The 121,896-nt window shown below is 36.9% G+C and overlaps 3 protein-coding genes across 18 annotated transcripts; 1 reads left to right on the top strand and 2 right to left on the bottom strand.

Annotated features, from left to right (window-relative positions):
* Positions 1-753: 753 nt before the first annotated feature.
* USP45 (ubiquitin specific peptidase 45) lies at positions 754-70,282 on the bottom strand. 15 transcript variants are annotated; one of them, XM_036871741.1, is made up of 18 exons: positions 70,245-70,282; positions 65,556-65,665; positions 61,965-62,137; positions 60,603-60,706; positions 56,120-56,220; positions 44,662-44,801; positions 44,170-44,265; positions 38,521-38,651; positions 30,519-30,606; positions 19,341-19,422; positions 17,359-17,450; positions 15,816-15,872; positions 15,014-15,157; positions 13,027-13,699; positions 11,304-11,401; positions 8,127-8,213; positions 5,116-5,269; positions 754-4,527 (listed from the first exon to the last, which is right to left on the bottom strand). In XM_036871741.1, the coding sequence occupies exons 2-18, from the start codon at positions 65,653-65,655 to the stop codon at positions 4,397-4,399; spliced, it is 2,451 nt and encodes an 816-aa protein (XP_036727636.1). In that variant the 5' UTR covers positions 65,656-65,665; positions 70,245-70,282; the 3' UTR covers positions 754-4,396. The 15 variants fall into 15 exon arrangements, 14 of the variants coding, with proteins under 14 accessions (XP_036727636.1, XP_036727639.1, XP_036727637.1 ...); XM_036871744.1 differs by having other exon boundaries at positions 61,965-62,134; XM_036871742.1 differs by lacking the exon at positions 70,245-70,282 and adding an exon at positions 67,573-67,886.
* A 3,930-nt stretch (positions 70,283-74,212) lies between these two features.
* On the top strand, positions 74,213-81,808 carry TSTD3 (thiosulfate sulfurtransferase like domain containing 3). The gene is made up of 4 exons (XM_036871329.1): positions 74,213-74,365; positions 77,806-77,979; positions 78,076-78,235; positions 78,540-81,808. The coding sequence occupies exons 1-4, from the start codon at positions 74,293-74,295 to the stop codon at positions 78,610-78,612; spliced, it is 480 nt and encodes a 159-aa protein (XP_036727224.1). The 5' UTR covers positions 74,213-74,292; the 3' UTR covers positions 78,613-81,808.
* A 385-nt stretch (positions 81,809-82,193) lies between these two features.
* Positions 82,194-106,937, bottom strand: CCNC (cyclin C). Of its 2 annotated transcripts, none has more exons than XM_036871327.1 (12): positions 106,479-106,935; positions 100,225-100,331; positions 99,289-99,373; positions 99,018-99,087; positions 96,286-96,337; positions 91,306-91,361; positions 90,379-90,414; positions 89,612-89,703; positions 88,770-88,837; positions 85,887-85,966; positions 84,934-85,052; positions 82,194-83,436 (listed from the first exon to the last, which is right to left on the bottom strand). In XM_036871327.1, the coding sequence occupies exons 1-12, from the start codon at positions 106,508-106,510 to the stop codon at positions 83,382-83,384; spliced, it is 852 nt and encodes a 283-aa protein (XP_036727222.1). In that variant the 5' UTR covers positions 106,511-106,935; the 3' UTR covers positions 82,194-83,381. The 2 variants fall into 2 exon arrangements, with proteins under 2 accessions (XP_036727222.1, XP_036727223.1); XM_036871328.1 differs by lacking the exon at positions 82,194-83,436 and adding an exon at positions 83,445-84,072 and having other exon boundaries at positions 106,479-106,937.
* Between the last annotated feature and the right edge of the window lie 14,959 nt (positions 106,938-121,896).

Genomic DNA, 121,896 nt, shown 5'->3' with positions numbered 1-121,896 from the left:
AAATGGCTTCAGGGGGTCTGTGAGCCTCTGAAATTACATACAAAAATCTGGGGCATATATTTTTCTAAGAAGATGTAAGTGCCAAGATTTCCCTTCCCAGCCTCTCTATTGCCATTAGCAGGAGTGAGGAGAGGGCCCCAGAATTAAAACCCTCCACTTCCTCCAACACTCATAGCTTCTCTTTGAGACTATCAGGGCTAATGTCATACACCTTTCATCCCTAGAACATCCTTCATCCCATGGACCTTAATTCCCATATGGCTCTGTGGGTAATGTTGCTTGATTTTTCTCCATATCATTTACCATTTGAAATATCTTTTCTTTAATCTTCACTTCTTAGAATGTCTATTTCCTCACTTCTTAGAGAGATTTCTATCTCCCATGGTCAATGCTGTATCCCCATTGCCTACCACACAGCAGATATTCAATAAATATGAAAGATGGTCTATAACATTCATTATAATCTCAAAGAGTTTCATGACCTAAAAAAGGTTGAATACAAAAAGGTAGACAAAATGTTTCCTAACGAATTATCCTGCCTAAAAAACTCAAAGAAACATCTGAAAGGATGAAGACTCACCCTTGGCAGACACTGAAATCTGAATGAAAGAGGCCCATGAGATATTTTATTTGGAAATGATAAACTCCTGAAATAGGAAGGATATTTTGAATATAGCTAAGTAAGCAAATACAGTGTTTGTACACAAAATATTCTGTCAATAATGTGCATTGAAAAAAACTCCAGGACCAATCTTGAAACGTAAAGTAAATATGAATTTAACATTTTATGCATGTTTATACAGTAACATCAAAATAATGCTCCATAAGTTACATAGCTATTTTCCAAAAACACTGCAAAAAAAAGATAAAATGGTAGGAATGATATATAATCAATATTACTCAAAATTAAAAATATAGTCATATATCTTTTAAATAGATTTGAATTGATGGATTTCTACATGAACCAGAACATTTTAAATATCTAAAAATAGTCTTTCTTAATGCAGCAGATAATATATAAAGAATCACTTTTATTGCACATTAACATATCTGGTTTAGGCTTATTTTTTCAGGTAGCATGCAGACAAATTATGAGTATGAATTTAATAAAAGTAGGCAAGATACTATTTTATACCTCAACAATTAGATGAAGGTGATATACTTCACAGCTTAATCCTCAGGAAATTTTATTCAGAAATCATATAAAATCATTGACTAAAGTCAAACATGCAAACTAAGAGCTCTTAAATACATATCATAGTAAAATAGTTTTGTTGGCACATTTACAATAAGAAAACAGGTATCAACTGCTCTTAGAACTGACACCACTCTCCCTGGCCACTCAAAAAGGTGGCCTTCACATCAGTTTTAAAAACATTAAATGACAAAATCTTAAATATAAACATACATTTGGTTATGTCAAAAATATTCACATAATTGGCACATAGTCAAAAATTTATCATTTTAAACACGGAAAAACTAGGGGAACCCGAGGTTAGATATAAACCAGTTTCTAAATAAAGCTAGTTAAACTCCTGTTTTACTTCTTAAATTCATTTCGCCAAACACTATAGTAGTTGTTTTGAGGATCTGTAAACATTCTCACTGATTTGTACTGTTTCCTGAGGTCATCTGGAAGCCACTGTTACTAAAGTAGCTCACAATTTAGTACCCCTGCAAATGTGCTTTGGAAATATTCAAAATAAAAACAAAAATTTAAATGTAGATCCATGTGTAACTTAACATACTTTCTCTATTACAAAAGCTATCTTTAGGAAATTCTTAGATCTCAAAATCAAATTTATTCCATTACCAGCAGACCTGGACAAGCAAAGCATTCATAGACTTTAGGCCATAAAAAAACAGATTTCAGAATTAACTCATTTAACACTGTGGAAATGAAAATAAAAGTATCTTATTACTTCTAGAATAATGTCTAAAACTTACACAGGCCTCTTCATTTTAAAACATGTTAAAACAGTGTCAGCCCAGGGCCTGACCCTTAGTAGATGTTCAATAAATATATACTTAATGAATAAATGTGAAGTTAAGCATAAAAACTACTGTAGTATTTGAGTACTGAGGTAATGTTCTGAAGCTACAATGCATCACTCACTTAATGAAAAATCAGTCTTAACTGGTATTCAGAATAAAGCTTAAAAGATCTCCTAATCTGATAAATTTAGCACTAGTTCATTTCCTGGCATCCAACGAAAAGAGGAACTAGGCACTTTCCTTGATTCTTGCCCTCACCTATCACTTACCATCTCTACTTAACTCTGTAAGGGATAAGCCAAGAGGCAACAGAAAAGAATGGTCTTGTTTCTTTCCCTTCTTTCTTGCTTCCTTTCCCTCTTTCTTTCTCTCTTTCATCTATCCATCTATCAATGAAATAAGAAGCAGGTGACCATCCAATGAAAAGTGCATGCCTCTTAATGGTATCTTTTCTAGGAGAAAAATGAGACAATTTAATATTTACATTTGGGGGAGGGGATGGTAATTGTCATTACCAAGACAGCTGACTTGAATAAAGAGGATTAACTAATAGTTTTCAAAAAATTTCACTGCTCTCTCTGGTACTGAAGTCTTCAATGTTAACAGATTACAATTAAACAGAAAACACTTTAAACACTGTTTACCTTTTACAGGACACAACCTGAGTTTACATGTTAACTTATAAAGATACATTTCTCCATCATTTCACTGTTAAAAATCAAGAAAATCACTATTATTGAAATTTCAACAGCTTAAAAATACAATTTATGCAATGACATTTTTAAGCTCTGAATTTCTTACATTATTACCATCTTTAACACTAATCACAATTCCATTCATCCATATATCAAAAGGCAGCACTGGTAACCTTGATAATATTACACATACTTAAATATTAAGAAGGGTGAGAGTCTTCGTTAAATATTTCCACACATTAACTACAGCCGTTATTCTTATCCTTCCTTAACAAGAGGAGGATGAACTAGGAGCAGGCACTTACCCAGCATCTGCCTGTACTATCATTCGTTAGCCCTCATGATTAGGATGCTTGAACCATGCCGTTATGTGTTTTGATTTAATAATGTAACACCGAAGTAGTCAATTTTTAAAAATTTAAGCCTAAGTAATGGTAACATTTTCAGGCCAAGTTTTGACAGCTTAATAATTTGTTTTCTAGGGGGGTAAAACTACCATATGTTTGCTATTAATTATTTTAAAAGAAAATCCAAAATGCCAACTTTATGCTCCATTAAAATAAAAACTAAACCTATTTGAACTTACTGATGATGCTTGCTAAAGACAAAAGGTGATCTCAAAACCCCAAAACCATGATTAATATTTACTGATCTACAGAACTAGAAAATGTATTACATTTTCCTATTAAGCATAATAAGAATAGAATTCTCTATCGTTTACAAATATGATTTGGTAATTTACATGTCAAAGGTATCCTATGGTCCCATATGGATTAATGACTTCTATTTACCAATTCTGCATGTAACAATTATCTATAAATATATTTTGACTTTGGCTAATCACTTGCAAATTATTCTCAACTCCATCATGAATAGGCTGCAAATAATATGTTGATAAAATATTTCAGTATTTTTCCAGTTCTCAAAACCTCAAAGCAATAAGCTAACCAGTATATTATTTGTAAATCCATATTACTGAAGCTACAGTGCTACCTTTTTATATGGTTGAATCATACAAAATATGACAAGGTCAGTATGCCAATTGTGTAAGTATATGTTATAGCAATGTGTCCCACACAGCAGTGTAATATACCACTGGATAGCCCTGAGATGATTTTTAGTGAAGTGCTACATGAATGAGCAACTTTTCTTTAGTTATATATTTATTTTAATGTTTATTAGAAAAAAATGTAACTAGCACATAAAATGTAGAACGTGCTCAAAATAAGACTATGGTTTAAAAAGGCTAAAAAATAAGCTTAAAAATAATAAGTAAACAATCGCATAGGAGACATATATACACATATATATGAAAACAGAAAGGTGGTATTGACTCACATTTGGGAAACACTGTTTTAAGGAATGATCTGACTTAGCCAGCATCATTTCTGAACGCTTATAATAATAAGCCACATTATAAAGGAGTTTCCTCTACTACTGTAAATTCTGGGGGTTTTTTCCAGGACAAATACGTTTTTAAAAACATGTGTTTACATTTATTTTAAGAATATAATTTTGAAAGCATTTAGTAAATTTAATTTACTTTAAAAGGATTCACCAAAATGGTAAACATGTTCAGGAGCATTTGAGGGACAGGCTATTCCTACAGAAAAGACTACAAAGGCACATTGCATATAATGGTTATCGCTGCAGCATTTAAATAAAAGTGATCTAAATAATCATTACCATTAACAATTAACAAATAATTATAATATTCTTTCATAAAAAAGAAGGTACGCTTGTGCGCTAAGTGCTCTTGATTCTGGAACCACCTGCACATAAGTGTCACTAACATGGACCCACTGGCCTGCTGATTCACTATCAGGTTCTTTCAAACCTAATAAAACAAAAAGAAATATAATTTTACAATAAGTATGTTCTGACTTTACATTAAAGACAACACATTTATCACAAACTCTAATGCTAGACTTTATTGCATAAGGCTGTTTCTTCTTGGGCTAAACATCTTCCAAAATGAACTCTTTCAAAGCGTTAATATTAGTATCATTTACTTTAAATATCTAGTGAAATATCAGATAGTCTTATGAATATTTATTTATTCAAGGAAAAGTGCATCTGCACTAAAAGAGAAGGAAGAAAATACACAGTTAGTTTGCCGAAGCAAATTTTCAACTCCAACTCTAGTCTGAGGACCTGGTATGTCTTTAAAAACTATTGGTATTGTTAAATAAAATGCTATTCCACTGCAATACACGATGACTTAACACCTTGAAAAACTGGGTGTCACTTTACATGACCTGAAGGGTACAGTTTTATGATATTTAAGATTATCTAAGTACTCTTAAAGGTTTTCCTCACTTAAAGTGAATCCACTTGAAGTATCCATGAAAGAACTTATCTCTTCCAGAAAAGGAAGAATGAATTCATTTGTTTTTAAGAATAAAATAAACTTAGGATGGCATACCAGGTACATTTTTCTTTCCAGTGATATGTTCCAGTAATTTCCTGGAGGGTGTTCTCACTTTCACGTAAGCGGTGTAGTGGCCTCCTCTCATTGAGCCACTATGTTCCACTACGCCATAGAGACCATAGAGAACTTTATCTCCCACACTTACATTCTTTTAGACAAAGAAAAAAAAACTCAAATTAATTAGTAATATTTAGTGAACTCTTATTATAAGGAAAATTAAGTCAAATGCAAGTCCTACTTAAAATAAGAGCAATGCATATTAAAACTACACTGGCGTACTTTCCCACCTGTATTAGACCAGCAAAATGCAAAAGCTTGACAACATTCTCTGTTGGCTGGGCTGTGGGGAAAAGAGTGCTCTCATATGGGAACGCAAAGGGGTACACTCCTATTCAAGGATATTTCACGTTATCTAGCTAAGTTACACAGGTATTAACTCTTGGATTTATCGATCCTTTTTCTAGGATTCTGTCTCACAGGAACATGAGCAATATGTAAAAAGACATGTACCAGACTAGTGATTGCAGGATTATTTGTAATATCAAAAAACTGGAGTAGACTCAAATGTCCATAAATTGGGGACGGGTTGAATAAACTATAATGCATCCATACAACAGAGTACTATGCTGCTTGAAAAATGGAGTGCAGACTATCTCTAAATACTACTATGAAATAATCTCCAGGATACAATGTTAAGAATAAGGTAGAAAAAAAGGATACCTATTGTAAGCTATAATTATTAAAGAGGGGAGATGCAGATATATATACCTGTTTGTTTACATTTTTAAAAAAATAATAGATGAATAAACAATAATTTGAAAAAATGGTTATCTATAAAGGGAGGAAAGAAATAGATGGAACAGACATGGAGAAAAACTACACTTGTTTGAATTTACCTTGTTTTATACATTTGACTTTGGAACTACATAAATATTTTATGTAATTATTAAACAAAAAAATTTTAATTTAAGTAACAATCCCTAAAAATGAAAATTTAAAAATTAAGCAAATGAATATCCAGTTGGTGGCATAATCACTCAGAGAGCAACCACAAGGGTCATGTCAAAAGAACCCAGGAGCCAACTTGAAGTGGCTCTCAGTAGCCAACAATAGACCCATTAGACTAACGTATTAGACCACAAATTAAAAGAAAAGTGCAGTAAATTGAAATATATTTAATGTGTTTAAATCCATGAATTCATAATGATAAATTAACTGATCACAGTTTGAGGATGACAGTGAATTAATTCATTACTCTGAAAACTGGTTTAAAAGGGGGACGGGGAGAGAACTGAGCATTTACCCTGCCTTTTCTGTAAGAACTATACCATAAGATAACTAAATAGATGAAAGGAATTTCTCTTTATATAGAAGTATTCTAGCAAATAAATGAAGAAAGAATTACAGGATTACCATTCTGTAATTCTTAATGAACTCGCTGAGCAACACTCGTTGCTAATATCACAGAAAGGCAACTGGCATTATGTGCCACCTGATGAAAGAACAGAACACTCCCTGTGAAATAGCCTTACCGGGAGTGGGAGGAATATCAAACCTGAATCTGTTCAAGCCTCTCTTGGTCCAACTACCTATCTGCAGGAAATAAAGAGGATAGAGGAATAGTCATCAAAATCTAAACTATAGGAAACTACCAGAAAGATGATCCAGTTTCTTCAACAAATAAATTGCAAGGGGCAGAGATGGGAGAGGGACACTGTATATTAAAAGGGACTAAAAGATATTTTTCAATCATGATGTGTAGTCCTTACTCTGATACTAATTCATTTTGAAAATTTCATTTATTAGACAACTGGAAATATATACACTAGATGATATGAAAAAATTATTGTTAATTTTTTTAGTGTGAAAGTGGTATTGTGGTTATGTTTAAAAAGGTGGGGGTGATTCTTATCTTTTAGAGACACGTATAGGAAAAGATTTATGAATGAAATGATGTCTGATACCTGCTTCAAAATAACATAAGAGAAAAAAAAATAATGTAAGAGGAGGAAGTAGATGAGCATGTGGATGGGGCAGGACTGGCCATATATCTAAGGTCTGGAGGCAAGGTGATGCGTGCTAGAGGTTCATTGTACTGTTCTGTCTACGTTGGTGTATGTTGGAAATTCTCCATAATAGGTACTTCTAAAAAATATGTTTTTGTAAGCTTAATACAGAGCTTGCTAGATATTTTGTTTACCAAACTATCAAATTCTATGAATACTGAATGTGAATAACTGACAGTGCTAGTATAGCAGATGAATTGGATTCACTGAAAAATTGCATTTAAGATATTTTGTTTTGATTGATCAATGTATTGAAAGTATTAAGTTCAGTAAGTTTATGTACCACAAATCCTAGACTGCTAACCAGTAATTGTGAGCAGGACAACATGTTAGTTACCCTGGAACTGTGTAGTTCCCTCATGGAAAGCAAAGTCATCAATTTCACCTACAGAGTTCTTACATACAAGTACGAGCAATTATAAACCAATTTGCTTTCTATATCTATGTATTAAAGTATTAGTAATTTTAAAGTATCATACTCAGTTCACAAGTACACTATTCTCAGTAGTGTACATGAAATGGCATGAAAAACAATGCACTAGTGTATTGATTTACAGAAGATAAAGAACTCTTCAACTGCTAAAACTACTGTCAAGCACATCATTCACAGGGAACAGGAGAGGGCACAAAATCTGCTTACTTCTCTCAGCAGCTATCTGATTCTAGTAGCATTTACAAGCAGCTCTGATCTTCATGAACATCGTGTCTCACTCATGCTTTATGCATCTTTTCAACTTATTCTATCTCCCAAAAGACAAAAGTGATAGTGTGTTAAATGTTGAATGGAAGGAAGAAAGGGAGGGAAGGAGGGGGAGAGGGGGAGAGAGAGAGAGAGAGGGTGGGAGGGAGATTGGAAGACATGGCCTAATAAACGATACATAGGATATTTTGAAGCATATTATTTGCAAGACAATTAAATATCTTAATAATATACTATACCTTACAAGTAGCAGAACAGAATGGTGCTAAGTCAAGTGTCAGTGGAAAATCTACATGTCTGTTTACTTTGCGAAGACTCAAGCCAGCCTCAAAAAAAAAACCAAAAAAAATTTTTCTTAATGTAACAAACAATCTAGATCATTGCGTTTGTTAATTAAAACCAAAAGAGGAATCCTAGAAGTTTTTTCATAGATATAAAAATATGACTAATGAACAGTCCAAAACTGATATATGACTAAGTTCTCAATGAGGTTTCATAAACTGTTATTGCAAAGATCATTCATTTACATGGGTATTTTTACCACAAACAATATGAAAATAATCGCTTTCACTGTGCCTTTCAACACTTACGGGAAAATAAATTCAATGTGATAAAAGCTCAGCTACTGACACATATGCTATCATAAAAATGTACTCAACTGAAGAGTCAGGAGTCTGGTGTTCTAGGCCTAACTCAACGACTGGTTAACCGTTGTCCTGACTCTAGACAACCTCATCTAGATCAAGGCAGAAAACGGGTATAAATGGATTAGATTAGGTCCTTTCAGTTCTAAAATTCAGTGATATTCATTCATTAAAAAGAAAAAAACCTGAACACTCAAATCATTTTAACAGTAAAAGTAAACATTACATATTATATAAATCAAAATGAATATTCATATTGTTAAGCAAGCTCTATTTCTTTCCCTATTTTTAGTTTCCAAAGGCAGGCCTTGAAAAATGTACACTTTGCATTTAAGTAATGATAAAAATTTGCTGATAGACCACCAAAGATATTGGATAAGAAACCCACAAATAGACTCTCTTGGAATAACAAGATACTTAAATCTGAGATGTTTGGGTAGACAAAATTAACAGATGCGACCTTTTACGCAAAGCTTTCACGACTTACTTCAACGACTAGTCTTTTTATTTGCATACTAATCACATACTTTTACTACAGATCTGTTGCCTATTTCTTACCTTTAAAGAAAAGAAAAAAAAAAAAACAACTTATTTTTTGACCAAAATATAGCCACATAGCGATTTGTATTTTCAAGTAATCTTTAGAAGTCTTAACATGATATCAGACATGAAATTATGAAGTCATATGTCAGGAATAATTACTTAATCTGTATTTAATTTGTTTGCCTCCTTTCTTCTCATCAGGTGACCTCTATAAGCAGCTGATACCAGCATTGTCTGAGATCATTTCAGGCCAATGTGTCCTCCCCAGACGGTACTTTGTTATTGAGAAATTACCCCTTATTAGAAGAGAGTTCTATCAACACTATTATAATCTTTGCCAATTTGGACAGGCTAAAAAAGGAATCTCACTGTCATTTTATTTTGCATTTGTTTTGCTGGAAAGAGTGGACCTTTCTTTCATACTTTCTTGGAATTTTTACTTCTATGAACTGTCAATTCATGTTCTTTACCATTTTATTATTAGAGTCTTGATATTTTTCTTATTGATCTTTAAGAGCTCTTTACATATTTACAATATTAATCATTTGCAATATTTATGACAAAGAGCTCTATCTCGTTGAGATTTGCCTTTCACTGTTGCAGATGTTTCTGATATACAACTCTAAAGTTACTACAGGGAAACAGGTTTTCAGGGACACTAAAAAACTAGAAGCAGAGACATTGCTTAGAGAATCTTACCCCTAAAATTCACAGTCCCAGAGAATGAGAACGTGGCTTTGCAGACATTACATTTAGCCTGAGAACAAGAAGGGAACGAGATATCTATAAAAATCTCCCTATAAGGGCATGAATTCTTTCTGTAAGTTGTTCCTGAAAGGGATGCAAGTACCAAATATAAAATAACTGTGCTACATCATTCTCAGATCTGGCATGACCCTATCTCGTTCACACAGAGTCACTGCAGCTATACACCTTCTATTTCACATTCTGATGTAATGAGACTTAATACATCTGCTTCTGCTCTCCATGGCCATTTCATTTCCACTGGGTTTCTGTAATGTTGGCTATAGAAAATCAAGAACTGAATCGAATTTCCATGGATAGGGATAGGGGTATAGAGAAAAATCTCTTCCTGCCCATCTGTGGCCCACCTGAAATGTTGCAAATATATAATCAAAGCTTTCAATCTCTTCCCTTGAGATTTCTTTCAAGGGTTTTATACTTAGAAAATCTTTCACACAGAGGTCAGGTTAATAATTTTCATCAAGTTTTCTTCTAGTCTTTTGATAATTTGTTTCATACAATTAAAAAACATTTATCTGAAAATAGTATTGATATATGTGGTCTAGAAGGAAGCTGTAAATTTTTATTTCTTCAAACACCCATCTTTCCTAAGTCCTTTACTGAGTAATCTAGCCTCTTTCCCAACTGATTTGAGATTCATCCTGTATCATAACAAAAGAGCTCTAAATTATACTCAAATTTTATTTATTGACAATTCTGACCATACTGTTTTAATTATTAAAGTTTCTTCCAGAGAAACTTTAAAATCGTTTTATCAAATGCAAAAAAAAAAAAACAGAGAGAGAGACAAGGCATTGAATTAAAACTATAAACAATTAGATAAAAACTTGATACATTATATTTAGGTTCTCTCCCATTAGTCCTACAAGAGTGGGGCCTGCCTTGCAGCCCTTTTTGCAATTGGTCCCAGCCAACCACACCCAGCCCAAGTACCACTCTCATCGGAATGAAAGCTTAGAAAGTTATGTGCACCTCGTTATTTCTCTGCTTCTAAGCGTTCTTAAGAAATCTTATTCTCCATTCACACACACACGTGCGTGCACACACACGCAAGCCACTGAGGTTCCGACCATCTAAATCTTCAAATATTGTGAATTAAACAATCTTATTTAGAAAAGTCTTGTAAGCTATTATGGATGAAAAAGCAATAAATCTTATATGACAAAATTTTTTTTTTAATATTTATTTATTTATTTACTTGGCTGCACCAGGTCTTTGTTGCGGCAGCATGCGCGATCTTTAGTTGCGGCATGTGGGCTCTTAGTTCCCTGACCAGGGATGGAAGCCAGGCCCCCTGCCTTGGGAGCACGGAGTCTTAACCACTGGACCACCAGGGAAGTCCCTCATATGACAAATTTTTAAATTCAATAAATTACTGTCTAATCCTTGACAGTAATTTACAAGACTTAGGGCTCTGCAAAATATATGATGAAAATTTGTATAGTGCTACTAAAGAGAATTTACCTGATGAAATCTTTTAAGATGGAGAATTAGGATAGCTGGAACAGCAGAAATGAGCAATTGCTTCCTGGCATTAGTATAAACCCCTCCTGCTTTCTTTTCTGCATAAAATACAAGATAACAAAGTTACTTGTAAATTTCCATCTTACACATTATCTACCCTATAATACAGTAAACATTTAAATAGAAGCATCACACCACATTTTCAAAAATGTTAAAAAAGAAATTAGACCTCTGATTACAGGGAGCCTCTACTCGTTCCCAAAACTCCACTAATATGAAAGGGAGTTTTTTTTAAGGCACACACTTATAAGGAGAAAGAATAGGGGAGGTGACACTTGCAACATAACTTTGGAAACTGGAAAGCAAATAGACCAGTAGTGACCTATGTCAATGCCCGCCAGTCAAAGAACAACAGAAACACACCTGTAGTTGAAAAAACTGGGTCATTACTCATTGCAGTGAAAAGAGATCATGTATCATGGGAATGATGGGTCATTTCAATAAGAGGTTGTTAGAAAAGACTTGTGATAGGATTTGAATATGGCCAATTGCATATTTAACTTGGATTAATGTAAGCTGGCATTTCTTCCTCTCCCATCTAGACATTTCTTTAATTACTAATGTATTAATCATGTCTTTATTCTGATGCTTTGACATCTGGAGCCTTGCTGACACTGGAAAGGGCCTTTCCCAGATCTACCTAATTCCTAGATACTAAACAACTTAAGTGTACCTTTCATATGCAAACCAACCAATCCAAAGCCCATACCCCAACCACCTCCTTTATTGAGCTCTAATAACTCTAGGTCACTATTCACTTGCCCTAATCACGCCAGAGCCAGGTACCAGACAGCTAGGGACAGCCCCTATACCGAAGAGTCCACTGAAATTTTCAAAACTAGCCAACCCTAAGCCTGTCTATCCTGCCGCATCCATTCCTTCCCTTAGAAACCACAATAAAGGCTCCTGCCTGCATTTTCCCCCTTGCTCCCTCTGTCTCCTGACCAATGCTGGTGCTTCCCCTTGTGGCCCTGTGTGGCGTGGCTTAGCATGCCCCCTCCTCTTGGGAACTATAAGTAATAAACTATCTTTTCAGTGGCAATCATCTCCTTATCTGTTAGACTCATCATACCTGAATAATAAAACCTGCATTTTGAAACAACTAGTCACTAAGTAATCAGAGTGTTTTCTCCATTTAATCAAGGCTAGAGGTACACCAGAAATTTCTTACTTGATAAATCCCCCTTTTCTACTTTTCTCTGGTCACCAAAACACAGTTATTATATTGCTAGCTTTATAACATACAGTTACTTAAAATCTTCAAATTTATATCTTATGATATGACTTTACACTAGATTGATGGGATTTATGAAGAACATTAATCTCACTAGTGTTGTAATTTTAAGTTTTACAGAAATTTTTTCTGGAAAGATTTCAGATAGCTAGTTCCCTGAAATAAGATTATGTGGATTTGCAATTTCGAGGCAGAGATGGATACTTCCTGTCCTTCAATTTATTTCAACAAAAATCTACTGAAAATTTACTCTGCCCAGTCAGTGTCTTCAGTGTTGAGGTACAAATATGATAAGACAACCCCTGCCTCCAAGCAGCTAAAGTATGCAGACAAGGTTCTTAGGCTCCTCTATGTGGGATCTATAATCCACTCGTCACTGTTTATCAGATAATCCATGAATACTTTTAAAAAATTAAGCTAAATATTTACCTGCAGAACTGGTTTCCTTTGGGTACTTCTGTTTCTTTTCAGTACAGTTCTCACACAGAAGCTTGTTGTTCCCCATTAGTAATTCCATAGATGTAAACTGATAGAGACAGGACTGAATTGAACATTCTTTAGAAGTGGTTATATAGCTCTGAGAAAGGGTCTGAAAAGCATTTTGGGGGCTGTGAGACACCATATGCCTGCCCTCTGAAAAACACAAATTATTCAAAATGTTTAGTGGCTGATTTTCTCTGTCAAAATCCCTATCTCCAGTCACAGTGCTGCTCAAATGAAGTTCAGAAATAGCTTCAGCCACTCCCTCATCACCACCGTCACCCTCCTTGGTGAGTGGTTCACTCTCTGACGGAGGGCGAAGGTGTCCATTTGTGTGCACATAGTATCCACTGCTGGACCTCAACAACAAAGTCTGCTTAGGAGCGCTTTCGGACTCTGAAGCCTCACTGTCAGCATCAACACTACTTTCAGAAAGGCTGGCTTCTTGTTCACTGCCGTCGGTAGGGCTTTCAGTCAGAGTCGACTCAGTGTTCACGACGCTTGCGAACAATGAAGAGTCTCTATTCATTTCAAGGTTTTCATTTTTCTGGTATATGACAACAGCTTTATCGTCTCCAGATGACAATTTTCTTGTACGTTTTCTGCCATGAATTAGTTGATTCTGTAAGTTGATAGTGTTTTCAGAGAAAAGAATCTTGTGACCTTACTGAAAATAAATGCCAATAAGTCTTATTTAAACATTCGACAATTTCTAAAATACTATTTCTAGTACCTCTGAAATCCATTTCCTAAATCTACCCAAACTACAATCAATAGAAGATATGCTAACAAAAAAGCTCTAATTTAAAAATAAACTTTTATTTTATTTTATTAAGAAACCGACAATAATGGTTACCTATTCATGGAGAGGGAACAGGACTTTTGTAGAACAGTGCTATGAAGGAGGCTTTTCAAGTGTAAACCTTTGCATAATCTCTGTAGTTTTGCCCCTTAAAGGACCTTCTAACAGAGTAAGTTAAATCTGGTAATACATCAATTTGCCAAGTTAGTACAAATCCTATCATGTAAAAAAGTTTTTTTTTAATGAAGTGCAAACTCAGATTGATGTCTTTAAATGTATACGGCATAATTCATCAACCAGGTATGTCCCTAGAGAAATAATGGGTCTAGACAATGGTCATCAATGACTGATAACATTACAGAAAGAGAAACACCAAACATGATGTGCACCTCCTGATGGAAATACACACCACCACTTAAAAGTTTTTTTGCCCAAAATTAAATAAATAATCAAACTTAAACCTAATAAGGTCTCTAGCTCTAACTGCCTTAGAGAGGAAACAAAAGGAACAGAGGCACCTCTTAACAACATGCAGATGAATTATTGCATGCAAAATGAATTACCACAACATGCAAACTGAATTACTACAACATGCAAAATGAAACACTATTGATGTGGGAATGTGAGAGACTGCTGAAAAAAATGATATGATTTCTTCAACAAATAAATTGCAAAGAAAAACAAAAGGTGGAATCTGTGGGTTAAAAGACATTTAAAAGACATGGCAATCTATAGATCTTTTTTTAGATCCTAAATTCAAATATGCTTTCAAAAGCAAAAACAAGTATTTTATGAGACAACTGCAGAAATTTTAATTATGACTAGATATTTATGCTATTAAGAAGTTTTAAATATTTTAGGTACAGTAATGATACAATGGTTATGTCTTTAAAAAGCATCTTTTAGAGATATACATTTAAGTATATGATATATTTGGGATTTATTTCAAAATAATCTAGGATGGTGAGGAGGAAAATGTGGGATAGATACAGATAAAACATGGTTAGCTGCGAGATGATAACTATGACGCTGAGAAATGGGTACATGGGAGTTTATCATACTTCCTTACTTTTGAAATTTTTATTAATAAAAAGTTTTAAAAAACTGATGCCTCACAAATGCATATAATCTTACCTTATCTTTAGATGAAGTATGCTTCTTGGTGGCTCTAGGTTGATGAGTATTTTCTATAGTAATAGGGCCACTGTATTGACCATTACCTGTGTCCTGTAAACTTCTATATTTACTCATTCTTCCCAAAAGTACAGGTTTTGAAACCTATTAGATACCATATATATAACACAAAACTTCTTTAGGAAATAAATTCTGGATATCATCTACTTTTTAAAATTTCTAATTCATTTGAAATGTAATTTCCTAAACATTAATTCTCAAAATATGAAGCATAAAGGTTTAAATTCCTTGAGAATAAGAACTATATCATAGGGGCTTCCCTGGTGGCGCAGTGGTTGAGAATCCGCCTGCCAGTGCAGGGGACATCGGTTCGAGCTCTGATCCAGGAAGATCCCACATGCCGTGGAGCAACTAAGCCCGTGTGCCACAACTACTGAGCCTGTGCTCTAGAGCCCGCGAGCCACAACTACTGAGCCCGTGTGCCACAACTACTGAAGCCCGCACACCTAGAGCCCATGCTCTGCCACAAGAGAAGCCACCACGATGAGAAGCCCGCGCACTGCAACGAAGAGTAGCCCCCGCTCCCTGCAACTAGAGAAAGCCCACGCACAGCAACAAAGACCCAATGCAGCCAAAAATAAATAAATAAATAAAAACTCCAATATCACGTACACTGTACAAACTCAATTACTGTATATGAAAAGTAATGACGCTCAGATATCTGATAATATACTCAACAAATGCCTAAATATATGAATTTATAAATGCCCTTCAAAAAAGACTTAAGTTTTTTTCTCCTTACCCTTTCTTCTATTATAGGAAGTGAAATATCAATAAAAGGATCTTTTACTGTGGAGATCTTAAAAAGAAAAGATATTGAGAACTTCAGTTAGAATTCTAATATAGACAATGTAGTTTTGTAAAGTCTTAAAGAAATCAAACTTCCTGGGCAACTAAAATCTTAAGTTAAAAAACGTTCCTGGAACAAACAGTAATTTAATTGGGTATAGCAACACATATTGTTAATCAAAACAAGATATCCCAAAACGTCAATAAATGCAACCCAGTTGAACTTTATAATACTGTTAATATGACTAACCTGTAATACTTAAAGTAACTTTAAAATAAACTGTGTTTAATAAAACTGATTAACTGAAGATATAAACATATTTTTGGTGAAATTATGGCCATAACATAAATAAAATATGAAATGTTAAGAAAAAGCCATGAAAAAAGCCAGAGAGCTTGACTGTGTTTTGTAGATTCTTTAGGATAATTCCATTTTAAAAGATACTCTCTAGCTTGTGAAAAAGAAATCAACTTCTACGTTGAATATACTAAAAATTTAAGTGGGGTTTGACCACTGAACAAGGTGGGGCTTAGGGATGCGGATCCCCATCCCACCCAGCCGTCAAAAATCAGAGTATAACTTTACAGTTGGTGCTCAGTATCCAGGGTTCCGCATCTGCAGATTCAACCAAATGCAGATTGTGTAGTACTGTAGTATTGATAGCATTTATTGAAAAAAATTTGCGTATAAGTGGGCCCTTGCAGTTTAAACCCACGTTGTTCAAGGGTCAACCGTAATATCATGATGACACGTTCTGTGCTTCAGTATGACAGGCTAGAAGGAAATATAATATATAATTCTGACTTTATAAAACTAGAGAGGAAAGGTACTCCATAATCTGGGACAGGAAGATGGACATAAAGACTCTCTTTTATGATTAAAATCTGACAGAAGTTGAAACCTATTATACACCACACGCTTTCAGAAATATTCCTTACCAAGCAATTGGAAACCTATAAAAATTTATACATTCTTTAAGAAGTTATTAAAGTACAGATAGCATTCAAAATGAAAATTATCACTAAATTCAAAGATGTCAAGTCTGCTTAAAAAAAACTCCAACAAGTCAAATAAATGTAAACTTTAAAAGTAGATCAGCCTAAATTACGTTATGACATTAAATTATTTCTATTGGGATTACAATTTAGGGCAATGCATAATTATATTAACATAGTTACTCTCTTTGCAGAAGTTTCTCTTTCATTTTCAATCCAAATGAGTAGCTAACACATTGGAGCATATTAAAACAGGCTAAATGAACTTCACAGGTGTGTCAAGAGGAAAAATTAGATAACATAGTTACTTAAAAAAATTATACATTATGTTTATTTTCTAGGAGTGAAGGATATATTTTTAAAAGACTTTTAAAAACTACTATGTAGTCATGTGTGACAAATAAAAATAAATGACTGCTGATGATTACATGTGAAAGAAAACAATAAAAACAATGTGACCATAATCTATTCCATGTTGAAGTGAATTCCAAAGTACCTACATTTGCACATTCTTCACACATGACCGTGCTAGTTAATTCACCAATAAAGATACGATCTATGAAGTTCATTTTCACGCCTTCTCTTCCATATGCTGTAAAAATAATACTTTTAATGCAAAAAACATGTCAACCATTAACCTAACAATGTAATAGGCTTTTTTTCCATTGAATCAAAAGAAATCTGAATAAGGCAGATATCCAGGACCATATTTAATAATATATTTCACTATATGATGCTATAATGTCTTTCTCCTTTACAATGCCACAGAGAAAATGTGACTATCAACTACTGTAGTCTCAAAGAAATAGCAAACTGTTCTTAAACTTAAGAAGTAAAATAAGTAGAGTATTAACCACTATTCACACCACACTCAACTGCTCCCACTAAACCCTTTAAAGCCTCTGTGCCTATCCTAGAGGTAGATAGAGGGATGGGAAAAGAGAGTATGATTTAGGACTACAGATGCCAGGACCATAACTATGGAAACAACAGAGTAGTAAAAGACAAGTAAACACTGCATAGGATAAAGAACTAACATGGCAATTAATAACTCAGTTATATATGTAACTCCTGTTACATAAAAATGTTAAAATTATTCTCTTTGAGAAATATTTATAAATAAAAGAAAATTATGCTTATGATTTGCTTCAAAGTAATATGTAGTTGGGGGAGAAGAGATGAAACATAATACACCATGAATTGAATGTAATTTAAGCGGGGTGATGGGCACACAGGTACATGGGCTTCATTATACTATTCTCTCTAATGGAAGTTTGAAATTTTCCACAGTAAACCATGGGGAAAAACATATTAAAAAACCTATTCACTCCTCTTTCAAACTTCTCTTCTATCCTTTTTGGATCTCTACCTTCAAATCTCATGCAAACGTTTTAAATCATTTTAGAATGTTACTTGAAGCACTGAATGACACAGCAGACTTTTATCTGGATATATCAATAAATATTTATTAATTATGATGATAACTATTTAGAAGTTATGTTAAACTGAGATGTTTCATTAATAAAAATTGTACAAGGGATTGAAAATAGGTTAAGATTACAAAACTGGAAAGAAGTGAAGGAAAAAATGAGCAGTTATTCTAAACATGCACTAGATGGCACTATCTGAAAACAAGAGAACAAGTATACTTGAGAGTCTGTATTTTTCAAAATCTTGAACCTTCAACTGCACATAAAGTTTTGTCATATACAATCATAATGTATGTATATTTGTTTATAAATTACAGACGTGTAGTATGTACACATAATGCTACCAAAAAAACATGTTAAAAAAGAGAGTAAAATACAAATAATATTTTTAAACATTTTCTATAAATGATGACTACACATTACCACTAGTTACTATCTCAAGGCAGAATATACTTTCCAGACAAGGTAAATCGTTAATAACATGGGATATAAATCCACACTTAAATACTGATCACTGTAAATGATCATCTTTGATTAGTTAATCATTGTTTCTGCCTCATATTTTGGCTGATGAAGAGTCAACATTAGGAGTAGACATGTATGCTTGATTTAATAGTACTCTCGTAAATAATGGTTTCCTTGCAGGAATTTTTGGAGCACTGAAGCATTTTGTCTAGTTAAGACTAGACAATATCCATAAATCCACCTATCTAAGCACACTTCAACTGCAAAATGATACAACATGATAAAAGTGAACTTCTAAGCGAGGTTGCTACTTTCAACAACCTTTCAAATCTCCCATAAGATACTTCACTTAAGGGCATCAGTGTCAATCTGTATATTTGATATTAGTTTTACTTTTTAAAATTCACATGGATTCTAACATTTTCTTTCTATGACTCGTTAGACTTACCTTGCAGCCACAGGAGTAAGTACACCCTCCTTTTAAGGCCATTAGTTCACATAATGCTCAGTTCCTTTCCCTGCCCCGAAAAGAAACTTACAATATTTTCTTCTAGAAAAAAGTTTTAATAGTGAAAGAGTCAACATACCTTTGACTTTTTTTCTAGTTTCATCATCAGCAGTTTTAGTAGTTGGGTTGTTAAATGCTTTGAGAATGCCAGCTTGTATTCGCTATAAAACAAAGTAATAAGAATTTATTAAGAATCTATACTAGAATATATTCTTTCAAAGCATTATTTTGTGTTCCTGTAAATAGAATCCGGTTTTAGGGACAATCAACTCAAGCCTCATCCTCTTAATAAGAGGAGGACTTTCAGACAGCAAGGTACAGTGGATCTCAGTTCCCTAGTCTGTAAAATAAAATGACTGAATTTTTTAAAAAATTAAATATGTCCTTTCTTCTAGTTCTAAAATTCCATTAATGAATAATGCTCTAATGCCAAATTCTCCCCCAAACAAAAGTCAAGATTCCCAAGTTTAGGTTCTCTCTTGGGTTTAAAGCATTTTCCTCAGTCGACAAAAAGCAAGCAGCCTAGTCTCATTTTGCTAATAGGTTTAGAGTAAGTTCTCGTTTTCCCTTCTCTCCCCCATCTCTCCCCGTCTCCTGCCCCCTCCCTCCCTCTCCCCCACTCTGTCCCTAAAATGATTTACTCCTTAATTAGGACAAAAAGTAACAAATAGACCACAGGAAATTTCTTACCTATGAATAAAATCTTAATATAAATATATAAGAAGCTATTAAACTGGTCACTATGACCTCCATGTAGATTATTTTACTTATATACATAGATGACTAAAGTCCAGAATATTCTCCACAGCAAGAAGAAGATCCCAAATCTTAATTGTTGTTTTATTTGAATTTAGTTGTCAGTAACAATCATGTGTTAAAGTCATTAGCAGATCTTAGTAAATGATAAGGTTTAAGGTTCCACATCTCTTGCATGTGTTTTAGGAAAGATCCAACCTCACAAAAAACTCTCAGAATAAAACTATATATATTCCAAAAATAAAGACATTTAAGCTAATAAATTATCATCTTTTATACTAATTATGGTCCTACTTAGTAGATGAATTTAATCTTCTTTAATTCACATTTTAACAGTGGGGTGAGGGGAAAGCTTATTAATTATTCTTCAAAATATATTTTTTAAGTAAAGTCTTAATCACAGGTTTTCATATATGTGAAACCACTGTTAGACCTGGACTTCTTGGTGTGAAAATGATACATAAATCTGCTGTTAAAAAATTATTATGTCAGAGAAATTAAACCCAACTGCAGACTTCCCAGAGAATAATAAAACTTTGCATATCAGAATCCAAGATACGTTCCACTGTTCAGAAGAAAATTCACAGCTTTATATATTTAAATCAGTTGAAAAGAATAAAAACAAATGAATGAAGCAGCCAACTTATAAATTTAGAAAAGGACATCAAGCCAAACAAAAGGATAAGGAAACAGTTAAACAAGATAGAAGTAGAAATTGAAGAGAATAAATGAATCGAAAGCTGACTCTTTGAGTAGCAGGGATAAATAAACCTACCAACTAATCTAAATCAAGATAAGGATGAAAAGCCCAACATCACACATCACGAAAAAGGGAAATCAATAACAGAATTAAAGACTTTGTAAGTAATCATGAGAGACCACTTTGCTCAACTCTCACGCAATTACATTTGAAAATTCAGGAAAAAAAATAGATCATTTTCCAAGCAATTAAACCCAGAAGAGACAGAAAATTTTCCAGCTTTCAAAGGGAGGGAAAAAAAAGAATACTGTTAAAGTCACTGAATTAAGTACTATCTACAAAAAGCTCCAGGTCCTAACAATTTCACAGAGGAATGTCACTAAACCCATGTTCCAGGGCACAGAGAAAGGGAAACTTCCAAATTATCTTCATAAAGCATAATATTGGTACCAGAGCTGACAGAGTGTACACACACATATCAATATCACTCATGAAAAAATTCTAAATAAAATATCAGCAACAGAATACAGCAGCACATTAAAAGAACAGTACAGTATGACCAAGAGGCTTTTATTCTAGTAATGCAGGGATACTAGGGAAATCTATTAATATAAGCCATCATATACACTGAGAAAAAAATTATAAGATCAAATCCCTTGATATTCCCTATTCACTACTATTATTTACCACTAATGTTTTAGTTGATGCATTTGATAGAAAAATAAATGTCAGAGGTATAAAATATAAAGGAGATAAAATTATTTGCAGATGATATGACTTTTTACTTAGAAAAGCCAAAAGAACCAAATGAAATAAAATACTACTATAATAATAATAAGAGAATTTAATATGGAGTATATAAATATAATGAAGTAAATTGCCTTCACACACACAAACAAAAGCCAGTTAGAAGATATAGAAGATGGACCTAGAGACTGTCATACAGAGTGAAGTAAGTCAGAAAGAAAAACAAATATTATATACTAATGCATATATGTGGAATCTAGAAAAATGGTACAGATGAACTGGTTTGCAAGGCTGAAATAGAGACACAGACATAGAGAACAAACGTATGGACACCAAGGGGGGAAAGTGGGGGGTGTGGTGGTGGTGGTGGGATGAATTGGGAGATTGGGATTGACATGTATACACTGATGTGTATAAAATAGATAACTAATAAGAACCTGCTGTATAAAAATAAATAAATAAAATTCTAAAAGAACAAAAAAAAACAACAAAAAAGAAGATACAGAAGAAAATAACCCATTTATAATAGCAACTAAAAAGAAAATAACTAGGAATAAACTAAACAAATGTGTAAGATCTGAATGAGGAAAACTTCAAAACACTTCTGAAAGAGACAAAAGAAAACTTGATCAAATTGAAAGACACACCATATTCCTGGACAGGTCCTACCATTACTAACATTTCAATTTCCCCACCTCCCCCACTCCCTGCCCAATTTATTCATTTAACACAATTCCAGTGAAAATGGCAATAGTATGTATGAGGTTTAGGGTTTTGTTGTGTTTTGTTTTAATGTGAGAGGTTGAAGGGAGAGATCGGTTCTAAACTAGATATGGAAAAATAAATAAGAATAGCAACGAAAACTATGGGGAGGAGGGGAAAGTGTAGTAAGAGTTGACTGGTCCTACTAGATTTACTAAATGCATTAAAATGTTCATAATTGAAAGTATGACTCTAGTATTCAAACATATCGGCAAACAGAAACAAGGGGAAGTTGAGAAATAAACCCAAAGGCATATGAAAAATTAGTATAATTAGGGTGTGACCAATTTAGTAGGAAAAGCATACTATACCGTTTGGATAGGATAGCCAAATGGGAAAAAAGGAAATATCATGGAAAAGGATAAATTTCAATGGATCAAGATTTAGATCTAAAAATTAATCATAAAGAAGAAAACATGGGAAAATTCCTTTATAATCTTGGAGTGGGAATGCCTTTTTAACAATGACTCAATAGCCAGAAGCCATAAAAAAATAAAAAATTTAAAAAAGATTTTTAAATTCAAAAAAAAAATTTTCAGCTTTACATTTAAAAAAAAGCTACTGCCACATTATAAGCAAAATCAAAACACGAATGACAAACTTGGAAACATATTCCCTCCCTAGTACACAAAAAGCTTTTAGAAATCAGAAAAGGATCAAAACCTAGTAGAAAAATGGGCAAAAAAATAACAGATGAAAAGATATTCAGTTTTGTTCAAAAAGAGAGACATGTACACTAAAATTACCCTGAGATACCATTTTCTACCTATCGGATTGGCAAAAATTTTAAAGTTTGATACAATAGTATTTTGGTGAGGTTATTGGAAAACACTCTCCATATATGTTATGTTGCGGCTAGAGTGAAAACTGTATGCCTACGGAGGACAATTTGGTAATAGCTATCAAAATTCCACATGCATGCAATCTCATTTCTATATTTATACAGATATACTTACACACATGCAAAATAACATAAATACATTATTCATCATAGCATTGTTCATAAAAGCAAAAATACTGGAAACAACATATAAGCGATAATTGATAAGGAAACGGTTAGAATTGGTTAAAAAGGAATTGGTTAAAAAAAAAAAAAAAAGGACACTTCCTATTTTCTGATATGGAAAGATTGCTACAATATCCTACCTGATAAAAAGGCAGGGGCATATATAGTAAATGTCACTTTTTGAAAAAAGAAAGGAAAAAATATGCATATATGTGTGTATATATACATATATATATATATATATACACCAGCAAATGAGAGTATAAACCAAGAAAGACAATAATGTGGTTTACAGGCAACAGCAGGGCCAACACATAAGAGAGGCAAAGGGAATTTTCAGGAGTACAGTGAGGAAGAATTCCAGAATGATGCCTACACATCTAATGTGGGAGGCAACCAATCCAGAATGGAGCAGCGACACTTAGGATATGGACGTATTGTTGACACCAAGATCTCTTCTGCCATTCTACCATGTTTTTAATCTGAGAACAGAACATACAGGGAATGAGCTGCTAATGTTATTCTCCCCTCCGTGCCCTGCTGCCTGGATCAGCAGAGGATACACATTACCCCTCAGAACTGTTCTGCTCGGGCCTATTCCTGACAGCCATGAGGTGGGCCATGATGAACTCAGAAGCAGAAAATACAATACAGAGCAGTCTCCAACCTTTTGGGATCAGAGAGCTAGTACCTGGTCTCTTCTACACCTCTGCCAATTGACTTTGACAGGCGTGGCTCAGAACACATTCATGATCTGGCCTACTGACTTCCCCAGAAAGAGCTCTTGTAAACTCTGGGAAGCCAAAGCCAGACTATGTTCCAGAGATTCTCTCATCTTTTTTGGGGGACGCTTCATCCAATAATGGCAATAGGTTTGTGCTTGTTACCCAGTTTTATAAAACTGAACAATATATTATTTAAGCATACAGAGGTAGCTCTCAAAAACTATAAGAAAAAGCAAGGGAATGATTTCTGTAAAAGTCAAAATAGTGGTTGCCTCTGATGAGGAAGAAGTATTTGAAAAAAAGAAGTAGGTAGTTTTTATGGTACTAATAACATTCTTTTTCTTTTTTTTTTATAACTCTGGGGGTGGTGGTAGGGAGAAGTGCTAATAATATTTATAATAATATTATGCTTTAAACCATATGTATATTGGTACACGTTCTTCTGTATGTGTGATATGTTTTACAATAAGTTTTTAACACCCTCCCCCAATAATTATGAAAGTGAGTTTTGTTTATTAACTAGCCTATGATCAGCACATTTTATTTCCTAGAACGGCTCACTATTCTCTTCAAGTGTTATTTTGAAAGTTAATGCAATGTATACCTCACATATATACAAAGTAGGGTATAAAAGTGAACATACAGCAATCCATACCATGTCACACTCTCCTGAAATATACTTATATGTGAAGGAAACTGAAATAATGTGTCCCAGAAGCTATTAAATACTGAAATAATCTCCAATTCAGACTCAATAAACGTGAAAATTTGTATAATTTCGATATTGTCTAAGCTAAACTTGACTTTTATACCTTGAACAGAGAACTTATTAAACTAAAATATGAAAATTAGAATGGTGTGAATTCCATGTAAGAGAAACTTTTAATGGACTTAAATGAAAGATGCCAATAAATACCCATGTTCACCTATAAATATTTAATATAACTGTAAAAAGCCTCTCCAGCCACTAAAGATAAAGCCTCTAATTCAACTTAGAAGTCTGTAAATTTATTCTACAATTTTGAACATTCAGACGACTTTCAATAGAATTTAATGAGTCTTTACCATACTGTAAGATGTAAGCTATGATATCACACTTTTAAAAAAGAGTAAAAACAATTAAGCTGTTTAAATTATTGACTTTTAAACTATTAGACTTTTGTTTTTTTATTTTATCCTAGCCACAAATTTATATTCTCTGCTCTAAACTGTTAAAGAGTTAGTTAATAGGTAGTTCATCAAGCTGAATAAAATAAATAGGCTTAGGTCCATCTCCAACCTTTCATTGTTGTGCTTTGAACCATTTAGGTTTAAAAAAAAAAAAAGACTTTGGTTAGGGAGTGACTAACAACCACGGCACATTAATCATTTAGCAGTACCCATGTTCGACTAGTTCAAATCTCCATGTTAAACTTCTTTCAAAAATAATGCAAACACTCATAATTTAAGTTAGCTGAGATATTCTACCTTTAAAATAATCTTACCCAGTAACGTATTAAAGCGATATATCTTTGATAATGCAAATGTAATTATCATTAATTTAGAGATAGCTCAAATTAAAAGGAAAAAAGTGAAGAAGCATATATTTCTAAGGTAAAAAGACTGCCTATAAAAGAAGTTCTTATTGTGAATTTGATTTTATTTCACACATAAAAAATTCAGAATTTTTGCACAAATGATCCCTTTAGCTCTCTACTCAGCAAGAGCGAGTTATATTCCTCAACTTCAGAGTCATAAGAAAAAGACCCTAATGAAACAATATGAAAAGAGGTCAGTAGTTTTTAACCATCACTAGAAGAGTCTGGTGGCAGACATACCGCTGTAGCCTTCCTTCAATCAAAAAACACATGGCAGAGACAAACTACAACAGCTGCCCGATTAACAGCTGCGGAGTTCCCAGGCCAGACAATGCAGCTCCTGCTTGGGTACTCACTGTAACTGACTGGCACGACTGTCCTTGCTTACGAGACTGAATAGATCCACAGACCTGACATTTTAATTCTGCCACACCATCTAAAACCCTCAAATAAAGGAAGAAAGATAAGAGCTTTCAGAAACCAATGTTTCCTGCTGTACTGCCTGAGTTTTCAAGATACTGTGAATCATCATAATGCATCATTATGACAAAAGAATAATTTAATTGTAACAAAGAATGCCATCAAGTAATAAAAGTAAAACAGAAAAAAAATTATAGGGATAGATTTTATTGTTTTATTTGTAATATCAACAGAGAAAAACATTGTAAAGAGTGACTTTTAATTCCATTTACAATGATACATGACCACCATGTAGCAAATGTATCCTGCAAATCATAGGGGAAAAAAATTATTCTAGCAACTGATGGTTTGAATTAATCCTAAAGTAACTACTATGTCATCTATAGGCTAAGAAGGTCAAAATGCATTTACTACTCATAACACAAAGACAGAGCATCTCTTTCCACCTTGCTACCTTGTATCAACCCCTTCAAGAAGAGTATCAATGTATCATAGTTATTAAATCAGAGTTAACTTTTTTCAAATAGTGAAATAATTATGGTTAAATTTTAAATAGCAAGCTTAAAAAATGGGTTATTTATACTAGTCACTAATGACCAAGCATTAAAATTAAACTTTAATAAGCAGTATTGGATAAAATTAGATAATTAGTTTGGAGGTCACAAAGACTTAAGTTTGAATCTCCATTCTTGATATCAGTTTCTAGATCTAAGAAAATGTGATCAAATATTAACTCAGGGGGATTGTGTTAATGTCCCAAAACTTAACTAATTACAAATCTCTTTACTGACTTTTTTCAAAACAAAGTACAGGTAAAACATAGCGCAGAATTACCCTGTCAATTTAACAGTTTATTCAAATTATAACATATTCAAAGTAACTGCAAATCCCCAAGTAACTAGCTAGTATAACTCATTTAAGAGACTTTGTTTTCTTCCCAATTCAAATTCTCAAGAAATACTGTCCATTTAAAGGGTAAGCACAGGGAATTCCCTGGTGGTCCAGTGGTTAGGACTCGGTGCTTTCACTGCCAGGGGCACAGGTTTGATCTCTGGTCTGGGAACGAAGATCCAACAAGCCATGAGGCCTGGCCAACAAAAAAAAAAGGGCGTGGGGTGGGGGGTAAGCACAGACAACATATTCAACAAACAATCACTGAGCACTACTGTGTGCAAGGCACATGGGATACCATTCCTTGAGGAGAGCACAGCCTAAGAGAGATGATAGACGTAAATCTAAATAGAAGGTAGTAGGGTTCATAATCAAAATACATAAAAATAGATGGCAGAAAGGGAGTGACACCTTCAGAAGTTGAATTCAACTAATTTAATATGAAAGTCTAACAACAGCCAGTTAAGGATAGGATTGTAATATACACTGTTTGGTAGCAGGAGGGTGTAATTAACTCATTCTTTAAGATAATTTACAAAAAAATATTAGAACCATAACTCTCTCTTCACTGAAAACTGGCCATTAGGAGTAAAGAAACACTACAATGTTATGTACAATTCAAACAAAGTAGAATTTTTTTTTTTAAAAAAAAGGAGGGTCCGCCCTGCCTAGTGAAATTAAGAAAACACTCCCGTTTACCATTGCAACAAAAAGAATAAAATATCTAGGAATAAACCTACCTAAGGAGACAAAAGACCTGTATGCAGAAAATTATAAGACACTGATGAAAGAAATTAAAGATGATACAAATAGATGGAAAGATATACCATGTTCCTGGATTGGAAGAATCAACATTGTGAAAATGACTCTACTACCCAAAGCAATCTACAGATTCAATGCAATCCCTATCAAACTACCACTGGCATTTTTCACAGAACTAGAACAAAAAATTTCACAATTTGTATGGAAACACAAAAGACCCCGAATAGCCAAAGCAATCTTGAGAACGAAAAATGGAGCTGGGGGAATCAGGCTCCCTGACTTCAGACTATATTACAAAGCTACAGTAATCAAGACAGTTTGGTACTGGCACAAAAACAGAAATATTGATCAATGGAACAGGATAGAAAGCCCAGAGATAAACCCACGCACATATGGTCACCTTATCTTTGATAAAGGAGGCAAGCATATACAGTGGAGAAAAGACAGCCTCTTCAATAAGTGGTGCTGGGAAAATTGGACAGATACATGTAAAAGTATGAAATTAGAACACTCCCTGACACCATGCACAAAAATAAACTCAAAATGGATTAAAGACCTAAGTGTAAGACCAGACACTATCAAACTCTTAGAGGAAAACATAGGCAGAACACTCTACGACATACATCACAGCAAGATTCTTTTTGACCCAGCTCCCAGAGAAATGGAAATAAGAACACAAATAAACAAATGGGACCTAATGAAACTTAAAAGCTTTTGCACAGCAAAGGAAACCATAAACAAGACCAAAAGACAACCATCAGAATGGGAGAAAATATTTGCAAATGAAGCAACTGACAAAGGATTAATCTCCAAGATTTACAAGCAGCTCATGCAGCTCAATAACAAAAAAACGAACAACCCAATCCAAAAATGGGCAGAAGACCTAAATAGACATTTCTCCAAAGAAGATATACAGATGGCCTACAGACACATGAAAGAATGCTCAACATCATTAATCATTAGAGAAATGCAAATCAAAACTACAATGAGATATCATCTCACACCGGTCAGAATGGCCATCATCAAAAAATCTAGAAACAATAAATGCTGGAGAGGGTGTGGAGGAAAGGGAACTCTCTTGCACTGTTGGTGGGAATGTAAATTGATACAGCCACTATGGAGAACAGTATGGAGGTTCCTTAAAAAACTACAAATAGAACTACCATACGATCCAGCAATCCCACTACTGGGCATATACCCTGAGAAAACCATAGTTCAAAAAGAGTCATGTACCAAAATGTTCATTGCAGCTCTATTTACAATAGCCAGGACATGGAAGCAACCTAAATGTCCATCGACACATGAATGGATAAAGAAGATGTGGCACATATATACAATGGAATATTACTCAGCCATAAAAAGAAATGAAATGGAGGTATTTGTAATGAGGTGGATGGAGTTAGAGTCTGTCATACAGAGTGAAGTAAGTCAGAAAGAGAAAAACAAATACAGTATGCTAACACATATATACGGAATCTAAGGAAAAAAAAAGCCATGAAGAACCTAGTGGCAAGACGGGAATAAAGACGCAGACCTACTAGAGAATGGACTTGAGGATATGGGGAGGGCGTGGGGTGAGATGTGACAGGGTGAGAGAGTGTCATGGACATATATACACTACCAAATGTAAAATAGATAGCTAGTGGGAAGCAGCCGCATAGCACAGGGAGATCAGCTCGGTGCTTTGTGACCACCTAGAGGGGTGGGATGGGGAGGGTGGGAGGGAGGGAGATGCAAGAGGGAAGAGATATGGGAACATATTGTATATGTATAACTGATTAACTTTGTTATAAAGCAGAAGCTAACACACCATTGTAAGGCAATTATACTTCAATAAAGATGTTTAAAAAAAAAAAAAAAAAAAAAAAGGAGGGTCCACCCTGCCTAGTAACATAGTAAACACCTACCACAAACATATCAGCACTTCATTTTCACCTGGTTGCTCTACTACCGTATTAATATTTAGATTAAGAAGGGTATTCACCTTGAACAGAAAACAGGATTTCACCTGTTATTAACAATTATGATTGGCAGGGGCTGCCCAGAGTGCTATGTTGAGAATGATTCTGAGACTGAACCCTGACTCAGTGGAACTGTTATGAATGATTAGCAGGGTCTGCTATGAGAGAGAAAGGGAGGAAGTGGAGGATATGTGCCGTGTATTTGATATCTTGCATCTTTAATATCTTGTATTTTCTCTGAAAAATTGTATCCTATTTGCATAGGACCCCACCAAAAAAGGTGAATATAACTAATTTAATATTAAAGTCAACCAACAGCCAATCAATTAAGGGACAGGATTACAATAAACCCTGTTTCAGAAATCTAACCAGTCCTTTTTTACTCAGAAACAGTCCCTGATCCAGGAGGCTGGGACCCCAATTTCCTGGTTCCTGAGTGGACTGCAAACCAACGTGGGATAATGGGACTTCTCTCTTTTGGGAATTTAGAATTGGGATTCACAAGCAGCAAGCCATGGTGGTCAGGTGCTACCATTCAGACAGGGAAGCAAAGAAACTACTCTGTCCACAGAGAGATGGGTAAAGAAAATCTATAGAGCCAGAGAAACTGGGGGAAAAAGGAGAATACTTTCCGGATTCCTGAGAACCTTCCTGTCCTATATCCCCCTTTATTTGGATTATTAGATTCCCTTTTCTTTATTTAAGCTAGTATTAATTAATTTCTGTTATTTATAGCCAAAGGGCATTAACTAATAAAGGGTAACAGAGTTGTGAAAGAGTGAAAAAATAATCTTCTGGTAGAAGGGGCAAAAAAGTGGGGGGAAGAGAAGAGTAAATAGAAGTTTTTTAAAAAGTCAAATTACTCTCAACCGTATATTAAAATTTTGGTAAAAATTCCTTCAGTTTTGTACCCTCTTCTTAAGAGAATATGTGATAAACACAAACCTGACCTTTGTTTCTTCTGTCCTCACTGCATCGAGCAGATAATGAAGAAGCTCCTGACTGTCCTGTTGTTGAAAACTTTTAAATCCAGGGGCCCTATGGTTTAAAAACAAAACAGGAAAGAAAAAAAAGAACAATCATTTTATCAACAATATATTATTATTATTTAAAATCACCTTGAAATAACATATATTCTAAGATTTAATTTACTCCTTTTTCTATAAATAGAAAGACAAAATGTGATTACTGTTCCAATTAGGATGAGATCTTCAGTACACTGAGAATAAGATGGCTAAACACTTATTAAGCAACTACTACATGCCAAGTACAGTACATATGTTAAGCTTCACATAATCCTGAAACAAGCTTGGAATGTACTATTTTCTTTAGCTTATATAAGAGGGTTCAGAGGGACTATTTAATTTGCAAGGTCACACAGCAGGTAAAAAAACAGTATTCAAACCCAAGCTACTGTGATCTATTATCTTCCTACCTTATATAACCAAAAGAAAAGCAAGAGATTATTTACATTAATATAAAAAACTATAAACTGTTATCTCTATGAAGGTTTTCATTTTATGAATTTGACAATCAGATTTCCTGTGTATTAACTAAATAAAAGGATAAGGGGTTATTCATGGAGAAATCAGCACAGCAAATGTTTAGCTGATTTCAGTAACTTTAAAAAGTAATATTTACTGCAATTAACTCAATGCTAAAATGAATATTTTTGCCTTAAATGCAAACAATTACTAAATTTAAAAAGTGCTCTGAGCTAAGATGAAGAAAGAATTTTGTCAAAATAACACAAAATAGTAAAACTATCTCATGGTAGTACAAGTTTACAATGGGCTTATTATTACCATTCCCTTATTATGTGGTCTAATATTACCACATATTTCATTTGATGTACACAACAATGCTTTTAAGGAATTCATAAATACATACTCTGCCATTTTATATAAGGGACTTGAGCATCCATGGAGTTTGGTATCCTCGGGGGTCCTGGGACCAATCCCCTGTGGATACCAAGGGACAACTGTAATACGAACTCCGTTTTACACTTGACAAAACTGAAGAACAAGTTGAGTGCCACTGACATAAATCCAGGTCTTCTGATTCTTGAGTCCAGTACTTTAAGCATTATTCCTCATTATCTCATGATGAATATTCATCCTAGTAATGTACTAGTGTGAGTCCCTGGTGCTAAAACACTCTCTGAACTACTAGCGAATCTAGCCTGAAACAGGAACCATCATTTCAGTTACTCACTCTTGCTAAGAAGTAGCAAATAGCAGCATGATGTAGAGAACACTTTCACTTACTCCCTTGGTGGGCTTCCCTTTCTGCGTGTGGTGGATAGTGCCCACCTCCTAGATCAGAGGTGAGGACAGAAACCAAGATGGATACAAATTCCAACCCCCTTAGGGCCTCCCCAGCTGGAATTCATAAAGGCAGAAACTGCATGACACTACACTTAGGCTGTAGGTATCAGGAAAGGTCTGTGAAGTGGAAGAAGACTGGGAGGGGAAATGGGGATCCTTCAGAGAGCCTCACCAGCCAGGTGGCAGGTAGGAGGAGACAGTTTATGGCTTTCGAAGTAGACACACAGGAAGAAATAGTTCCCAAACAAAGGAGAAACTGTCTCTACCGTGTCTCTACCTATAGCTCCATCTCAACCATGCTCAAAGCACTTACTGCCTTCTAAACCACTGAAGAAAATTTAATAAACCTAGATTTTTTTCTTTCTTCTTTTATTTAGGGCTGGGGAACAAATCATATGATGACTTACAGAATCTCTAATGGAGCCTATCTGAGCTACCAATAAATACCAAAAGAGACCTTCAAACTTAAAGGATAAAAATAGAAAAATCACTAAATATATGAAAAAATTCACCCTATTCAAAACAAGGGAAACTCTAAACATTCACAGGAACTGTGCCTTAGTAAAAGTGTTACTGTGGGAAAGAGTTGAGAACTTTCAGAAATCTCATATTCTAAGAGGAAAATGTATACACACTCATAAAACAGGAACAGACTGCCAAGACAAAGAAATTTAAAACGAGAGACTTCATGGAGATGTCTTCTGGGTGCAGATGAATCAGTCTGTTCATAATCCAAAAACTCTCTCTGCTCCAAACGTAACAAAATATAAAAAGAGAAAACAAACAAACAAAAAAGGCTTAAGTGGGATTCAATACAAAAAAATCTCACAGAACAAAAATATTAGAACACGAAATTGTAGGCAGACTGAAAAACAGACTTGACAGGCTCTAGGCCTGAAAGAGCTCAGCCCTGAAGTGTAAAGAAAACGAAAAGTACTTCAGACAGAGACCAGAGCCAGGATCATTGTTTAAGGATGGTTGATCTTACCAAGAGCCTGAAAGGAAGCCCTTAGGCAAGTGTTACCTAAGGCTACAACAGAACACAGACACAGCCTAGGGACCTGAACCTGAGCCAAGCCTTCTACAGACTCTTCTCCCATCTGCTAACCAGGGCAGCATGGTAACTGAATCATTAAGAGAGCTGGATCTCCAAGGCCAGCCTGGAGGGAAGGGGTGAGGCTATCATAAAATTTAAAATTTTTAGGCAGGAAGAGGAGGTGGATAGGAGGAAGGGAGGGGATGGGAGAAAGCAAAGGAGTTGAAGACAGGAGCGGAAAAACAAAAAATTCACTCCAAAGAAGGCTACAATCCAGTATTATAAAACACATAAAAAAATCTAATGTTAAAAACAACTGAAATGGGGCTTCCCTGGTGGCGCAGTGGTTGAGAATCTGCCTGCTAATGCAGGGGACACGGGTTCGAGCCCTGGTCTGGGAAGATCCCACATGCCGCGGAGCGGCTGGGCCCGTGAGCCACAACTACTGAGCCTGCGCGTCTGGAGCCTGTGCCCCGCAGCGGGAGGGGCCGCGATAGTGAAAGGCCCGCGCACCACGATGAAGAGCGGTCCCCGCACCGCGACGAAGAGTGGCCCCCACTTGCCGCAACTAGAGAAAGCCCTCACACGAACCGAAGACCCAGCACAGCCAAAAATAAATAAATAAATAAAAATAAAAGTAGCTATAAAAAAAAAAAAAAAAAAAAAAAAACAACTGAAATGAATTTACTTCACTCCAAATAAATTTTATAGAACTGTCCCAAAGATGTTGCCATAAATATGTTGAGAATGTCCAAAAACATAAAATAAAGGCATAACTGCCAATAAAAGCCCAGATACTACAAAAAATAGAAAAAAATTTAAATAAGAACATGTAGATATAAGATAGCAAATTAAAATATTAGAAATAAGGAAATAAAACTACAGATATAAAAATACAAAAAATAGGATAAACTCTAAACTATACACAGTTGAAGGGTAAATTAGTAAATTAGAAGATAATACTGAAGAACATACCCAGAATACTATAGCATACTGAACTTTCATCTTTTTTTTTGGCTGTGCCGCCATGCAATCAGGATCTTAGTTCCCAACCAGGCCAACCAGGAACTGAACCCGTGCCCCCTGCAGTGGAAGCGAGGAGTCTTAACCACTGGACTGCCAGGGAAGTCCCTGAACTTTCAACTTATCTTGAGACTTTGATGACATCCTTAAGGTACATGACACACCACAGAATATCACAAAACTAGGAATATATATATGTATGTAATTTCTTCATGGACAAAACCCAAAGAAAGCTCAGCACATCAATACTAGTTAGCAACATGAAGTAATAAAGGAAGCAAAAAGGTGGGCGTGAATGAGGGACTTCCCTGGTGGCACAGTAGTTAAGACTCCGAGTTCCCAATGCAGTGAGCCTGGGTTCGACCCCTGGTCCGGGAACTAGATCCCACATGCATGCCGCAACTAAGAGTCTGCATGCCACAACTAAGGAGCCCTCGAGCCTCAACTAAGGAGCCTGCCTGCAGCCACTAAGACCCGACGCAAGAAAATAAATAAATAAATTTTTTTTTAAATGGGCGTGAATGAGAATGGAGACATAGAATCAGTCTACAGGGTTTCCCTGGTGGCGCAGTGGTTGAGAATCTGCCTGCCAATGCAGGGGACACGGGTTCGAGCCCTGGTCTGGGAAGATCCCACATGCCGCAGAGCAACTAGGCCCGTGAGCCACAACTACTGAGCCTGCGCGTCTGGAGCCTGTGCTCCGCAACAAGAGAGGCCACGATAGTGAGAGGCCCGCGCATCGCGATGAAGAGCGGCCCCCGCTTGCCGCAACTAGAGAAAGCCCTCGCACAGAAACGAAGACCCAACACAGCCAAAAATAAATAATAAATAAATTTAAAAAAAAAAAAAAAGAATCAGTCTACAGCATCTCTGAACCTTTCAGGGAAGAGTTCATGTAAAAACTAGTGACACCCAAATAAGATCTATACCGGAGTTGATAGTACTATGTTAATGTCAATTCCCTGTTTTTGACAATGCACTGCTATCATATATTATCACTGATGGAAGCTGGATGCAGGGTACACAGGAACTCTGTACTCTTCTAGTAACTTTTTGTGAGTCTTAAAACTATTGCAAAAGAAGATACTGAAGGGGAAAAAAAAGCCAGAGGAAAGCTAAAGAACTTGCTCCCAACAATTCATCACAAGTGGTCAAAGTGTCTGACAATCACCATAATAACAGAAACTTCAAGAGATTGGTTCAACTTTCAAAAATCAATCCATGTATACATACAACATGGAAAAATCTCAAAATAATTACACCAAGTGAAAGAAGCCAGACCAAAAAAAGAGTACATGTTGTATGATTCTATTTATAGTTGACCCTTGAACAACACAAGTTTGAACAGTATGGGTCCACTCACATGCAGATTTTTTTCAGTAAATACGTACTAGAGTACTACACGATCCTCAGTTGGCTGAATCAACAAATGTGGAACCTGGGATCTGGAGGGCCGACTGACTGTAAAGTTATATGCAGATTTTTGACTTCGGGGAGGGTTGGTGCCCCAAAACCCTGTGTTGTTCAAGGGTCAACTGTATACAGAATTCTAAAAAATGCAAACTAATCTATAGTGGCAAAAAATAGGTAAGGGGTAGCCCTGGAGCAGGGCTTGGGGAAGGAGTCCAGAGAGAGGGATTACAAAGGGGCCCAAGAAAACTTTTAGGGGTGACAGATACATTCATCATATTGACTGTGGCAGTGGTGTTACAAGCGTATAAATATGTTAAAACTTAACTGATATTACACTTTACATACATACAGTTTATTGTAAATCAAATATGTTCACTAAAGCTATTCAGAATATCCATTAATACAATTCACTATTTCAACAGGTTAAAAAATATATGGTTATTTTAATAGATGCAGAAAAAGCAGTCAGTAAAATTTAATACCCATTCTTTTTTCTTATAAAACAACAAACATTTATTATCTCATTTTCTCTGGGCCAGGAATCAAGGTATACCAATACCCATTCTTGATAAGATCTCTCAGAAAAAAGTAGGAATGAGAATTTCCTCAACCTGATGAAAGGCATCTATGAAAAATCTACAGCTCTTATCATTCTTATGTGTGAAAGCCTGAATGCTCTGCCCCTTGTATCAGGAACAAAGCAAGGATATCTATTACACCACTCCAACACCACACTAGAGGTCCTTGCCAGCAATATAAGGTAAGAAAAATATATAAAACGATATAGCTTGGAAAAGAAGAAATAAGATGGTCTTTGTTTACCAATGACATTATTGTCTATATAAGAAATCCCAAAGAATCTACATAAAGCTACTCTAACCAGTAAGTGAATTGAGCAAGGAAGCAAGAAAAAAGGTCAATACACAAAAATCAATTGTATTTCTCTATATTAGCAATGAGCAACTAGAAATTGAAAAAAAATTTAAGTACCAAATTACAATAACTACCATTAAAACAACCATGAAATTCTTAAGGTAAATCTAACAAAATGGGTGGATTCATAGCATGAAAGCCATAAAATTTTGATGAGGAAAAATCAAGGACCTAAATAAATGAAAAGGCATCTCATAATCATGCATTGTAAGACTCAACATTGTTAAGATGTCATTTCTCTCCAAACTGATCTACACGTTCAATGTAATCCCAACTGACAAACCAATTTAAAAGTCACATAAAAAAGCGAAGGACCTAGAGCAGTAACCCACCCCCCCAAAAAAAGAAAATTTGAGGACTCACACCATCCAATTCCAAGACTTAGTATGAAGCTATAGTAATCAAGACAGTACAGTACTGGGGTAAGAATAGACATATAGATCAATGGAACAGAACAAAGTCCAAAAACAGACCCAACATATATGGCTTAAATCTTCACCTGACTTTTTTTTTTTAATCACTTTTGTTAATATATACATATCTCTTTTTAAAGTAAATACAATATAAAGCAAAAGAAAATGCAACTTAAAAATATTTTCAAGTAACGTTTGATCCAGTAATTCTATTTATCCCACAGATGTACTCTCATAAGTGCAATGATATACACACACACACACATATCTATATGTAAAATCAAATAAGTTATATCCACATGTACTAATATAGAAAGATGTACAAAACACATTAAGCAAAACAAGCAAGTTGCAAACAATTTATTTTTATGTCTATGTATGCATAATCACTTTTGGATAGAATAAAGAAAACAGATAACAGTAGTCTGAATTTTTATCTATGGGCACCTATCATTTTAATAATAATAATTAGAAAATGTTTACAAATCTCTATAAAACCAGAAAAAAAAAGCTACAAAACAAAGTTATTTTGGGGAGAGTCAAAAACAAATTTCTAAAGTACATAATGTCCTAAAAACTTTTTAACTCTATGAGGCACCCATGTCTCTGAGACTTTTAAAGGTTTTTTTTGTCCTTCAGGTTTTGAAAAAACAGCACCTGGCAACCAAATGAAACATACAATAAACCCTCCATATTTTGGACTACATTTAAAATACCATGGCACATTATGCTAAGTGAAATAAGTCAGTTACAATAAGACAAATAGTGCATGATTCCAATTATATGAGGTACCTAGAAACGGGGGAGGGGAAAAGAGGAGTTACTAATTAATGAACAAGTTTTAGTCAAGCAAGATGAATAAGCTCTACAGATCTGCTGTTCAACACTGTACCTACAGTCAACAATAACACATTGTACACTTGAAATTTTTTTAAGAGGGTAGATCTCATGTTGTGTTCTTTCCACAATAAACTTTTTTAAAAAAGGAAATTAACATTGGTACAATACTATGAGATAAAATAAAGTGCAATAAAATATAATACAGTACCATGGCATAGGTAACTAGCTGAAAATTAAAATGAAATTTTAAAACCTGGAGATATACAAAAATGCAAGTTCACATTTAAAGAATTTGGTTTCTACATATTTTACTAACTGTGGACTGGACTAGTTTATGAGCTCCTGAAAGGGTCTGTTTTTAATAAATTATAAGTTGTGTACCCCTGGATTCTAGCAACTACTTGAAACAAAGTACGATCTCAAATTTCTATAAAGGAATAAATGAATGTCAGGTCCCTTATGACATGTGTTTATTTCTAGGCACACAAGGATTTTGTTTTTAAATATACTGCGATATCTTGGGAAATTTACTTAAATTCTGCATGCCTCAAAGCTCATCTTTAAAAATAAGAAAACTAGGTTAGATGATCTATTATAGCACTTTTAGATTTTATAATTCTATAATTTTCTCACTTTATGGTATTACAGCATGGGCTTCTGAGTCAGGACAGACATCTATTTAAACCCTATTTTTGTCACCATGAAACAAGGTAAGCTACTCAACTTCTGGGGGTCTCAGTTTCCTTATATATAAAATGGGGATAAACAATCACTTCTTCAGAGTATTATGAGATATAATTTAGATAAGGCACACAGCTGCAACTAAACGAATGTTAGTGCTTTCTCTTGGTAGTCTAGGCAATAACAGCAATGTCACAGTCAGAGTCAAACTACTCATATTAAGTGACAAACACATTAGTGTTTTGTAACTCATGATTATTTGTATTAAGAATGTAGATGTACCCACTTCTGACAAAGCTGATTAAAAAGAACTTTGGGAGAAAGTGGTCCTCTTTCAGTCTCCTTCATGCTGTGAAGAAACAGGAACAAGGCTGAGGTCAATGGTCCAGGGCTTGAAAGTTCCACCACTAATGGGTCCTTTAAAAACATGATCAACTCTATGTCAGAAATACACAATTTTTAAATAAAATATTTTTAAAAATCTAAGTTACACTCTGTTTAAATGATGACTAAATCACCTCAAGTGTATTAAAAAGCTTTATGCCCTCATATATAAGATGAATATATAAAAAATGAAATTAAATGCCTTACCTTGAAAAATACAGGTATTTTCATATCCTTTGCCCTTTACTTAATAAAACTATTAGCTTAAGAGTGAAAAACCAATCTTTTGTTGCTTGTAACTGTCCCTTAATGTGCTCTCCTAAAATAAAATTACTCATTGATATTGATATTTGTACAAATTCACAAATAATCATAAATTACATTTATGAGCAAAACCCCATACTCTTCTTTTCCCCAAATATTTTACTAACAAAATAAGGAATGGGAAATTATGTCACAAATTGGTACACTATCTCCCTCTTTTAAAGGAGAGAGACATAAAGTTTGACAAAAGCAGCTACAACTGTGTGAAGGAGCAACGCTCTTTATTCTAGAATTTTTTCCCCACCAAGTTTTATCTTCTAAAATGTTATCCTTGCTAGTAACCCTCTCCTTACAGACAATGAATAAAAAGCAGATCCCAAATATAATCCTCAGACACTATAGAATGTTATCTTCTAAGACAACTATCACATATGTTGTCTCATTCATATACTCATGAAATACAAATTACATATATATTTCATACCAACTATCCTTAAAAATCAGCCATCTAGCTAAAACCACAGAAAGGACAGGCTATAATTTTCTATAGCTTTTGAATATCATAAGTGATTTCTACAATGTTCAGTAAATTGAAAGCTACCTCAAGGGTCAAAAGTAAAATCTAAGGCAGTTTCAAAGCTCAAGCACTAAGGTGCAGTATCCCCTGCTCCCAACTTAAGTATTTTGAGACAGTTTAAAAACTTCAGAACTGAGTGAGTAAATAACCTGTTTTTTTTTGTTTTTTTTTGTTTTTAATTTTTATTTATTTATTTATTTATTTATTTATTTATGGCTGTGTTGGGTCTTCGTTTCTGTGCAAGGGCTTTCTCCAGTTGCGGCAAGCGGGGGCCACTCTTCATCACAGTGCGCGGGCCTCTCACTATCACGGCCTCTCTTGTTGCGGAGCACAGGCTCCAGACGCGCAGGCTCAGTAATTGTGGCTCACGGGCCTAGTTGCTCCGTGGCATGTGGGATCTTCCCAGACCAGGGCTTGAACCCGTGTCCCCTGCATTGGCAGGCAGACTCTCAACCACTGCGCCACCAGGGAAGCCCAATAACCTGTTTTTAAAAGTATACTTAAATTTTGAAAACAAAAGTAAGTTTATTGATGAGAATGCAATATGGGTGAATCTCACTAACATGTTGACAGAAGCCAAATGTAAAAGAGTCCATATTGTATAACTTCATTTATATATAATATTAAAACAGGCAAAACTAATCTGCCCTTTAGAAACCAGGTTAGTGGCTATCCTTGTGAGGCAGGAAGGCAGGGAATGGAAGGCAACCTGAAGGGGGCTTCTAGCTGCTGGTAATGCTCTGTTTCTTGAGAAAAATGTTGGTTAGTTTCAGTTCAGTGTATTCAGTTTGTGAAAATTCATCAGCTCTACATTTATGATGTACACTCCTCTGTGTGAATACTTTAATAAAAAGTTTTTTAAAAGTAAGCACACTGCTGCCCAGAGATAAACCCACACACATATGGTCACCTTATTTTTGGTAAAGGAGGCAAGAATATACAGTGGAGAAAAGACAGCCTCTTCAATAAGTGGTGCTGGGAATACTGGACAGCGACATGTAAAAGAATGAAATTAGAACACTCCCTAACAGCATACACAACAATAAACTCAAAATGGATTAAAGACCTAAATGTAAGGCCAGACACTTTCAAACTCTTAGAGGAAAACATAGACAGAACACTATGACATAAATCACAGCAAGATCCTTTTTGACCCACCTCCTAGAGAAATGGAAATAAAAACAAAAATAAAATGGGACCTAATGAAACTTAAAAGCTTTTGCACAGCAAAGGAAACCATAAACAAGATGAAAAGACAACCCTTAGAATGGGAGAAAATATTTGCAAATGAAGCAACTGACAGAGGATTAATCTCCAAAATTTACAAGCAGCTCATGCAGCTCAATATCAAAAAAACAAACAACCCAATCAAAAAATGGGCAGAAGACCTAAACAGACATTTCTCCAAAGAAGATACACAGATAGCCAACAAACACATGAAAGGATACTCAACATCACTAATCATTAGAGGAATGCAAATCAAACCTGCAAGGAGGTATCACCTCACACTGGTCAGAATGGCCATCATCAAAAAATCTACAAACAATAAATGCTGGAGAGGGTGTGGAGAAAAGGGAACCCTCTTGCACTGTTGGTGGGAATGTAAATTGATACAGCCACTATGGAGAACAGTATGGAAGTTCCTTAAAAAACTAAAAATAGAACTACCATGTGACCCAGCAATCCCACTACTGGGCATATACCCTGAGAAAACCATAATTCAAAAAGATACATGTACCACAATGTTCATTGCAGCTCTACTTACAAGAGCCAGGACATGGAAGCAACCTAAGTGTCCATCGACAGATGAATGGATAAAGAAGATGTGGCACATATATACAATGGAATATTACTCAGCCATAAAAAGAAATGAAATGGAGGTATTTGTAATGAGGTGGATGGAGTTAGAGTCTGTCATACAGAGTGAAGTAAGTCAGAAAGAGAAAAACAAATACCGTATGCTAACACATATATATGGAATCTAAAAAAAAAAAAAAAAGGTTCTGATGAACCTAGGGACAGGACAGGAATAAAGACGCAGACGTAGAGAATGGACTTGAGGACATGGCGGGGGGAAGGGGAAGCTCACCAAGTGAGAGAGTGGCATGGACATATATACACTACCAAATGTAAAATAGATAGCTAGTGGGAAGCAGCTGCATAGCACAGGGAGATCAGCTCGGTGCTTTGTGACCACCTAGAGGGATGGTATAGGGAGGGTGGGAGGGATACACAAGAGGGAGGGGATATGGGGATATATGTATACATATAGCTGATTCACTTTGTTATAAAGCAGAAACTGACACACCATTGTACAGCAATTATACTCCAATAAAGATGTTAAAAAAAAAAGTAAGCACACTGCTGATATTCATATAAATATTAACAAATTGAATCCAGCAACATAGAAGAAGAAGAATACATCATAACTAACAGGGGTTTGTCCGAGGAATACAAGATAGGTTTAACATTTGAAAATCAATCAGTGTAGTTTACCACATTAACAGAGAATAAAGAAGAAAAACTATATGATAATCTCAGTAGATGCTGGAAAAGCACTTGACAAAATTCAACATCCATTATGATCAAATGCTCAGAAAACTAGGAATAGAAGGGAATGTCCTCAACCTTATAAAGAACACCGGTGAAAAACCTACAGTTAAGTTCATTCTTTTTTTTTCGGTGCAGTGTCTAGTCTTAAATCCTCTTCTCTTTTTTTAAATTGAAGTATAGTTGGTGTACAATATTACATAAGTTACAGGTGTACAATATTATTATTCATAATTTTTAAAAGTTATACACCATTTATAGTTATAAAATATTGGCTATATTCCCCATGTTGTACAATATAACCTTGTAGCTTATTTTGTACCTACTCTTTTCTTTTTTTTTGGCCTCGCCATGTGGGATCTTAGTTCCCCAACCAAGGATAGAACCCATGCCCCCTGCATTGGGAGTGCAGAGTTTTAACCACTGGACCGCCAGGGAAGTCCCTGTACCTACTCTTTATAATGAAGGACTGAGTGTTTTTCCCCTAATTTTGGGATTAAAGCAAGGATGTCTGCTCTCATCACTTCTATTCAACATGTTACTGGTGGCTCGAGCCAGCACAATAAAGTAAGGAAAAGAAAGAAAAGGCATACAGATTACAAAGGACCAAATAAAACTGGTGACTGAAAGAGTAGTGATCTACACTGATAGTCCCACAGCCCGGGTCCGCTGTATGTCCTAAAAAACTTAAGACCTAAGATTGAAAATTTCCCTCTTAGAATGACACAAGCCTACAGTGATCAGCTATAATGTGATTGCCATATATAGTAATTTCACAGTTCCACATGTGAAATACTTAAACCTAACATCCAATCACAGTTAATAAGAAATCTTTTCAAATGACTAGCATTAACTTCCATTTAGTAAAGTAGTCTTCACTATCTCACTACAATCTAGAAGAGGGCACTGGGCTCTAACATAAAAATTTTAAGAGGTTGAACAGGCAATGAGTTTACAGACTGCCTTTTCAACAAAAAAATACAACAATATTGTCTTTAAAAATTGCCTCCTTGGAAGAAAAATCTAAGATTACTACACTGGGCTAAGAACTTTTAGAACTCCTCTTTCTTAAGTATTTCAAAAGCCAGATCATGAGCTATACATTCACTCTCTGTTCCTCTAAAACACACACACAAATCAATTTCTAACTGAAATCATAATTATTAGTGTAAATGCCCTCCAGCCCAAGACCACCAGGAACACATCTGTAGTTGAACAAGGTGGGTTTATTACTTGTTCCACTGAGGGAGAACACACACAATGGGGGACCATGGAGTGTCTCTCAGAGGGTATTCAAAAGAACTGATGTAGAATTTGGGCTTTAGCTGGGTGATTTAGGGAAGTTAATCTAAGGAAAATAATCTAAGGAAGCAGAGGTCTGCTCTCAATTGGATGCTGTCAGAAAGTGAGGGTATTTCTACAATTGGATATCTCAATAAAAGGAGGCTAGAATGAGGATAAAGCTGTAACTAGTTTAAAAAAAAAGTTGCAGCGACTCATTTAGGCCAAAAGAGGACATTTGGGATTTTCTAAGTGGTAGAGTTTGTGTTTAGAGAAAATTATGAAGTGGCCTTGCTCTGTCTCATTTTAACAGTCTTGGAGTAACCTAGCTCGAGTCTGGTATTCTGTGAGATTGTTTGAATAACATGGCTTAACTGTGGGTGTCAGGCTAGCTTCTGAATGTCAAAGGCTGCCTTTTTCCCCTTTCTCATTCGTTTAAAAACCCAAGATCAAATTAGGCTCCAAAAAACCTTTAGATGGTCACTATTAAAATTAAATCTACCTTTAAAGAACAAAAATGCTGTATTTAAGTAGTTGTCACCAGTAACTACAAAACAGGAATCCTAGACATTTCATTCAACAAAGGCAAAACCATTTGTCTTTTCTAGTATGTCTGTTTGAAAGCTGACTCAACATTTTTTGTGCTGTCTGACCCATGATATGTTTGAACTATAACATACCTTAAAGCTATGACTTTAGAAGTTTTAAATCTTATCATTTATTTTCACAAAATGCTCTTGAATTATTTTTTCAAATTCTCTGACTACCATCTCAATTGATAGTTGTGAGAAATAAGAAAGATAGGTTTTGGCAACAGGTTTTGGCAACATCACTGGCTTATCTAAACAGAGCTATTATCCAGCTAATTATACTTCTTACCAGCGGAGAGTCTGAGGAAGGAACAATCTTGAGTTCTGTTCCGTGTTCTTTGATCTCATTCATCAGTTCAGTAAGAATGTAAGACTGTGCCAAATTCTGAAAGAAAACAAAAGCAACATCTTCTGATTCAGTTATAATATGCCTCTGATGTTACAGAATAAATACTCTCCCAAAGCTTCAAATGTTATCTGGCCTAGCAAAAATATTTTTAAGTTTTAGAAAATTTAATTGAATGCATTTTACATTTAATAAATGTCACTACTACTGACAGAGCCATGGTAAAATACAGAGATCTTTCAGAAGCACTGTGGAAAAAGAAGGTGTATGTATGTGTATGACAATGGCTAAAGATAGCCTAACCAATCAAAAAGAAAACAGACAGACTTCTAGACGAACATTCAGCAGTCATGTGACAGTCCACAGGTGTGCCAATAAACACAAATTAATTAATATAAATTTTTACATTTTACAAAGCTTTCTCATGGCTCTTACCTGCATGACTGCATTAAAAAAGCAAGTATTTCCTAAATTTGTAATTCCTTTTACAGATGTTACACTGCTGTCTTTTCTTCCCTTTTTTTCACCTGTTTCACATTTTTCTTCATAAAGTTTTATGATTCTAGAAAATGCATCTAAGTTAGAGAAAACATAATGGACACGAGATTTAAAATTAAATACAGATCATTTGACATAACTTAAATGTATTATTTAAAATTAAATAAGATTTTCCTCTGAATCAATGTTCCTGGAGGGCAAGAATACAAACTCAAATAAGTATCTCCTGTTTTGTATCCTACTGCTAAAGCAGTTAATTTTAATTCATCTTAATATACACATCCGTACCTCAGACCACATTGTAGAATAAATTCCAGATGAATTTAAAAATAAAATATTTTAAAATGAAGTTAAAAAAAAAAAACAAGTAGGAAAGACCAGATCTTGGTTTCTAAACACCATTCCCACTAAAAGGAATGAAGACCCCTTGAAGGAAAGGCTGATTCTAAACCTGGGGCAGCAAAAGAGGCAAATGAGCCTATAACATTTTTGTTATGCCAGAAAATAAGGAAGTGCTCAAAAAAAAAAAAAATGGTATGTCAAAACACACAGGCGTCATTTTAAACAGGTTCCCAGTGGTCCAATCTGGAACAATTTGAGTATCAAAATAAAGAAGGGTACTGATAAATTATTATTCACTGAACAAAATGAGAATGAGTCTGACCTGATAATAGATTTTTAAATGAGGATAAAAGAAAAAACTTTTCCTTACAAGAGAATGCCAACTAATAAAAAGAAGATCTTCCTGGACCAGGGCTTGAACCCACGTCCCCTGCATTGGCAGGTGGATTCTTAACCACTGCGCCACCAGGGAAGCCCTCATGTGGTTTTCATAAGGATTAAATGAGCTAAAGTTTTTTTAATAAATTTATTTATTTATTTTTAAATTTTTGGCTGCATTGGGTCTTCGTTGCTGCATGCAGGCTTTCTCTAGTTGCGGCGAGTGGGGGCTACTCTTCGTTGCAGTGTGTGGGCTTCTCATTGCGGTGGCTTCTCTTCTTGCGGAGCATGGGCTCTAGGCGCACGGGCTTCAGTAGTTTTGGCACGTGGGCTCAGTAGTTGTGGCTCGCAGGCTCTAGAGCACAGGCTCAGTAGTTGTGGTGCACGGGCTTAGCCGCTCTGAGGCATGTGGGATCTTCCCGGACCAGGGCTCAAACCTGTGTCCCCTGCATTGGCAGGTGGATTCTTAACCATTGTGCCACCAGAGAAGCCCCAAATGAGTTAAATTTGCTTTGCAAAGCACCTGGCATGCTAAGCACTATTTAAGAGTGTGAAAAACAGCCCAGAGAGGCCCCCGAAATTGTTATTTGTGCCAAAAACCGTATGTTCATGAACAATCCTTCATGTCCCCTGTTTATCTGCTCTCACTTTTTTCTCTTTAATCATTTCCTATATTTTCTGGGGGTGTTCCCCTCAAGTTTATCTCATTTCTAACTGGATTTTCTGAATTGCTAATATGAGTTTTTTGCCTTTTGCATTGACTTTGTGGTTTTCATGATCCTGGCTTTTCTTTCTGACACGTGGAAACCTCTCATTGAGAGAAATAAATTGGTGGTTTCTCAGATGTTTCTTTCATCAAGCAAATCTACTACAAGGAAAAAAATTTTCTTTCACCTCATAACTTTTATCCTGTGATGCAATAGTTTATCATAAACTCTATTACCTGTTTTCCCCCTTTATTCCTGTTTATTTATTCTTTAAACATTATTGGTTGTTACTGGATATCTGCTGTCTAGATAATGAAGAGCTGTTTTTAACGCCCAACCCTAGAATTCTGAGTTAACATAGAAAAGAACTAGCAAAATAGACCTCTTCTCCTGTCCTCCAGATATTAAAATAAGTGATAAAAATTAAACCCCATTACAGAGCTTGGGGACAAAGGCTGGTACAATCCATGGAGAAGGTCACTGAGGTGCAGAGTCCAGGCACAGAAAAAAGGAAAAGCAGGAAAAGGCCAGACAGTATCCAGACCTACAAGGGAATGTAAAAGCAAATGAAAAAAGCCAGCCAGTGCGTAAGAAGCACTACACAAACAAGAGGAAGCCCCATACAGATCCTGGCTGGGCTTGCAAATGAGAGCAATCCACCTCTTAATTATAGCTGAGATTCTAACTAAAGTCCAGAATTAGCCGGTTTCAGGCTCACATTATAGCTGTTGCCACGAGATGGTTTCAAAGTGATTTTTAAGAGATTTAAGATGAAAGAGTAATTAAATCCAAGCAGTGCTCCATCTTTTGGGGCAAGGCTGTTACCCTGATTTTACGTTAACAAAACTCAGTTTCCAACAGGTTAAGTGATTTGCCCAAAGTTATAATGATAATCTTTTGATTATAAATCCATTGTCATTTTGCCAGGTTAATTTCTCTTCAGTGATTTATGCACAATGAGAAGAATTACAAAAACTAGCAGGAAAGATTCTTACAGATTTGAGTATATGCAACCACAAACAAATATGCCTTCTCAAAAGTATTTCCTTTCGTTAACATCCTTAATAAATGTTGTCATAATATTTTTTAGCTTATTAATATGAAAACAGAGTGGCTGGGGAAAATAAACTATATAGATTATATTAACTATATATAAATACATAATATATATCATAAATATATATTTATTATTCACTTGGGAAAATACTTCCAGAAATAAATTATATTTTAATCTTTTAAGACCAAATAGCATTTTTTAAACCATAACATGCAAATGATTTATGTATCTGTGTACCACATTTACCCATCAGTTTTCAAAACATCTGGGATAGCATCCTAAAGTAAACAATGTTCATAAGACCATCTGGTCAAAACTGCAGGCAAAAAAAAGCATAAGCATATGGAAAAACAGATTTTACCCTTCCCTTCAGCAGTAAGGGATGACAAATGTCAAACCCAGATATATCCACGCTTCACTGTGCGATGCTTTTCAGCACCACCTGGCTCTCCGTGCATATAGCCACCAAATATGGACAGCACTGCCAGAAAGAACATATCCACGGGGCAATGGCAATAAAAATAGTTTATTTCATGGTTAAATAGCCACTTCACACAAGTGGCAAGAGTCTGTTTGTTGACTTTTACATGTATTAAGTCTGTGAGAACATGCTCAAAATTAATTATGCTATTAGACTTGAATATTAAATAGATCAGATAATATAACTAGAAAATAGAATGACATTTTCTAAGAACTATTTATATGTATCTTAAAGTGCAAGGTTTTCATTTTATTAATACTAAGTAGCATGTTTATAAAATGTAACAACTCAAATAAAATTGATTTATCAAATGTCCACTGTGGGGCTTCCCTGGTGGCGCAGTGGTTGAGAGTCCGCCTGCCGATGCAGGGCACACGGGTTCGAGCCCTGGTCTGGGAAGATCCCACATGCCGCGGAGCAGCTGGGCCCGTGAGCCACAACTACTGAGCCTGCGCGTCTGGAGCCTGTGCCCCGCAACAAGAGAGGCCGCGATAGTGAGAGGCCCGCGCACCGCAAAGAGTGGCCCCCGCTTGCCGCAACTAGAGAAAGCCCTCGCACAGAAACGAAGACCCAACAGAGCCAAAAATAGAATAAAATAAAATAAAAAACCCTGAATGTACCAGAAAACTGTGGGTGAATATCTTTATAAACGTGGAATACAGAAGACTTTCAAAGCATGACCCCAAAGGCTAAAAAACCATCACAGAAAAGACTGATGGACTTGGCAACAATGACACTAAAAACTTCATTACTGCCCCCCCAAAACCAAACCAAAAAACCTAAAAACTATAAACACAGTTAAACATGGAAAAACAAGTATTCTTGTCAACTACACCCTTTGTATAATCTTTCTGGAGGGCAGCTAAACAACAGTAATCAAAATTTAACATGTGTTTATAAATTGGCCAGAAATTCCAAAAAATTTAACCTACATAAACAGAAGAATAAGTACACAGAGATGCAGCTTTGCTCATCTTGGAGAAAACTGAAAACAACCAATAGTGGATCTGTTGCCAAGTAATATTAAATGTCTCTCTTTTCTCAAAGGTATAAATATTTGTGAATTGCCTTGGTTAAACCAGAAACGGAACACTGGTGCATCCCAAGTTTCTCATAGGCACGGGGAAAGCAAACTTATTTTGCAATTTGCTTATTTAAAGAAAAAGTCTGAGAGCATCATCTCCTCTGATAACTTTCCCCACTGTAAAGATGATGATCAAACAAAGGCACACAGCTAGTTGTAGGGAGTAGATTTAAACCCAGGTAGTCTGGGTTCAGAATCCACACACTTAACCATTATGATCTGCTATCTGTCTGTATAACAATGGATGATAAGGTTAATAAGTGTGACAAGTTAAGACACTAAAGAAATGCTAGTAGTGATATGAAAGAAAAGACCACTTCTTTTAAGCAAAAGCTGGATGCAATCAATTGCTGTATGTCTTTGGTGTGTGAATTTATAGTTTTATTAAAGTTTATAGTAGCCCTTCTCAAAGGGTTCCTCAAAAAATATTAAGCCCTAATGCCATAGGTACATTAGGGCTTAATGCCAATTAACTTCTCCCTATATATATCCACAAGTTAGTGCCATTTTGGGGAGAACTGAGAAAACAGTCATTCAAGTAACTCTGTGTTCTGTAGTTCGGATGAGGAACCCCAGATTTACATCCCTACAGGTAAAACAAATTGTTTTTGAAGTGTTCAACATTTTTTGTCCCTAACCCATTTTATATATGGAAATAACAATTTTTAGTACGTATTTATGAAAATGCAAATTTCTTAGGCATATGGACTGTCACTTTATACTAGAACAAAATGTATTACTTTATAAAGAAAAGTCAAAGTATTACATTACAGTCAAATTGTTACTGTAAAAGGGTACAATATTATTTATTCTCAGATACATTATTTCAGATCCCAAATGTACCATACTTTATTTCAAAAAGATACAGCAAACTTATACTTAATAAAACCAAAAGAACCAACATAACATGTCTTTTTATACCAAGAGCATAAGCTTAATGAATTTAACAGAATATAATATTTTATGCTCTCTTTAAGTTCTTTGAAAATGGCATCCCACCAGTATTAAAAATATGGGCCAAATTTATTGTTTTAGAAAAGAATGTGGGACTATCTATCATCTGTCTAGTTCACACATAGCAAACCAATATTCAATGATATAATTTCAACAGGAATTCCCGTATTCTGTAAGTGTTTGTAGAACACTTACATGACATTTGCTAGACTACCAAAGTGAGAAATAAGCCCTTCAGAGAATATCGGCCCACTTTTAACAATACATATTTCTGGGTGGGTCTCACAAGAAAGTTTTCTTGCTCTTTTTCAATCTTGTGTTATATGACCTTTTCATTATATGGGGATTTTATGTGTTGTTTTTAGTTTTCTGGTATATGTTTGAGGGGGAGAGTGTGGAGAGATTATTTTTTTTAAAGCAAATCCTAGCATCAGATGTGGGATCTACACAGCTGTAAGCATTCTTCTGGGAACCAGCCCTGGGATTCCCTCAACTGCTTAATGCAATTACCTAAACCAGTCATGTAGTATTAATGTAATTTGCCCATTTCTACAGCTGAAAAGAAGTTTAATCTTTAAAGAGTAAAAAGGAAAAACTTGCTATCCCACTACTTGTCTACTTTGGAACCAAATAAGAATTACCTCATATGTTTGTTCTCAAAATTCCACTAACTCCTAGTTAACCATTAGCCTTAGAAATCTTTATTTGGTCATATAATAAATTGATATTGACATATGAATGGGCAGGTATACATATTAAGGCATTCCTATATATCTCCATAGTACAGTAAGTGATCTTTCTAAAATACAAAACTGATCATCCACTTCTCCTCTTAGAACCTATAAGTGGCTCTTCATTGCCTCCAGGATAAACTCTAAACTTACAAGGCCCTTCAATAGCTGTTTCTACTTACCTCCAGAGTCTCACCTCTCACCAGCCCCCCATCATCACAAAACTCAACCTTGCAGCTCTATACAATCCCCTGAACGTATCAGGCTCCCTCATCAACGAGCTATCCCCCCTGCCTGGAGCACACACCCCTTCCCTCTCTGCCTACCTAACATCTAGCTATCCTTCAGATTCCAGCTTAGAAATCTCTTCCTCTACATAAAAGTTTCCTGGATCCTCTCGTCCAGATTACTTACCACTCCAAAGTGTCCTCACAGTCCACTGTACTGGCTCCTCACGGTACTATTTAAACAGCAATTATAATTGTGATTTGTCAATATCTCTCACTAACCAAAAGATCAATAACGGCAGCAACTGAGAAACAGATCTGTCTCATTCACCACTGTATCTCCAGTATCTAGCACAGTGTCTGGCACAAGGTAGAAACTCAAGTATATTAATAGACTGAATGAATAAATAAAATAATTTGATAATATTCAGGGGTGTTTTGGTAGAAAATGCAAAGCATATCTACTTCCTCAGTAAAAACTGCTCACATGCTAGTTCAGGTCAATTCAGCAGTATTTACTACCTAGTCATATGAGAATCAAAAATATAAGCCAGGGTACAATCCTCAAGGCATGTACAGTTTTATAAACAAGACAGATACATATGAAAGCTGAACACCACAAAATCAAGTGTTAAGATTCTAAAGTATGCTACAAAGAAGAAGAGATAAAACGAAGGATTGGGAAAGTGTCACTGAAGTAGGATCTGAGCTGAGCCTTAGGGCAAGAAAGACTGAAGACAGAAACTATAAAGACAGAAATGTGCTAGTTTAGCAGTTCTCAAAGTGTATCTGAAGACAACCCCCCTCTTTTGGGTGTCCATAAGCTCCAAGGTATTTTCATAATAAGCCCAAGATGTTATTTGGTTTTCTTACTTTCATTCATTCTCAATTATACAATGCAGTTTTACAGAGGCTACAGGCCATGTGATATCAGAACAGACTGAATGCAGAAGTAGATACGAGAATCCAGCTGTTTCTATTAAGCCAGACATTCAAGAGATTTGGAAAAATGTAAAACAATGCCACTCATTAGGTTTGTGTTGTTTTGGAAACCGTTATCTTTTCTAAAAATATGTTATTTGTGTTAACATGTAATGGAATTACAGCTATTTTTCAGTAAATTAATAAATATTCTAATTTTTTAGATTTAATTTCTAATATGATAAATATTAATAGATATACCCTACCTAACCAAAGCTCTTTAAGTCCTCAATAATTTTTTAAGAGTCTAAAGGGCTACTGGGAACAAACGTTGAGATTCACTGAGCAGAGAAGCTGAATTAGATGTATCAGGCATGAAATTAGCCCAGGCATTGTATAACTTAAAAACATGTTTAAGGTACAGGTACAGGCTTTCCTCTCAGTAGTTATTTTTACTTAATGCAAAATATAAAAAGGCTCCATTTAAATCACTCTTATCCTGCCATTTGAACACAATATATACAGTTTCATAGTCTTTTTGAATTACCATATACAGACATTTTTACATTTCTACAATCTTCACCATTATCATTTAAAATAGCTACATAATCATTTCCAGCATTCTTACAAACCTCAATAGCAACTTTCATATTTGACTTGTAAAGTATCTTATAGAAATATTACTATCCCAAAAAACTTACTTCTAAAATACCAAGGGATATTATTTTAAATCAAACTTGCCTGAGAGCTGCTGTAACTTGGAACACAAAGATACTAACATTTTGCCCTAGAACTTCTGGAAACCCTGGATTCAGAACTATGTCTCGCCCTAACTTTACAGGCTCTACACACTCTCAAACTCCTTCAAGAACCTGTTTCCCCCATTCCAGGTGCTACCCATGGTTCCATAAACACAATTAAAGCTTACATTGGTGTTTCCTTCCCAGCACCTGAAATGATTTCTTCTCTCCTCTCTACCTATCTAAAGTTCATCCTTTAAGGGTCGGCTTGGAAGCCAGCTCATCCACGATTCCTTTTGAGTTCCTTTCAATTGAACATTGCATCCCTCTTTGAATATTTGAAGGACTCTGTTTGAACATCACTCAAAATACAAACAAATTCTATTCGACTTACATCATTATTTTTTTAATCTCACACCTTTTTTAAACTTCTTTAGGAAAGGTCTTATCAATCTCTCTTCCCATGGGAAACAGGGAGAAAGTGCTGAGGAAAATGAGGCTCAGACAAACTGTAATCTGCCCCAGGTCACAGAGCTAGTGATTGAAAGAGTCAAATTTGAATGCCAGACTCCCCTGACTCGAAGCCCATGGTTTTTCTCCCATACCATTCCACGCTCCCTACCTTACATCCTTTGTGATAATAAATATTCAAGAAATCTGTAAAACTGAATGGAATCAGACTGGCTTTGTTCTTAACCTCAAGGAATCTCTAACGTAAAAAATCCAGAGAAAATAATTTCTACAGTTGTACTTTTGCCACCCTTGCCATCATATCCCTACATTCTTCTTTTTTTTTTTTTTATTTATTTTAATTTTATTTTTGGCTGTGTTGGGTCTTTGTTGCTGTGTGCGGGCTTTCTCTAGTTGCGGCGAGCGGGAGCTACTCTTCATTGCGGTGCGTCGGCTTCTCATTGTAGTGGCTTCTCTTGTTGGAGAGCACAAGCTCTAGGCACGTGGGCTTCAGTAGTTGTGGCACACGGGCTCAGTAGTTGTGGCTCACAGGCTCTAGAGAGCAGGCTCAGTAGTTGTGGCGCACAGGCTTAGTTGCCCCGTGGCATGTGGGATCTTCCTGGACCAGGGCTCAAACCCGTGTCCCCTGCATTGGCAGGCGGATTCTTAACCACTGCGCCACCAGGGAAGCCCCCTACATTTCTTCTTATGGCCAACAAAACTAATGGGCAGCTTTCAGGAGACAGCATTAAGACCAACCTCTGTTCTATAAGTATTAAATGCCTATAACCACCATATTTTCCAATGAATGAGTGATAAAATTAATCATTTCTTCTGCTGTCCAAGAACCTGAGTTTACCTCCTCTAGTTCCTCCTCCAATGTCTTCATCATTACTGTCTCAGAGCAACAGCTACCAAAAATCATTCTATATTGAGCTACAGAAAATACAGCTGAAAACGATATTTCTATATAATTTTTCAGTTTCTGACGCCACCTACTAAGCAGTTCAATCCCTGCTCTAAAGGCATTTCCAAATTACCATGGCCATTTATTCCCATTCACCTAGTTAATCAAAATCCTGAGCTATGTACTTGATTCCTCCTACTTTCCCTCACTCATTACACCTAGTCCACCCCCTCTCCACCAGAATCCCTACTCATCTCTCACCTGCCCTACCACAATAACCTCCTTTTACCTCCTTAAGGATCTCCCCACCTCCAATCTTAACCCACAACAGTCTATTCTCCATTTGGTAGAGTTATCTTTATTTTTAAAAAGATGAAATGACTATCACTCTTCTGCTTAAAACACTTTAATAGCTTCCATTACACTTCCAATAAAATAAAAATTCTTTACCACAGAATTCCTTACAGTATCCTTCATGACCTGCCCACCTACATCTTAACTTTACCACATTCTGCTTTCTCCCAGCAAACCACACTCCAGCCATATTGGCCTTTCTTGATCACTATGACCATGAGATTATTACTTATCACTGCAATCTGTTCTTTTCCTTTGTAGCACTTATCACAAGTTACATATGTGTTATGTTTCTGTCTGTCTCTCCCACTATGCTCTAAACTTCATGAGGGCAACATAAAACTGTTTTTGTTTTACCACTACATATCAAATAAAGTATAAAGCATGGCATGTGGTAGGCACTTAATATTTTTGAATGAAGAAAGTCCTTCCCGGGCTTCCCTGGTGGCGCAGTGGTTGAGAATCTGCCCGCCAATGCAGGGGACACGGGTTCAAGCCCTGGTCTGGGAAGATCCCACATGCCGCGGAGTAGCTGGGCCCGTGAGCCACAACTACTGAGCCTGAGCGTCTGGAGCCTGTGCTCCGCAACAAGAGAGGCCGCGATAGTGAGAGGCCCGCGCACCGCGATGAAGAGTGGCCCCCACTCGCCGCAACTGGAGAAAGCCCTCACACAGAAACGAAGACCCAACACAGCCAAAAATAAAAATAATAAATAAATAATAAATTAAAAAATTTAAAAAAAAAAAGTCCTTCCTTATATATTTGTAATATATATTAATGTGTATTATATACTGCTTATATGTTAGACAACAAAGTACAATATATAATACGTTACTATTGTATAATAAAGGATTTGGCTGCCTTTTGTCCCAGGTTCCTGAGAAGCCCCCTCTAAATCCTTGGATTTCCAGAGTGACAGGAGTGTCTGTTTTACTCATGGTGGGCCCCTCAGACCACGTTTGATAGTTTATGTTAACAAAGTATTTTTTTATTCATTGTGGGACCTTAGACAATGTATGCTAATGAGATGGCTCAGGATGGGAGCCAGCCATGCCAGAAAGACCAAACTTGTGATTAGAGGGCTGGGATCCTGGAGACTGAGTTACATCATGTGGCCAATGATTCAATCAGCCATGCCTATGCAATGAAACCCTAATAAAAACGCTAGACATCAAAACTCCAGTGAGCTTCCCTGGTTAACAACAGTCTGTGTGTGTTGTTACACATCAATGTGCTGAGAAGGTGATGCATCCTGACCCCACAGGAAGAAGACAAAAAAGTTTCATGTTTGGTACCTTCCCAGACCTCACCTTACATGTCTTTTCTTTTGGCTGGTCCTGATTTCTATCTCTTTTTGTTGTTGTTGCTATAATGAAACTGTAATTGTAAGTATAGCACCTTCCTGTGTTTTCTGAGTCATTCTAGCAAATTATTGAATTAAGAGGACAGTGGGAACCCCTGTAGCCAGTTGGTCAGAAATTGGGGTGGTCCTGAGAACCCCTAGCTTGAGAATGGTGTCTGAAGTGAGGGCAATCTTTTGGGGGAACTGAGCCCTTAATCTGCAAGGTTAGCCTAATTCCAGGTAGTTAGTGTCAGAACAGTATTCCAATGATGTAACAAATAACAGATATCATTTCATAAATGTGTCAGGGACTATGCAAGTATTTTTACACACATTATTTCTAAATCTTTAGAAAACATCCCTAAGCTTCACAACATTCCCACTTGACAGAATTATCGTACTAATTTTTTACATAAGGAAACTAAGAAGTCAAAGTCACACAGACAGTAGGTAATTTAGGTGGAACCTAAATTCAAATTCAGCCTTGTTTTGATTCAAAAGCCCACAATCCAGTCACTATCCTCTCCAGCTTCTCATTATTAGTTATGTAAATACAACACAAGATAACATCACAAAACTGCTACCTAAGAATTCATGGCACTCGTACTGAGAGGTTACAGTAAAATCCAAAGTACTCTTTATGAATTTATTATCTCTTTATAAGAATTATAAAATATCATACTTTAATACAAATTTCTTTAGCAACTACTGTTAACTTACTTGTTTGTGTTTTAGAAACATGTTTCTGGAGAAAATCAACTATCTGAGCCAAAATCTTCTTATTACAATGTGTTGATAATTTTTCATCGCACTCATAACACCTGAAAAAATATAAAATTTAAGCAAATATTATGAAAGCATCTTCAATAATTTTGCACATCAGGTAATAAAGTTGGTATTTATCCACTTTTGTCTTTAACTCATGGGGTAAGGGGGATACATAGGGTGAGGCAAGAGAAATGAGGTAAATAAGTCAACAGAAATAAGCAGGGGACAGTTCATACAGAGCCTTAGCATTCAAATTAGAGTTTTGGTAGTTTATCCTAAGTGTAACGGAGTTCCATGAGAGGCTTATAAGCAGGTGAGTGATATGATCCAATTTACATTTTGAAAACATCACTCTGACTAATGTCAGATTGGATGGCATCAGGAATAGAGAGAGATCAGGGTAGATGCAGTGGATCTGGAGAGAAATGAACAGACAAATATTTTCAGGTAGAAGCAGTAACGAATTGGATATAAAAGATAAGGAAGAGGAAAGGGAGAAGCTGACGTGGGTATGTCAGTGATTCTCAAACAGGAGCAATTTTGTCCCCCAGGGGACATCTGGCAGAGTTGTGAGACATTTTTGGTTGTCACAACTGGGAAAGCTGCTACTGGCACCCAGTGGTTAGAGGCCAGAGCTAATCCTGTCCCCTCACAGGACAGTCCCCCTCACAACAAAGAATTATCAACCCAAATGACAACAGTACTGAGACTGAGAAATCCTGGTCTAGATGAAACAAGATATCCTGTAAGCAGACAGTGTTTAAAGCTGGGTGGTGGATACAGAGGAATTCATTATACCATATGTTTACTTTTGTTAAAAGGTTGAAAAATAAAATAAGATAAAAAGGGGAAGAAAACAACTGCCAGGCTCCTGGCTTGAATACTTAAGTGATGGAGGTTCCACTTACAGAGACAGGGAAGACTGGACGAGGTAAGTGTTGTGTTTTATTTTGTTTGGAGTTTATTTGTGAAGAGGGGGTTAGAGAAGAGATTTTGAAAAGCACATTCCTTTTCAGAAAACTACCCTCCACTAAGTTTACTCATTAGTGAATATACTTAATAAAGGTTTCTTCTATTATCATCTTAATGAGATCCAATGATCAAATAAGAATAGTGTTTGACCATATTGAAAGTGTTTTATAAATGTAATGCATTATACCAACATGACCTTACATATTCACAATCTTCTTGCTTATAACTATTAGTGGTCCTGGAATCAATGGCTGTAAACTAGGTTTGGGTCCCTTTTCTAAACAGCGCTCAAAATTCAAATGGTTACTGAGTGTTCACTCTATCACTTTGCACACAGAAATACACAGATACATAGATAAATCTGTGAAGGAATCGAGTCACAAAAAACATTCCCAAAGCAACCTTTCCAATAGATCATGATGGAATTTAAGCAATTACAGTTATCAAGCTTCCATTATAATAGATGTTCAAGATTTAGTGATGTAATGACTGGCAAAAATAATAAAAATATAATTGCTTATTTGAAAAATATTGAAACGTCAAATTTTTACTGAGATTACGACTTAATTTTTACATGTTATTAAATATATTGTTGTAACTTTAAGAGTGCAAAAAAAAACATAAATAAAAACTGCACAATGGCAGCGAATTTGGAGAAAAGAGGAGAGCTCAAGATAATTTAATTCTACCTGTTTCCATTAGAAATAACCAAAAAAATAATTGAGCACTTACTATGTGCCATGCACTGTTCTAAGAACTTTACATGCATTTTCTGGTTTAATTCCTCACAACAATCAAAAAAGTATTATCGGGCTTCCCTGGTGGCGCAGTGGTTGAGCGTCAGCTTGCCAATGCAGGGCACGCGGGTTCGAGCCCTGCTCTGGGAAGATCCCACATGCCGCGGAGCAACTAGATCCGTGAGCCACAACTACTGAGCTCTGCGCGTCTGGAGCCTGTGTTCCGCAACAGAGGCCGCGACAGAGAGAGGCCCGCGCACCGCGATGAAGAGCGGCCCCCGCTTGCCGCAACTAGAGAAAGCCCTTGCATAGAAACGAAGACCCAACACAGCTAAAAATAAATAAATAATAAAAATAAAGGAATTCCTTTAAAAAAAAGAAAAAAGTATTATCATTTTAAAATAAATAGCTTTATAGAAGTGTAATATTTTCTTTTTAAGGGTGGGAAACAAACACAGGGCTCGCAAATCAGTAATAGAATAAGAGTACAAGGGAAATATTAAACTTTCAACAAATTTTCGAATGATTTAAAAGCACACATTTACATGTTATCTTTAAGTGTTAAATCAGTGCCTCTAAACCCTGGTTAGGCATAAGAATCACCTATGGAACTTAAAAATACAGAAGCCCTGATTTAATAGACGACCACTGGTACCTATGGGTTTTTCAAATTCCACCTGTGTGATTCTGATGTGAAGTCAGAGGTAAGAAGCTGCTGTATTATTATACTAATAATTATCTGTTTAAGCAGTATTAAATCCACTATCCAGCAACACTTTGTTAGCTGTGATTAAATTATCAAATCTACAATATTCCTTTCTTTTTTTTATGTTTTTCAGGTTTTTCCTCCAGTTCCAGCTGGCCTTCTCTAATCCAGATTAGTGACGTTTTCTACTGATATTGTTAAACTTTTTTAAATCTGTTTTTTTTTTTTTAAAGTTATACAATTTTTATTTATTTATTTATTTATTTATTTATGGCTGTGTTGGGTCTTCGTTTCTGTGCGAGGGCTTTCTCTAGTTGCGGCAAGTGGGGGCCACTCTTCATCGCGGTCCACGGGCCTTTCATTATTGCGGCCTCTCTTGTTGCGGAGCACAGGCTCCAGACGCGCAGGCTCAGTAATTGTGGCTCACAGGCCTGTTAAACTTTTTAAGGTTTAAGAATTAGATGGGAAAAAGAAAATAGTCACAACCTTTAAATTTCTATAAACGCATGTGACAAACCTGAATTTCTTTCTTTGAAAGAGAAGTATTTCTATGGACCCCCAAATGTGACTTAAAATTATTTTCAGTATAATATAAATCTCACAAATCCATCTCACAAAACTCAATAAATTCACCATCCTTGTAACTCTATATAACTATGAAAGCAAAATTACAATTAAATATAAAATAAAATTTAAAAAACAATTAAATTAAAACTAACAACCCTAATTGATTATGCTAGGTAAGGCTTTTTTGCTGAAATTAAATCATGATTCATACCATAATTGGTGTCCTAAGAGCTACAACAGACGTTCCAATTCAGATTCACTTGAGATGAACCTATTTTGCCAGGTGCCACTCAATTCTCCCACCATCTTTTTCTACTTCAGTGGTCCTCAAACTATGGTCCCAGGCCAGCAGCATTGGCAACACCTGGGAACTAGTTAGAAATGCAATTTCTCAGGCCCCACCCCAGAACTAGTAAATCAGAATCTCTAAGCCTGAGACCCAGCAATCTATTCCAGCAAGCCTCCCAGTGATTCTGATACACCCTATCGTTGCAGACCACTGCTCTATTCAGACTACAGGGAAATGTTTACTGAGCTGCCACACTGTGGGATCATCCCCCTCTCCCTTGGCTCCAATGCTTCATTTACATATTAAGTTCTAGCAGTTCTTTCCTCATTCACCCCAATTTTATTACTTGGGGCCAACAACAAAAACACAAATGCAGCAGGCATCCAACCCTGTGGCTGAATTAAATTATATGATGATGGTCTCTCCTACAAACCAAAATATCCTTATATTAATTTTAGAACCCTGAAATGAAGCACAAAGTTAAAATATTTGTGTCTTAAAACTTGAAAACTCCTGAAAATTCATCTGAATAACCCTAGGAGTCTGTAAATTCGTGAGAAAATTTTTGCTGTAAAATATAGGAAAAGCTTTTCAATACAGTGTCCAGTTAAACCACTGAAGCAGTGTGGTATGCTGGTAAGGGACTAAAGAATCAAAAGACTTGTTTTAGTGCCTGGATCTTTACTTTGTAACCACAAAAAGGTAAATAAATGATACTCAGTGTCCTTACACATAAAATGAGGGAACTGGACTTAGTTCCCAACCAGGGTTAAGTAGTAAAATCCCCTGAGAAGTTTTTACAAACTATCTATGCCTAGGCTTTCCTTGTCCCCTGCAGAGAATTGCCAAACACTTGACTGCCTGAAGTACCTTCCTCCACTAGAACTCTGACATTCTAATTTAGCAAGTTCATTACCAAAAAATCAACTAGCAACAATTTTTCTTTATTGTACAAAGAAAGTGTTAAAGAAAACTACAGGGATGACTAAATTTTTTCTTACTTAAATTTTATATTCATGGATAATGTTAATTTTCTTAAATGATTCCATAGGTTGTGTTTAGGCTAAAAAGTATAAGCTGGTATATCATCTTTAAGTATCGTACCTTATAAAACTCAAAGACAGTTTTTATAGTGAACACAAGTACTAACGAAATCTAACTTACCAAATGATCCATGTGCTCAGACTAATTATAATACAATGAAACTCTGCTCTCCAACTCTTGAAGTGCTTCAATGAATGCTGGCTTTCTGAGTTTTTACCACATCCCTAAAGATGAACAGAACACTCTTTGTATGATTTACATACAAGTTTATTTCAAATTAATCAAAACTTAAATCATACTCAAACATACTAGAAGTTTTGTTTTGTTTTTGGTTTCAAGCAGGAGGGAAAAGTTTCAGAAAACAATATGGATTCTCATTAAATTCAATTTCTTGCAAAGAGGCTAATTTGCTTCTTGTTATATAATAAAACAGTCATGAGCCAAGTTAATTTCCATACCATTTAAAAATGTACACGCTCTCTGTCTTATGGATGGTGGGACCCTGAGCATCCTCACAGGCCAGTAGTGCCCCTCCCCTATACACACATTTCCTAATACCCTACACACCTACCTCCACCCAACTCCACTGAAAGCTAGTGAGACTCAGACCAACCACAGTAACTTCCACCACCAGGTAAGTAAAGATACGAGATTCAATTCCAGTCAATGTCCCATGAGGGGCAGTCTAATGGATGTTTCTGGAAAAGTTTTACGTATTTTAAAAAAGAGCACAGGGAAGGGATGTACTTTTTGCCCTCTTTCTGGCCTTTGGGGATTGCTGTGTGATACACAGTGCATGAAACATCTTTGACCATCCTGAAACCATGAAACTGAGGATGGCAGAGCAGAAAAATGGAAGAAATCTCAGTTTTTAATGTTCTTTCCATTGAAGCAACTAACTTTAAGTGGCCCTACTTCTGGCTTTCTATGTGAGATAATAAAAATGCCTCTTATTCTAAAATATATATATACTTTTAATTTTATTTAAAAATTCCTTTATTAAAGATATCAATAGGTTCTACAACATCGTAAAGCAACTATACTCCAATTAAAAAAAAAAAGATACCAATAGCTTCTAAGCTCTTAAGAGAAATTACTTTGCAAAAAAAAAAGAAAGAAAAGACAGAATAATCACTTTTTATAGAGAAAAAAATGAATCCAAAAAGATTTTTAAAAAACCCAAAAACTTGGATCCATTTCCTAAGTAAATACAAATAGGTAAAAAGGCAGGGCCACATATGAGAACTACTGCAAGTGGGCTGGATTCCCTTTTGAAGTATTTATAAACCACACATGATTAATTTCTGAACATACATACATTTTACTTTACCTTAAACATTTCTAAGCTCGGCCTTGGAGAGCTCTATCTAAACACAGAATAAATTAATCTCAAGTTCTAAGCATTACCAACAGTCAGAGCTCATAGTAAGATTTAAGGAAAATATTTAAGACAAACTCTCACATAAAAGAGACTTTTCTCACCTGAAAACCACACTTGAGGCACAACCAAATATCAGAAGGGAGTACTGGCTGTCCATCATAGAATTTTCTTTCTTTTAAACATTCCAAGCAAACTGACCACAGATTCTCAACTATTGCTTTTTTCACATGATTCACACTGATAGCATGACTTACATGTTGGCAAGTGAAACCTACTGAATAAGACAAAAAGTTTGAACATTTTCTTTGCTAAACCAAAGTGACACCATTAGCAAGCAAAGGCCAACAATATTAAAATGCTATAACTAAAAAGCACAGAGATTCAAAAAACAAAATAACTCAAAAGGATACATACTGCATGATTCCATTTATAAAACATTTGTGAAATAACAAAATTATAGAGTTGGAGAACAGATTAGCAGTTGCCAGGGGCTTTAGATGGGGAGCAGTGGCGTGGCTATAAATAAGTAGCACTCAAGGTGGTGATACTGTAATCAAGTATCTTGACTGGTGGTTATAGAAAGCTACACATGTAATTAAACTGCATACACACATACACACACACACACACACAAGTGCATGTATATCTGGTGAAACCTGAATAAGCTCTAAGGATTGTACTGATGTCAGTTTCCTGGTTTTGATACTGTGCTATAGAAATACAAGATGTTACATCAGGAGAGACTGGATGAAGGGTGAATGGGACCTCCTTGTATACGTGTTGTACCTTCCTGTAAATCTAAGATTAATTCAAAAATTAAAAGTTTAATAAATAAGATTATTTATTGAGCAGCTACTATGTATCAAGCATTTTGAATGTATTTTCTTTCACTAAGATACACAAGTAAAATCTTCCCATGGGCTAGCTCTGCTATGATACTATTTTCACCATGGTTGCGAGAAAGAAAAGAGAAGAACAAACAAAGGCATAATTTGCAGGAACAAGAATTCTCAGAATTCTCCTTAATGACTATTCCCAGATAACAAATGATTTTGCATGGTCCTTCATTATCCTTTATAAGAGATTCTTACTGTGTGCACTGTGTGGAGACAAATGGCCAAAATGAGCAAATATGTTCTTAATTTATCAAATAACCATATTCTTCTCTCAAGGGCTCAATAACACTTCCATTCCTCCCAAATACCTGAACATTTCCATTTCTACCCCTCAAATATCCCAAACACCAACTCTACAGCTATCTGCCAAAACCAAACAACAAAGGCAGAGACTGAATACCTTGAAGAGGGAAACAAAAGGAGTATGTACATTTCAACTTTCTCCACTTCCCTTTCTGAATGCAAAGCATTCCTTTTCACCTACTGGTTAACTAGGGACTAGGCATTGGTTCCATTTCATTCTGAAGATAAAGAATGTGATTCCTGACAAATTACTTATAATAAATAGTTTCAACAAAAATAATATGTAAATCTGATAAAAGATTAAAACTTCTAATTTTACACCAAGAGTAAGTTATAAGAATAGACATAAAAGGAGTAATTCTGAAGTCCTATGTTTGAAAAGCAAGGATGCATGCCATTAAAGAAAGGGCTGTTCAGGGGAAGACTGACAAAAATGACCACACAAGTACAGGACCTAGAAATGGTTTACCAAATGTCATTGCTTTGAGTTTTTATATTTTAAAATTCTAAGGGAAAAATCATTCCACACACCTTCTATATCATCTCTGGCGTGGGATCTGGCCAGAGTAAAACTTAACCATTCTCTGACTCTACAATTCAGACTTATGAAACTGAAACTGCTAATGAATTCAGAGATAAGTTAATTCAAGACAAAAAAGCTTCTAGGCCCCTAAATTAAATCTATTAGCTTTTAAATATCTCAACCATATATACATTTTATAAGTAAATTAAAAAGTCTGAGGTTTTCCTACAAAAGCTAACCAGTGTTTAAACAGTATTCACTATCTTTTGTGAGGGGGAAAAATGTGAAAAATATCCTTCTACATTAATAAGTAAATTTCCTCAGTTTTCTGCAATTCATTTAATCATATAATTGTCTAAATTTCATTTGACAAATAGGTCCTCTAGAGATTCCTAAATAAAAATATAAAAATGTATTAAAGTCTAGAGTTGTTTCACATTAACAAATCAAAAACAATAATCAAAATCTCCATATTTTTTACTTTAAATATTAATAAAAATTTTACAAGGAGTCTTCCAGTTTGCAAATGGTGGCATAAAATTAACACTTCCCCCTTGTTCCCCCCAAAACTATCCAAGGGCAAAAAGAACAGAAAACAAAAATACAAAGCTCATTTTCAGAGAAACCAGGAGACAGCTGAAGCCCCAAGTCACAAATTGAGTGGAAAGCCTCCCACCTCAAAGCAGCAGAGATCAGACAGGGGTGCGCACAGAAGGAAGCAGAGAGAACACTGCAGCGGTAGATTTCACAGAGAACAAGGCATGCTTTGCAGACACAGAACAAAACCTAAATCTCTGTGCTGCAACAACAGTGGCAGGAGCACCCCTATATCCAACTTTGTTTTGAGAAGAATCGAAAGAAGGGGATTTCTCATTCACTAAGTGAAAAGAAAAAAGCAAGCCATAATCGCAGGGAACAGCCTTATCTCTGTGGCAGTCGGAAAGAAGAGATAATTTGGATTCTGAAAAAAACCCAGGGCTGCATAATCCTGGTAGCTGGAAAGAAGTAAAGCCTATATGAGCTCAAATTCAACCAACAGTGCTCTGGCCCTCCTTCTTACACAAATATTCTAAAACGAACTAGCCCAAGAAAAGCAACCCTACATCAAAGAAAATCAAAGCCACAAATTCTATGCTAAGATAATATAAGAAAAAGGAAGGAAGGAAAAGGAAAAATGGCAGAGCCATCGCTGCCATGAAATAAAAACACAAAAAAGAAGCAAACGCTTTAGGCTCAGGTGGCAGAGCAATAGGAAGTGACTAGCAGAGTTTAGGATAAATAAATAAATAAATAAAACCACAAAAACGAATGCAAAATTAAAAAGAGTGTAAGGTGAAAGCAACACTGCTGAACACAGTAAAAAATAAAAATGAAAACAGCACACAAAGGGAAAAGGAAATAGGAGTTTTAGAGGATTTGAGAAGAAATGATAACTATGGAAGTTAGGCAAAAGAGAGTTAACATAAGAATAATAAGAATCCCTGAAGAAACCTTATTAACAGAATAGAACAAATATTTAAAGACATAATTCAGACTTCCTTCAATACAGCAATCTATCCTGAAACATTATCCAAGTTAAAAACACTTAAAAATGGAAATAATATATTAAAAACCTCTTTTTAAATGGAAAACGGAACTGGTAAGTCAGTAAGGAAAATCCTCATAAGCTAAAACCCAAGACATGAGGCTAAAAAGAAAAAAGCAAGCCAGGAAGCTAGCAGCTCCCCAGGGTCATCTGCCAACCTCACTGGCTTGAGGGCTTGGTTTTCACAGCCAGGAGAAACAAACAACAACAACAAGAAAAGATGCCAATTCTAAGTCAAATATAAAATAAACAAAATCTCAATAAAAATGCCCACAGGATCTAGACAAGCTGATTTTAGAGTTCATGCAGAAAAATGGTCGTTAAAAACATATATTATTATTTCTCTTCTGCAACACTATTCAGGATGCCAGACATCGTAATTTACCAGCAATGTCATCTGAAGAGTCTTCATCATGAGGTATGGTAGGCCTTTTACTTCTTTTGGCTTTCTCAGGTAAAGCTTTGGATGGCTCTTTCACCCGCATCTGTTACTTACTGAAAAGGTTGGGGGTAAAAATACACATTAATCCTCAAAATTAAAATTTTATGTATTTTACTTAACGCATATTAAAATGGAAATGACTTCAAGTTTAATGGGCCTAGTAAATTCACAGAGGAAGAAGAAGGGAGCACCAGCTGAAACCAAAGAAATCTTTATTAAACCAATATACTTTTTTTATACAAAAAGTCAAACTACATTTGACTTTTACCAACGGTTCCCTACATGTATGATGGCCAGGTGAATAAAAAAAACCTGAAGTGGACGCTGCTTCTGGTTCCTGTGCTTCCCTTGCCCTTTCTCTCGTCTCACCAGCTAGAAGACAGGCGGAGCTGGAAGAGCCGTAACGGGCCAGGGGTGGAGGCCTAGTGCCAAGCACAGCAGAGCGGCCAAGCACTGGACAACTGACAGAGAAATACATTTCTATCTCTTTAAGCTCCTGTATTTTTTGTGAGTTTTTTCCCCACTTTTTTATTATGAAAAATTTTAAACTTCCAAGAAAGTTACAAGAACAGGATAATGAACACCCATATACTATCTAAATCCCACATCTAGAATATCTTGCCCTATTGGTTTTATCGATATATCAATGTGTATATAGACATAGCTATACATGTATGTGAGTATGTTTGTTTTTGCTGAACTATTTAAAAGTAAGTTGCAGAGAGCATATATCCCTTAAGGCAGGGGTCCCCAACCCCTGGGCTGCTAACGGTCTGTGGCCTGTTAGGAACCGGGCCGCAGAGCAGGAGGTGAGTGGGGGGCGAACGAAGCTTCATCTGCCACTCTCCCTCACTCGCGTTATCACCTAAACCATCCCCCCTCTTCCCATGGAAAAACTGTCTTCCACGAAACTGGTCCCTGCTGCCAAAAAGGTTGGGGACCACTGCCTTAAGGAGATTCTCCTATACAGTCCTATCATTATCACTTCTAAGAAAATTAACAGTAATTCCTTAATATCATCTCATATCCTATCATATTCTAATTTCTTCAGCTGACCCAAAGTATCACCTGTACTGGTTTTTTGCATAAGGATTTAATCAAGGTTTGCACTTTGTACTGGTTATGTCAGTTAGTATCTTTTAATCTACAACTGTTCTTCCCATAAGAAATGGAGAACTAATACTGTCTTACTTTCCTAAGACACTGGCTTTTTTTGAGATCAGGCCAGTGCATGAGTCAAACTGGAGATCTTGTTAAAATGTGGATAGCAAAGTGATTCAGAGACATATATATATATACATATATATTCTTTTTTATATTCTTTTCCATTATGGTTTATCACAAGGAAAACTTTTTTTTTGGCTGCGGTGGGTCTTTGTTGCTGCGCGCGGGCTTTCTCTAGTTGTGGCGAGCGGGGGCTACTCTTCGTTGCGGTGCGCCGGCTTCTCATTGCGGTGGCTTCTCTTGTTGTGGAGCACGTGCTCTAAGCATACAGGCTTCAGTAGTTGTGGCACGCGGGCTCAGTAGTTGTGGCACACTGGCTCTAGAGTGCAGGTTCAGTAGTTGTGGTGCATGGGCTTAGTTGCTCCACGCTCCGTGGCATGTGGGATCTTCCTGGACCAGGGCTCAAACCCACGTCCCCTGCATTGGCAGGCAGATTCTTAACCACGTGCCACCAGGGAAGCTCCTCTAAATATATTTTTAAGAAATCCCTTCTATTTCTTAAAAACTCAAAGTTAATTCTAAAGATTTTTAGATACAAGTTAATGCATTTTTTTAAACCACTATATACTAAATCCTACCTAATACCATGCTACTCCATGGCTAAGCTATACTGTAATTTTTGTGGTTGTTTATTTGCTTTCATTGATCAAGGTGGAAGAACCTTTCAATTCAATAACAAATTCTGAATCCTGATTTAGTCGTACTATGTTCCATCTAAGGAAGCTTTTGAGTTTACCATTTTAAGAGCCATTTCCTTAAGTCCAAGGATCATCACTATTGAACAAGGCTGCAATAAATTAAGGCCTTCGGGGTTACAGAGATGCAGAAGGTCTCCAAGTTCCTTGACCACTTCATTTCTGACTGCCTTCACCCTCCAGACTGCCTCATCCACTTATCCCTACAGTTCCACCTTGCAAAATCACTAATTCAAGTATTCTGTTCTCTGATCACAACTTCAAGTTTTGCCGGCTTGTTTCATCAGCCACTCCAATCCTCCTTTAGTGCCCAGGCTGACAAGAGGCTGCATCTCAACAAGTGCTTCCACGATCACTGTAGCAGGGAAGGGAGAAAGGGAAGTGGCAAATCGAGCGCTGGTTCTTAAAGTTTCACTTGCGAGTGACACATGTCTGCTTATATTTTACTGGCCAAAGCAAGTCATATGGCCACATTTAACTTCAAACAGACAAAAGGGGGAGGGGCACAGGGGGGTAGTGTACAAAGAGGACAACCTTAACATGTACCCAGAAAGAACAGAATATGTGTGCACAGCCTTAATGACTTACCACACCACCCCTCTAACAGAACCCCAATCCTAGACAAATCCAATTAACCACTTTCTCCATGAATGCATCCAATCAGGCTGGAGAAAGTCTTGTAAGAAAGGAGATTGGGTCCACTAAATTCATAATCATAACTGCAAACGGATCAAGACACCCCATTATCTACTACACCTTCTGGCCAACTCATTTATATACTCCTCACACAGCCTTCTGAAATCTTTTTCACTCTCCCAAACCTCCAACTCCTCCTCTCCCTACTCCTCCAAATTATCATCTGGTCTTCTACTTGATTGAGAGAAAAGAGATGTAATCAAATAGCAAATCGGATCTTTCTACCCCCAAATTTACAAACTTAGACCTCCAACTATTTTAACTTGATGTCCTGAAAAGAGATAGGCATAACTAAGAGAATCCAAGAAAAATGGCCCATGAGAAACTGGTCATATTTTTACACCCCCTGCACAGGTAAACTCTTGATAAAGATGAGCATTAACACATAGCTAATACTGGCAGAATAACCAAAAGAACCAGGTAGCTGACCTAGAATCTAAAAAACACCTATGCCTTTTTTCAAAAACACTGTGACTCATACTTAACTTGGCAATGTAGAGTCAATTTCCAGTGATTTTTCTGACACATGTACTATGTCTAAACATACAGAGTCATTTTGGATGGTAACCCACTATTTAGCAGTCACTTATCTGTATAGCTTTCTTCTTCAATTCCCCGTTTAGGCAAAAAGAGACAAAATGACAGTCCGATTATTGGAGCTTCAAATACTGTCCATCAACAATATTGTGTCTGGGGAGTTCCAAGACCACCCTCTCATTTGGAGATTTACTATAAGGTCTCACAAAACCCAGCATATAGTTGTATTCATGGCTAACATTTATTACAGCAATGCAGTATGGACATACAGCTTGATCGTAATGAAAAAGACACAGGTGAAGTCTAGAGGAATCCAAGTGCAGGCTTCCTTACCATTCTCTCCCTCCCAAAAGGGGTCACCACACTCTTCCCCCAATAAGTAAAATCCAGTAATGTCTGTGCAATGTTTCTGCTCAGGGAAGCCCATTACAGACTCACAGGTGCAGGATTTTTAGGGGGGCTAGTAACTTCTGCATAAACCGTACCCTACAACATAAAACATGTTGTTCCCAGATGCCAAGCAAGGGCGAACCTTTCTAAGGACAGCAGTCTCAGGCATGCTATGTTAAGTCTTTTCAGCACAAATAAATTCTGGCCATTTTTCTCACGTGGTTTCCCAAACAAAACTTTCGTTTTCAACTTCCGCGTTTACCTACACCTGTCTTTTCTCTAATGTAGGATGTGCAACTAAACTGTTTAGAAATGTTTAATTTTTTTAAAAGGCCATGCATACAAAAGCCCACATTCTCAAAAAAGAAAAAAATCTTTTTTTTCCTACTCTTGGGCGATTATTTTCGGCGGGGATGCCGGGGGAGGGAAGAAAGAGACAAAACTCTCTTTTCTAGAGGCTCAAAAAGATGACCAGCACTTACATACTTTTTTGTGCATCGCACTCTGTTCTCAGCACTGATGAGATACTAACCCACTTCATCTTCCCAACCACCAACCACCTTATGAGATAGGTTACTATTATTTCTCCCATTTTATACTTGAAACTGAGACACACAGCAGTTAGGTGACTTGCAGAAGCCAGGAGCCAGTAAGCGGTGGATGGAGATTTGGACCCAGGGAGTCCATCTCCAGGGTTCCTAATACTACACGATGCTGCCAGAAACCCGTGGTAAGACTCGTCCTCTGGTCTCACAAAAACATCCCAAGTTTCTGAAGAGAAAATGCGCCGTGAGGATGAGTGCGGAAGGGAGGCCGGAAGGGTGCTGGGTCGCCGCGACCCTGGTCAAGGTGAGGCGGCCCCTCTCCCGCCCCACCTCGCCGGCTCCTCAAGCCGCCGCCCGGACACCCCGCCAGCCCGGCCACGCTCACGCGGCCCTCGGTGACCGCCTGGAGCCCCCAAGGATCGGGAAGGCGAGGGAGCGTGGGAGGGGGGGCGTTCTTTCCCAGGCCAGTCAAGCCACAAGGGCCCGGGGTTGCGGAAACGAAGACGGAGAAACTGCGGCGACCCCAGCACCGAGCCCCAACTCACCCTGCCAGGCCCGGCGGCCGCCTCTACAACCGGAAGAGACTGCGCCTGCGCGTCCGCCCCTCCCGCTGGCAGGGGCGGGGCCTCGTGTGCCCGCCCCCACGTTTGGGGCGGGGGGGTTGGGGCCGCCCCTCGCGTGGCCGCGCACCCGGAGTTGGGCGTGGACAGGGCGGGGCCGGCTCGCGTCGCGCCTGCGTCCTGTAAATTTGCAGGACTAGGTAGGCCCCGGCTAAATCTTAGAAAAATGTTGAGTAGACTGCTAATTGGATCCTGATAGTGGCCTGGAGTTCGCGCAGCTGGGGTGTTCTCGGAGTCAGGATTAAGTCCCACTTGTTGCTGGACAGCGTGCCCGGACAGCCTCCGACTTCTCGCCGTCACATTCTTCTGTGCAATAAAATCACATCAGACATCATATATTTTCTTGTTTTTTCTCATTATTGTTGTCTTACCTGTCGTTCTCACTTTTTTTTAATGTTTTTTTAAATCTATTTTTATTTATTTATTTTTGGCTGCATTGGGTCTTCGTTGCTGCGCTCGGGCTTTCTCTAGTTGTGGCGAGCGGGGACTACTCTTCCTTGTTGTGCACGGGCTTCTCACTGCGGTGGCTCCTCTTGTTGCGGAGCTCGGGCTCTAGAGCACAGGCTCAGTAGTTGTGGCACATGGGCTTAGCTGTTCCCTGTCATGTGGGATCTTCCCGGACCAGGGCTTGAGCCTGTGTCCCCTGCATTGGCAGGTGGATTCTTAACCACTGCACCACCAGGGAAGTCCTTCACTTCTTTATTAGAAAATTTCTTGACCTATACCTAGACCTCTTCGAAGCTCGATTACCCGTTAAAGTGGTTTGCACTTTGCATATGTTTAGTAAAAGTAATTGGTTGAGAAATACTTTGTTTGAATGATATTGCAGACATCAACACTAGTTACAGATAAACTCTACGATTCTTGTAATCTTTCACAATTCTTCAGCCAGGGGACAGGTGTGGCATTATGGAAAGAGCCTTGGATTCCTATTTGATGGATTCTTCAAAGGAAGGAAATTATTTTTAAATGGTACCTAATAAGTATATTTTTAGTGCTATTGCAAAGACATTATGACAAAACATCAAATAGAAATATAAATGTGCTTAAGGTCAGCTCTGTATACATTTCAAATAATGTTAAGTATCTTAATTTTACCGTCATTGTTCTGTCTGAAAATGTATGGAATACTTTGCTAAGCTATAGGCTATACATATATTAAGTTTTTATTGTGTATTTTAAAAGATACATTTTTTATTATAAAAGTAATACATGAAAGTTTCACATAAAGTTCCTCACCTTTTCCTCCTTCCCTCATTCCCATTTGCTTTCCTCAGAGGTAACATTTCCTCTCCTCTATTTTCTGTTTCTTGTGTATAGTTTCAGGAATTGTCTTTGCACATACAATATGCCTTTGTACGACATTTTTATATGATTACCATTTGTTAAAAGAGAACACAGTCAGCTTAGATTACGGTCTATTTTCTATTCTACAACTTGATTTTTTTTCACTTGATTGTATATCTTGGACATATCTCCACACCAACCTCATTCTTTTTACTTGTTGCTTAGAACTCCAGTGAATGGATGTATCATTTTTTCCCAATCAGTCCCCTGTTAGTGTACATTTATCTTTGCCTACTTGTGCAGATATTTTCAGTAGATGAACTATTAGCGGTGAAAATGCTGAGTCAACAGATGTTCAAGGGCTTCCCTGGTGGCACAGTGGTTAAGAATCCGCCTGCCAATGCAGGGAACACGGGTTCGAGCCCTGGTCCGAGAAGATCCCACATGCCACGGAGCAACTAAGCCCGTGCGCCACAACTACTAAAGCCCGCGTGTCTAGAGCCCGTGCTCCGCAACAAGAGAAGCCACTGCAATGAGAAGCCTGCGCACCACAATGAACAGTAGCCCCCACTCGCCACAACTAGAGAAAGCCCGCGCACAGCAACGAAGACCCAACACAGCCAAAAATAAATAAATTAAATAAATAAAAAATTTTTTAAAAAGCAGATGTTCAAGTTTTGATAAACTTTTGGAAAAAACGTTGCATGAAAGGCAATACATTTCCTAATTCTTCATTTGATTTGTCTAAAATCTGGGAGCTTGATGTGGATTTAGAAAAAATGGGAAAAATCCCAAGTCTCTTAAAAATCCTCTCCTTTCCAATTGTCTTTCACTTGCATTGTGGTGAAAAATAAAATGAGTTGTTTGAGAATTAATGACTCATATCAACTCAGCACTAGTAGACCTTTCCCAGAAAACATTGCATTATTTCTCTGCCTTTCATTCCACTTCAAGCCTTACTTCCCTCCGTCACACTGACTCTGAAGGAAGAACTTGGACATTTGTCCAAGGAGCAGTGATCAATACTCCTGTTTGACAAGATCTTTTTGCTCTAAGCCCTCTTAAATAAACCAAGTTTGGCACTGTGCTAGTTATAGGAGGACATATTCATCTTTTCAGAAAAAGAAATCCTACAGAAAAATATTTCTCAAATAATCAGTCATGAACACTTGAAAAGAATTGTTTAGTAATATGTGCTCTTGCAAAAGTGTAAATTAGATTAAATGTGATTCATTGAGGCCAAGTACATTGTTTCCATATCTGTGTCCATACAACCTGTGGTTTATGATGTGGATGCCACAGACAGTACATGAATCTACAATATTTAATGACATCTTAGTTCAAAGTCAATCCACAAAGTAGATTACACAGAGACTATGGTTAAACTTCAAATGACTTGGAAAACATAACTGTAAATGTTGTCATTGGTATAGAAATCTGAAGTCATCTTATTAATTATTAAACTATTGAAAGCTGAATAATTTAAAAGTGCACGCTTAATGAAATTATTCCTTGAACACATACTTTAATAATGCCATTTGGAAACTAATTTAAAAAAATTTCACTGTGACTCCATTTGCAGTTAAATATGACTTTCATTATCCTTGGGAACCAAATTGAGAATAAATTAAAAATAAGGTAATGAACCAAGTTGAGAATAAAGTAAAAACAAGGTAATAAGAAACTTTATATGCTGTAGGCTGAATATGCTCCCTCCACAACCACACACCAAGGTGTTCTAATTCCTGGAACCTATGAATACGTTACCTTACATGGCAAAAGGATTTTGTGCATATGATTAAATCAAGATTATCCCAGTGGTCCCAGTGTAATCACAAAGGTCCTTATGAAAGGGAGGCAGAAGGATGAGAGGAAGAGAAGAGGATGTGACAGCACAAGCAGAGGTCGGAATTAGAGATCTGAAGATGCCAAACTGTTGGCTTTGAAGATGGGGAAACGGACCAATAGCCAAGGAATGCAGGCAGCCTCTCCTAGATGGAAAAGGTAAGTACAGAAATTCTCCCCTACAGCCTTCACAAGGAACACAGGCTTGCTGACACCTTAATTTTAGCCTAGTGACTTCTGACCTTCAAAACTGTACATAATAAATTTGTGTTGTTTTAAGTCAATAAGTTTGTGGTATAGTAGCAATTGGAAACTGACACATTTTATAAATTAGTTGGACCTGACTCTGACAGAGTTATCATCAAGTATAGTCAAATATCATCATGTTGTGGGGAAAAGATGACAGCATGAGATTATCTTAATACTGACATCAGTTGAACCAGCTATGGGAGTGAAGAGCAATTCTTAGAAAAGTGCACACGTGCTTTGCTTTAATTCAATGCAGGAGAATCCTGTTATCAAATAAATTGGAGAAATTTATTTACTTTATATATTTAAATATCTTTGTTATATTCTCTTTCCACTTTTAAACTTTGTCTCTCCTTAAAAAAATAATAATCATAAACAAAAAAGCAAACCCAACCCTTAGTTTCTTACCAGGCAATTTTAAGTTTTACAGCAGGGCGCGTTTCCGTCCACGATTACTCCTAGTGGCACTACCCGGTTCGGCCGGAGCCTGGCTGGAGGGCGCTCGAGAGCCCGGCGCGGTTCGCCCGGCGGCGGGAGGAGGAGGAGCAGCAGGAGGAGGAAGTGGTTAGTAGCCCCGAGACTCGACCCGGAGATGAGGCTGCTGCGACTATTGCACTTGAGTGGGCGCCAGGCGATCCTCGGGTCCGCAGAGGCTGCGCTCTGGGGTGAGCTCGGGGTCCCCGGGGAAAGGGAGAACGCCTAACCTCGGGCCCCTGGGAAGGGATGGCGTTGGTGAGGGTGATCGCTTCTTTTTTAAAGGCTTCCAGTTAAAAGTCAGACCCAGTACCCTTGGCACCTGGGAATGTAACACCCACTTGCGGTTCTTGTTCCTTCAGATTCCGGGCTACTGGGGTCTGGGGTTGCTCTCGGGGTACGTACGGAGGGGGGCAACCAGTGCTCCAGGGAGCTCGCGTGGGAAGGCAGTTATAAAGGTATGGGTGCTTGACTGAGCAATGAAGGTCAATTCGCGACTCAGGGAAGTGAGCTCAGTGGCCAGTTCCTGCCCGGGAGAGTCGCAATGAGGAGCCCCGTGTTGCGAGTTATACTTGTGACCCACTAGAGAGCAGCACTCATGGGCTGATGAAACCTACAGTTACCACGTTAGGGCTGTAATAGTACCACCCCTAATTTTACAGCTGGCGAAACAGAAGCCAGAGAAGCGAAGGTGGTCAGTGGAGGAGGTGGGTCTAGAACCCAGAGCAGGCCTCCAGTCCCTTCTCTTTGCTTTACGTGCTGCCTCTCCTTTAGCAACAACCTTTGTGGATAAAGATACAGGAGCCCCAGCGTAACATTCTCCGCCCCGCCCCCGCCCCCGCCCCCTCCCCAGTTATTCCATTTTAACTCTTGGTACAGCCTCTGTAGTTGAAGAGGTGTCGTTCCTGCAAATTCTGTTATTTGGTTTTACCTTTAATCAGCAATCATTTATTGAGCTCCTAATCTGCCAGACGTCCTGCTGGGGATACAGTTTACTTCACCATTTTGGGGTGAGACACACACAAACCATCACCACACACAGCCCAGTCGAATGAGACTGCAATGGAAAGGACTGAGTTGGAGAAGGTGTTAGAGAAAAGGTGCCTGTTTCATTTTTTAAATTCTACTTGTAATACATGATTATATTCTCATTATATTAAAACAAACAATAAAGCTCAGCATGAGTCCCCTTTATGCACTCTCCCCAGATATGAATATACATAAATGTACAGATGAAAATACTACGTATGTTAATATATATATAATAGATTAGTATATATATATGGATATCTATAGTGTCTCTCTGTATATACACTATATACCATAGATATATATATACTATATACTATAGATATCTATATATAATGTGATCTACACTGTGCTTGCTTTTCTGTAATTTTTTTCTCACCTAGGTATTCAGAAGCTTTCTGTGGCAGCACATATAACTCTTTTAACCACTGCATATATCCCCTACTATGAATTACCACAGTTTATTGAACTAGTCCCTTATTGATTGATATTTTGGCTTCCAATTTTTTTGCTATTATAAGAAGTTCTCAATAATTATCATTGTACATGCTTCTTTGTGCATATGTACAAGTATTTTACAAGAATAGATACCTAGAAGTGGAATTGTTGGATCAAAGGGGAGGTAACAAGTGACATTTAACAGGGTCATAAAGGAGACTTAGAGTGCCAGGTAAAGATGAGAGAGAAGGGTATTCCCTTCAGAGGGAACAATGTCCATATATCATGAAGGAAATGTGAAAACAGATATTTATTGTGCACTGTATAGAGTATTTAAACCTCACAGCAACTCTAAAAGGTTAAATAATATTATTCGATTTTACAAATCAGAAGCTAAGTACCAGAGAGTTTAAGTAATCTGCCCAGGGTCACAGAGCCAAGTGGGCAAGCCAGGATTTGAACTTAGGTTTATCTGACTCTAAAATCCCTGCTCTTTCCACTATAAAAATGAGATTAGAGCACATGTATACTTTTTTTTTTTTTTTTTTTTTTATAAATTTATTTATTTATTTTTGGCTGTGTTGGTTCTTTGTTGCTGCTTGCGGGCTTTCTCTAGTTGCGGTGAGCGGGGGCCACTCTTGGCTGTGGTGTGCGGGCCTCTCACTGCAGTGGCTTCTCTTGCAGAGCACGAGCTCTAGGCATGCGGGCCTCAGCAGTTGTGGCACACGGGCTCAGTAGTTGTGGCTCACAAGCTCCAGAGTGCAGGCTCAGTAGTTGTGGCGCACGGGCTTAGTTGCTCCGCGGCATGTGGGATCCTCCCGGACCAGGGCTCGAACCCGTGTCCCCTGCATTGGCAGGCGGACTCCCAACCACTGCGCCACCAGGGAAGCCCACATGTATACTTTTGATGTTGCTGGAGGGTAGGATAATTGGGGCAGAGAAGGAATGAGGAGGAGGTTTGGTAAGTTATATTGGTAAGGGGGGGTTGAAGGACATTATAGAACATACTAAGAAGCTTGGACTGTATATCCTGTAATGTAGGCTGTAGGGAGTAACCAGGTGAGGTTGGATTTACCTGTGTGGAAACAGCAAAATTGGAGTTTATTCAAAGTTTAAGCTCAAAAAGTGAAAATTAGGTATAGCGTGTATTACTCTTGAAATTCCTCAAGAGAACCACACATCATCTCTCAGGGATCCCAAACAGCCAGTTTTTCTTTGCTGTAGGAGCAGTTCACTGTTTCTTTGGTTGAGCATCAGATGAAGTGGTTAATTTACAAGTGGAGGCCATGTTGTACAACAACACACACACACTATAGCTTTAAATAATTAGTGTGGAGTACAGACTCACACCGTGAGAGGCTTGGGGGAGCTGAGACTCATCAAGGGACCATACTTGGGACTTCCCTGGTGGTCAAGTGGCTAAGACTCCGTGCTCCCAATGCAGGGGGCCTGGGTTTGCTCCCTGGTCAGGTAACTAGATCCCACATACCGCAACTAAAGATCCCGCATGCTGTAATGAAGATCCCACGTGCCGCAACTAAAAGAAGATTCTGCATGCCGCAGTGAGGATCCCGCAGGCGGCAGTGAAGATCCCGCCTGCCACAACTAAGACTCGGTGCAGCCAAATAAATAAATAAATAAATAAAATTTTTTTAAAAAAAGGGACCATGCTTGCTTCAGGCTTTTGCTGATCAAGTGGAAAGGAAGGAAATCCAGTCTTACTGATTACTCTTCCTGTTCTCCACCCCTCCCCCCCACCCCACTGCTTGCTGAATAAGAGAAAGGTAAACGTCGGTTTAATATGACTCTACTATACAAGAAAAACTTAGATTAGGGTAAGATTTACAAATTATTTGCAAAATTCAGTTACCAAATGTTGAATGTGTATTTATAAACTCTCCCCCCAATTAAAGGGCTTGGAGAGAGTAGAATATTGGAGGTGGCCCAAGACCAGCCATAAGTATGCAGGGCAGGATAGGGCTGCAGCTTACTGTTCAGTCAGACTGTATGCAAATTATATACATTGATTATACAGTTTAGTAAAGTCAAAAGATCAATATGGTTAGCTGACTGGAACAATGGGGAAAATTCCTTTGACCTACTCTTTCCAGATATTAATAGAGATGTCATTTTGAAAGTACCTAAATTATTTTATTCTTTCCAGGTTTGAAGTCAATAAAAGGAAGCTGCAACAATTTTTGCACTGCTATTTGTAAAGATGTCACTTATATGGAACTTAAAAACCTCTTGAAGTCCAAAAAAATTATGTTAATTGATGTTAGAGAACCATGGGAAATTCTTGAGTATGGAAAAATCCCCGGGTCTGTCAATATACCATGTAAGTGACATGTGTCTTAACTGATTCATTAGAAATATATATCCAGTAACTGACTGTATCTAAAATTTAATTGAAATTCTTAACATTTTCTTTCAGTGGATAACGTAGATGAAGCTCTACAGATGAACCCAAAAGACTTCAAAGAGAAGTACAATGAAGTAAAGCCATCCAAATCTGACAGTCTAGTGTTTTCTTGTTTAGCCGGAGTGAGAAGCAAGAAGGCTATGGACACAGCAATATCTCTGGGCTTTAACAGGTGTGTAGATGAAGGATAAAAATGGGTTTAAGAGTATGTATTGCAGTATTTCATGGGTCTATTTTTATTGGCCTACTGAAGAATTCCTTATAATTACTATGTTAGTAATGGCAGGACAGACTATAGACTCTTATAGACTAGGAGTCTCTACTTTTCATCCTACAATCTTTCAAATAGGCTCAAAGTCTAAATAGTATGGTGAGAAGCCATGGCATCTCTAAATCTCTAAATTTCTTATCTCTAAAGTTCCTATGAACCTTGTGCTATAAAGCAGGAGAACTAATTATTTGATGTATGTTTTTAGTGCTCAACACTATGCTGGAGGATGGAAGGAATGGGCAACCTATGAATTTTCGGAGAAGAAACAAGGAAATTGAATTTTGGAATACAAGCTGGCCCTTTCCTTGTGTACGTGCAGCCTAGGATAGTGGAATAAGCAAAAGAATCAAAATGTAGCCCTGGAACCACTGGTTAATGGGAAGGGGATTTTGTGTAAGTCAATTATTTGTTGAATCTTTTTCTCACCTATAAATTGGGAATACCACTTCTCCCTGCCTACTTCCAAAGGCTAATGAGGCTTGCTGTAATGTATGTGACTTGCCATGGAAACATAAGGGTTGGGATTCTAAAAATTAATTTTTAAATAGTTTAGTATAGTTCAATAGTATTCCAAAAGACCTGGTTACTTGTATTACCTAATCATAATGTGTGACCACTTCTGTTAATATAGTGTCTATACTCTTCAAAGAGGCTATGAACTAGACCAGTCGATTAAGAAGACTTCACCTTAAAACACCAAGAATCTGGGGTGCAGAAAAGTAGGTGAAATATCAACAATGAAAATACAACATTAGCAATATCCAAAGACTTATGGCACTGTGACCAGCATGGTAGTGATATAATTTGCAGTTTAAAAAAGTAATATTATCCATGGGGATAGTAATCAGAACAGTGGTTGCTTCTGTTGAAGGAAGGAAATTAACAGGAAAATCAAGGAGGAAAATTTCTAGGGTGATGGAAGTGCTCTATATCTTGATTGAGGTGTTGGTACATAGGTATATACATTTACCAAAACTCATTGAACACTTTAAAACTATACATTACCTGTAATTACATCTCAATTAAAAATAATGAAAATTAAAAAAAGTTTAAATGCAAATGACTCCCACTAGCATATTTCTTTGGAATGTTAAGTCCTGCACTTGTTAGTACACTAGTGCACTGGTGAGTGGTAAAACAAATTTGTGCTTTCTTCCATCCATGTCTCTTCAGACCCATCTGTTTTTACTCTCATTTATATTGTCATTCAGAACGTGTAAGGTCTGGCAAGTAAACTATAAGGACTTGGTTTTGTCCTAAATGAATTATTAAGCCATTGGAGAATCTGTGGTAGGTATGTGATATTATCACCTTGAACTTCTATTTCTGATATGTCAGTCTAGTTTCTAGCAAACTCCCTACAAGAACTAGAAAAGCTGGAAAATACACATAATAGAGACACACACACACACACGCTTTTCAATGTTGGTTCATCCTCTACAGCTTTCCTTCTCCCAGGATCGTGACTCTTCAAATCCTCGCTGCCTTAGTAATTCTGTCATGCCTTTAAACAAATTTTATTTATATATTTATATAAACAAATATTACTAGGGCATATAATATTAAGGAAGTGAGGATCTGAAGAGCCACAAGCTCACAGAGAAGAAAAGCCATAGAGAGTGAACCACCATTGAAGTACTGGGGCCAACCAGGAATAGGTAAATACACCAGGGTATAGAGTCTGGGGAAACACACCAGGCTTTTCCAGAAAGACAAAAAATATTCTAAAAGAAAGGAAATACTAAAGAACACAACATTATCTATGTATATGTAATATATACTGAATATGAGTTTAACAAAAATTATGCAATTAAATTGGGAGGATGATGGGAGTGTAAGTCCCAGGGTAGAACAAGTTTGGGGGCGGGGAGGGGGTGGGAGCTGGAAGTGGAGAACAGGAGGTGTGTGAGAAAGTAAAATCTTCATCTTCCATAGTAGGAAGTTAAGAGATAATATTTACAAGTGAAAAAAAAAATCAAAAGAAAAAAAAAAGGAAACTGGAGGGTAAGCGGAGGAGGAGTATAGTAAAGTGTTTAAGAGCCTGGGACCTGCAGCCCAGATACCCAGGTTTTAATAAGATTCTAATCCAAGCTCTTGTCACTTACTTGACTTGTGACTGGGTAAGTTACTTAACCTTCTGTTCCTGAGTTTCCTCATCTCTGAAATGACTGTTCTGAGAATTAAATGACTTCATAATGTAGAGAGCTTGGAATACACTTGTCACATAATAAGTGCTCAATAAATGCTATAATTATAAGCTTGTTACTTGGAAGTGTGGAAGTAACACAACAGCAGAGAAATGACTAAAAATTGCTCTGGGGAGCAGGAATAAGAAGCAGGGAAAATGGGACTGGGACCTAACATCTTCCTTATGTCTTATAGGAACACTGTCCAAAAGAATTATGATGCAAGCCATTATGTGATTTTTAGTTTTCTTACACTTAAGTAAAATAGGTGAAATTAATTTTAATAGTGTTTTATTTAGTCCTATGTATCTAAAAAATCATCATTTAAAACATGTAATCAATATAAACAAATTAGATATTTTACATTCTTTTGTTTTGTTACCAAGTATTGAAATCCAATGTGTGTTTTTACATTTATAGCACATTTCAATTCAGACTAGCCACATTTTTAGTGTTCAATAGCCACATGTGGCTAGTGGCTATCTCACTGGACAGTGCAGCCTATGGTAATATTTGATGTTTAGAAAGAACACACATCATCAATGGCTGCTAAATCACAGAAAGAGACACCAGCCATTATATGCCTCCTGATAGGAGATACTTTATACAGTAGTCTATAATGGGAAAAAAAAAATTTGAGCCTGAACCTGATCAAGCTTTTGCATTCAATTACCAATTTATAGAAATACAGAGAAGAAAAGAACATGTTAAGTAGCACCTCAAGGATACACTCAGCAAAATACATACGGTGGGAAATTCTTAGTGGACAAGCAAACCAAAATGGGGAATTTTTTTAATGAAATAAAGGAGAAATCCATGAATTTTAAGATTTAAAGGATTTATCAATGAATTGCATGTGTGGTCTTTATTTAGATCCTAAGTAGAATTATTTAATAATATTTATGATATTAATGAGATAACTGAAAATGTAAACACTGGATATTTGATATTACAAAATTATTTTGACTAACTTTTTTGGGTACAGTCAGACTTCTATCGGGTTTTTTGGGGGTTTTGTTTTGTTTTGTTTTTTAAAGAGCCATTATCTCTTAGGATTACATACTGAAATAATTATGGACAAAATGATATCTTGTATTTGCTTCAAAATAATATGCATGTTGGAGGAAGTGGTGGGAGTTTAGATGAAATTGGCCATGTGTCGATAATTGTTAAAGTTGAGTGATAGGTATATGGAGGTTCATTACAATATTTTATCTACTCTTGTATATGTTGTGTTAAATTTCCTACTTAAATAAGAGGTTGAAAATAAAACTACAAGGCATATGTATTTTCAAAATAAAAATTTTTTAGAAATATAGGTAAGCTTAAAGGAAAAATTAGGGTTGAGTCAATGATTATAATATATAATCACTCTGCCCTTCCAACCCAAGCCCAATCTTAATTCCTTCAGACCTGAGGAGAGCTTTTTTTTCTTATTTCATAAGCCTAGGAGACCTACTTCTGTCATTGGTACTGACTCTATAATCTCTCTTTCCAGCTTATGTGATACTATCCACAAGGAAGCAGAACTCTAAAAGTCTGGTTACAAACCATTTGAAATTAATTACCCACTTGATAAACTATGAAGGCTTTAATACTTATCCAAAGGAAGAAAGACTCAGAAGACAACATAAGGCAGATTCAAAAAGATAAATTCAAGACATTAGTCAATATAGCTGGAGAATTTACTTTTATTCTTGCAGTTTTATACTAGGAAGTCAACATTTAAGAATCCATTGTTCACAATTGATTTATAAAAAATTTTAATCCTTAAATTGTACATCAATATCCTATGATTCCAAATCTTATTTATCACTCTCCTTCAAGTCTGAAGAAAATGATCACGTAATTTATTAACTTCCACAGACAGCACAGTCCCACTGACATAACATTTAGTCTGAAGTCCTACACTCATATGAGAATTAAGAATAGCCAGTATCAAACTGGCCTGCAACCTGATTGTGTTCCTGGCTCAGGATACCTGTAGTAAATTTGTAAGTCCACACTAAGACACAAAAATAAACTAGGGTGTGTATGTCATATAAAAAACTTTTCACAGTAGAGTAAAAATAACATTAAAATGTTACCAAATTTCACTATTACGGTGTTTTATCCAATTAGCTTTCAAAATGCCTGATTAACTGAATTAAATGCAAATAACTTTGTATAGGATTTTTTTTTTATGTTTGCCCAGCATTTCAAAATGGTTATGGAATATAACTTTTAAAATGTCAAAATATGCTATACATATTGCACTTTTCTGCTAGGCTGGGCTAGTATCCTCCATGGCAAGATACCAAAACTACTGAATAAAATACGCTTTAAAATCAATAGGTACTTGATTAATTTCCCTGAAATTATCATCATCATTACCAAAACCTTCCAGGATTTTGTAAGATTTGATTCCTTAAATACAGTTTTAAAGTTTAACTTAAGGAGGGAAAAAAAACCCCTCATATATTTGACTTTTTATTTCCTTTTTTGGTCGCTCAATGACCAAAGAGAATTTTAAACAAATTATGCTTCATCTTTCCTGGCTTAATAAAAAGCAACAATTTCTATTATCCAAATTAAGAAAAATTATACTAATCAAAAGCTATTAACTTTCAAATGTCTATGTATGTCTGTCTGTAGGTCCCCTAAGAACCTTTCCAAACTTTCATAAACAATAGATTTTAATCAATCATGTACTAGAATCAAATTCGGTAAGGAAAAACTTATTTTGCAAAAATAAAATCACTTCCCAACATGCTTGACAGAAACAAGCTATTCATTTTCATTTGTGTTCCATTGAAGACATTATTGAAATCTGTCCAATGGTTTATTTCCAACTGGTCCACTACAGAATTCTTCGGAATGTTTTAAGATTGGCTGTAGCTAGAGTTCTGACTTCCATTTGGACCCTGCTCTCCTTCACTGTTCAAGTGGGGAAGAAAGAGATTTTACACCAATTAAAAGACTTGTTTTCAACACCCTGATAAACCTACTAATTTTTAAAGTTATTCCGCGCTACAACTCTACAAAACAAAGACGTTCCCAATTATAAGACACAGATGTGGAAAAATTAAAATCCAGAAGACTAACATTTGGTTTTATGTTTTTATTCTTATGTAACTTAGTGCCCTCACACATAACAAGCATTCTGGAAGTTAGTGTCCATTACACTCAAAAATTTAAATTAGGGTATGGGATTTTGTTGTCATTACAGGTATCACTCAACATAGAGATTAGAGCTTCTTCTAGACAAATTTCCTATAAAATTAAATTGTACATAGAAAATCTTATTCCTACTAATTATGAAAATCAAGAAGCGTTCTTCCAAAAAAAATTATTGTCCAAAGGCATAATAAAACCATACGTAAGTACAGCAAACCTTTATAATTAAAAGTCAGAAAGAAATCTGGTAATTTCCTGGAAAACGCTGAATATTTAAAATAAAAACTAAAACTGAAAATACCAGTAACTGTGGCAATAGGATTATTGCCTTATCTTGTCCATCATCATCTTGCAGCTTCAGGCCCTGCCACTAGTGAAGAATCACTCAGGGAATTTCTGCAAAAAATGCATCCAAAGGCAGCTGTTTGAATGACTGCCTTAAACAGCTCCTTGTATAAGTCAAGTATTAATTTTTTCCAAATGGTAACATTAACATATCAGATCTACAAATCTATCTTAATGTTATATAACTTATTTATTTTTCTTAATAAATGATTAAGATGGGTAGCATTTCTTTGTTTCCCTTCTGACCTTTTTTCCCTACCCCAAACGATCTGATGTACAGTGAGAGCTGAGAACCACTGAACTTAAATGAACAGATCCTATTAAAAAAAACAAAACAAACAAAAACACACACAAAAAAACCCACCACAACAAAAAAACCTTTTTAGGACAAGTGACTCATACTTAGCAAAATTATGTTACTGTTTGCAATGGATCTTTGAGTCACTCAAAAGCCAAAATTATTTATTTACCTTTACAATATCAGATCAATCATCTACGTTTTTGAAAAATGCTACTGAAATTTATAAATAGGATAACAGCCAGTAGTGGGGGGAAGAAGTCAAACTGACATGGAACTACTACAGAATTCTTTATCCCTGAATTTTAGATGAACTTGCCTCTCTCTGTTCTGTTTAAATTTATGTACAGTATATAATCATATGTTGAGGGATACCTGTAATAGACCTGCCATTGCATTAGGAAAAGTTACTTAACAGATGATCAGATTAATGTATTTTTTTAAATGAGACGTTCTCAATCTATCAAGTCACAAATTAAGAAAAAAGAAAAAATATGTCATGAAGTTTTGGAAGAAAGTTTACAAAAACGAAACAACATAATCTATGAAAAATTATGATAATGCATATGAAATATATAATTAAACAAAATCAGTAACTAAAGTCTACAAAGTACCTGTTTGGAGGAGGTTTTGGTTTCGGCATCTTACTAAGAATAGTTGCCATCTCTTTTCTCTCATCAAAATTCTTCCACTGCTCATACAGTTTTAAAATAACCCTGATTATTTCCAAAATCTAGAAGAAAATATTTGAGAAGTTCTCAATGGCCAATTATCAAGCAACATTTAGTATACAAAGAACACACATCATATCCTAGACATCCCTTAGAAAACTGTGAAAAGATAGTCTCTGTCCTTCAGGTTAGGTTAGACAATCCTGATAAATGTGAAAGCATGTGTATGCTCAGTCTATCCTCATCCATCTCTGCAGCTGGTTTCCTTCTACCTACTGATATCTTAAACCAAAACAAAGTAGTGAGGTACTAGGAATAGAGGTCTAAATCATGAAAGAGTATGCCACTATAGAGTACACTCCTCTAACACCGATTGTTTCAAACAATTTAATGGGAGGTAGTGCACAAAAGACTGTTTTGATTCTCTACTAACTACTCTGCACATGAGTTAAGGTGCTCAAAAACCGGCAGCTATACAAATCTGTCAAATCCAGTTTCCAAATTAGCCCTTCTTCTTAATCTGAGTAGACCTAACCTTGGATTGATTCTAGAACATTTCAGCAGAAAAGGTAGAAGGGCAAAAATCACTTTGTCAGGAGATAGTCCGTGTTACAGAAGTTTACAGTAGTCACTAGGTAGCTTTTAAAATAACCCTGGCAATTAGAGGCTACTTTGCAACCAATCAAACATAAATTTACCATTCTGTTTAATCCTAAACTGAAGAGAAATATAACCTAAATGGTCAACATCAGTTCTTCTTGCCAACACATTTCTTACCATTTCTTTACCGAAAATATTCTTAGCCTGGCTAAGAATTTTAGGCTCATGGTAAGTAAATATGACATTAACTTTAAAATGTTCAAGTTATATTCAGTTAAGGGAATTTTAAAGATTACCTTCTCCATATCCACAGAAAGCTCAGCAAACCACTGTCTGGCATCTTTCTGTTGTACAACACAGGCTACATGCAGGCAAGCTGGAGAGAAAATGAGAGACAAAGGTCCATGTTTAACTGCAAACATGGAATGTATGGACTCAGAATAAGATACTCACTTAAATTTTTATGTGTATTTTCTTATATTCTTTTAAAAAATTATATAGATTCATATAATAGTTATCACTGACCATCCCATCAACTTAATCTTACAAGGAGGAAAAGTTACTGGGCTATATATATATATTAAGGTCCTTGACATCTGCTCCTCACTGTGAGCTAGCCATGATGCAGTTGCCTTGAGAGGGCACATCAGAGAGGAAGAAGTCCACTGAGGAAATCAGAGCAGGGAAAGGATCCCTGCCTAGCAGTACGCAGTAGCGGTCAAAATGCACCCAAAAGTCAGAGTGACAAAACAAACAAACCAAAAAACCAGCCAATCAATATACTGATAAATTTCAACACTACTGTGTTTTGGTATTTCAGTTAAAAGCAGTGTTGCCCCTGCTTTTTAAAGTTATTAGCGCATGATCAAGTTAGGTGAAAACTGGGCACCCTAGTACAGAGTTCAGTGTTGTAATCAAACAGAGCTGAGAAAAAAAAAATGTAATGCACCACATACAATGTAATTATATACATTACTTACAATATAAACTAACAAAGATAGTGGAAGAGCCCAAAGACAACAGTCTACATCATAACTTTGCCTAATATAATTCCTCTCAAGCAGCCTGCCTACCCTGATCCCACACAAGCTTGTTAAATGTTATATTCCCTGGTCTGGTTACCTATATGACTTTGCTAAGAATGACATCCTAGGCAAACAGAAACTCAAACGTGCACGGACATTCTGGTTGCCCCAAGTTAAAGAAAGCTATTTATAAAGTAGGGCTTAGGTTCAGGAAGGATTGAAAGGCTAAAGGACAAATTATAAAAACAGGTAATAAAAATACAGTGGAAAATGCCATGACAGGGCATACACAGAGTAAATTAGGGAAAGAGACATCCTAAACCCAGACTGAGGTGATGCAGAGAGTGCGGAGTCGGGGACGGTGTCACTGAAGAGATGATATCTGAGCCAAGTCTTTAAGAAAGGTGAGAGTGGGAGCAGAGAATGATATATCCATAAATGGTAAAAAGAAGCTGTGGATTTTATCCAGAAATTGGGAGGAGCACTGAAAGATTTTAATTGAAGCACCAATTCTGCATTTTAAAAAGCTCCTTCTAGCTCAGAGTTTCTCAACTTTAGCACTACTGACATTATGAACTGGACAATTCTCTGAGACTGCCCTGTGCACTGCAGGATGCTCAGCAGCACCCCTGGCTTCTACTCACTAGATGCCAGTGGCATCCCACCCCAGCTGTTACAACCAAAACCATCTCCCGACATTGCCAAAAATCCTGTGGGGAACGAAATTATCCCTGGTTGAGAACTGCTAGCCTTGCTCAAGTGTGCAGGATAGACTGACTCTCTGAGAACAGGGATGCTGGAGGCCAACTAGCCAGGAAGGAGACTGCTGTGATAACCTGGATAAAAATGAGAAGGTGGCTGTGAGATTACTAAAGAGTGTGGCACAACAGGTGTTGGTTACCAACTAGATGTAGGTATCGAGGAAGATGAAAGAGCCTAACTACTGGGTTTCCAACTAAGGTAACTAGTGCTATTCACCAACATAGCAAAGACAGGAAAAAGAGTATGTTTGGGGGCAAACTGATGAGTTCAGTCCTAATCATGAGTCTGAAGGCCAGTGAGATGCCAAAGGAAGCTATCCAAAAGGCAGAGATTGATATAAAGACCAGTTCAGGAGCAAGATCTTGGTTAAATAAAGAAATTTAAATGTTTCAACACACAGAGATAGCAGAAGCCATGGGCCTCAGTGAGACTACCCGGGAAGAACAAAAACAGCAGGGATGACAAAGACGTGGCACATGGCCTTCCTACCCATGCAGATCCCAGTACTCCTTCCCACTGAACCCAGATGCCACTTGAGAATCCTTCCAGGGAGCCTCCAGTACTACAAAAGTATAACCTATTTACCACCCCTCATGTAAGAAGGTGGAGAAACATTAACATTTAAGGGGTAACTGAATAAAGAGAAACCAACAAAAATTAGTCTGGACTGGTAAAAGAATGGGGGGAAAATCAAGAAGACAGAGTCATAGAAATGAATACAAGACAGAAAGGGAAGAGAAACTAACAAGTGCCTAACATATGGCAGGCATTATTTGAAAGATAACTCGTTTAATTCTTGTAACAACTCTATACTGAGTTTTTAGTACCCTCCCCCAATTTTACAATTAAGGAAACAAACTCAGAAAGGTTAGATAATTTTCCCACAATTGTAAAGGAAGAAAAGTTTAAACCTAGGACCATCTGTTCTAACTCATGACAGTACTGCCTTCCACAGATAATAGAATGGTGGCTAACTTTCCCTCTAGCAAGGCATTAAGGACCACAAAAGGCTCCTTTACTTCACTGCTGAGGACCTAATTGGGCTCAGGAAATAAAAGAAGACCTAGTTATTTTATATAAGTTACAACTAGTATTAGAAGGCTTAATTCCAAACTTCTCCCGCTAAACAAACAAAAATGTTCTATTCAGACACTGGTTAAAATTATTTTAAACGATTTCAAAAAAAAAACTTACCAAAAAAGGGGGGTGGGGGGACAATAATCCTGATTTGTGATAGTTGCAGTTCATATTATTGAAAGTTCACATGCAAGGAATAGTCTATTACTTCAAGGAACATAAAAACATAAAGTACAATAGGGTGAAATTTCTTTTAGGATGACCTAAATAGGTATACAACAATTTAGCTACTAAAGGTACACCACATTTACATACCTAAAGCTATCATGAAAGGAGGATACAGTAGGCAAAGATCCGTTCTGTAGGTATCATTCACTATCCTCCTATAGGAATGTAAATCATATTATTACTGAAAGCAGAACTACCTCATATGATTGTACATTACCCTCCAGAGAGGGCCAGATTTCCCATATCTGTATATATTTATATCTCTTTTATATTACCGTAACACAGATATAAAGGTGAACACCAAAGGAAAAAGACGGATACATGAATGTGACAATGAATAAGCATATTTTAATGAATAAAATTACAGCTAAATATATTTAAAATTTTAAAACCTCACAATAAATTTTAATATAAGATAAACATTTTTCTAATTTTCCAAAAATTAGAAAATCAGATAGGAAACCAGAAATTATACAACGAATTAATATATATGTTGAATACCACCAAAAATATTCTGATTATTTTAAAGATAACATTTAATTTATTTTATGGAAATATAGTTGAAATCAATGTTGTGTTAATTTCTGCTGTACAGCACGGTGATTCAGTTATACATATATATACATTCTTTTTCATATTCTTTTCCATTATAGTTTAAAGATAACAATCTTAATTTTCATGTAAACAGTCTGTTTTTAATAAGAATCAAATTTTATTAGAAATATTCATCAAATAGATAATTTAAAGATCTATCATTTTAGCATTTTTAGCAGTATAGTTATTAGAATTCAACAAGCAGATATTTCACTCAACATAAAATATCTTGGGGCACTAGTTTAATTACTTTAAAAATACTAAACTTCATATTTAATTGTCAACCTTCCTAGCTAATAACATGTTACACTATGAATAACTTCTGTTCTAATTACCATGCAAGGGGAAGCAACATGTCTTCTTGGCCCATGTCCTGCACATACTGGAGCAAAGGTCTATAAGGATGATACACTATCAAGCAACAATCCTAGAAACAGTTTAAAAAATGTGTATGTATAAAAACAGATTTATTATAACACAAAAACCTTACCATTACCCAACTGATTTTTAATTGTGTATTTCAAAATGTATTTTTCTAACTCATGCTTGCTTCCCTCTTATTCTCTTAAGCAAGCAGTATGGCAGCCCTAAACTCTACTGTAATAGTGAAGGCAGTGCTCTCTCTGAAATATACCTTGGTAAATCGGTTGGCAGTCAGTCAGCATCCATTCCCTTAGAGACTCAAAGTGTCACATCTGCAACACACTGAAACCTCTTATTAGCCTATAAATCCGTAATTCCCAACTGGAGGAGCAGAATTCTGCCAAAGACATAATCTATCTTTAAATAACACCACACACATACACAAATTGTGCAAATAATTTACAGTGGTTTAATGTCCTGACTGGTTTGCTTGTAATCCTCTTATTATAGTTACTATAGAACAGAAAAAATTTCCCATCCTAAGTAGTATATACAAACTATTTTACAGGCTTCCAAGAGCATATAGGTGATGATGCCACTAGGTACTATGATTTCCCGTCACGTATCACTTGGATGGTTTTAAAATGCACCTCCCTACAATTATTTCTTTAAATTTATGACTTCACTAAATTTGAAAGTAAGTTTTACTCTATTAATCACAAGGAAGAAATATACTTACCATTAATTCTAAAAGATAGAATTCACATTCTAATATCTGTTAAAAAAAAAAGATTATAAATGTCAACATGAAACCAAATTAGATGAGTCTACTTAGTCTAACCTAAGAATGTAATTAGACATTTATCAAAAATTTTTACTAAAATTTTTTTAAATCAAGAAAACACAATAGCTTATATCAGAATGAACACGTGCTGTAAACAATTACTTGTTATACAATGCATGCAACTGTGATTATGAAACATTTTAATCCTTGTAAGGAAAAGCCAGCCTCATGTAAGTATTCTTATTGCTTTTTTTTACTTAAAATAATCCTGTATAAACTTCAGATTTTCCAATATACTTCCCACTCAACAAATGCAAAAATGTAATTATCTCCACTTAACTGTTATTCTTGTTCTATTACAAATTAATAATAGAATACTGAAAATGAAACAAAAATACAATTTAAATAGAATGAAAAAATCCCTTGCAAGGTGGAAAAAGAAAAACATGCCTATTAAAATGGCAATAGAAATGCATCTTCTAAAATAATGTAAAATTTCAAGTATGGTTTTCATTCTGTTCCATTATAGTAATTCTCAACCCCAGCTGCACATTAGTAGCCACCTGGGAGCTTTAGAAAATACCAGTGTCCAGGTTTCAAGCCTGAAAATTCTGATTTAGTTGATCCAGAGAGGCTCTGACATCAGTATTATTAAAAAAGCTCCCAACGTGATTTAATGGGCACCCAGGGTTGATAACCACTGCTACAAAGTATTTTTTTAAATGGTAGAAGCACTTTAGCTTTAATTTAGAAATAAAATCCATATTCTCGTAGAATCTGAAACTGCCATTTCTAGGAGACTATTCAGTTTATTTTAATATAAAATGTAGCTAGTTTACATACAGTTTTAACAAGTAGTTTTATTTTTTACAATATACTTACATGGTTCATCCTATAAGGAAATTCCTTTGGAAAGGCATATGAAAATCTAGTTTTCACTGCAGAAAACAAACAAACAAACAAAACTTAAACTGAGAAAATGGGGAGTGAATGAACACAAAACTTCTTTAATACAATGTAAAATATTAGAGGTAGAGCTAAATCATTTTTAATTTTTAGTAGGAGCTCTTGAATATGCTTAGGGATGCAGATTTTTTTGTTTTCAGGCAAGGGGAAAGACTGAGTGGCAGAAAGCCCTAGGCCCCCATCTATATTACAATTAGAGAGTTTCAATGATATATTTAATATATTAAGAAAGAGTTCTGCTGCTTAAAAACTAAAGGAAATGGAAAAAAAATCACTGGCTTTTATCATTTCTAAAATCTTTCCAGCTCTAGAATGGTATTGCTCTATTTAGTAATTTAGCTTAAAAGGAACATGGGTTATATATGTGTTCACAAGTATATATATATATATGTTTATATTTGTAAATATATACAGTTGACCCTTGAACAACACAGGTTTGACCTGTGCATGTCCACGCATACACAGATTTTTCCAATAAATAGGTACTACATGAACCAAGGTTGTATATGTAGATTTTCCAACTTTGCAGAGGGTCAGAGGGTCAGCACCTCGAACCACTGTGTTGTTCAAGGGTCAACTATATATATAAATATTGGAAGGATAATACAACCAAAAAATGTTAACAATAGTTATCTCTGAGATTTAAGGATTTTTACTAATCTGAACTTTCTAAACTTTTTATAATAGGTATTTCTTTATCAAAAGACATATTTTAATAAAATCATGAATATATGTGCAAAGGTCTCTAGGACTTTCTTCATACCACACACAAATATATACACACACACTCTTAGTCACTAAGAAAGTACAAACGAAAAAACTGTTAATCCTCTATCTCCTCAAAAATGGTAGGAATTGACTATTCTAACAGCTAATTTAGATAGGTAACATTTGCCAAGATTTGAAACCTAAGCCATTTAAACTTGACATTAGGAAATGTCTACTTAACCTTTCCTTTCCTCTCTTTTTAGTTAATTTAAAAATGTACCCATCAAGGTTACTGAGTTTTACAAATCCCCCCCTTTTTATAATTTTTTTATTTTTTGGCCATGCCGCGGGGTGTCAGGATCTTAGTTCCCCAACCAGGGATCGAACCTGCACCCCTGCAGTGGAAGCACGGAGTCTTAACCACTGGACCACCAGGGAAGTCCCCACAAATCCATTTAATGTAAGCAAGATATGAAGTGTACAAGCAAAACAGGTACTTACATAATGTTAACCAATCAACAAGGTAAAATTATCTCTGTATATAAAGCAAATCTACATCCCTAACCCCTGGACCTTGACACCTAACTTACTGAATTAGATTTTACCTGATGCTGTCAACTTCTCTCCTATTCCATGATAAAATTGCTCTGCGTTTTGATTTTCTACTTCCTAATTCTTTTCTTCTGACCTGGAGGAAAATGCATCTCTCCTCTCTATTGCTACCCCTACCACTTGTGCACTTGCTTTCATCTACTCAACTGACAGTCAACTTTTTTCCTTTGCACCTTTAACTATTCCTCCTCCAATAAATCTGTCCTATCACTTACTAATAATATGCTCAAATTTCCCTTTAAAGCAAAACAAATGAAACCTCTACCAAATTATATTCCTCTACTTTTTAAAAGTAGACTCTTGAGTAGGCTGCCATGTAAGAACTCACTGAGAAGGAGGCTGTCTGGAGGCCAGGAAGCTAATCATGGCCAACCAAGGAACTGATCAAGGCAGGCACTTTGATCTTGGACTTCCCAGCCTCCAGAACTGTGAGAAATAAATGTCTTGTTTAAGCCACCCAGACTTTGGTGTTTTGCTATAGCAGCTGAAGCAGACCAAGACGCCCCCTCACCCAGAATCCTCTGTTATTAACATGTTACATTGGTATGGTACATTTACTATAATTAATGAACTAAGATAGATACATTATTACTAACTAAAATCCATAGTTTATTCCGATCTCCTTAGTTTTTAACCTAATGTCCTTTTTCTGTTTTAGGCTCTCTTCCAGGACGCCACATTACTTGTCATGTCTCCTTAGATTCTGTATGCTGTGACAGTTTTCCAGACATAATTTATTTTTGATGACTTTGACAGTTTTTAGGAGAACCAGTCAAGTATTCCGTAGGTTGATTCCCTATTGGAATTATTGGAGTAATTGCTTTACAATGGTGTGTTAGTTTCTGCTGTTAACCGTTTTTAAGTATACAGTTCAGTAGTATTAATTACATTCACACTGTTATGTAACTATCACCACCGTCCATCTCCAGAACTCTTTTCCTCTTGCAAAACTGAAACCCTATATTCATTAGGCAACAACTCCCCATTTCCCCCTCCCTCCAGCCCCTGACAGCCACCATTCTACTTTCTATGCCTAGTAATTTGATTACTCTAAGTACCTCATATAAGTAGAATCACACAGTATTTACCTTTTTGTGACTGGCTTATTTCACTTATCATAATATCCTCAAGGTTCATCCATGCTGTATCACATGAAAAACTTCAAACTTTGTCTGTCTACTTCGACTCACACTCTCCTCCAATTCACCTTACATAATTCTGCCAGAATCATCTTCCTAATACACAACTCTGGCACCACCCTCATGTTGAAAAATAAAGCTTTCATAGGTACCGCCACTGACAACAGAACAAGCTGCAGATTCCTCACGGAAGACCATCTATTATATGGCCTTAGCCAGGTAGGGGGGCTATTTCCCACTATTTCCTAACTCACCATTCACTGAATGTAACTCAGTAGCTTTTCCTTATATTGATCAAACTGTTCAATGCTCCTAGACTATCTTTCCCCTGCATTTCCCCAGGTTCAAATTCTTCCTTCACCAAATTCTATTTAAGCCTTTTTGGATTCATCTAACAAATCAACTTTTCCCACTCAAAACATTCATTACATTCTCTGTTACTCTCTTATGCCACTTATTTTCTTCTGTATTAATATTTGTATATTGATGTCTTATTTTCTTGTCCTTAAATTCTTTGTATTTATTTTTATATCCACCACTGCATCCAGTACGGTGTTTTCCAGTGATAATGATGCTGTTGTTGATGACAATGATAGTAACCACTACAGTTTACTGAGTATTATGAATTGAATTATGCCCCCCCCCCGCCAAATTTACATGTTGAAGCCCTAACCCCCAATGTGGCTGTATTTTGAGACAGGGCCTTTAAAGAGGCAATTAAGGTTAAATGAGGTCATAAGCATGGGGCCTTAATTCTACAGGACTGGTATCCTTACAAAGGGAAGAAACACTAGGGATGCACACACACAGAGAAAGGGCCATAAGAGGACACAGCAGTAAGGCAGACATCTGCAAGCCACGGAGAGAGGCCTCAGGAGAAACTTAACTTGTTGACGCCCTGATCTTGGACTTCCAGCTTCCAAAACCATGAGAAAATAAATTGTTGTTGTTTAAACCACGCAGGCTCTGGCATTTTGTTATGGCTGCCCTAGCAAACTAACACACTGAGCAAAGCACGGTTCTAAGAGCTTTATTGATATTAACTTATTTGATTCTCACAACAACCGTATGACATAGATGTTATTAATATCCTCATATAACAGAGAGATTATATTTTGCTTAATTTGTCATGTTGAAAGCACTGGGGCTGAAATTTGAAACATAAGCTGTCTGGGCCATATAATACACTATAAAATTTATGAAATAAGTAAAATAGTCTACTATAAAGTTCCCTATTCATTGGTAAAATGAATATGAGTGTGCCTTTTAGCCTTTGCATGAGAAATAAAAAACAAACCTTGGTAATAGGTATTTTACATTTTCAAAAATATACACCTTCTAAAAAATCTGGAAAACAGAGACTAAGGTAAGAAGAAAATAAGGCACCTATAATCTACTCGGAGATGAGCACTGCTAACATTCTGGTAGATTTCCTTGCAGTCATTTTTCAATTTTTTTAATAATTTTGATTTTCCAGAGGGCAATTCAATACTTCACCAATGGGATATATTTGACATATTAAATTCTATGGCAAAACTGATTATTACTCTTCTATCCTCAAAATAAGATATGACATGAAAAAGATTGAATTAGATTATTACACTCCTTTCAGAAAGGGAAATGACCCCAAAAATATGAAATTCTGGCTCAGAAACAATACAAAATGCCTCTGCCTCTTCTGTGTAAGATCACAGAAGTAAAAAAAAATAATTTTAATTATCTTTTGTTAGGTGATATCTTTTTGCTTAACTTATGAAGATGGAACACAGCATAATATTATTACCTTGTGTACAATACTTTACGATTGCTACTTTACAATGTTATTTCCTTTAATGCCATGATTCACAGGCACGTAAACCCCATGTTTTTAGGTAAAGAACTAAGGCCAAAAGGTAAAGCAACTTGTTCAAGGTTATACAGCTGCTGCTTAGAGACAGAACTGGTGCTTAGAATCAGCTCTACAGACTAAAGAGTCAGCATATTTTTCTGTGCCATAATTTTCCATAAAGAGGGAAAAAACACAATCCCCATCAAAGACATAATTACAATTGCTAAAGAAATAGTTTATTTCACCCACAAGAATGACACAATAGATAGTTATGAAGCAATAAAGTATAATAAAATTGAAAAATAAAAATTCTTTCTTAACCTTATTATAAAATTAAGAGCCACAGAGTTGATGTTTTTGGCTCAGTAGTTACTACCCATTTTTAGCATTAAAAGTAATGTCTTAGAGATAATACTTTAAGTGGTTTTAAAATTTTTTGTATTTTAAAATTTTTAGCCAAATACATTAGGCATAAAGGTGATCTCACCTCAGGAGATTTAATAGACCCAACTAATCTCTCATAGGTCTCATAAACTGAAAAACATCTATGTCCTATGGAGCTTTCTTTAGAATTACAATCTTAAAGCAGGATATATTTTTTGCACTTACATACAGAAGTAGCAGCAGAAATCAATCTTGTATTTGAGACTACTCCAAATTCCTAGAAAAAGAAAAGTAAAAGAGATTAGGTACATAGTAACCCAATGAACCTAAGTATATCTGAGGTCTATTCAAAACAGAGCATTTCCTATGTTCCTCCGATGTTTGCAGTCTGTTTATCTACCTACTTGAGGAATGATGTACTTAAATCTCTAAATTTATGACCTTTCCTTAAAATTACTACACTTTAACACAAATGCTTAAATAATTTTATAATTTAATATTATTGGAAGGTACCAAATTAGAAACCAGACCCTACAGTGACAGTGCCAGTTTTTTGCACTCAAATTAGTTTCCAAGAGTTTTTAGATTCTACACTTAATTGCCAGACTAAGTATTAAGTATGCTTCCTTTCAGTTGAACCTGGACTAACAAACAGGTACTTCAGGGAATTTAGTAATAAAACAGTTGACTCTCTGAAGAAAATAAACTTTAATATCACCAAAAGAACTCAAAAGACTGTACAAACAATTATTTTTCTTTTCGGAACAGGAAGACAAGAATGATTAGCATAAGACTTCGGATGTCAGTTCCCATTTCCTCTTTGAACTTAATATACTGCCACTGTAAAAATAACAAAAATTTATGAGGTGATCCACCTTACATATAGTCTCGTTTAATTTGATTAACCTTATAAAGTTATTAAAGGATTTTTTTTTTTGGCCGTGCGGTGTGGTGTGGCCTGTAGGATCTTAGTTCCCTGACCAGGGATCGAACCCAGGTCCTTGGCAGTGAGAGTGTGGAGTCCCAACCACTGAACCACTAGGGATTTCCCCAAAGCCTTCATTTTTAAAGCTGAAAAATCAAGAATTGGTTCCTTAGCCAACAGAAGAAACTAAACTGAATACAGTCTGTTCAAAAACCTTCAACCTACATCCTTATCTAACTGTGTGTGTTTGGGGTGGGGGGAGGATATGTATGCCTGTGTATGTATTTATATTTACATTTAAACCTCGCACCACAATAACTGATACTGAAAATTAAATGCCTGAGACATCTTCTTAAATGCCATTTCAATACAATTCTCACACAACTGGACAAAACACAGAAAGATTTGGTCATAGTTAAAGAGTTTTAAAAATGCTATAACCAAATATGAAAGGATACATCTTTTTCCAGGAATAATTCTTTACCCCAAATTCTTAAAGGAAAAACTTTCACCTAATAAATCATAAAATAGGTTTCTATTCAGTAAATCATGTAACAAAAGATATTTAACACACAAGACAAATTAAAACTCCAAGTTAATCTGCACGAGTAGAAGTTTATAAAGATTTTGTCTTGGTTTCTCATACTGGTTGTCCTTCAGATACATAAAATTACATGGTAATATTTGGAAAAGCCACCCCATAATATGGGCCTTTTATAAACACCTTCTTTTCCATTAAAGAACTTAAAAACAACAGAGCTGGTTCTGCCTCCTTAAATTACCACTTACAGTTAAATTACATTTAACATTCAGGAATACAATTACTAATCTAAAGACATCATCTAAAAATAGAAACATAATACAAAGGATTCATATTACTGAAAATTACACGGATTATTATGAAGACCAGTTAATAATATCTGCTATTATTATCTGGATTTAGCTGAGCTCTCTCAAAAATACTGAAAAGGTAAATAAGGTGGGCAGAGATTTGGTCTCAGCTGCAAGTTCCCATCTCTCTTCTCTCTCCCTCACCTAATTTCTCAACCCTCACTACCCAAACCATTCCTCGTTAGAACATATATTGCTATAGCCACCCCAATCCTTGCTTTCCCTCTTGCTTTCCCTACGGCTTGCTAGGCAGCCAATCATCAGGAGGCAGGAAGGGAAGACAGCAGAAAATAGGAAGCATAAGGAGGAGAAGGAAGAGCATTCTCAGGTTATAGCAGACAAGCTGTGGCATTCATGGAATACTCCTTAGTGCCAAACAATAAATGCCTCAGAGGCAGAAGAGCAAAGCAGTTAAGAGCATGGGATTAGGAAATAGACTCCCAGGGTTAAAATACTGGCTGTCACTTATCAGCTATATGAACTTAATTTCTTTGTGTCTAAGTTTCCTCACTTATAAAATGAGATTACAACTATGTAGCCCATAGTTTGTTATAAGGATTAAGTCATAATTTGTAAGAGGAGTCAGAATAGCACATGGTACATAGTAAAGTGCTACATAAGTTTTTGTTAATTGAATATATAGAGATATGTATATATTTCTTTGATTTTGTATAAATTTCAATATTTTATATAAATCACCATCTGTTACTATTTTTACACAGTTAATGTGAAAACTGGGGCAGATTAACCAATACACGTTGACTATACTTTGATAAAGAACAGAAAACTAAGACTTCCCTGGTGGCGCAGTGGTTAAGAATCAGCCTGCCAATGCTGGGGACATGGGTTCGAGCCCTGGTCCAGGAAGATCCCATATGCTGTGGAGCAACTAAGCCCATGCGCCACAATGAGTGAGCCTGCACTCTGGAGCCCACAAGCCACCACAACTACTGAAGCCCATGCGCCTAGAGCCCATGCTCCACAACAAGAGAAGCCACCACAGTGAGAAGCCCACGCACCACAATGAAGAGCAGCCCCTGCTCGCTGCATCTAGAGAAAGCCCGTGCGCAGCAACGAAGACCCAACAGAGCCAAATATAAATTAATTAATTTAAAAAAAAACCCAGAAAATTATTTCATACCTCTACTTTGGATGCCAAAAACACACATGTAGGAGCCATTAATACAGGATCTATACTCTTCAGAGAATACCTAAAATATGATTAAACAAAGTTAAATGTCATTCATATAGAAAAACATATATGAAAATAGAATTCATATAGAAAACATTTATATGGAAAAAAATCAGGACAACTCTATGGCAAACACACGATTCACTTATATAAGGTTCATCAACATTAGATAAGAGTTTCAAATAAGCATTAACATATTCCCAAAATAACACAGCCCTACCTGGCATAGAATCTCTTGAAATAGACCGTAGCAGTGGCAATAACTTGTTGTCTTAATTTAAGATGTTCACCTAATGCTTGGATAACTAAAAGAAAAATAATAAAGTTAAATGTATTTCTGATATCATTATATTAACATTTAACAATAACTTCCATGCAGTTAAATCATGACTATATTCATTTTTAACAAAGAGAAAAACCTACACGTGCTATAAAGCTCTACTTGGATCACAGTGGTCTAGTACTAGGATTGCAAATTTGTTAAAAAATATATAGGTATGCATAAACAATAACAAAAAAACAGAAATTGCCTCATAGTAAAATCTATTCTTGAATCAAGGAGGTTGAATGATAGGTATTTCCCCTCTATCTTCTAAGTATTTTCAATGCTCTTCATATTATTACTATTATTAGACCCCTATCAACGTTATAACTACTGCTTAATAAAGTTTATAAAAAACCCAAAATGAATCCTCAAAACAACAGAGAGGTAGGTTTGCATAAAAGTGAACTGAGGGTGAGAAAGATCCTGTGACAAAGCTACCATGTGGCAGAGCAAGGATCTTTTAACTCTAAAACTCTTCCGTCCAAAGCAAACTTGTAAGATAGGAGTGACCAATACAGGATGTCAATCCAAAATATCATTTATCCTCAAAGTACTTTGCTATAGCCAATCTTAAATTGGGTTTAATGATGCATTACAAAGCTTAGGGAGATTAATACTTTTAGACCGTCTTGAGTGTCTCTGACATGTAAGATTCACAAAAGACTTTAAATCACTTTAAAAAATATATATATAAGTTGTAAAAAGAATACACATGTAAATAAAAATGTAAAGTAGGGACTAAAACAGTTCATCACAAATTACTACAGAAAAACATTTTAATTCAGAGGTAACCAACTGTACCAATTCAACCAATTAAAAGAAAAACTTTACCATTTGTAAAAAATATCTGTAATTTCCAATACTCTTCTTCTGAGAGAAACTTTAAGTCCTTCTGGCGTTCCTTCAACAGATCTTGTTTATCCAAAATCCACTGCAAACTAAAAAAAGCAAAGATTCAGACATCCTACAGAAAATCAACTAACAAAGTTACAGGAAACATTCTAAGATTGAAGAGGTTGTTAATATTCTGAGAAGTACAAAATACAAGTAACCTTGAAAGACAATATTTTTCACATTTCTTGAAACTTTGATACTGAGAATTACCTCACTAATAAATGTAAATATGCCCTGAAAAAAATCTGCTCTAATCTTTTCTCTTCCTTCTCAGTCTGTCTATCTCTCCCCACCCCCACCTCTGTCACTATTATAGTGTATTTCATTGATTTTAAGACTGAAATCAAGATGCATCTTCAGTGATGCCTAGCATTTTAATGGGCAGTAATGTTTACACTTTCTTAGCGATAAATAATGGTGAAATTGACACTGACTAATGATGCCTTAGATTTGAAGTATCTCTTCTCTCAGATGTTCATGAGTAACTAGAGTAATATTCCTACTTCACAAACTCCAATCATGTTAAAAGCTGCTTCAGAATTTATTTTACCAATAGCCGCCTCCTTCTGCCTAGTCTAGTCTATTTTTAAACAGACACGTAATTGACGTGATCCCCAAAAATATTCTGCATCATGCTTTTGTCACTCGCTATGTATTGGAAGTTTTACATCAATGAATTTGTTATTCAGCATCCTTTTAAATTGCTGCACAGCATTATGGATGGATCATTATTTATTTAGTTAATCCCTGGTGATAGGCATGTAAGTTATCATCTTTTTCACTATTACAAGTAATGCTTTAATGACCATCTTTGTAATTCACCCTTGTATATTTGATTAATATTTGGAATCATTTCCTAGAACTAATGGGTCAGTTTTGCTGGTAATTTCGATATGCATTGTCAGCTTGCCTTCCAAACCAATTTCCATTCACAGGAGTGACACATGAGGGTGTCTTAAAATACTTAACCCTACAGGTCACTGCCAATCTTTTAAATACTTTACAACTTAAAGGCAAATTAGTATCTCACTGTTTTTTTTTTTAATTTACTTCTAAGGTTAAACATTTCTCCACGCCTTTATTGGTCAAATATAGTTCTTTGGTACATCGTTAACTCTAACATGACCATTTTTCTAATGGGATGGTCATCTTTTTTATGATTAAGATAATCTTATGATCTAAAATTTGTGTATTATGGATAAAAAAATCATTTCTTTGTCAAATATGCTCTAGACATTCTCCAAGTTTAGCATGATCTCTCAATATTTAATGATTTGCAATGCAGAAATCTGAATCACGTATTTATTCAAATCTATATTTTACTTTGATTTTGTGTTTATCACACATGGGAAGGCCTTCCCTGACACAAAATGATTTAAAAAAAAAAATTCCCTCATATTTTCTAATATCCTTAAGGCTTTTTTCTTTCAATTTGTGATCAATCTGGAATTTGATACACGGTAGAGTAGGGATCCAGCTAAGTGTTTTGTTAAATGGTTATCCAAATGTCACCAAAGAATTTCAAGAAGTATAATTCTATCATTATATTTGGATCTTCTTTATAATTTCCTATTTTTAATTTGTTTTTCTTGTTCCTATGCCATCCTTTTTTTTTTTTTTTAATTTTTATTTGGCTGCACCGGGTCTCAGCTGCCACACACGGGATCTTTGTTGCTGCATGCAAGATCTTCGTTGCAGCATGCGGGATCTTTTTAGTCGTGGCATGCAGGATCTAGTTCCCTGACCAGGGATCGAACCCAGGCCCCCTCCATTGGGACCGTGGAGTCTTAACCACTGGACCACGAGGGAAGTCGCTGCGATGCTATTTTAAAACATGTAAAATTGAGTAATTAAAAACTGGTATGGAAAAACCTCCTTGCTACTATTCTTCAGAAGATTTCTGGCAATTCTATTATAATTATTATTCTAAGATCTGAACTTTAGAATCATTATATCAAGTCCCCAAAAAGGAAATTCATCCAAAATTTTCTTTGGGATTGCATTATATTTAAAGATCAATTAGGAGAAATGGTATCTTTACAATGCTGGAATTCAAACTCCATTTATTAAGATCTTTATGTTCTCCACAGAATATAAAAATTTTCTGCCTACATGTCCTGCACATTTCTTAAGTTTATTCTTGAGTATTTCATATTTTCCATTGTTATTGTAAATTAATTTTTTCCATCAACAGTAAAAGAAAGTTTTCTATTTTTACATTTTGCAACTGGTCATCTTATCAAACCTTTACTATTTCTAATAATTTTTCAATTAACTGAATTTTCTAGTTAATTTTATCTCCATATATTGATAATTTTGTCATTTTTATATCTCATTAACCTATCAATTACATTGAGAGTAGCATATTCAGAACAATGTTAAAGAAGCATCCTAATTTTCCTAATGTTTCACCATTAAATATCTGTTAGTGCTCTGATATGTTTTTATGATGTTAAGTAATCATCCTATTACTGTTTTAGTAAGAGCTTTAGTCAAGAATGGATGTCAAATTTTATTAGGTGTCTTCTTAATTCCTTTACTGTTTACTAACAGATTTCCCAATATTGACTACATTTCTACAAAATCAATGTCATTTTTTATACTTTTAACGTAATCTGGGACTCCGTTTGATAGTAATTTATATTTACATCAATATTCAAAAGTGACTGTTTTTAGTGCTATCTTTGCTAGATTTTATCAGTGTTATCGTGACTTCATAAGGAACTGGAAAACTTTGTGTGAACTAGAACAACTTTAATAGCAGATTCTCTTGAAAGTGGGAAAAAATTTACCCATGAAATAATGTGGGCCTGGAGCAATTTTTAAAGAAGTAGCTCTCTGGTAACTTTGTTTTGGCTTTCAAATTTATTTTGAAAATGGAGATAACCCAAAGGTATATCTGCGATTATTTACTTTTCTCATTCCTAATTTTGTATTTCTGTATCATCCCTTTTTTCCTTTATTCAGCTAGCATAGTTTAGTCTACCGTTTTGGTTTTCCCTTCCAAAGAACCAGCTCTTATAATTTCTGACTATTTTTTCCCTTTCAATATATTAATATCAGTGTTAACTTTATTAAGTCTGTTTTCCATAGGTTTATTTCAGTTTCCTTTTAATACTCTTAAGTAAAATATTTAATTTTTATTCTTTTTCAGTTATTCAAGATGTTTCCTTATAAATTTGGCTTTGGCCACCTCCCATAGACATGAATATACATTGATCTCATTATGTTATTTCCTAGATAATATGTAACTGTTTTCAATTTCCTCTCTGATACAATAAAGTATACAGAGTTGCTTTTGTAGTTTTACTTTTGTTACCTGTTCATTACTTCAGTCGACCAGCAAATGTTTAGTGTCCTTCTAGCTTTACTGCATCACGATCAAAGAATGTGTTGTGTTCTACTTTAACTTTCTGGAAAATACTAGGATTCTCTCTGTTCCAGAATTATCATCAATTTCTTCTCCACAGTCATTTTGTGTTTTTAAAAAGATAAATTTCACAAATATTTTAAAGTTTTTCCTCACAGCACGCAGTATGGAAGATAAACCAATTAACACCACATATCATCAAATTTAAGATTACACTGATTGGGTTTCCCTGGTGGCACAGTGGTTAAGAATCCGCCTGCCACATATATACAATGGCATATTACTCAGCCATAAAAAGAAATGAAATGGAGGTATTTGTAATGAGGTGGATGGAGTTAGAGTCTGTCATACAGAGTGAAGTAAGTCAGAAAGAGAAAAACAAATACAGTATGCTAACACATATATACGGAATCTAAGTGAAAAAAAAGCCATGAAGAACCTAGTGGCAAGACGGGAATAAAGACACAGACCTACTAGAGAATGGACTTGAGGATATGGGGAGGGGGTGGGGTGAGATGTGACAGGGTGAGAGAATGTCATGAACATATATACACTACCAAATGTAAAATAGATAGCTAGTGGGAAGCAGCCGCATAGCACAGGGAGATCAGCTCGGTGCTTTGTGACCACCTAGAGGGGTGGGATGGGGAGGGTGGGAGGGAGGGAGATGCAAGAGGGAAGAGATATGGGAACATATTGTATATGTATAACTGATTAACTTTGTTATAAAGCAGAAGCTAACAAAAAAATAAATAAATAAATAAATAAAAATAAATTAAAAAAAAAAAAAAAAAGAATCCGCCTGCCAATGCAGGGGACACGGGTTCAAGCCCTGGTCTGGGAAGATCCCACTTGCCATGGAGCAGCTAAGCCTGTGCGCTCTAGAGCCCCAGAGCCACAACTACTGAAGCCCGCCCGCGCGCCTAGAGGCCGTGGTCCGCAACAAGAGAAGCCACCGCAATGAGAAGCCCGCGGGCTGCAACGAAGAGTAGCCCCCCGCTTGCCGCAACTAGAGAAAGCCCTCGCGCAGCAACGAAGACCCAATGCAGCCAAAAATAAATAAGTAAAATAAATTTATTTTAAAAAAAAGATTACACTGATTGTAAGACTCACCATTATTTCATATGTTACTAAGAAAAAAAACTGCCATGCTGATAGCAGAAATGTTAAAATGGGCAATTTAAAGCCATGAAAACAGCATATTTCATGTCAATTTTCCTCTTTCACCAAAATCACCACCTAAAACAATGGCTTTCATAATCGTTTTGTCTTGTCTTTCATATTTGATTGTCTTGTCTTTCATATTTGTCACCTTTTGCAGATGAGGGACTCCGTGATTCTCAAGGGATCTGAGCAAGACAAAGAGGCTCCTTCCTCCAGGGCTATTTGAATTGTGAGGCAAGGACAGTTTTCAAAAAAAGCACATTTAATATTATAGTATTATATTTGAAAAGTGAAAAAACAATTGGTTTTATAAAATAGATCCTGGCCCCCTTTTGATAAGCCGACAGTAAATGAAAGCATAATGAGAATGCTTATCAAAAGGGGGCAGGATCTTTTCTTTTTTTAAGTTGAAAAAGGGCTGTAACTTCTGATAATCAACAGCTGGCTACCTGTCAATTCTCTCAGCTTCTTTTAAAGTTTGCCAGAATACTTCTTCTTCACTACCGAAATTTTCCATATTTTAATTTTGCCCAAGCAAATATTTCAGTGAGTGAACACAGTGCAAAATAAAAATATGATCAGAAGTGAAGCTTCTATAGCACCACATCTCCACAGAATCATTTATAGCAAGAAGAAAACCTGCTTTTCTGAAAACAGGTTTCAAAGCCCATTGTTTCTTTTTTCTAGTGCAAAAGGCTAAAAAACCGAATGAACAATATAGGAATCCATCTTCTTCACACTCAAAATTTAGTTACTAATGGTCTCTTAGCATTAAAAATTACTTACACTAAGATATCATCTTTATCAGGTTCTGTTCGTCTTTCAAGTATACAGTGTACAGCCTACCCAAAGTTCAACTAGTCCCATCACCCACCTTCCTACCTGCTTAAACAGATGTATTTAGAGAGAAATGTTTTCAATATTACTCTAGCTCTTCCATGGTACTGACAGAAACAAAAATTCATGAAAAAACGTTAAAGATATTGGCAAAGTCCCTGGAAAATACACTTTTAAAACAAAATATGAGACACAGACTAACGAAATGGACAAATGTTGAGAGCACTTGTCCTATACCTTACAAACATAAAACTCCATCTAGGTTTAAGGTAGTGGCAGAAAGCGGTTCATGAGCAGAAACAAGCCTGACTCCCTCCTCTCCTCGGAGTAATATTAAATCCGCACAAGACAGAAGATGAATGACAAAAGATTACGATGCCGACCAACTTTAGAAATACCAGGCAAAAGCGAACCACAACTGTCCTGAAAAGCCAGCCTCACAGTTCTGTACTGTGTCACATTTCCCATACCTGTGCCCATCCCATCCCAACCCTCACCGGCTCCGCTCCTCCTCCTCCCCCGACCCCCCGGCCTAGCTATACCAAGAATCAGAAGTTCAACTCCCGAGCCTTCCTTCTCCGGAGACTGAACCCCCTTCCCTCCCCGCAACAGATTTTCCCCCCAACGAAACCCGGCCAGGGGGCGGGGTGAGGGGAGTCGTCCGAGAAAAGCTCATCCCGCTTCCGGCCGCCGCCGCTTCCCGGGAGACTCCGCGGCGCTCGGGACATGGGCCGGGATCCAGGCCAAGGGGAGTCGCAGGCCCCGTCCACACAGCACCCCCAAGAGCCAGCCCCGGACAAGAAGACGGAAGATCACTTACTAGTGGGAGCTCTGCCAAAAGTTCCCTGCCATGGAACACAGCTTGCCCTGATAAAAAAGCACCAGCCGGCGGAGCGGCCCGCGGAGCGACCATAGACCCAGCCCTCCCGGTAACCGCGCTCCTCGATCTGATCTGCACGGCTCCGCTCCGCGGCGGCGACGGTGAGAGGAAGAGGAGGGCACCCTATTCTCCTTGACGCCGGCCGGCAACACTCTACTGTGTAAATCAGTTCCTATGCATAAAAGTTCCGGCCCGCCCCGCGGTAGCGGAGGAAGCCGACGGGGAGGAGACAGCCCTTGGGAGCCCTGAGAAACGAGACGGGAACTGGCTCCCACGAAGGCTCGTGGCTGTCGGGAGGCTCTCGCGAGAGTTTCTCGTGGATTTCGGCCGGGACTCCGCGCGGCTCGGTCTTCTGCTGGAGCTCCAATTCGTCGAGAAGGGGTGGAATGGGGAAGGCCGACGCCCTGTTTGGGCTTTCGTTATTGCGTGGTTGCAGGCTTCCAAAGCAGCACCATGGCTTTGTATTAAAGTATACGATTTCCCGACTTCAGTTCTTCCTCCTGTGTTTGGAAAGAGAGAGAAAGGTTATTTTGGCCTCGAAAACCTACCAAAACCTACCGGCACCGAGCCGAATACGTTCTTAATGGAGTTCTTTTGGAATGAAGCGCAAACTTTTAGAGCAGCAATGTTTTCTTTTAATGTTAGAGACTAACAGTTTTGCAAAACAGCCTAAAACATTTTTCCTTTATGACATATATATGTGTGTGTATTCACATATGTGTACCAAATGGAGAAACATAGAGCCAAAAATGCAGTAATTTAATTTTACGCGATGAAATCTGTATTTAACATTTCTATTATCGTAACATTGCATTTATTGTAAAGCTGCTAATCTAATAATTTGACACACCTGAAAGTTGTTCACAGACGATCAGTGTTCTGAGGTAGCTTAAGAGTATTTTCCACACGGGGGGGGGAACCAATTAGGTTGTGAAATTGAGTATGATACGCATTTTACTGAATGAAATAAAATATCAGGTATGTCAGAAATAGCAAGGGTATTATTTTAAAATTTTGATTCAGTTATATATGTACATGTGTACTAGATCAAGATGTGAAATGCATTTTAGTAGTTTAACATAAAAGTATTTTATGTCACATGTCATTCCCATAAAGTCTGATGTGGATTAGACTGCTCTCATTGGTGGTTCTCCAGATCTTCAAGGATCTAGTATATTTCCATCTTTCAACTACAGTTAATCTTTGAGCAACAGGGCTTTGAATTTCAGGGGTCTGCTTATAGGTGGATTTTTTAAAAAATAAATACAAACTACAGTACTACACGATCTGCGGTTTGTTGAAGTTTCTGATGCGGAACCTGTTCGAGGTTGGTTGAATCCTCAGTTGCAGAACCGAGGATACAGAGGGCCTCCTGTAAAGTTATATGCTGATTTTCAACTGCTGGGCTGGGGGTGGGAAAGCTCTGGGCCCCTAACCCCTGAGTTGTGCAAGGGTCAACAATACTCCATCTTGGATCTTTGATTCCAGGTTTAAAATCTTTCTAGAGAGAGTGCAGAGGACTCCTACTGGGGCTTTTAATCAATGATAAGAGACTTGAACCTGAAACAACGCAGTCACCTTCTCTTATGCCCTGTTGACCAGAATAGGCAGGTGCCTCTAAACTTCAAAGTAGGCTGAGAGATGTAGGGAGCATGTAGCATGACTGATTAACACTACTGTCTGCTACACTGCAAATCATAGTCAAGAAAGTTTGAAAGACAATAGCTGAAGAAACACCAGGCCACAGACTACTTACAGAAGTTCAGAATTTCTTAAACTCTCTGAGTTTTTGGTCAACCTGATGTCTTTCAGAAGATAAGGATACTGCAACAAAGTAGCATAGTTCAATGTTTTTTTCCTGTGTGCCCCTGTAACACTTGGTTTCTACCACCAGACTAGCATTCTGTTTCATAACTAATTCCGCACTCTTCTTCCCGCAAAACTGTGAGCCCCTTCATTTTTGTATCTTCATTAGTTCTGGGCATAACACTTATTAGGCACAGCAGATACTGGTATTTGAACCTGACTTATACAATGGTGGGGGGGGCGGGCGCTGTGTGCTTAAAGAAAAAAGAATATAATATTATGGACAAAATTAGGTTGAAAAGTGAGTGCAAAAGAATGAAAGAAAAAGAAATCACAACAAAGTACTAGAGCCTTGGAGATTCAGGTCGCTTCCTTCTGTGAACTTATAGGCAATTTACCAGAAATGCTACATAGAAATGCTTCCTGTGTGCAGCTTGGTTTCTGCTTCCTACCCAGCACTCCAAATGTCCAGCAGCCTGCAGTGCACACAGTGGCTGTGCAAGTCAGGAGCATGAAGCTTAGGCTTCATTAGTTTCAAAGTAAATCGTCTCTGAGGGACCCTATAAATGTACGTTGAATTGAACTGACTTGAACCAAAAGCTAATTCATTTTAGGATATCTCTCGTGGAATAGAGCAATTTACAAAGGCTGTTAGAATGCCTAGATACCTCACCTTACCTGGATGCAAAAGATGATGAGCCATGTTATTTTGCTTTTTTGTTTTCTGATACTTTAAAAAAAACTTTTCTTTATGATTTTAGGAGTATTATTTCTCAGTCCTCGCTACCCACATAATTTAAACTCACTGAAATCAATCAATCTTGTCCCTTCTAATTTATGCTGTGTGCTTTTCACATAGGGATGTGAACAGTAAATTCTTGATACTAATACTGATTATCTTGGGACAAGAAAGTATTTATCATTTATCTTGCAGTGCTTTCCCCAGCAGCATGAATACTATTTCTTGGAAACTAGAGCCTAGAAATTTGGCAGCTTTATCAAGCTTACTTAGCTAGTTAGTGTCAAGAACAGCTAGAATACAGTTCTGATTCCCAATGCAGTGAGCTTTTCACCCAACTATACAGCGTCAATAAAACTGTGATGACTAAAAGTACTGTAGACACATTATTCTAGGGGCTTCTCTGGTGCCGCAGTGGTTAAGAATCCACCTGCCAACGCAGTGGACACGGGTTCGAGCCCTGGTCCGGGAAGATCCCACATGCCACGGAGCAACTAAGCCCGTGCGCCACAACTGCTGAGCCTGCGCTCTACAGCCCACGAGCCACAACTACGGAGCCCACGCGCCACAACTACTGAAGCCCACGTGCCTAGAGCCCGTGCTCCGCAACAAGAGAAGCCCCCGCTTGCTGCAACTAGAGAAAGCCCATGCACAGCAACGAAGACCCAAAGCAGCCAAAAATAAATAAATAAAATAAATAAATTTATATTTTTAAAAAACCCACATTATTCCAGGTTCCTAGTAGAGGTTTCTCTTCCCAAACACTATTATTGGAAACTATCCGCTCACTTTTAATTAAATTACTATTGTAATTTGCTTAGGTACTAACAGTCTTTATTGTGAAAATGTCCTCTACTCTATCTAGTCATTCACTGTGCCTCCCTTTATTTTAATTCATGGATATCTGTATTTGTTGATGATGGCTAAACCTCTAACTTATGGTAAACATACTAGTTAAGAACTCAGTCTCTAAACTAGACTGATTACTTGAACCTTCAAGTAATAACTCTGCCACAAACTAGTTGTGTAACTGTCTTAGCTTTGACTGCTATAACAGATACCATAGATTGGATGGCTTAAACAGAGACATTTATTCCTTATAATTCTGGAGGCTGTGAAGTCCAAGATCAAGCTGCCAATAGATTCAGTTTCTGGTGAAAACCAGCTTTCTGGCTTGCAGGTGGCCACCTTCTGAGTCCTCCCATAGCAGAGGAAGAAAGGACACTGATCCCATCAAGGGGGCCCCACCCTCATGACCTCATCTAAAGCTAATTAACTCCACAAAGCCCTTCTGCCAAATACCATCACACTGAAGATTAGGGATTTAACATGTGAATTTGGGGGCGACACATATGTTAAGTCTATAAAAGTAACCGTGGTCAAACTACTTAGCCACTCTAACCTCAGTTTCGTCATCTGTGAAAACAGGTTTAATTGTAGTTCCTAAGTCATAGGGTTCTGATGAGGTTTAAATGAACCTTAAATGAAACTAGAATAGTGCCTGGTACATGGTAAGAGCTCAATAACTCTTATCCTTTACCTTTTTTTTAAACTCAGTTTTTATTATTTAAAACAAGTTTAGATTCTACAAGCTGGACTATAAAGAACTTTGTTTTCAGAGTTGGAAAATAGTGTTACTTTGATGCAAAGAAAGATGTACTCTATCTCTTAACACTAACCCTTAACACTTTAATGCATTTGTACTCCACAGGGAAAATAACCAAATGTGCTGATTTACAATGTGCCAGTTTATTCATACCATTAGTCATTTGTTCTGCCCTGTACACTCCTAGGTTTGGAATACCCAAACAATTTGGGGGATTCTGGAATTCAGTTAGTCTGATTTCAGTTAGTCTGGAATGGCTTTTGAGAGAACACAATGTGTCAGTTATAAATGTTAGAGTCAGAGCCCAAATATCCCTATTGTCTGAAAATTCCCAGGACCAGGAAATGGAACATTTCCAAGAAGATCATCCAGAACAAAAAATGGCTGAATAATTAATAAACATTTTAAGCCCAGTCAAGGTGAGCCAACTAGGGAAGCTTGTCTGGATTGTGATTGTAACTAAAAGTTTACACCAAGTTATTGTATCATTTTGCTTAAAAAAGAAGGTATTTAAGGAAGGGAAATTTGTGGAATATATAACTGAAGGTCAGGAAGATCAAATTTGGCAAGGTATCTGTTTGTTTATTACCATAAACTTAGTGATGTAAATAACAACACGGATTTATTATCTTAGTTCCAGTGGTCAGAAGTCCTATATTCATGGGTCTCACTGGGTTAAAATCAAGGTGTCACTAGGGCTGTGTTCCTTCCTAAAAGCTCTAGAGGAGAATCTGTTTTTCTTGTCTTTTCCAGCTTCTAGAGGTTGCCCACAATCCTTGGCTCATGGTCCCCTTTCATTTTCAAAGCCAACAATGGCCAGTTGACTCTCACATAGCATCACTCTGACACTGACTCTTCTGCCTCCCTTTTCTACATTTGAGGTACCCTGTGATTACAACATTGGGCCCACCTGGATAAACTAGAAGAATCTATTTTATTTATTTTTTAAATAAATTTATATATTTTTGGCTGTGTTGGGTCTTCGTTGCTACACTCGGGCTTTCCCTAGTTGTGGCAAGCGGGGGCTACTGTTCATTGCAGTGCGCGGGTTTCTCATTGCGGTGGCTTCTCTTGTTGCGGAGCACGGGCTCTAGGTGTGCAGGCTTCAGTAGTTGTGGCGCACAGGCTTAGTTGCTCTGCAGCATGTGGGATCTTCCTGGACCAGGGCTCGAACCTGTGTCCCCTGCGTTGGCAGGCGGATTCTTAACCACTGTGCCACCAGGGATGTCCCAATCTCTTTATTTTAAATTCAGTTGACTAACAACCTTAACTCTATCTGCAACCTTAACTTCCTTTTGCCATGTAACCTAACCTAGTCGCAGGTTCTGGGGATTAGGATGTGGACATCTTTGGAGGGGGTGCGTTATTCTGACTTCTGCAGTGCCTTCAGATTGTTCAAAGGCTCTGGCTCATGGAGTTAAATATCTAGGCTCTTCAAGAGGTATGTGCTTAGAATAGAAGTGAATGCCTCAGAGTGATATAGCTTGATAGCACTAACTCCTATTGATCTGATTGTATACTTAGCGAGCAATCTTCCAATAATAATTTGGCTTTTCACATGGATTTGCCTATAGAAATATAATACTCTGAGCAGTGAACAAAAGTATCTGGTCAATTTGGTAATTATTATTATCCTCACAGATTAATAAATTTATATTGGCCTTTTAATATATGAATTTCTGTGTGCTTGATTAGTGTGTGTCCAAACCTAAGAGATGGTCTAGACTTGGTAAGCTGGCAGCTCAGGTTTCTGAACCTGTAAGAATAAAAGGCAGATCCTCTGGGCTTCCCTGGTGGCGCAGTGGTTGGGAGTCCGCCTGCCAATGCAGGGGACGTGGGTTCGGGCCCTGGTCTGGGAGGATCCCACGTGCCAGGGAGCAGCTAGGCCCGTGTGCCACAACTACTGAGCCTGCGCGTCTGGAGCCTGTGCTCCGCAACAAGAGAGGCCGCGACAGTGAGAGGCCCGCGCACCACGATGAAGAGTGGCCCCCGCTCACCGCAACTAGAGAAAGCCCTCGCACAGAAACGAAGACCCAACACAACCAAAAATAAATAAATAAATTTATTAAAAAAAAAAAAAAAAGGCAGATCCTCAGACCCTGAGGAAATCGATCTGTCTCAGTGGTCTTCCCAAATGATTGAAATCTGACTTTAAAATACTTTTCTCTTCAAACTGATACTCAAAATGGATCTCATTATCTGGCTGTGGGCTGAATGCTCTCCTAACTGCTCCCATCACATCCTTTATCCCTGGAACACTGACCAATTTCCTTCCATCTTTTCAGTCATTCTTCAAATCTGTATATTTTAATTAGATGCTTTTGATTGCTAATGTTACTTCCAGAAATTTACAGTTCACTATAAAAAGAAATATGGATTGACACTAGAATTGTAACTAGAAAACTATACAGGATTGAGGCATTTGTTTTATTGCCTTTTTGAGCTAAGTTTCATTTTATACTTTTCTATAATTGAAGTATAGTTGATTTACAATGTTGTGTTAATTTCTGCTGTACAGCAAAGTGATTCGGTTATATATACATATATATATACACACACACATATATATGCACATTCTTTTTTAAAAAAAATACTTGTTCCATTATTGTTTACCATAGGATATTGAATATAGTTCCCTGTGCTATACAGTAGGACCTTGTTGTTTATCCATTCTATATATAAAAGCTTATATCTGCTGACCCCAACCTCCCACTCCATCCTCCCCCAACCCCCTCCTCCTTGGCAACCACAAATCTGTTCTCTATGTCCATGAATCTGTTTCTGTTTCACAGATAGGTTCATTTGTGTCATATTTTAGATTCCACATATAAGTGATATCATATGGTATCTGTCTTTTTCTGACTTATTTCACATAGTATAATAATCTCTAGTTGCATCCATGTTGCTGCAAATGGCATTATTTCGTTCTTTTTTATGACTGAGTAGTATTCCACTGCATATATGTACCATATCTTATTTATCCATTCATCTGTTGACAGACATTTAGATTGTTTCCATGTCTTGGCTGTTGTGAGTAGTGCAGCTATGAACATAGGGGTGCATGTATCTTTTTGAATTATAGTTTTGTCTGGATATATACCCAAGACTGGGATTGTGGGATCATACGGTAGTCTTATTTTTAGTTTTCTGAGGAACCTCCATGCTGTTCTCCATAGCGCCTGCACCAACTTAACATTCCCACCACCAGTGTAGGAGGGTTTCCTTTTCTCCACACCCTCTCCAGCATTTGTTATTTATAGACTTTTTAATGATGGCCATTCTGACTGGTGTGAGGTGGTACCTCATTGTAGTTTTGATTTGCATTTCTCTAATAATAGCAATGTTGAACATATTCTCATGGAGGCATACTTCTTTCTGTATGTTTCCTCTGTTTCCTTGTTCCCAGCTAGCCTGTATTATCTCCCCATTCTGTGTCTACTTCCTAGTCTTTGCTCATTGTAACTTTAATTTTTGTGCTCTTCAGCTTTTCTCTACATCATGAACTTTGAGCTTCACTTCCACTCTACTTCATTCTCTATTTCTTTTGTTTATTTGTTTGTTTATATCGATAGAGGTCACACACAAAAAATATTTTTCTGGGACTCTACACAGCTAGCGGCAGTCCTGATTAGAATTACTATGATTGGCTTGGAGGATGGTCCTTAATCTTGACTGTATTTTAGAGTTACCTGGGGGGTTTCTAAAACATTGTATTTCTCAAACTTTACTTCCAGACCAAAAGCTTCTGTAGAACGAATGTACACATACATGTATTTATACTCCTGTGTACTTATTTATGTTTGAGCAAGGAGAAAAATGTGGAAGAATATGCATCGACATTAAAATGATAATGGGATTAGTGGGATAGTTAGAACAGGGCCACTGCTAAGATATGGGGTCTTGGGCAAAATTTTTTGTGGGGCCTCTTTCTATATTAACATTCTGATTAAAAGATGTTCTCCACTGGAAACTGTAAGGTTAAAAACAAAAAGAACTGTAGAAACATTGTACTCTGGTTTGTAAATTGGTTTCTCATAAGAATATAGGTTAACAATTCTGAACCTGCTTTACATGTATGCTGAGGTTGAACAAATAAGTAAATGGATAGTAGATAATGGGAGCCAGGTTTCTTAGTGTCAGAGAAAGAAGTTACACACAATCAAGGGAGGAAGGCTAGACTGAACTCTATGGTAATGAATGAGAGTCAGAGATCACAGAATTAACTCTGTTTAGCTTATTATATAAACAGACAGATATATATTTGTACACATAGATTAGTATGCATATATATATCTCCTAGTCTGCCTACTGAGAGAAACTAGAAGCAGTGACACTCCAATTGCAAGGAGCTCGCTCACACCAAATCTTGGTTTCTAAATACTATTCTCCAATAAAAGGAACGCAGGATCCTTGGAGAAATGGCTAATTCTAAGGCTGAGCAGGGAAAATACAAGATGATCCTGAGTCACACTACCAGTAAGGAAGGAAGTGCTCAAAAATACAGAAGGATGGAAATATATCAAAAGGACACAGGAGTCAACCTGAAAAAGACCCCAATAGCCTAAGGTGGAAATATTTGAGGCAATAACAACAACAAAATAATGTACTATTATAACCCAAAGAATAAAGTAAATATCCTGAATCCATACTGATACAAATATTTACTTCAATAAATAAATGGGTAAAAAGAGATGTCTTCCTTAGTGAAGAATGTGTGGCAGGTGTGTTATGCTTATGAGGACAAGGCTGTCAGACTGAGAATGACAAAACCAAAAGACAGGGGAAAAAATTGGTTCATTGTGGAATTAACCCACTCTCAAGAACCTGCCTCCAGACTTCTTGTTATGTGGAAATAATAAGTCCCTTCATTTGTTAAACAACTTTCAGTTGCCATTTCTGATATCCACAGACAAGATTATCCTAATTGACACTGAAGGAGAGAGAAGGATTAGGACAAAAAATGTGGTGTGGCTGTAAGCACAGAGTTTCCCAGGGCAGGAGGAAATGGCCAATCTTGTACTGACTCTGAAATCTTATTTGCTCTGGGAAGACCTCCAAAACAAGTTCCAACTGTTGTTCAGATGCTCAGTTGGGCACTTCCATCACATTAAACTGCACTGATTTTATTTGTTCTACTTCTCAGAAAATAGAATAAAACTTATTTGTGACTTGAAATTAGGAGGCATGGATTATACTTTTTATATATTCTTTGAGGAAACAGCTCCAAAACTTTTCTGTTCAAAGACATTTAAAATGCTGAAAAGGGGAAAAAATAGCATGATCTCTTTAAATTTGCAACTTAGAAAAATTGTAGGAACTGAACTTGGAAAATAATTTTTTATGTTAATTATTAAAACAATGGGAGCAGGAAAAAAATGGAGAAAGAAAAACATTACCATATTTTTCTTTTCCTTTTTCTCTTTCTAATGTGATAGGAGGAAGGAAATCAAGGAATACAAAGCATAGTGAAAAGCTTTAAATGACCTTATGGAAACTATCTATTTAGTAAGAGATGATTAGTGGCAACCCTGGAGGCAAGAGATTCAGGCATCCATGGCCAGTAAGAGAAATGCCTTGGGTAAGCTGATTTAAAAGTTTTCCTTGTGGGACTTCCCTGGTGGCGTAGCGGTTGAGAATCCACCTGACAATTCAGGGGACACGGGTTCGATCCCTGGTCCAGGGAGATCCCACATGCTGCGGAGCAACTAAGCCATGTTCCACAAATACTGAGCCTGCGCTCTAGAGCCCACGAGCCACAACTACTGAGCCCATGTGCCACAACTACTGAAGCCCGCGTGCTCTAGCGCCTGCGTGCCTCAACTACTGAGCCCACGTGCTGCAACTACTGAAGCCCTCGCGCCTAGAGCCCATGCTCCGCAACAAGAGAAGCCACCGCAATGAGAAGCCTGCGCACCGCAATGAAGAGTAGCCCCCACTCGCCACAACTAGAGAAAGCCCACACGCAGCAACAAAGACCCAACACAGCCAAAAAAGAAGTTTTCCTTGTGATAAACCATAATGGAAAAGAATATAAAAAAGATATATATTTATATCTGAATCATTTTGCTATACAGCAGAAATTAACACAGTATCGTAAAATATTTGAATTTGGTGAGCTCATGCTCTATTGCTCTCTCTCCGTACACATTGTACGTTTAATAATGATTAGAAACACTTAATATGAGCAGTGTTTTAAATGCACATTTTTGAATACAGAAATCCTTATTCAGCTGCTGGGTAATCAATTCTTGATCTTCTATCTCCATAAAATCAAATTCAGCTACCTGAAATCATAGTTAATAATAGTTACACGTACATATTTTACTTAATCCTATTAACATGCCTGTTAAGTAGGTATTATTATGCTCTTTTTATGGATGGGAAAACTTGGGCTGAAAGGTTAAACAATGAGCCCAGATCTACAAATGTGGTATGGTGGAGCCAGGCAGGATGCAATACCAGTCTGTGAGTCTAGAGTGGGTATGACTTCTGTATTATACCAACAGTGCCAAGAAGGAACAAACCAGAATAACAATACCTGCTGGGCCTACTTTCCAATGTTGGGACCACACATGGAGGCGGTCTTTGGAAAACGTGATTTGTTGAACAAATGAAAGTCTTTACAGTCTCAAATTCTAAGTTCAAAGAGGCCCATTTGATAGCGAACCCACTCCTTTGGAAAAGTCAGCTCAACCACTGCTACACAGACTTGATTATGGTGTAAACCAAGCTCAACAGCCCACCATAAGCCTAGCTAATAACTTCATCCCTTCATTGGATTCTACTTCTCTGAACCTATTTCTCTGAATTCTTTATTTGATTCTATCACCCCTCCACTCCAAACTAATCAGCTTCTTTTCCAAAGTCATTTTCTGGAGCTGAAGAGAAGAAAGTATATTATGACATTTTGACATCTTAAAAAATCTTTCTGGCTGGAGAGAGACTGCCCCTATCAGGGCTAGCCAATTCTTAGAGAATGCAAAGGGTCCAACGAGATGCATGTCTCTGATATGTAAACTAACGAATCCAGAGCCGTCATACCTTTGCAATCTGGCCCATACACCCCCGGAGGCAATATTCCTCTGCCTTAATCCTCACAGGGCTAGGTGCCAGGCAACTAGGGACCACCCCTATGACAGGGACAGAGTAAAGGACAAAGTAGTGATTAAATAGTTAATCCCCCTAGGGAATCGTAAGTAAAGAAAAAAGTATGGAAGACCCCTGGAAGTTAATGATCACTCAAGAAAGCAGGTTTGCTTAACAACAAAACCAAGCAGACTTGCTTAGCAACAAAACCATGCAACAGAAGCATGAGACATGCCCCAAAACAATAAAACAGTGGTGGCATGAGATCCCCATCCTGCCCAGCGGGGTCAGTAAGTTAATGATTCCTAGGACATGCTCCTCTGTGCACACTAAAAACAAAAATATAAGGGAGAGGTGACGTTATACTGAAATTTGAGATGATTTACCATATTTTAGTATATGTTACCACCTTTTTGCTCATTTCCACTGCGCCATGACAGCCCCAGTTTGACCATGTAGGGACAAGAAAACTCCCCTGCCCAATGTGGAGGAGGAACTGATGATGGAAGCTTGATGTCTACTCAAGAATGAGGAGGAAGGTGGTCTTCTTCCCCTCCCCACTTTTCCTTTGGTTCTCAGGGCAGAACTCCATTGCCTGCCTGCTTGTAAATCTCACAAGTGTCCTATACTAATAAACTCTTTCCTTACCTGTCACTCCGCCTCTCGCCGAATTCTTTCTGCACCAACACAGAAGAACCTACGCTCAAGTGAGTCCAGAAACGCATTCTGTGGTTTCAGCTATAGCCTAAAACTCAAGGAAAATATTCAAACTAGCCAAACCTAAATTGTTCACCCTGCCCTGCCTTACCTTTCTCACAGGAACCCTAATAAAAAGTCTGCCCTAAACATATTGCTCACTCCTGCCTTTGCTTCATGATCGAGATCTGGTCTTGCTTCTGTGGCCCTGTGTGGTGAGCTGCCCCTCTTGTTTCTAGGGAAATCGTGAGTAACATTAAACTTTTCTTTCAGTGGCACTGACCTCTCTGTGGTGTCACTCAGTCCCCTTTATAAATAAGACCTAGGCACAGAACACAGGCCAGCAGGTCTTCTCAAAGCCAGAAGCTAAAGTAGCTTAAGAGGAAGAAGAGTACTTAGTATTATCAAATAATGACTTCCACTTCAGGGCAAGGTTATCAGGATATATTTATTTTATGATTCTAATTCCTTTACTTGGCAGATTTTGATCTATGTTAAAAGAAAAAAAAAACAGTGCAGAGTTCACATGACTTAAACTCACAATGCTTCTTTGTGAGAAGGGAAAATAGGACTTGATGTTAATTAACCCCAATATTCTTTTTGTTTGTTTCTAATCATTGAACTGCTTGGGTACTCACCCCCTTTTTATTCACCTTATTTATTAAGTCTTTGTCTTCTTTGGGTGTTCTTCCATGAGACTAGAATGACAGATTATGTTTAGAACTTAAAAGACAAAGCTCTCTCCTCAGTATGGAAAATATACTCAACATCTTAGTTCACTTAGGCTGCTGTAACAAAATACCATAAGCTGGATGGCCTAAAAACAACAAACATTTATTTCTCACAGTTCTGGAGCCTGAGAAGTCCAAGATCAAGACTGGGGACAGATTGATGTCTGTTGAGAACCTGTTTCCTGGTTCATAGACAGCAGTTTTTCCCTGTGTCTCTCTTCACATGGCAGAAGAGGAAGGGGTCCCTCTGGGGTATCTTTTATAAGAGCACCAATCCCGTTAATGAGGGCTCCACCCTCATGACCTAAGCACTTCCTTAAGGCCCGCCTCCTAATACCATAACATTGGACATTAAGTTTCAACATACTAGTTTTGGAAGGATGCAAACATTCAGACCATAGCACTGAATACCATGAGAAAGTAGGTAATTTGCCCATTGAACACATTAAAGAAGATCCCTTCAATCATCCCTAGAGACACAAGAGGGAGGGGATAGTTCTGGTTTTATCTCCCTGGTCCTGTTTTCCTTTCCTGTCCTTTTGGAGGTGGTCAATGGGAAGGTTGTTCAGAGGCGCTGCTCTTGATACCTGATTTTTTTTTCATTCATTCAACCAACTGGAAATAAAAGCTTGCTGAGGCCAGATGCCTCGTTTGTGTTGTTCACTTCTGTATCGGTACCTGGCACATGGGCACATAGTGGGCGCTCAACAAATACTTGTTAAATGAATGAACCATTCATTTTATTGAGCTTCTGTGTGCCGGTACCACTCTAGGAGCTACGAACAGGGAGGTAACGACTACACCGCGGTTCCTGTTGAGGCGGGCACTAGAGAACAAAAACAGACGCGCTAAGTGTTCTGCCTAACGGAGGGAAAGAACTCCGGGCTGAGACCAGCGCAAGGCGGCGCTGGGTGGCGTGCGCGTCTGCAGGGTCTGGCCTGGCGCTCCTCTGGCTCCAGCGGCGCGGACCGATCTGCAGCGCCAGCAACAGACCCGGGAGCTGCTTGAATGCCAGATGATTCCTCCCGACGGACTAGCGCCCGGGCGTTCCTCTCTCGCTCCCAGACGCTTCCCGGTGCTCCGGGGTTCGGCAGCACACACCTGTCGTCCCAGCTGCGGCTCAGGCCTGCGGGACTCCAGGGAGCGATGCTCCCTCCATCCCCAGGCTGCGAGCCAGAACAGCGGCGGAGCCCCCAACAACCCCCCAAATTCTTCACTGCGACCTCACCTGCTCCACTTTGCGGGTTCCGAGCCCTGGGAAATGCGTGGGGCGCAGCCTAGAGGGCAGCGGCGGCTCTGCACCGCACTGCGCTTCTTCCCGCCGGCCCGCGCCAGGTGCAAGGGGCCGGGGGCGGTTGTGTTTCCGAGAGGTTCTTTCACTTCAGTCCGGGCAGGGTCAAATCGCTGCTGTGAGGCTTCCTCTTCCGGCCAGGGTTAGCTGGAGCCAGAGGAACCCTGAGTGCTCGGGGGCCAGTCTCACGGGCGGAATTCCAGAGAGAACTTGAAATTCCTCTTGTGTCTTAAACCCTCAACAGCTGCAAGAGATCTGGAGGAGGGAGCGCGGCTGCCGCGTCGGAGCTGGCAGGGGGACAGCAACGGCAGTAGCAGCAGCCAAAAGCTGGGCGGTGTGTGTGTCTCCTCCTGCTCCCAGCTTTTTGCCAACCTGCCCGTCCTCGGACACTCAGGAACATACTAATCATCTTTTAATTAAGCAAAGAGCTCTGAAACCCTGTTACTTCTGCCTGACACCCCCAAACACTGCCAGCTCTGCCACTGTTGTGTAGTGAATTCGGGGGGGGGGATGGGAGGGAGGACTACCAGAAGAGTTAAACTCCCACCGGGAATACTGCATCTGTACCCTCTTGTCACTTGTGTCTTACTTAAGGATAATGTTGGACGTCACCTGACAATTTCAACATTTTCACCTACAAAATTTTCCAAAAGAAAAGTCTTCCGTCCTGGTAAGCACTCTTTCTTGTGTTTCATAATATACAGAATCATACTGCCTGCCCACTGTGGGCACAGGAAACCAATCACTACCTTTTACAATCACAGTTTCATCAATTTTCTGTATTTTCCCTTAGGATATGAATATTTATATCGACTACAGGTTTATTCAGCTGTAGTTGTAATTCTTTGACTAAATGGATTTACTTTTACATTCAAACTTTTTTTAAAAAGTAAACAACAATCATGACAAAAATAGTGTTTGGAGTCTTCCTGGTCTTCCTCCAGGCAGCACCAAGCCCTTGACTTTGGTCCATTTTTTTCGAAGTATCAAAACCTGGGCCAGACATGAGCCTGGGACCATGCAAGTGAATTGGACAACATTTCCTGTGCGTGATCATGCCTTTGTAATGGTCACGAAGCTCTCCAGACATCGTGAAAACTGTCTGTGTAACAATTACCTTGCAGTGCTCCTGAAAAAGTGGGGAAAGATGATATTTGACGGGCCTGGGAGGGCTTAGCATGATGCTTGTCAAGCACAAGTAGAGCTGCCCCATGGTACGTGCTCATTACAGCATGAGTGGTGCGTGAATTAACCTAGGGTGCTCACACCAAGAGGACGGTTACTCCAACTTTTACAGACAAGTCTGAGCTCCTGCTTCTCTTTTATTATTTATGTCTTTATCAGTAAAAAGCATTTAAAGGAATTATTATAAAAGGCTTCCTACCTTGGAAGTCCCTCGCCAG

Source organism: Balaenoptera musculus, chromosome 12 (genome assembly GCF_009873245.2).
Source record: "Balaenoptera musculus isolate JJ_BM4_2016_0621 chromosome 12, mBalMus1.pri.v3, whole genome shotgun sequence".
NCBI lineage: Eukaryota > Metazoa > Chordata > Mammalia > Artiodactyla > Balaenopteridae > Balaenoptera > Balaenoptera musculus.
This window is presented reverse-complemented; position numbering and strand designations above follow the sequence as displayed.

Coding starts and splice junctions, on each gene's coding strand:
- USP45 (XM_036871741.1), bottom strand. CDS start 65,655: ATGCGGGTGAAAGAGCCATCCAAAGCTTTACCTGAGAAAGCCAAAAGA. Junction 38,652..44,169: donor CTTCCTCAGACTCTCCGCTG/GTAAGAAGTATA, acceptor ATGTTTTTAAAG/GACCCATTAGTGGTGGAACT. Junction 30,607..38,520: donor TTTAATCAGCTTTGTCAGAA/GTGGGTACATCT, acceptor TTTAAACCATAG/GGCCCCTGGATTTAAAAGTT.
- TSTD3 (XM_036871329.1), top strand. CDS start 74,293: ATGAGGCTGCTGCGACTATTGCACTTGAGTGGGCGCCAGGCGATCCTC. Junction 74,366..77,805: donor CGCAGAGGCTGCGCTCTGGG/GTGAGCTCGGGG, acceptor TATTCTTTCCAG/GTTTGAAGTCAATAAAAGGA. Junction 78,236..78,539: donor ATATCTCTGGGCTTTAACAG/GTGTGTAGATGA, acceptor GTATGTTTTTAG/TGCTCAACACTATGCTGGAG.
- CCNC (XM_036871327.1), bottom strand. CDS start 106,510: ATGGCAGGGAACTTTTGGCAGAGCTCCCACTA. Junction 99,374..100,224: donor ACAGATATTTTTTACAAATG/GTAAAGTTTTTC, acceptor TTTTTCTTTTAG/TTATCCAAGCATTAGGTGAA. Junction 90,415..91,305: donor TTCCTTATAGGATGAACCAT/GTAAGTATATTG, acceptor TTTTTTTAACAG/ATATTAGAATGTGAATTCTA.